This window comes from Saccoglossus kowalevskii, chromosome 1 (assembly GCF_978046115.1).
Source record: "Saccoglossus kowalevskii chromosome 1, keSacKowa6.1, whole genome shotgun sequence".
NCBI classification, from domain to species: domain Eukaryota; kingdom Metazoa; phylum Hemichordata; class Enteropneusta; family Harrimaniidae; genus Saccoglossus; species Saccoglossus kowalevskii.
Window position 1 is genome coordinate 5,294,537 of NC_140641.1, and position 144,179 is coordinate 5,438,715.

General features: G+C 36.2%; 7 protein-coding genes and 1 long non-coding RNA gene across 9 annotated transcripts in view; 3 read left to right on the plus strand and 5 right to left on the minus strand.

Annotated features, from left to right (window-relative positions):
• Positions 1-13,144: 13,144 nt before the first annotated feature.
• LOC100366840 (transmembrane protein 164-like) lies at positions 13,145-41,818 on the minus strand. Its single transcript, XM_085497889.1, has 5 exons — positions 41,152-41,818; positions 32,861-32,977; positions 32,642-32,723; positions 31,591-31,691; positions 13,145-13,659 (listed from the first exon to the last, which is right to left on the minus strand). The coding sequence occupies exons 1-5, from the start codon at positions 41,494-41,496 to the stop codon at positions 13,462-13,464; spliced, it is 843 nt and encodes a 280-aa protein (XP_085354015.1). The 5' UTR covers positions 41,497-41,818; the 3' UTR covers positions 13,145-13,461.
• A 287-nt stretch (positions 41,819-42,105) lies between these two features.
• Positions 42,106-48,721, plus strand: LOC100366993 (methylosome subunit pICln-like). The gene is made up of 5 exons (XM_002741463.4): positions 42,106-42,327; positions 46,272-46,486; positions 46,609-46,698; positions 47,824-48,015; positions 48,137-48,721. Exons 1-5 carry the CDS (start codon positions 42,209-42,211, stop codon positions 48,214-48,216), a joined length of 696 nt encoding a protein of 231 aa, XP_002741509.1. The 5' UTR covers positions 42,106-42,208; the 3' UTR covers positions 48,217-48,721.
• A 3,439-nt stretch (positions 48,722-52,160) lies between these two features.
• LOC102803751 (uncharacterized) lies at positions 52,161-55,963 on the minus strand. Of its 2 annotated transcripts, none has more exons than XR_014929127.1 (2): positions 52,498-55,963; positions 52,161-52,439 (listed from the first exon to the last, which is right to left on the minus strand). It is a non-coding gene; the product is annotated as an uncharacterized LOC102803751 (long non-coding RNA). The 2 variants fall into 2 exon arrangements; XR_014929126.1 differs by having other exon boundaries at positions 52,161-52,460.
• A 700-nt stretch (positions 55,964-56,663) lies between these two features.
• LOC102807279 (AMMECR1-like protein) lies at positions 56,664-76,859 on the minus strand. The gene is made up of 5 exons (XM_085498442.1): positions 76,635-76,859; positions 61,316-61,438; positions 60,763-60,877; positions 60,246-60,336; positions 56,664-57,486 (listed from the first exon to the last, which is right to left on the minus strand). The coding sequence occupies exons 1-5, from the start codon at positions 76,856-76,858 to the stop codon at positions 57,308-57,310; spliced, it is 732 nt and encodes a 243-aa protein (XP_085354568.1). The 5' UTR covers position 76,859; the 3' UTR covers positions 56,664-57,307.
• Positions 76,860-83,722: 6,863 nt separating this feature from the next.
• On the plus strand, positions 83,723-86,098 carry LOC100313596 (ferritin-like protein 1). The gene is made up of 3 exons (NM_001168061.1): positions 83,723-83,986; positions 85,178-85,376; positions 85,603-86,098. The coding sequence occupies exons 1-3, from the start codon at positions 83,795-83,797 to the stop codon at positions 85,719-85,721; spliced, it is 510 nt and encodes a 169-aa protein (NP_001161533.1). The 5' UTR covers positions 83,723-83,794; the 3' UTR covers positions 85,722-86,098.
• A 10,940-nt stretch (positions 86,099-97,038) lies between these two features.
• LOC100367148 (E3 ubiquitin-protein ligase TRIM45-like) lies at positions 97,039-99,246 on the minus strand. Its single transcript, XM_002741464.1, has one exon. The coding sequence runs from the start codon at positions 99,244-99,246 to the stop codon at positions 97,039-97,041; it is 2,208 nt and encodes a 735-aa protein (XP_002741510.1).
• Positions 99,247-103,465: 4,219 nt separating this feature from the next.
• LOC146750324 (low density lipoprotein receptor adapter protein 1-like) lies at positions 103,466-126,706 on the plus strand. Its single transcript, XM_085496464.1, has 2 exons — positions 103,466-104,141; positions 125,832-126,706. Exons 1-2 carry the CDS (start codon positions 103,466-103,468, stop codon positions 126,062-126,064), a joined length of 909 nt encoding a protein of 302 aa, XP_085352590.1. The 3' UTR covers positions 126,065-126,706.
• Positions 126,707-129,280: 2,574 nt separating this feature from the next.
• The window catches only part of LOC100367292 (uncharacterized), a 16,072-nt gene continuing 1,173 nt past the window's right edge, over positions 129,281-144,179 (minus strand). The window contains exons 2-11 of the mRNA XM_006824937.2: positions 143,712-144,179; positions 142,103-142,241; positions 140,877-140,962; positions 140,670-140,758; positions 135,068-135,151; positions 131,292-131,443; positions 131,048-131,128; positions 130,534-130,681; positions 129,969-130,066; positions 129,281-129,754 (exon numbers count right to left, since the gene is read on the minus strand). The exon at positions 143,712-144,179 is cut by the window's right edge and continues 175 nt beyond it. Coding sequence (XP_006825000.1) covers positions 129,547-129,754; positions 129,969-130,066; positions 130,534-130,681; positions 131,048-131,128; positions 131,292-131,443; positions 135,068-135,151; positions 140,670-140,758; positions 140,877-140,962; positions 142,103-142,241; positions 143,712-144,179 — 1,553 coding nt within the window. The 3' untranslated portion in view covers positions 129,281-129,546. The remainder of the gene's footprint in view (positions 129,755-129,968; positions 130,067-130,533; positions 130,682-131,047; positions 131,129-131,291; positions 131,444-135,067; positions 135,152-140,669; positions 140,759-140,876; positions 140,963-142,102; positions 142,242-143,711) is intronic.

Genomic DNA, 144,179 nt, shown 5'->3' on the forward strand with positions numbered 1-144,179 from the left:
TTTTAAAACTGGTTATGCAGTTGATCCAAATCTTTTCTTATTTTCTCTTATGTCATTATATACAATCACATTATAGAACTAAACAGTTTTCCTCCTTGATCATGCTCAACATGAAGTATCATTACTTACTCCATTGAGTATTTTGAAATACACATACATGTACTTAATAGGGCTTATTAAATTGCAAATTATACACTTCATACAGGCTGCATGATATTCTTTTTTTAATTAATTTTTTTATTAGGCATAGGTTATAGTGTTTTAATCATATTTCATTCATTCATTTGGTCTACTGACATTAAAAAAACTTAATATGACATGGTCAAAACATTCACTAAACTTTTATCACTATCCGGGAAGAAAAAGTCAGTGAGAAATTGAATTCTGCAATTTTACACCTCTCACTTTTTTTTTTTTTTTTTTACATTATATTGGTTAATGCATGGAAATCAAGAGCCGATTTCAGCCAAACAAACCTGGTTGTGGATATGCCTTGTGATGTATGTGTTTGTTGCGAATTAACACGTGTTCATAAACAATGGCTGCATTGTTGCATGCACATTCCTATCTTTCTACCCATATTGATCAAACCCAAATTTGAAGTAATAGAATTTTATTTGGAACGTACCAAAGAAACCTTGAGTAATGTCCAATAATAATAACAACAACAAAACAAAACAACATTCAAGACAATTAACACAACTTACAGAACTAAACATAAATTATCAAGAATATAGACAATAAATTTTGCAAAAATGCTAAGAATGAAAGAATCATAACTCGAAACATTAATAAGAATAATATTATAGAATTATCAATACCAGTGGATTTTATGACGTCATTGCAGCAGATTATTCGCGATAATGTATCCCATTATTGAGCATCAAGGCCATGGATGTGAATACAATGTTGTTTTTTGAAAACGAATAAAGGAAAAACTATTGAAAAAGAAAAGAAATTGTTAGATAACAAGTATTTAATACTAAAATCGGCATTAAATAAAACGGCCCATTACCAATAACAGGGGATTTCAATATCGAAATCAGATAATTTTGTGAGGGCACCGTCGTCTGCTCTGTACGCATTAAGTGGATAAGGGTGTGCAGCCCAACTTTCGTAACCCTTACTCACTCCTAAACCATTTTTTTTTTATACCCACTTATAAACACAAGTGTTTTCAGCGAACAAAACACCCAGCTCACAACTTTCGCAACCAGTAAACGCATCCGGGCGACGCATTTTATTCAGCCTTTTCCGTTATCTGGCTTTGAATATATTCATGGGCCAGTGATTGTGAAGCTATTCTGTTCACTGTAGATTTTGCTCCAAATTTTCAGTTTTTATAGACAGAAAATCCACTCAAGCACACTTTGTGCTCCATGTATGTACTCGGTTCACGCCTCGAACATGTCACACAAAGTGAGCTTTCGCCCATTATGGGTTGGCGTTCATTATTGTTTGAATAATTTATCTATGCTAATATCTTCCAAGTTTGGAGCATAGATGTACAGGAATCTACATCTATGTTCTTTGATTTGATAATTGTATGTTACATATTAATAATGACTGGGTGTAGTAACCGATGTGAGCGAGACTTCTGAAACTGTAAATTCATTTGAAACGCAGATCTGACTGTGTAACTATTTATAAAGGTGATGACAGAAATACTATGCAAAATATGTTTTTCCTTCACTTAGTTTTGTGTTAAAATCTTTTCAATTATGGATTTGCTGTTGCTTTTTTGTTTTTCCTCTGTGTGTAATATTTTTCCCTAAGTTATACGTATTTCAATGGGAGTATGAAATATACGTCAATCGAACTGTACACTGTCTCCATACTAGTGTAGGAAGCTGATATTTTTAGGGAACATAAATTTTAATTATCTCTATTCTCGTTTTTTTATAATTACAGAAACATGCATATATTTTGTCGCATTTGCAGAGAATATTTAACCAAGAAAAAATGAAAATTCAAGGAAGCATCTTCATTCAGAGATGAAATATTACACATGTTAGGTTTAGACATTGAAAGCAGTGATGTCAACCCATTACAGATATGTGAAAACTATACATGGTCAAAATTCATGAGTTCCAAGACACTGGCTACACTTAGTGAAATGGTGACTGTTGTATTTAATTTTATACCACAAGCTACATGTAGACCACCAAAGCGCAGAAGAAGTAGGGTGGAGTTTGTACAACCTGCTTTTTAATAATGTAAGTTGGACAAAATATATTGTCAACAAAAAATTGATAAACAAATTAAAATATTATTTTATAGTTGACAATTTATTTCTGTTTCTAGACTGCTGCAGATGTGCAGAATACAGATAATTATGAAAGGAACATTCTCTCCATGGCAACGGTTAAACCTCAGAATGAACTGCCAGCAATAAATGACATGTGAGAACTAATCCTTAGACAGTCTTTTGCTGGAAAAAATCTTTCATAACAGCTTTGAATATAAAATGGAATAAATTTGTATTTTTTCAAGTAAAATTGAGGCTGCCTCAAACATGTCACCAAAATACATCAGTTTCAATGAAATTGTCAATGTTAATTTGCATGAAGACAACTAGTAATACATTTTGTCATTGCTACATTGTATAGGAAAAAGTAAAATACCTATTATTTTAAACCAGTTTAATCATCTGTGTTATGTAATGCAAAACTTAATTGAATGAAATTTAAATACATTAATAGCATGTTGTAATATTTTGAAAACAATGACACTGTATGATACTGCATGCACATAGGATTGAATTAAACTGGTCATGATAAACTAAGTACATATAAAACATTCAAAAATAATTATAAATTTAAAAAATACCTGCACAAAAAACACAGAGTAGCATTAACCAAATTCCATATTTCAGCCCACTTCTTGCCAATTGATATAGGCCGTCACAGGGGAATAAATAAAATTGACAGGGTATGTAACAAGTGTGACTCTAATGACGTGGGTGATGAAAAAGATAACAGTTTTTCAGAACACAGGAAAAAATTCCTCTATGCACTATTTATATACTCACCTGATTATCAAACCTTACCAAATGGAGAATAGTTTATACAAATTTTCTCAAGTGTAGACAAAATATGTTTGAAGTAGTTTAGCTAATTTTGTTTTTTCAGATTAGCTCCGCTGTCGACTTAGTCAAGCGGAGCGTATCATGAGTGATTGTCCGTCGTATGTGTCAACTTTTTATTTGTTCGACTTCTTCTTGAAAACTACAATTGTTACTGCTTTCATACTTGGTGTATATGTACCATGGACAGATTTGTTCATTTCGATATCTTCAATTCTCTAATTTTGATGAACATTTTTGTAATTGTTGGTAAAAAGTGATATTTTCGACTTCTTGTTTAAAACCAAAAGTCCAATTGCTTTGATACTACATATATGGGTACTACATGTGGACCTCTCTCAGATTTGCTCATTTCATGATGATATCTTCAATTCTCTAATTTTAATGAATATTTTTGTCTTTTTTGGTAAAAAGTTATATTTTTGACTTCTTGTTAAAACCACAAGTCTGATTGCTTTGATACTATACATATAGGTACCTTAGGTAGACCTCTTTTAGATTTGTTCATTTCGTGATGATAAATTCAATTATTTAATTTTGATGAATATTTTTGTCATTTTTGGTGAAAAGTGATATTTTTGAATTCTTGTTGAAAACAGCAAGTCCAATTGCTTTGATACTATACATATTGTTCATTTTCTAATGATATCTTCAGTTCTTTAATTGAAATGTGCATTGTACGGAGCTATCTCAGTCAACAGGCTGCTTGTTAGATTACCGGTAGTTGTGTTACTTTATGTTTCTTATATTGGACTTACTCAAGCATTGTTTGTGTGTATGTTCCAAATAAAATATCCTATCCTGTCCTATTCTATGCTATCCTATCCTAGGATACCACTAATGTAACTCTTGTGGTAATCATTTCTGTTTTACATATTACAGTGTACATTGTCCTGATGAATTTTTAGATGAGGTTATTATCACATGTCTTCATCCGCCCGCCAATCAAACACACACTTTAGAATAGGAATATCCAGGGATTTTTGTGTTCCAGTGAGACATGTACGGACCCTCGTTAATAACAACAGAGAAATCTAATGATCAAAAAAATCACGGAACTACTTTAGTTTGCTTGGAGAAAATAAAAAGGGCAATCATGATGATGTTAATATTCAATATTTTATTAAAAGTTTGCAACCACACACAAATCAAATTTTACAGAAATACATGTAAAAACAACTCACATCAGATACATGAAAAATTTGCCCAGAAGCTCATTCAACACGACCGGTGATATTTTATCGTGGCGCCGCAATTCCCCGGTATTCTAAGTTAGCCACTCGGTACAGCGACGGACATCACGTTCGGTGGTTTTAACGGTACTTTGCTTCTGGTGTGCTTTTATAAAACCGTCCACTTCGTCTGGTACTTCATTTTATTGTACTTCATCTTCAGGTTGTCAAGGAAGCCGGTTAACAGGATGCGTAAACATATTCAGTCGCAGTGCCAAACATTTGCAATTGCATGCAAAACTGTGTTACTGCTTATGAAAAATGTACGTTAAAAGATGAGACCAGTATTGGTTTGAAAGCTACTCACACAGCTCAACAAGCAGGAACCATGTGAAAGATCACACCACACAAAGTATGTATATCTTTTAATTTGAACAACTTATTCAGCAATCTAATCGCTAATGTTGGATTAGCTTGGAAGATATTACTAGATAAAAACCTGTTTAGATAACTCCCACAAATGGCGAAATGCTTCCGTGGGATAAAAGGGGATGTTTTGATATGTGGTCTCCCATCTATGAAGTGTTTTTCTTTCAGTGAGTTGTTACATATTGCAAAGAGCTATTTCAAACACTCGTGCATCTGTTTGGGGTTTTGTGAACTGTTAACTTTGTTAAATATTGTCTTTGTGAATTTAGAAAGCCATAACATGGTTAACGATAATGGTTAAATCTAATTTTGTTCATCAACAACATTTTACAGCCGAGTACATTAGACTGTAAAGCTGTTAAACTAAGTGAAATCTACACAATGAATGAATACAGAAAACTTGAAATAGATGCACAAGTATTTTCTATTTGTGGTGACATTGCTTACATTTTATCCACGTCATATTGAAGTAGCGTGTCCTTTCTTTTGATTTTAGCTTCGTCGTCGTTGAGCGGAGCTTATCATATGAGTAATTGTCCGTCGGCGTCCGTCGTCATCCGTGTCTATGTTTAACTTTTTCGACTTCTTTTCGACGACTGAAAGTCTGAATGCTTTTGATACTTGGTGTATATATACCTTAGGTAGACCTCTCTCAGATTTGTGTGATATCTTCAGTTCTTTATTTGAAACATGCATTGCTAACAGCAGCGCTATCTCAGCTGAGAGGCTGTTTGTTGATTTATACTCGTAACATATCAGTTTACTACTCGTGTAATTACCAGATTTTACAAGCATATTCTCATCAGCAGTATAAATGTTTTCATTCTGTACTCCCATATCTTGAAAACTACACTTGCTAGTTGCACAGAAATTAAATGATAACGAGTTATAAAATTCCTAAATTTGAAGATGATCAAACAAAACAATTTTGAGACAATTTTAAATACATAGAACATGGTATCATAACAACTGTTTTTGAGTTATTACCACAAGAAAAAATAGGACGACGGGGTCAACAACTACGATAACGAGGACAGACATTTTTCCCTGTTACACTTTGCCTTTCATCTATGGTGATATTAACAAGGTAAAAATGCACCCCACACTTGAAAGTCATTAACACTGCAAGAACTTACAGAGGGAATGTTTAATTCAGTGAATTGACGCTTGGCACCGACACCATACAACAATGTTCAGGCATCATTTAGGGAACATTTTCAACAGGGGACTTGCCCATCAATTTACCATGCCTGACCACCAGGTGGAAGGGATGCCCATACTCTTTTCTTTTGATGCATCAAACGAGAAGTGGGGTACACATGATGGATCTATAGGGCAGGAATGTGTTTTCGCCATATTTGATTTTGGATTACGGGATATAAAATTGAAACCACAGTGGGTGCTCTTTTCCATACAGCCCTGTGCTAAAATCAACTTGTTTTCAAGTAAAGTAAGCAAATAACACCGAATAAATGGCAAGGTAAATACTAAGTCAAATTATAGTAAACACGTACTGCGTGCGTGACTCGAACCGGCGCTCGCGTACGGCACCATATTTTAAAATTATTTCTCAGTACTTATTCACTGTTATAAGGCTGTACCATTACTTTCACCATCCTACTACAGCCATATCTGAAGGCCTTTGCCGCATTCTGGCCACGCTGTGTGGCGCGGATCGCGTGGACGGGTTTCATGTTCTCTGCACGTAATAAGCTCGGTCATTAAGCATGGTCATTGTATGGTTCTATTGTTTGACTTTGACTACAAACACAAATATTCAGATAATCAGACAGAAAGGAGCTGAAATCAGTTCAGCTTGCACTCAATTAGGTTACTAAGCAGTGCTACAACCATATTCTACTGAATTGCAAGCACATCAAGCTGATAAACAATACCATCTTGTCTTTATCCAAGTTTAATTTTGTAGATTGTGTTGAAATGTTAATAATTATCATGATTAATCTTATCTCTGCATCAAATATTAACTTGTACCTGCCTGTGGATCGCTACTTGCAAAGTTCTGCAGGTGCCTTGGATCTTGTTGTAATGTTAGTTAAATAATGAAGATTACCGGTACTACATGGTTATGAAATGCTGAGGTCTGTATTATTTGTCCTTACCTGCATGTTTTCACGTTAGTCTCTAGCTAATTTGTCTAAATAATACGTTTATAATAGTTACGTAGTATTTGATAGAAATGTTCATAGCTATCAAAGATTTGCAGATAGTCTTGTTTTATATTCCTGACAAATACATCCCCCCCCCACACTTTTGGGTGGCATGTACCTCCCCAAGTTTGACGCTAAAGGAGTACTGAATATCAGCAGTTAACATTCTCAGATCTGAGGTGAATTTATGTCTGGCAAATCAACCTAATTTTGTCAGTCATAGTTTAAAATAGAAGTAGCAGCTTATTGCTTACAGGATGCATGTTGATTTCCCATCATTGGCAAAATTCTGATTATATCACAAAAGCACATTACAATTATTTTCACAAGCAAAAAATGTTTTATAAGTGGCAGGTGGGACAAAACTCAATTGTTATGCTTTGTTTCAGTTGGGGGCGGGGCGGGGAGCGGGGGGGGTCTAAATGAACTGAAATCATCAATAACTATAATGCTCTCTATATAGGGTTACCACTGGAGGCTAATTACTATCTAGTTCACCTGCCTCTGGACCAGAAAGAAATTCACAAAACAGGAATTCATTCTTGCAAGTCCAACCAATGATGAGTTTCCATACTTCTCTAAAAAAATGTTTTTTAGTCCCCGTTCAGACGAAGTCCAAAAACAGGTCTTATAATTCTGTCTCCGTCTGCAGTCATATTTAAGAATCCTTTGAACCGATTCCGTTCATTCTTTGCATGTGCCTAGTAATTTATGTGGAACATATGTACATGCAGTGGTTTAGTGATTTGATTCAAAATGGCCAACGTGCAGCCATTTTTAGTCCCCGTTCGGACGAAGTCCGAAAACGGGGACTTATAATTCGGTCTCCGTCCGTCCGTGCGGAGTCATATCTCAGAATCCCTTGGCCCGATTCCGTTCATTCTTTGCATGTGCCTAGTACTTTATGTGGGACATATGCACATGCAGTGGTTTAGCGATTCGATTCAAAATGGCCGACTGGCAGCCATCTTGTTTTTTGAAAATGTTGTATTTTTGACATGCTTTGTCAGTTTTCATTCAAACTTGGTATATAGATTATACATGTTAGGATACATGTCCATGATGATTTATTTCACAATTGGATCAAAGATGGCCGACTGGCAGCCATCTTGTTTTTTGAAAATGTTGTATTTTGGACATGCTTTGTCAGTTTTCATTAAAATTTAGTACATAGATCATACATGTTAGGATACATGTCCCCGACCGTCCGTGAGTTCCTGAGTCTGTCCGTCCGTGCGTCAGTCTATCCAATGTCATATTTCAGAATCCTGTCGACCGATTCCGTTCAATCTTTGCATGTGTCTTGTACCTTATGTGGGACATATGCACATGCAGTGGTTTAGCGATTCGATTAAAAATGGCCGACTGGCAGCCATCTTGTTTTTTGAAAATGTTGTATTTTGGACATGCTTTGTCAGTTTTCATTCAAACTTGGTACATAGATTATACATGTTAGGATACATGTCCATGACGATTTATTTCGCAATTGGATCAAAGATGGTCGACTGGCAGGCATCTTGTTTTTGTTTTTTTATGCGGTATCTTGGACGTGCTCTGTCAGTTTTCATTCAAATTTGGCACATACATGTACTTTATACATGTTAGGATGCATGTCCATGACAATTTGTTTCAAAGGATGGTCGATTGACAACCATCTGATTTTTTGGCCTTACTACTATATTTCCACAATTTATGTACAATTTTCATTCGTATTTGGCACATACATCATATCAAAGTTGGCCGAATGACGGCCATTTTATTTTTGGCCATATTACTATCTCTCTGTCACCCATGTAACATTTTCATTGATATTTAGCATGTCATAAATGGATACATGTACATGTCAATTCAATTTGCAATTTGATCAAATATGGCCAACTGGCGGCCATCTTGTTTGCTTAAAATGTGATAACTTGGACATGCTTTCACTTGTGTTCTATGTTTTTCTTTGCTATGTCTTAACCAGAGGGGAACACAACACTTGTTTGAATTTGATGTATTTGTATTTGCCACTTAGGACTCAAGTTTCAAGGACACGCTCACGACAACCTCTCCACTTTAATATGACGAGCACAAGGAGAACTTTCAAAAATTTGACAGGGACAGTTTCATTTTCAATGACTTGTTCAAATAAAAAAACACTTTCTAAAAAAAAAAACTATCACAAGCGAAGTGTGGTGAACAGTGTTCATAAATTGTCAATAAAGCATGCTAAGAGCAAGGCTCTTTATTATAATAATACATTTCATTTTTGTAAAAAATAATGCATCCCTGGATATTAAGAAAACATAAGTGAAAATAGTGTTTAACAGACGCAACTTTACTAAGGTCTAGATACACCATAGACCTTAGAAAACATGGACATGCAGCTCCTGTCTGAGACAAAAGAAAACCTTCTTGTGTGATCTTGGTTAATCCCATTATTGCATATAACTGATAGATTTAACATCTGAAATAGTTTTTAAGTCTGATAAGTTATGCTGTGCCAATATTCACATTTGTCACAGTATAACAGGTGGACTAGGCTATAACCATGATGAATAATACACTTGTTATGTTTACTTTTAGGCAGTTTTGTTTCCTTATAGAGAAAACTCCATCTCTTGTTTATCTTTCCTGTTTTTCAGTTTCAGTTTCAACAGTATCAATAGAACATTTCCATAATTCCATGTAATTTTTCTGAATATATTCTAATCTAATTCTGGCAGCCATATTTGAATTATAAAACAGAAGAGGATGCAACAGTGATGTTGACATAGATTTATTGTCACTCAATCTAAGATGGTAATTTGGTAGGGAATTATAAATGAGATTACAAGAAAGGAATACCCACAGCTGCATGTCAGTTTTCTAAGATCTATGGATAAACAAGGATTGTCATTACACTTTTTGTTTTTAAAAACTAATATAAATTGCTGTCAATATAGTCTCCATTTATATGGCAGTATATAATCTATAATAACCTGACACCAAACATTTGATTTAAACAGGTTTCACTTCATTCTAGTCTGATCACTTGAATATAAATAGTATACATTGAATGCTTATACTGTGGAATATTTTATTTTTGCTGGAATTAATTTTCGCTGAAAAGGCTTGTTAGGCGTTTTGTGTGGAATTTAATTTCACTGATTTTTGATGAGTTTAATGTGAAATATAGGAAAAAAAGTATATTCGCTAGATTTTATTTTCACTGAAACATCCCTTCAGCGAAAATAGCGAAAATAAATTCCAAGCGAAAATAAAGTATTCTACAGTACTCTACACATTAATGAATGATGAAATTTTGTAAACAGATTAAAATAATTGCACATCATGGTAATACTGAGAAAACAAACAGACTAAAAACTTACAGTAGGAATGTGTAAGAAACCATGTATCAACTGTGCTGTACTAATGGTTATCAAGACTAATCAGTTTATACAAAGATTTGCTAATTACTGACTGACAGGAGTGCTTAGTATTCTAGTTATGTACCTAAACATGGCATTCTGGTGATGTACCCAAACACAAAAAAAAAATTATCAAATATTCTGGGATACAAATTTAATATGAATAAATAAAAATTTCAAAACATCCATTCCAATTTAAAACATGCAACTAGCACACAATGTATTAATAAGATTGAATGACTGTTCAGTCAAATTGCAGTAACACTTAAATTAGGCAGTGTTAAAATATATTTCATTATAATGCTGCTGTACACACTTGTACAAACACCATGCTGCTGTACCCACTCGTACAAACACCATGCTGCTGTACACACTCGTACAAACACCATGCTGCTGTACACACTCGTACAAACACCATGCTGCTGCACCCACTCGTACAAACACCATGCTGCTGTACGCACTCGTACAAACACCATGCTGCTGTACCCACTCGTACAAACACCATGCTGCTGTACGCACTCGTACAAACACCATGCTGCTGTACACACTCGTACAAACACCATGCTGCTGTACGCACTCGTACAAACACCATGCTGCTGTACCCACTCGTACAAACACCATGCTGCTGTACACACTCGTACAAACACCATGCTGCTGTACGCACTCGTACAAACACCATGCTGCTGTACCCACTCGTACAAACACCATGCTGCTGTACAAACACCATGCTGCTGTACACACTCGTACAAACACCATGCTGCTGTACACACTCGTACAAACACCATGCTGCTGTACACACTCGTACAAACACCATGCTGCTGTACGCACTCGTACAAACACCATGCTGCTGTACCCACTCGTACAAACACCATGCTGCTGTACAAACACCATGCTGCTGTACGCACTCGTACAAACACCATGCTGCTGTACGCACTCGTACAAACACCATGCTGCTGTACAAACACTATACTGCTGTACACACTCGTACAAACACCATGCTGCTGTACGCACTCGTACAAACACCATGCTGCTGTACCCACTCGTACAAACACCATGCTGCTGCACCCACTCGTACAAACACCATGCTGCTGTACGCACTCGTACAAACACCATGCTGCTGTACCCACTCGTACAAACACCATGCTGCTGTACGCACTCGTACAAACACCATGCTGCTGTACACACTCGTACAAACACCATGCTGCTGTACGCACTCGTACAAACACCATGCTGCTGTACCCACTCGTACAAACACCATGCTGCTGTACACACTCGTACAAACACCATGCTGCTGTACGCACTCGTACAAACACCATGCTGCTGTACCCACTCGTACAAACACCATGCTGCTGTACAAACACCATGCTGCTGTACACACTCGTACAAACACCATGCTGCTGTACACACTCGTACAAACACCATGCTGCTGTACACACTCGTACAAACACCATGCTGCTGTACGCACTCGTACAAACACCATGCTGCTGTACCCACTCGTACAAACACCATGCTGCTGTACAAACACCATGCTGCTGTACGCACTCGTACAAACACCATGCTGCTGTACGCACTCGTACAAACACCATGCTGCTGTACAAACACTATACTGCTGTACACACTCGTACAAACACCATGCTGCTGTACGCACTCGTACAAACACCATGCTGCTGTACCCACTCGTACAAACACCATGCTGCTGCACACACTCGTACAAACACCATGCTGCTGTACAAACACCATGCTGCTGTACACACTCGTACAAACACCATGCTGCTGTACAAACACCATGCTGCTGTACACACTCGTACAAACACCATGCTGCTGTACACACTCGTACAAACACCATGCTGCTGTACACACTCGTACAAACACCATGCTGCTGTACAAACACCATGCTGCTGTACACACTCGTACAAACACCATGCTGCTGTACACACTCGTACAAACACCATGCTGCTGTACGCACTCGTACAAACACCATGCTGCTGCACACACTCGTACAAACACCATGCTGCTGTACACACTCGTACAAACACCATGCTGCTGTACAAACACCATGCTGCTGTACGCACTCGTACAAACACCATGCTGCTGTACGCACTCGTACAAACACCATGCTGCTGTACAAACACTATACTGCTGTACACACTCGTACAAACACCATGCTGCTGTACGCACTAGTACAAACACCATGCTACTGTACGCACTCGTACAAACACCATGCTGCTGTACAAACACTATACTGCTGTACACACTCGTACAAACACTATACTGCTGTACCCACTCGTACAAACACCATGCTGCTGCACACACTCGTACAAACACCATGCTGCTGTACACACTAGTACAAACACCATGCTGCTGTACGCACTCGTACAAACACCATGCTGCTGTACAAACACTATACTGCTGTACACACTCGTACAAACACTATACTGCTGTACCCACTCGTACAAACACCATGCTGCTGCACACACTCGTACAAACACCATGCTGCTGCACACACTCGTACAAACACCATGCTGCTGTACACACTCGTACAAACACCATGCTGCTGTACACACTCGTACAAACACCATGCTGCTGTACACAGTCGTACAAACACCATGCTGCTGTACACACTCGTACAAACACCATGCTGCTGTACACACTCGTACAAACACCATGCTGCTGCACACACTCGTACAAACACCATGCTGTTGTACACACTCGTACAAACACCATGCTGCTGTACACACTACATACTGAAAGTGTGTCTCTAATAGAAGCACAATTCATAGACACACCTCATTCACGTAAATGCATGTGTTATTAATAAACACATTAAGGTGTGCACACAAAATATTTCAAAATTAAATTTAATTAGTACCAGTCAATTGACTACATTACCCAGTCATGTTTGTTCATGTTAATTCTTTTTAAGATATTTTAATATTAGCAGAAGCAATTAGACAAGCCTACATTGTTGTCAAATACAATGAATGTACAGCTGATAGAACACTTTGTGATTTTGACAACTGTCAAAGAAATTCAGACATTTAACAGAAGAAGTGACAAGTTGCTACTGTACAGCTGGTATAATAAACAACTCACTACATTGTCAAAACAAAGGAAAGTTAATTGCCAACAAATCCAACAGAGCAGATACAACAGTACCAATGATTATAAGGTACAACATGTCAAATTGAATTCAAAAAGTAATTTAGTAACTTTGTTCAACCCTTCTTCTCGTGCAGTTTCTCATCATCTGTTTTGTATTTTCGCAGGCATATTTGTACAACCGCAACATAGATTTTAAAATGCACAGGAACCATGAAATGTTGATGTATGAATGCAGCACATCGATACCATCGTCCATAAAATGGATCACTTGGCGCGGGACACAGAATGTTATTCAAATTCACTGTGGTTATCTGAAAATAACAACAATTGACAATACTGTATGAGTAATCAACAATGTAGTAAAAGTGTGTATTGTTGTATGGGCAATCAACAATGTAGTAAAAGTGTGTATTGTTGTATGGGTAATCAACAATGTAGTAAAAGTGTGTATTGTTGTATGGGTAATCAACAATGTGGTTAAAGTGTGTATTGTTGTATGGGTAATCAACAATGTAGTAAAAGTGTGTATTGTTTTATGAATAATCAACAATGTAGTAAAAGTGTGTATTGTATGAGTAATCAACAATGTAGTAAAAGTGTGTATTGTTGTATGGGCAATCAACAATGTAGTAAAAGTGTGTATTGTTGTATGGGTAATCAACAATGTAGTAAAAGTGTGTATTGTTGTATGGGTAATCAACAATGTGGTTAAAGTGTGTATTGTTGTATGGGTAATCAACAATGTAGTAAAAGTGTGTATTGTTTTATAAATAATCAACAATGTAGTAAAAGTGTGTATTGTATGGGCAATCAACAATGTAGTAAAAGTGTGTATTGTATGGGTAATCAACAATGTAGTAAAAGTGTGTATTGTTGCATGGGTAATCAACAATGTAGTAAAAGTGTGTATTGTTGTATGGGTAATCAACAATGTAGTAAAAGTGTGTATTGTTGTATGGGTAATCAACAATGTAGTAAAAGTGTGTATTGTTGTATGGGTAATCAACAATGTAGTAAAAGTGTGTATTGTTGTATGGATAATCAACAATGTGATAAAAGTGTGTATTGTTGTATGGGTAATCAACAATGTGATAAAAGTGTGTATTGTTGCATGGGTAATCAACAATGTAGTAAAAGTGTGTATTGTTGTATGGCTAATCAACAATGTGATAAAAGTGTGTATTGTTGCATGGGTAATCAACAATGTGATAAAAGTGTGTATTGTTGTATGGATAATCAACAATGTAGTAAAAGTGTGTATTGTATAGGTAATCAACAATGTAGTAAAAGTATGTATTGTATGGATAATCAACAATGTAGTAAAAGTGTGTATTGTACGGGTAATCAACAATGTAGTAAAAGTGTGTATTGTTGTATGGGTAATCAACAATGTAGTAAAAGTGTATATTGTTGTATGGGTAATCAACAATGTAGTAAAAGTGTGTATTGTTGTATGGGTAATCAGCAATGTAGTAAAAGTGTGTATTGTTTTATGAGTAATCAACAATGTACTAAAAGTGTGTATTGTTGTATGGCTAATCAACAATGTGATAAAAGTGTGTATTGTTGTATGGGTAATCAACAATGTGATAAAAGTGTGTATTGTTGTATGGGTAATCAACAATGTGATAAAAGTGTGTATTGTTGTATGGCTAATCAACAATGTAGTAAAAGTGTGTATTGTTGTATGGGTAATCAACAATGTGATAAAAGTGTGTATTGTTGTATGGGTAATCAACAATGTGATAAAAGTGTGTATTGTTGTATGGGTAATCAACAATGTGATAAAAGTGTGTATTGTTGTATGGGTAATCAACAATGTGATAAAAGTGTGTATTGTTGTATGGGTAATCAACAATGTGATAAAAGTGTGTATTGTTGTATGGGTAATCAGCAATGTAGTAAAAGTGTGTATTGTTTTATGAGTAATCAACAATGTACTAAAAGTGTGTATTGTTGTATGGCTAATCAACAATGTGATAAAAGTGTGTATTGTTGTATGGGTAATCAACAATGTGATAAAAGTGTGTATTGTTGTATGGGTAATCAACAATGTGATAAAAGTGTGTATTGTTGCATGGCTAATCAACAATGTAGTAAAAGTGTGTATTGTTTTATGGCTAATCAACAATGTGATAAAAGTGTGTATTGTTGTATGGGTAATCAACAATGTGATAAAAGTGTGTATTGTTGTATGGGTAATCAACAATGTGATAAAAGTGTGTATTGTTGTATGGCTAATCAACAATGTAGTAAAAGTGTGTATTGTTGTATGGGTAATCAACAATGTGATAAAAGTGTGTATTGTTGTATGGGTAATCAACAATGTGATAAAAGTGTGTATTGTTGTATGGCTAATCAACAATGTAGTAAAAGTGTGTATTGTTGTATGGGTAATCAACAATGTGATAAAAGTGTGTATTGTTGTATGGGTAATCAACAATGTGATAAAAGTGTGTATTGTTGTATGGCTAATCAACAATGTAGTAAGAGTGTGTATTGTTGTATGGGTAATCAACAATGTGATAAAAGTGTGTATTGTTGTATGGCTAATCAACAATGTAGTAAAAGTGTGTATTGTTTTATGGGTAATCAACAATGTGATAAAAGTGTGTATTGTTGTATGGGTAATCAACAATGTGATAAAAGTGTGTATTGTTGTATGGGTAATCAACAATGTGATAAAAGTGTGTATTGTTGTATGGCTAATCAACAATGTAGTAAAAGTGTGTATTGTTGTATGGCTAATCAACAATGTACTAAAAGTGTGTATTGTTGTATGGGTAATCAACAATGTGATAAAAGTGTGTATTGTTGTATGGGTAATCAACAATGTGATAAAAGTGTGTATTGTATGGGTAATCAACAATGTGATAAAAGTGTGTATTGTTGTATGGATAATCAACAATGTAGTAAAAGTGTGTATTGTTGTATGGCTAATCAACAATGTGATAAAAGTGTGTATTGTTGTATGGCTAATCAACAATGTGATAAAAGTGTGTATTGTTGTATGGATAATCAACAATGTAGTAAAAGTATGTATTGTTGTATGGCTAATCAACAATGTAGTAAAAGTGTGTATTGTTGTATGGCTAATCAACAATGTAGTAAAAGTGTGTATTGTATGGATAATCAACAATGTAGTAAAAGTGTGTATTGTTGTATGGCTAATCAACAATGTGATAAAAGTGTGTATTGTTGTATGGGTAATCAACAATGTGATAAAAGTGTGTATTGTTGCATGGCTAATCAACAATGTGGTTAAAGTGTGTATTGTTGTATGGGTAATCAATGTAGTAAAACTGTGTATTGTTGTATGGGTAATCAACAATGTAGTAAAAGTGTGTATTGTTGTATGGGTAATCAACAATGTAGTAAAAGTGTGCATTGTTTTATGAGTAATCAACAATGTAGTAAAAGTGTGTATTGTATGGGTAATCAACAATGTAGTAAAAGTGTGTATTGTTGCATGGGTAATCAACAATGTGATAAAAGTGTGTATTGTTGTATGGGTAATCAACAATGTGATAAAAGTGTGTATTGTATGGGTAATCAACAATGTAGTAAAAGTGTGTATTGTTGTATGGGTAATCAACAATGTAGTAAAAGTGTGTATTGTTGTATGGCTAATCAACAATGTGATAAAAGTGTGTATTGTTGTATGGATAATCAACAATGTAGTAAAAGTATGTATTGTATGGATAATCAACAATGTAGTAAAAGTGTGTATTGTTGTATGGCTAATCAACAATGTAGTAAAAGTGTGTATTGTTGTATGGGTAATCAACAATGTAGTAAAAGTATGTATTGTATGGATAATCAACAATGTAGTAAAAGTGTGTATTGTTGTATGGCTAATCAACAATGTGATAAAAGTGTGTATTGTTGTATGGGTAATCAACAATGTGATAAAAGTGTGTATTGTTGCATGGCTAATCAACAATGTGGTTAAAGTGTGTATTGTTGTATGGGTAATCAATGTAGTAAAACTGTGTATTGTTGTATGGGTAATCAACAATGTAGTAAAAGTGTTTATTGTTGTATGGGTAATCAACAATGTGGTAAAAGTGTGTATTGTTGTATGGGTAATCAACAATGTAGTAAAAGTGTGTATTGTTTTATGAGTAATCAACAATGTAGTAAAAGTATGTATTGTATGGATAATCAACAATGTAGTAAAAGTGTGTATTGTTGCATGGGTAATCAACAATGTGTATTGTACGGCTAATCAACAATGTGGTTAAAGTGTGTATTGTTGTATGGGTAATCAATGTAGTAAAACTGTGTATTGTTGTATGGGTAATCAACAATGTAGTAAAAGTGTGTATTGTTGTATGGGTAATCAACAATGTAGTAAAAGTGTGTATTGTATGGGTAATCAACAATGTAGTAAACGTGTATTGTTGTATGGGTAATCAACAATGTAGTAAAAGTGTGTATTGTTGTATGCCTAATCAACAATGTGGTAAAAGTGTGTATTGTTGCATGGGTAATCAACAATGTAGTAAAAGTGTGTATTGTTGTATGGCTAATCAACAATGTGATAAAAGTGTTTATTGTTGTATGGGTAATCAACAATGTGGTAAAAGTGTGTATTGTTGTATGGGTAATCAACAATGTAGTAAAAGTGTGTATTGTTTTATGAGTAATCAACAATGTAGTAAAAGTATGTATTGTATGGATAATCAACAATGTAGTAAAAGTGTGTATTGTTGCATGGGTAATCAACAATGTGTATTGTACGGGTAATCAACAATGTAGTAAAAGTGTGTATTGTTGTATGGGTAATCAACAATGTAGTAAAAGTGTGTATTGTTGTATGGCTAATCAACAAAGTGATAAAAGTGTGTATTGTTGTATGGATAATCAACAATGTAGTAAAAGTATGTATCGTTGTATGGGTAATCAATGTAGTAAAACTGTATTGTTGTATGGGTAATCAACAATGTAGTAAAAGTGTGCATTGTTTTATGAGTAATCAACAATGTAGTAAAAGTGTGTATTGTATGGGTAATCAACAATGTAGTAAAAATGTGTATTGTTGTATGGCAAATCAACAATGTGGTAAAAGTGTGTATTGTTGCATGGGTAATCAACAATGTAGTAAAAGTGTGTATTGTTGTATGGCTAATCAACAATGTGATAAAAGTGTATTGTTGCATGGATAATCAACAATGTGTTAAAAGTGTGTATTGTTGTATGGATAATCAACAATGTAGTAAAAGTGTGTATTGTATGGGTAATCAACAATGTAGTAAAAGTATGTATTGTATGGATAATCAACAATGTAGTAAAAGTGTGTATTGTTGTATGGCTAATCAACAATGTGGGTAAAGTGTGTATTGTTGCATGGGTAATCAACAAAGTAGTAAAAGTGTTTATTGTTGTATGGCTAATCAACAATGTGGTAAAAGTGTGTATTGTTGTATGGGTAATCAACAATGTGGTTAAAGTGTGTATTGTTGTATGGGTAATCAACAATGTGGTTAAAGTGTGTATTGTTGTATGGGTAATCAACAATGTGGTTAAAGTGTGTATTGTTGTATGGGTAATCAACAATGTGGTTAAAGTGTGTATTGTTGTATGGCTAATCAACAATGTGATAAAAGTGTGTATTGTTGTATGGGTAATCAACAATGTGATAAAAGTGTGTATTGTTGCATGGCTAATCAACAATGTGGTTAAAGTGTGTATTGTTGTATGGGTAATCAATGTAGTAAAACTGTGTATTGTTGTATGGGTAATCAACAATGTAGTAAAAGTGTGTATTGTTGTATGGGTAATCAACAATGTAGTAAAAGTGTGCATTGTTTTATGAGTAATCAACAATGTAGTAAAAGTGTGTATTGTATGGGTAATCAACAATGTAGTAAAAGTGTGTATTGTTGCATGGGTAATCAACAATGTAGTAAAAGTGTGCATTGTTTTATGAGTAATCAACAATGTAGTAAAAGTGTGTATTGTATGGGTAATCAACAATGTAGTAAACGTGTATTGTTGTATGGGTAATCAACAATGTAGTAAAAGTGTGTATTGTTGTATGGCTAATCAACAATGTGGTAAAAGTGTGTATTGTTGCATGGGTAATCAACAATGTAGTAAAAGTGTGTATTGTTGTATGGCTAATCAACAATGTGATAAAAGTGTTTATTGTTGTATGGGTAATCAACAATGTGGTAAAAGTGTGTATTGTTGTATGGGTAATCAACAATGTAGTAAAAGTGTGTATTGTTTTATGAGTAATCAACAATGTAGTAAAAGTATGTATTGTATGGATAATCAACAATGTAGTAAAAGTGTGTATTGTTGCATGGGTAATCAACAATGTGTATTGTACGGCTAATCAACAATGTGGTTAAAGTGTGTATTGTTGTATGGGTAATCAATGTAGTAAAACTGTGTATTGTTGTATGGGTAATCAACAATGTAGTAAAAGTGTGTATTGTTGTATGGGTAATCAACAATGTAGTAAAAGTGTGCATTGTTTTATGAGTAATCAACAATGTAGTAAAAGTGTGTATTGTATGGGTAATCAACAATGTAGTAAAAGTGTGTATTGTTGCATGGGTAATCAACAATGTAGTAAAAGTGTGCATTGTTTTATGAGTAATCAACAATGTAGTAAAAGTGTGTATTGTATGGGTAATCAACAATGTAGTAAACGTGTATTGTTGTATGGGTAATCAACAATGTAGTAAAAGTGTGTATTGTTGTATGCCTAATCAACAATGTGGTAAAAGTGTGTATTGTTGCATGGGTAATCAACAATGTAGTAAAAGTGTGTATTGTTGTATGGCTAATCAACAATGTGATAAAAGTGTTTATTGTTGTATGGGTAATCAACAATGTGGTAAAAGTGTGTATTGTTGTATGGGTAATCAACAATGTAGTAAAAGTGTGTATTGTTTTATGAGTAATCAACAATGTAGTAAAAGTATGTATTGTATGGATAATCAACAATGTAGTAAAAGTGTGTATTGTTGCATGGGTAATCAACAATGTGTATTGTACGGGTAATCAACAATGTAGTAAAAGTGTGTATTGTTGTATGGGTAATCAACAATGTAGTAAAAGTGTGTATTGTTGTATGGCTAATCAACAAAGTGATAAAAGTGTGTATTGTTGTATGGATAATCAACAATGTAGTAAAAGTATGTATCGTTGTATGGGTAATCAATGTAGTAAAACTGTATTGTTGTATGGGTAATCAACAATGTAGTAAAAGTGTGCATTGTTTTATGAGTAATCAACAATGTAGTAAAAGTGTGTATTGTATGGGTAATCAACAATGTAGTAAAAATGTGTATTGTTGTATGGCTAATCAACAATGTGGTAAAAGTGTGTATTGTTGCATGGGTAATCAACAATGTAGTAAAAGTGTGTATTGTTGTATGGCTAATCAACAATGTGATAAAAGTGTATTGTTGCATGGATAATCAACAATGTGTTAAAAGTGTGTATTGTTGTATGGATAATCAACAATGTAGTAAAAGTGTGTATTGTATGGGTAATCAACAATGTAGTAAAAGTATGTATTGTATGGATAATCAACAATGTAGTAAAAGTGTGTATTGTTGTATGGCTAATCAACAATGTGGGTAAAGTGTGTATTGTTGCATGGGTAATCAACAAAGTAGTAAAAGTGTTTATTGTTGTATGGCTAATCAACAATGTGGTAAAAGTGTGTATTGTTGTATGGGTAATCAACAATGTGGTTAAAGTGTGTATTGTTGTATGGGTAATCAACAATGTGGTTAAAGTGTGTATTGTTGTATGGGTAATCAACAATGTGGTTAAAGTGTGTATTGTTGTATGGGTAATCAACAATGTGGTTAAAGTGTGTATTGTTGTATGGCTAATCAACAATGTGATAAAAGTGTGTATTGTTGTATGGGTAATCAACAATGTGATAAAAGTGTGTATTGTTGCATGGCTAATCAACAATGTGGTTAAAGTGTGTATTGTATGGGTAATCAATGTAGTAAAACTGTGTATTGTTGTATGGGTAATCAACAATGTAGTAAAAGTGTGTATTGTTGTATGGGTAATCAACAATGTAGTAAAAGTGTGCATTGTTTTATGAGTAATCAACAATGTAGTAAAAGTGTGTATTGTATGGGTAATCAACAATGTAGTAAAAGTGTGTATTATTGCATGGGTAATCAACAATGTAGTAAAAGTGTGCATTGTTTTATGAGTAATCAACAATGTAGTAAAAGTGTGTATTGTATGGGTAATCAACAATGTAGTAAACGTGTATTGTTGTATGGGTAATCAACAATGTAGTAAAAGTGTGTATTGTTGTATGGCTAATCAACAATGTGGTAAAAGTGTGTATTGTTGCATGGGTAATCAACAATGTAGTAAAAGTGTGTATTGTTGTATGGCTAATCAACAATGTGATAAAAGTGTTTATTGTTGTATGGGTAATCAACAATGTGGTAAAAGTGTGTATTGTTGTATGGGTAATCAACAATGTAGTAAAAGTGTGTATTGTTTTATGAGTAATCAACAATGTAGTAAAAGTATGTATTGTATGGATAATCAACAATGTAGTAAAAGTGTGTATTGTTGCATGGGTAATCAACAATGTGTATTGTACGGGTAATCAACAATGTAGTAAAAGTGTGTATTGTTGTATGGGTAATCAACAATGTAGTAAAAGTGTGTATTGTTGTATGGCTAATCAACAAAGTGATAAAAGTGTGTATTGTTGTATGGATAATCAACAATGTAGTAAAAGTATGTATCGTTGTATGGGTAATCAATGTAGTAAAACTGTATTGTTGTATGGCTAATCAACAATGTGATAAAAGTGTTTATTGTTGTATGGGTAATCAACAATGTGGTAAAAGTGTGTATTGTTGTATGGGTAATCAACAATGTAGTAAAAGTGTGTATTGTTTTATGAGTAATCAACAATGTAGTAAAAGTATGTATTGTATGGATAATCAACAATGTAGTAAAAGTGTGTATTGTTGCATGGGTAATCAACAATGTGTATTGTACGGGTAATCAACAATGTAGTAAAAGTGTGTATTGTTGTATGGGTAATCAACAATGTAGTAAAAGTGTGTATTGTTGTATGGCTAATCAACAAAGTGATAAAAGTGTGTATTGTTGTATGGATAATCAACAATGTAGTAAAAGTATGTATCGTTGTATGGGTAATCAATGTAGTAAAACTGTATTGTTGTATGGGTAATCAACAATGTAGTAAAAGTGTGCATTGTTTTATGAGTAATCAACAATGTAGTAAAAGTGTGTATTGTATGGGTAATCAACAATGTAGTAAAAATGTGTATTGTATGGCTAATCAACAATGTGGTAAAAGTGTGTATTGTTGCATGGGTAATCAACAATGTAGTAAAAGTGTGTATTGTTGTATGGCTAATCAACAATGTGATAAAAGTGTATTGTTGCATGGATAATCAACAATGTGTTAAAAGTGTGTATTGTTGTATGGATAATCAACAATGTAGTAAAAGTGTGTATTGTATGGGTAATCAACAATGTAGTAAAAGTATGTATTGTATGGATAATCAACAATGTAGTAAAAGTGTGTATTGTTGTATGGCTAATCAACAATGTGGGTAAAGTGTGTATTGTTGCATGGGTAATCAACAAAGTAGTAAAAGTGTTTATTGTTGTATGGCTAATCAACAATGTGGTAAAAGTGTGTATTGTTGTATGGGTAATCAACAATGTGGTTAAAGTGTGTATTGTTGTATGGATAATCAACAATGTGGTTAAAGTGTGTATTGTTGTATGGGTAATCAACAATGTGGTTAAAGTGTGTATTGTTGTATGGGTAATCAACAATGTGGTTAAAGCGTGTATTGTTGTATGGCTAATCAACAATGTGATAAAAGTGTGTATTGTTGTATGGGTAATCAACAATGTGATAAAAGTGTGTATTGTTGCATGGCTAATCAACAATGTGGTTAAAGTGTGTATTGTTGTATGGGTAATCAATGTAGTAAAACTGTGTATTGTTGTATGGGTAATCAACAATGTAGTAAAAGTGTGTATTGTTGTATGGGTAATCAACAATGTAGTAAAAGTGTGCATTGTTTTATGAGTAATCAACAATGTAGTAAAAGTGTGTATTGTATGGGTAATCAACAATGTAGTAAAAGTGTGTATTGTTGCATGGGTAATCAACAATGTAGTAAAAGTGTGCATTGTTTTATGAGTAATCAACAATGTAGTAAAAGTGTGTATTGTATGGGTAATCAACAATGTAGTAAACGTGTATTGTTGTATGGGTAATCAACAATGTAGTAAAAGTGTGTATTGTTGTATGGCTAATCAACAATGTGGTAAAAGTGTGTATTGTTGCATGGGTAATCAACAATGTAGTAAAAGTGTGTATTGTTGTATGGCTAATCAACAATGTGATAAAAGTGTTTATTGTTGTATGGGTAATCAACAATGTGGTAAAAGTGTGTATTGTTGTATGGGTAATCAACAATGTAGTAAAAGTGTGTATTGTTTTATGAGTAATCAACAATGTAGTAAAAGTATGTATTGTATGGATAATCAACAATGTAGTAAAAGTGTGTATTGTTGCATGGGTAATCAACAATGTGTATTGTACGGGTAATCAACAATGTAGTAAAAGTGTGTATTGTTGTATGGGTAATCAACAATGTAGTAAAAGTGTGTATTGTTGTATGGCTAATCAACAATGTGGTAAAAGTGTGTATTGTTGCATGGGTAATCAACAATGTAGTAAAAGTGTGTATTGTTGTATGGCTAATCAACAATGTGATAAAAGTGTTTATTGTTGTATGGGTAATCAACAATGTGGTAAAAGTGTGTATTGTTGTATGGGTAATCAACAATGTAGTAAAAGTGTGTATTGTTTTATGAGTAATCAACAATGTAGTAAAAGTATGTATTGTATGGATAATCAACAATGTAGTAAAAGTGTGTATTGTTGCATGGGTAATCAACAATGTGTATTGTACGGGTAATCAACAATGTAGTAAAAGTGTGTATTGTTGTATGGGTAATCAACAATGTAGTAAAAGTGTGTATTGTTGTATGGCTAATCAACAAAGTGATAAAAGTGTGTATTGTTGTATGGATAATCAACAATGTAGTAAAAGTATGTATCGTTGTATGGGTAATCAATGTAGTAAAACTGTATTGTTGTATGGCTAATCAACAATGTGATAAAAGTGTTTATTGTTGTATGGGTAATCAACAATGTGGTAAAAGTGTGTATTGTTGTATGGGTAATCAACAATGTAGTAAAAGTGTGTATTGTTTTATGAGTAATCAACAATGTAGTAAAAGTATGTATTGTATGGATAATCAACAATGTAGTAAAAGTGTGTATTGTTGCATGGGTAATCAACAATGTGTATTGTACGGGTAATCAACAATGTAGTAAAAGTGTGTATTGTTGTATGGGTAATCAACAATGTAGTAAAAGTGTGTATTGTTGTATGGCTAATCAACAAAGTGATAAAAGTGTGTATTGTTGTATGGATAATCAACAATGTAGTAAAAGTATGTATCGTTGTATGGGTAATCAATGTAGTAAAACTGTATTGTTGTATGGGTAATCAACAATGTAGTAAAAGTGTGCATTGTTTTATGAGTAATCAACAATGTAGTAAAAGTGTGTATTGTATGGGTAATCAACAATGTAGTAAAAATGTGTATTGTATGGCTAATCAACAATGTGGTAAAAGTGTGTATTGTTGCATGGGTAATCAACAATGTAGTAAAAGTGTGTATTGTTGTATGGCTAATCAACAATGTGATAAAAGTGTATTGTTGCATGGATAATCAACAATGTGTTAAAAGTGTGTATTGTTGTATGGATAATCAACAATGTAGTAAAAGTGTGTATTGTATGGGTAATCAACAATGTAGTAAAAGTATGTATTGTATGGATAATCAACAATGTAGTAAAAGTGTGTATTGTTGTATGGCTAATCAACAATGTGGGTAAAGTGTGTATTGTTGCATGGGTAATCAACAAAGTAGTAAAAGTGTTTATTGTTGTATGGCTAATCAACAATGTGGTAAAAGTGTGTATTGTTGTATGGGTAATCAACAATGTGGTTAAAGTGTGTATTGTTGTATGGATAATCAACAATGTGGTTAAAGTGTGTATTGTTGTATGGGTAATCAACAATGTGGTTAAAGTGTGTATTGTTGTATGGGTAATCAACAATGTGGTTAAAGCGTGTATTGTTGTATGGCTAATCAACAATGTGATAAAAGTGTGTATTGTTGTATGGGTAATCAACAATGTGATAAAAGTGTGTATTGTTGCATGGCTAATCAACAATGTGGTTAAAGTGTGTATTGTTGTATGGGTAATCAATGTAGTAAAACTGTGTATTGTTGTATGGGTAATCAACAATGTAGTAAAAGTGTGTATTGTTGTATGGGTAATCAACAATGTAGTAAAAGTGTGCATTGTTTTATGAGTAATCAACAATGTAGTAAAAGTGTGTATTGTATGGGTAATCAACAATGTAGTAAAAGTGTGTATTGTTGCATGGGTAATCAACAATGTAGTAAAAGTGTGCATTGTTTTATGAGTAATCAACAATGTAGTAAAAGTGTGTATTGTATGGGTAATCAACAATGTAGTAAACGTGTATTGTTGTATGGGTAATCAACAATGTAGTAAAAGTGTGTATTGTTGTATGGCTAATCAACAATGTGGTAAAAGTGTGTATTGTTGCATGGGTAATCAACAATGTAGTAAAAGTGTGTATTGTTGTATGGCTAATCAACAATGTGATAAAAGTGTTTATTGTTGTATGGGTAATCAACAATGTGGTAAAAGTGTGTATTGTTGTATGGGTAATCAACAATGTAGTAAAAGTGTGTATTGTTTTATGAGTAATCAACAATGTAGTAAAAGTATGTATTGTATGGATAATCAACAATGTAGTAAAAGTGTGTATTGTTGCATGGGTAATCAACAATGTGTATTGTACGGGTAATCAACAATGTAGTAAAAGTGTGTATTGTTGTATGGGTAATCAACAATGTAGTAAAAGTGTGTATTGTTGTATGGCTAATCAACAAAGTGATAAAAGTGTGTATTGTTGTATGGATAATCAACAATGTAGTAAAAGTATGTATCGTTGTATGGGTAATCAATGTAGTAAAACTGTATTGTTGTATGGGTAATCAGCAATGTGGTTAAAGTGTGTATTGTTGTATGGCTAATCAACAATGTGGTTAAAGTGTGTATTGTTGTATGGCTAATCAACAATGTGGTTAAAGTGTGTATTGTTGTATGGCTAATCAACAATGTGGTTAAAGTGTGTATTGTTGCATGGGTAATCAACAAAGTAGTAAAAGTGTTTATTGTTGTATGGCTAATCAACAATGTGGTAAAAGTGTGTATTGTTGTATGGGTAATCAACAATGTAGTTAAAGTGTGTATTGCTGTATGGGTAATCAACAATGTGGTAAAAGTGTGTATTGTTGTATGGGTAATCAACAATGTGGTTAAAGTGTGTATTGTTGCATGGGTAATCAACAAAGTAGTAAAAGTGTTTATTGTTTGTATGGCTAATCAACAATGTGGTAAAAGTGTGGATTGTTGTATGGGTAATCAACAATGTAGTTAAAGTGTGTATTGTTGTATGGCTAATCAACAATGTAGTTAAAGTGTGTATTGCTGTATGGGTAATCAACAATGTAGTAAAAGTGTGTATTGTTGTATGGCTAATCAACAATGTGGGTAAAGTGTGTATTGTTGCATGGGTAATCAACAAAGTAGTAAAAGTGTTTATTGTTGTATGGCTAATCAACAATGTGGTAAAAGTGTGTATTGTTGTATGGGTAATCAACAATGTGGTTAAAGTGTGTATTGTTGTATGGGTAATCAACAATGTGGTTAAAGTGTGTATTGTTGTATGGGTAATCAACAATGTGGTTAAAGTGTGTATTGTTGTATGGGTAATCAACAATGTGGTTAAAGTGTGTATTGTTGTATGGGTAATCAACAATGTGGTTAAAGTGTGTATTGTTGTATGGGTAATCAACAATGTGGTTAAAGTGTGTATTGTTGTATGGTTAATCAACAATGTGGTTAAAGTGTGTATTGTTGTATGGGTAATCAACAATGTGGTTAAAGTGTGTATTGTTGTATGGGTAATCAACAATGTGGTTAAAGTGTGTATTGTTGTATGGGTAATCAACAATGTGGTTAAAGTGTGTATTTTTGTATGGGTAATCAACAATGTGGTTAAAGTGTGTATTGTTGTATGGGTAATCAACAATGTGATAAAAGTGTGTATTGTTGTATGGGTAATCAACAATGTGGTTAAAGTGTGTATTGTTGTATGGGTAATCAGCAATGTGGTTAAAGTGTGTATTGTTGTATGGGTAATCAACAATGTAGTAAAAGTGTGTATTGTTGTATGGGTAATCAACAATGTGGTTAAAGTGTGTATTGTTGTATGGGTAATCAACAATGTGGTTAAAGTGTGTATTGTTGTATGGGTAATCAACAATGTGGTTAAAGTGTGTATTGTTGTATGGGTAATCAACAATGTGGTTAAAGTGTGTATTGTTGTATGGCTAATCAACAATGTGGTTAAAGTGTGTATTGTTGTATGGCTAATCAACAATGTGGTTAAAGTGTGTATTGTTGCATGGGTAATCAACAATGTGGTAAAAGTGTGTATTGTTGTATGGGTAATCAACAATGTGGTTAAAGTGTGTATTGTTGTATGGGTAATCAACAATGTGGTTAAAGTGTGTATTGTTGTATGGGTAATCAACAATGTGGTTTAAGTGTGTATTGTTGTATGGGTAATCAACAATGTGGTTAAAGTGTGTATTGTTGTATGGGTAATCAACAATGTGGTTAAAGTGTGTATTGTTGTATGGGTAATCAACAATGTGGTTAAAGTGTGTATTGTTGTATGGGTAATCAACAATGTGGTTAAAGTGTGTATTGTTGTATGGCTAATCAACAATGTGGTTAAAGTGTGTATTGTTATATGGGTAATCAACAATGTGTTTAAAGTGTGTATTGTTGTATGGGTAATCAACAATGTGGTTAAAGTGTGTATTGTTGTATGGGTAATCAACAATGTGATAAAAGTGTGTATTGTTGTATGGGTAATCAACAATGTGGTTAAAGTGCGTATTGTTGTATGGGTAATCAACAATGTGGTTAAAGTGTGTATTGTTGTATGGGTAATCAACAATGTGGTTAAAGTGTGTATTGTTGTATGGCTAATCAACAATGTGGTTAAAGTGTGTATTGTTGTATGGCTAATCAACAATGTGGTTAAAGTGTGTATTGTTGCATGGGTAATCAACAAAGTAGTAAAAGTGTTTATTGTTGTATGGCTAATCAACAATGTGGTAAAAGTGTGTATTGTTGTATGGGTAATCAACAATGTGATAAAAGTGTGTATTGTTGTATGGGTAATCAACAATGTAGTTAAAGTGTGTATTGTTGTATGGCTAATCAACAATGTAGTTAAAGTGTGTATTGCTGTATGGGTAATCAACAATGTGGTAAAAGTGTGTATTGTTGTATGGGTAATCAACAATGTGGTAAAAGTGTGTATTGTTGTATGGGTAATCAACAATGTGATAAAAGTGTGTATTGTTGTATGGGTAATCAACAATGTAGTTAAAGTGTGTATTGTTGTATGGCTAATCAACAATGTAGTTAAAGTGTGTATTGCTGTATGGGTAATCAACAATGTGGTAAAAGTGTGTATTGTTGTATGGGTAATCAACAATGTGGTTAAAGTGTGTATTGTTGTATGGGTAATCAACAATGTGGTTAAAGTGTGTATTGTTGTATGGGTAATCAACAATGTGATAAAAGTGTGTATTGTTGTATGGGTAATCAACAATGTGGTTAAAGTGCGTATTGTTGTATGGGTAATCAACAATGTGGTTAAAGTGTGTATTGTTGTATGGGTAATCAACAATGTGGTTAAAGTGTGTATTGTTGTATGGCTAATCAACAATGTGGTTAAAGTGTGTATTGTTGTATGGCTAATCAACAATGTGGTTAAAGTGTGTATTGTTGCATGGGTAATCAACAAAGTAGTAAAAGTGTTTATTGTTGTATGGCTAATCAACAATGTGGTAAAAGTGTGTATTGTTGTATGGGTAATCAACAATGTGATAAAAGTGTGTATTGTTGTATGGGTAATCAACAATGTAGTTAAAGTGTGTATTGTTGTATGGCTAATCAACAATGTAGTTAAAGTGTGTATTGCTGTATGGGTAATCAACAATGTGGTAAAAGTGTGTATTGTTGTATGGGTAATCAACAATGTGGTTAAAGTGTGTATTGTATGGGTAATCAACAATGTGGTAAAAGTGTGTATTGTTGTATGGGTAATCAACAATGTGGTAAAAGTGTGTATTGTTGTATGGGTAATCAACAATGTAGTAAAAGTGTGTATTGTTGCATGGGTAATCAACAATGTAGTAAAAGTGTGTATTGTTGTATGGGTAATCGACAATGTGATAAAAGTGTGTATTGTTGTATGGGTAATCAACAATGTGATAAAAGTGTGTATTATTGTATGGGTAATCAACAATGTGGTAAAAGTGTGTATTGTTGTATGGGTACTCAACAATGTAGTAAAAGTGTGTATTGTTGCATGGGTAATCAACAATGTAGTAAAAGTGTGTAATTGTTGCATGGGTAATCAACAATGTGATAAAAGTGTGTATTGTTGTATGGGTAATCAACAATGTGGTAAAAGTGTGTATTGTATGGGTAATCAACAATGTAGTAAAAGTGTATTGTTGTATGGGTAATCAACAATGTGGTAAAAGTGTGTATTGTTGTATGGGTAATCAACAATGTAGTAAAAGTGTATTGTTGTATGGGTAATCAACAATGTGGTAAAAGTGTGTATTGTTGTATGGGTAATCAACAATGTAGTAAAGTGTATTGTTGTATGGGTAATCAACAATGTGGTAAAAGTGTGTATTGTATGGGTAATCAACAATGTAGTAAACGTGTATTGTTGTATGGGTAATCAACAATGTGGTTAAAGTGTGTATTGTTGTATGGGTAATCAACAATGTGGTAAAAGTGTGTATTGTATGGGTAATCAACAATGTAGTAAACGTGTATTGTTGTATGGGTAATCAACAATGTGGTTAAAGTGTGTATTGTTGTATGGCTAATCAACAATGTAGTAAACGTGTATTGTTGTATGGGTAATCAACAATGTGGTTAAAGTGTGTATTGTTGTATGGGTAATCAACAATGTAGTAAAAGTGTATTGTTGTATGGGTAATCAACAATGTGGTAAAAGTGTGTATTGTTGTATGGGTAATCAACAATGTAGTAAAAGTGTATTGTTGTATGGGTAATCAACAATGTGGTAAAAGTGTGTATTGTTGTATGGGTAATCAACAATGTAGTAAAAGTGTATTGTTGTATGGGTAATCAACAATGTGGTAAAAGTGTGTATTGTTGTATGGGTAATCAACAATGTAGTAAAAGTGTATTGTTGTATGGGTAATCAACAATGTAGTAAATGTGTATTGTTGTATGGGTAATCAACAATGTAGTAAACGTGTATTGTTGTATGGGTAATCAACAATGTGGTTAAAGTGTGTATTGTTGTATGGCTAATCAACAATGTAGTAAACGTGTATTGTTGTATGGGTAATCAACAATGTGGTTAAAGTGTGTATTGTTGTATGGGTAATCAACAATGTAGTAAAAGTGTATTGTTGTATGGGTAATCAACAATGTGGTAAAAGTGTGTATTGTTGTATGGGTAATCAACAATGTAGTAAAAGTGTATTGTTGTATGGGTAATCAACAATGTGGTAAAAGTGTGTATTGTTGTATGGGTAATCAACAATGTAGTAAAAGTGTATTGTTGTATGGGTAATCAACAATGTGGTAAAAGTGTGTATTGTTGTATGGGTAATCAACAATGTAGTAAAAGTGTATTGTTGTATGGGTAATCAACAATGTAGTAAATGTGTATTGTTGTATGGGTAATCAACAATGTGGTTAAAGTGTGTATTGTTGTATGGGTAATCAACAATGTGGTAAAAGTGTGTATTGTATGGGTAATCAACAATGTAGTAAAAGTGTATTGTTGTATGGGTAATCAACAATGTGGTAAAAGTGTGTATTGTTGTATGGGTAATCAACAATGTAGTAAAAGTGTATTGTTGTATGGGTAATCAACAATGTGGTAAGAACGTGAGCTCAAACAAATAACATACCCGAGCTATCTACTTACCAAACCAAGAACTTGCAACAAATTGTAGTGATATGCAATATTAATGCTACATGACCAGCTAACCCATGATATATTGCTGAGAGGTTCTGGATAGTACACACCTGTAAGTATAGATATGTTAGTGTTTTACTATGAAGGACAAGACTTGGGTAACAGAAATGTTGTAGAAGTACATACCAAGTTTGAATGAAATATGTCTATGCACAACAAAGATCTGGTTCCAAAATTGCAGAAATGATTGATGTGATATTGATGCTATCAAGAATCTTGAATTAAACAAGCAGCCTGTCGGCTGAGATAGCTCCGCTGTTAGCAATGCACATTACAATTAAAGAACTGAAGATATCATTAGAAAATGAACAATAAGTATAGTATCAAAGCAATCAGACTTGCTGTTTTCAACAAGAATTTGAAAATATCACTTTTCACCAAAAATAATCATCAAAATTAGATAATTGAAGATATCATCATGAAATGAACAAGTCTGAGAGAGGTCCACATGTAGTACCTATATATGAAATATCAAAGCAATTGGACCTGCTGTTTTTAACAAGAAGTCGAAAATATCACTTTTTATTAAAAATTACAAAAATATTCACTAAAATTAGAGAATTAAAGATATCATCACGAAATTAGGCAGAGGGTTCTCCGAACCCGTCTATTCACATAGTTCATACCCACCATAGACTCCGGTCAGTCAAAATGACTATTTTGAACTGTAGGCATTAATCAGCAATTCTGCCAATGACGGAGAGATAAAATCTAGGTCAGGGGAAGCCCCATGACCCCAAGATTTTTTTCTCTTACGTCACGAACCATGTGACCGAGGTAATGTGGCGGCGCCATCATACCCTGATATTCACTCTTTCTTTATCTCCGCACCGACGGGGATGAAGTCTAGCAGCTCTTTTCCTGTCCGGGTTTCTGGCTTAGGTTGCTACCGCGGCCGCGGTAGCTGACACTGTGGCTGGTAGGATAAGTTTTTCTTATTATTTTTACCCCCGTGTGACACATCGGACATTTCACAACTTATATTTAAAAATATGCTTACCTCCACATCTCATGAGGTATGGTGGAATTATAAAATATATCAAAATATGTTGAAACCAATAGACTTCTGTTTCAAAAGGCATCTGTAAGAAACAAGTGATGAATTGAGTGAGTTGTCTGAGACAAGATGACTCATTTCGATTTTGGTGTCAACTTTACAATATCAAAAATTTTTTATCTTGGCAACAAATACGCGGTTTGATGTGTGACACATACTTACCAATCTTGTATTGACAACAGGAAATACAAGTGCTAATAATGCACCATTTAAAAAATGTAAATGTAATCTGAAGAGCACTAATACTGTTTTACTTGGTGGAGCTGCCAGTAAATAAATCTGCAATATATAATAAGTTTATCTGTCATTTGAAGGTTATTTACAATTATATTATAACATTATAACAGTATCAAGGTCCCGAACCAAGGATATGAATACAATGTTGTTTTTGAAAACGAATAAAGGAGGAACTATTTAAAAAGAAGAGAAATTGTTCAATAACAAGTATATGATACTAAAATCGGCATCAAATAAAATGGTCAGTTGCCAATAACAGCGGGTTTCAATATCAAAATAATACAATTTTGTGAGGGCATCGTCGTCTGCTCTGTCCGCTAAAGCGTGCTCGGTCGAAGCGTTCCATCATGTACGCTTCTAGATTCCGCAACTGATGCCGCTGTGCTGGTAGCCTCCCAACTAGGTCGCCCTATCATGTCGATGAAATGAGGTTAACCGGGTGATTAATTCAAGCAAATGCGATAAACAGAGTTGGGATATGTCTACAAGTACAGAGAGATGATTTTTTTCTGTTTTTGTAGTGAGTAGTACTATACAATTTGCAAAACGAGGTCGATGAAAGGCCGAGGTGACTTGTATCTCTCAGCGTCGACTTCCCGGTAAATGTCAGTCCGGGGCACAGTTTGCATAAACAAATGAAAGTATATCCAAGTTCTCATGTATCAATGTTATCATCATGTTTTTTTATTTATACGGTCAGATTTAAATCACAGTTGGTTCTCTTTCTAGAATGGCACCCACTATTTTTCCAGCCATGTTTGTTCGTTCGTATGCCTGTAAGTTTCGTTTGGCTTCAAAGTATTTGTCAAATCACCGGCCTCCCATAGAATTTGAAAATGACCTCTGCTATTACAGACAGTACAGTTGCCAATAACATCTGCCTTGATACTTTGAAAACACTCGTGAGATGGGGTAACGATACAACTACATTTGTACGTACATGTATCCAGGGTACACACTCCTACATACAGTTGACCCAGCCGGTCTACTGCGGCTTTCTAGCGTAGCGTAGTGGAAGGCCACGGCGGACACGATACGGCGGTACCAGTCACAGTGTGCCTTTCCCTCGAAAGATCACAACACAATGCTATTCCACATCAAACGTCAGTCACTCGTTCACTCGCGATGTAAATAAATTAAATACAATAATATTTGATGGATTAAAACAAGTTTCTTTATTAGCTTGTCAAATGAGATTATGGAAGACAGGAAGACATTTTAAATTATTCAGATTCACGGGCCAGTGACGTTGAAACTGTTCCGTTCACTGTGGATTTTCTGCTTTTTAGTGGCAGCAAATCCACTGGTATTGACAACGCTACAAAATAACAAGCCATGCGAGGCACAGTCCCCGTTATCGAATTTAAGATATATAGTTTTGTTTATAGTAATATAGCTGGAATATAAACATGTCAGGAATATGATTATGATGATTGTTTAACATTTAAATGATTGACATTTGTATCTGACCGTCAAACTAGTATTTAGAGATATTGCTCTTGAACAGCATTAATTAAAACAAAATCAGCCATTTTGAATACATGTATAATGAATATATAAAATTTGAACATAATCAGTCACAGCATGTCAGAGATATGGCTCTAGAAGCCCATTTATTAAAACAAAATGGCCACTAGTCAGCCATTCTGAATCCGATCTAAAAAATAAAACTAAAACAAGCCATGCATGGCACAGTCCCCGTTAGTTATCAAATTTACGATATATAGTTTGTTTATAGTAATATAGCTGGAATATAAACATGTCAGGAATATGATTATGATGATTGTTTAACATTAAAACGATTGACATTTGTATCTGATCGTCAAACAAGTACTTGTCCATATTGGGAGATATTGCTCATGAACAGCATTAATTAAAACAAAATCAGCCATTTTGAATACATGTATATATTTATAACATGATGTATAAAGAATATATAAAATTTGAACATAATCAGTCAAAGCATGTCAGAGATATGGCTCTAGAAGCCCAATCATTAAAACAAAATGGCCACCAGTCAGCCATTTTAAATCTGATCTGAAAAATAAAATGACGTGCATCAGGAACCCGTAATGTCTAATGTATGTACCAAGTTTGAACGAAATCCATCCATTCGGCCATTTTGAATAGGATCATCAAACCAATTTATCTGTATATCTATGACATGATGTATGAAGCAAGTAATCAGCCATTTTGAATACATGTATATATCTATAACATGATGTATAAAGAATATATAAAATTTGAACATAATCAGTCAAAGCAAGTCAGAGATATGGGTCAAGAAGCCCATTCATTAAAACAAAATGGCTGCCAGTCAGCCATTTTGAATCCGATCTGAAAAATAAAATTGTTTGCATCAAGGTCTCATAATGTCTAATGTATATACTAAGTTTGAACAAAATCTATCTGTAAACAGCCGAGAAATGCTTGATTTTGATGATTTTTTAGCACAAAAATGGCCGCTATTCGACCATCTTGAATCAAATCGTGAAACAAATTGATGTGCATATGTATAATATCATGTATGATGTATGTGTGAAGTTTGAATATGATTCGTCCAGGCATTTCTAAGATACAGGTCCGGACGCACGCACGTACGGACAGAAACACTGACGCACACGGGTCAAAACATAAGTCCCTGTTTTCGGACGGCGACTAATAACGTGCATCAGAAACCCGTAATGTCTAAAGTATGTACCAAGTTTGAACAAAATCCATCCATAAATATTTGATGATTTTTTAGCACAAGAATGGCCACCTTTTGGCCATTTGTAATAAGATCGTCAAACCAATATATCTATATATCTATGACATGATGTATAATGAATATTTCAAATTTGAACATAATCAGTCAAAGCAAGTCAGAGATATGGCACTAGAACCACATTCATTAAAACAAAATGGCCGCCAGTCGGCCATTTTGAATCTTATCTGAAAAACAAAATGATGTGCATCAAGGTCCTATAATGTCCAACGTATATACCAAGTTTGAACAAAATCCATCTGTAAAAAAATGCTTCATTTTGATGATTTTTAGAACAAAAATGGCCGCCATTCGGCCATCTTGAATCAGATGGTGAAACAAATTGATGTGCAAATGTATAATAGCATGTATGATGTATGTGTGAAGTTTGATTGTGATTGGTCCAGGCATTTCTAAGATTCAGGTCCAGACGCACTCACGGACGCACAGAGGTCAAAACATAAGTCCCCGTTTTGGACTGCATCCGAATGGGAACTAATAATCACGCCTCATGTCGCACAAAGTGAGCTTTCGCCCATTATGGGTTGGCGGGTCATTCATTATTGCTTAAATATAGCATTTCCACAAAGGTCACAAGACCATGACTAGTCGGCTGCCAGTCGGCCATTTTAAATCTTATCTGAAAAACAAAATGATGTGCATCAAGGTTCTATAATGTCCAACGTATATACCAAGTTTGAACAAAATCCATCTGTAAACAGCCAAGAAATGCTTGATTTTGATGATTTTTAGAACAAAAATTGCCGCCATTCGGCCATCTTGAATCAGATCGTGAAACAAATTGATGTGCATATGTATAATATCATGTATGATGTATGTGTGAAGTTTGATTGTGATCGGTCCAGGCAATTTTAAGATTCAGTTCCAGACGCACTCATGGACGCACAGACGTCAAAACATAAGTCCTCGTTTTGGACTGCATCCGAACGGGGACTAATAATCACGCCTCATGTCGCACAAAGTGAGCTTTCGCCCATTACGGGTTGGCGGGTCATTCATTATTGTTTAAATATAGCATTTCCACAAAAGTTACAAGACCATGACTAGATGCCCCACATGATACCATTCACTAAGGTCACAAGACCATGACTAGATGCCCCACATGATACCATTCACTAAGGCCACAAGACCATGACTAGATGCCCCACATGATACCATTCACTAAGGCCACAATACCACGACTAGATGCCCCACATGATACCATTCACTAAGGCCACAAGACCATGACTAGATGCCCCACATGATACCATTCACTAAGGCCACAAGACCAGTGACTAGATGCCCCACAAGATACCATTCACTAAGGCCACAAGACCAGTAACTGGATACCCCACCTGATACCATTCACTAAGGCCAAAAGACCAGTGACTAGATGCCCCACCTGATACCATTCACTAAGGCCACAAGACCAGTGACTAGATGCCCCACCTAATACCATTAACTAAGGCCAAAAGACCAGTGACTAGATGCCCCACCTGATACCATTCACTAAGGCCACAAGACCAGTGACTAGATGCCCTATCTGATATCATTCACTAAGACCAAAAGACCAGTGACTGGATACCCCACCTGATACCATTCACTAAGGCCAAAAGACCAGTGACTAGATGCCCCACCTGATACCATTCACTAAGACCAAAAGACCAGTGACTAGATGCCCCACCTGATACCATTCACTAAGGCCAAAAGACCAGTGACTAGATACCCCACCTGATACCATTCACTAAGACCAAAAGACCAGTGACTAGATGCCCTATCTGATATCATTCACTAAGGCCACAAGACCAGTGACTAAATACCCCACCTGATACCATTCACTAAGGTCACAAGACCAGCGACCAGATGCCCGACCTGATATCATTTACTAAGGCCACAAGATCAGTGACTAAACACCCCACCTGATACCATTCACTAAGGCCACAAGACCAGTGACTAAACACCCCACCTGATACCATTCACTAAGGCCACAACTTGTGACAAGACCAGTGACTACTCGTAGATGCCCGACCTGATACCATTCACTAAGGTCACAAGACCAGTGACTAGATGCCCGACCTGATATCATTCACTAAGACCAAAAGACCAGTGACTAAATACCCCACCTGATACCATTCACTAAGGCCACAAGACCAGTGACAAGATGCCCCACCTGATACCATTCACTAAGGCCAAAAGACCAGTGACTACTAGTAGATGCCTCACCTGATACCATTCACTAAGGACACAAGACCAGTGACTAAACACCCCACCTGATACCATTCACTAAAGCCACAACTTATGACAAGACCAGTGACTACTCGTAGATGCCCCACCTGATACCATTCACTAAGGCCACAAGACCAGTGACTACTAGTAGATGCCCCACCTGATACCATTCACTAAGGTCACAAGACCAGTGACTAAATACCCCACCTGATACCATTCACTAAAGCCACAACTTGTGACAAGACCAGTGACTACTCGTAGATGCCCCACCTGATACCATTCACTAAGGCCACAAGACCAGTGACTAAACACCCCACCTGATACCATTCACTACAACCATTCTATGACATGACATTTATACAAATTCTGTTATATAAAAAAATAATCACACTAAAAAAATTACTAGGTCTAAACAACGTGTTGCACATGTCAATAACTTGTTGTCATGACAGGAAAACGGAATGCATGAAATCCAGATTGTGTACGGTAATTGTTCAATCTGTAGTCCTACTCTATTACAGTTTTCTCACTAGACACAAAGCATTAACGATTTATATTATTGTCCCAGATTATACAAAGCTGTCCCCCAAAAAAGCAAAATATAACAAAGAGATATTCAATGTATTCAATGAAAAAAAACATTGCTTTAATTTTTTTTTCACAAGAAACAATTCATGAATAATGCTTTTGAGAACACTGTCTCCAATATACAGAGAACAAAATACATCATGTTTCTACCTCAAACTCTATGTTCATGTGACATGAATGCACAATTGTATATTTTCGAATTTCTAAACTTATGGAAACAATTCTGCACTACATTTTTATTTTCTACTGAAAAATGACAATACCAGTTAACAGCTTTTAAGACACCCAACTGAACTTAGTTACGTATCAAATTTGCACTGAATAACCATTACCTATTGCCAAAACAGACTGTTAAAAACTGTTATATATCTTTCATATCAGTAGGAGTATCTGTAGAAGCTTTCAGTAGACGATGCGATAAATGCTGTGCTGCAAACAGAACAATCGCTGTCTTGGATATATGTAACAAAATTTAACGCTAACCCTACGCTAAGTACATATGAATCTAGATATGATGTTATAAAAACACTTGGCAACTAGAACCCCCTCCCCCTTCTTTAGCAGAAATAGCAGGTCACTCTACAAATTTATTTTTAAAAGTGATCCACCACAGGAATTATATTACAGGGCTCGAAAATAGCAGTAGCCCAAGCACTTACCAACTATCGTCCTACCTAGGGCTACCATTTTCTAAATTAAGTAACCCGTCTGGACTACTAGAATTTTACAGCATAATAACCGTTTTTTACATTTATCAGTTTTCCCTCAAATTCATAAATTATCGCAAGGAATACAACATTTATTTATTTGTCCTCACACTTGTTTGAATTGTTCTAAGCACCTACCAAACCTGATATAGCCAAATATAGCCATGTGACTACCAGCTTTTAAAACTGGCAGGCTTCCATGAAATGTTGCACGACTACCCTCATAGTCAGTCTATGGATACCATATTTGCTGTATGAGTAGCAAATGCCTAGGCCAAAGAAAATATACTTCTCATTCTAGGGATAATTGAAAATGGTGCAGTGACAGTTTTTTTTTATAATTAGACAAACATTTATTAAATGATGCTTTTGAATATATGCATTAAAGGTTGATTTGACAAAACATCCTGTGAAACAGTGAGCAAATATTTCTCCATTATGCTGTATGCAACGCACTTCATCAGTACCCAAAATTAAAAAAACAATAAACATGTGAGGCACAGGTTTCAAACCAAAGTATGTGATGCAAGTAGTGATGAAGCAAAATTTATTTTTTTGGCCTAGTGTAAATTTCAGGTGTTTCTATGGTCAAAATAAATTTAAAAAAAAAAATATTTTAATGAACCAGTATAAATACAATTTTTGGTTCATATACGCTTCTATAGAAATTCAATCATTATAGAGATAAGCTATTATTGTAATACAACACCCTTAGTGAAGCTAAAAATGCATCAGAATTTTGCTAGCTAATCTTATCCACTATTTTTAAAAAACTACTAAAAACAAATTGTAATTGTTATGTAGATGTACACATGTATTTAACAAAACAATATGAAGTTTAGACTATAGTGGCGTTCACGTTAGAGATCTCGGCACGTGCCGAGACTCGGGACAGAGTGGTAAATCTAAGAAAACATAAGCTGATTCACACAAGTATGAAATGACGATGATAGGAAATTCAGATATACTAGTATATGGTCGGATGCTGTAGTAATGAATGAAATGAATGCAAACCGTCGTCAGCGACGCATATTTATGTGCTGCTGCAACCGCTATTTTCTTGCAATACTACATTGATGTGAAAAAAATAATTGTGTTTTGAATCTTCTTTGCCGTTCATGTGCACGATGGCTCGTAATAAACACCATAGCAACAAATGGATATAATTTCAAAGTAGCAATTAATATTATCATCATATGCGTATCGTTTTCCATGTTTGGGCCAAATAACAGATCGACGAATGAAGGCGTGATTTTGGCACGAGCCGACTCAGTCCTAAGTGGGTCCCGAATAACGTGAACGCAACTGCTGCAATCCCTCTGCAAACACAACGGATTAAAAATTTCGGCACGTGCCGAGATCCCGTAACGTGAACGTAGTATATATGACTATTATGCAGGTTGGGGAGGTCTGCATATACAGCAAATGTACTGTATTACAAGCAGCAGTAAATTTAATGAAAAATACTATTATATATTTTCTTAAGCAAATATTCAGCCATTGAGAAATCATACCTAAATAATCTGAATTTGGTATATCAACAAAATACTGAATTAGTCAACGATATACCATCTTATGTATGAAATATCAATGAAATAATATAGTTAACAAATTGGAGGGTGGGGTCACAGAGACGTTGGTTTGTTCATATGCAACAAGATTAGAGTAATATTTACATATCGGCCTCGTGACTCGTTCACAACTTGTAAACATTGCCACGCAGCCGGTCACGCCATTTTAGGATCACGAGATCGTATTAGAAATACACATTAAATATGATCATCATATTACATAATTTCATGCTGGAATCAGTGTTAGTATTCGAGGCATATACATCCATAAAGTAGCATCAATGGATTACATCGAATGTTAGTAAACATCCAATTGATACAATGAATGTGGATGCTCTCAGTTACACCATAAACACCATACTGCATCGCCCAACTCACCTGTATTGCCGTTAAAACATGACAAGGATTCAGAAGGAATATCACGGTCCTGGAGGCAAATTTAAAACCAATTTCCACACCAAAAGTTAGGCATATGATAACTAGTAAAATCCGTTTTCCAACAACGCGGTCACTTTGATCATTTTTTGGAACTTCTGGGATCGTTAGATGTATCCATGAATAGTACATTTCAACCATGGCTATTGATGTGACTATTACTGTTTCGATCAGACGTTGATAAATTCCCAAAAAATTGGCACAATCCGGACCCCCAAAGCCAACAAATTTGGGGTCTACTCCACCATATGCCCAATCGAACATGCCTTGCCAATTATAGTAAGACATCTTCACAGAATGTCGATCAGTTACACAGGAATTACGCTCGCTTCACGGGCAGATGAAAGTAATTACAAATTTACAGACGATCGATGAGGTCCAGACTCGACCTGGCGGTTTAGGTACGCTTGTAACCGCACATCTTGTCAACCTTTAACACAGTGTGGCTCCAATGATAACAGTCGGTCATTACCCACGTGTCGCGAAGTCACCAGTTACTCGAGATAGAGGTGCAAAGAACGAGCTCTCTTTGTACCGAAATACGACCGGTACGGTATAAATAACACAATACAAACACGGACAATAAATGACCCTTGTACTCTTACGCATCCTGCACAGAAGCATACAGACACACTACTACTTCCATGAACTAATATCATAGCCATATGAGAACTACTTTTTTCATTGCAGAGTAAAGTAGGTAACTAATACTGGTACTAATGGATCAATACTTGTCAGCGGTCAATTAAAATATGTATCTTTGTGCTTATCAGGTACGTGTTGTGTTATAATAAACCAAAAATAGAAATTATCAATCCGCCTAAGTAATACGCCTTAGCATCTACTGAATCTGAATGTAACGAAGAGGATGATTGGTGAATTTAACTCTCGTAGTTCGTTCTTACGTATCAGGAATTCCCCGCGAGAGTTTGGCCATCTGTCGCTGTGCGTATGGAAATCGTGTGTTTCATGTGCTCGACTGCACAGTTGTAAATATAATATGGTTGTCGTCACGTCTCTTCCACCGCCAACTGAAGGGATAAGACACAAACAAGAAAACACATCGGCGAATATCGATGGAAAGGATATGGGATTAGGCACGTTATTTATAACCGAAAGGTAATGATGTAGAACCACTACAACATGCTTACACAATCATTTCACAATCTTATTTATTATAGGTGATTCGCAGTGTATTATTTTAGATCACAGGCTTCAATGTGTCCATGCGTTCATAATTCAGTGTTAATCAACGTCCTAGACGGACCATTGGGATTTTAAATTGGCACATATATATTACATAATTTGTGCAAAAAATATCAAATTTGAGATGTAATTGTTGCCACCTATAGGCTACACCACATATGCTGTTAATGCATATATTTTTAACTGTTTTTTAATTTCACCATTTTCACTGATAACTCAAATCTGCTAAATTAAATCCATATGAACATGTAAAATAACAATAGTACTCAGTGTTTGACTGAAAAATTTGTGAACTTAAAACCAGGTAAATATGCTCAAAATATCAAAATGGGAAATTAAAATTTGACAGTCACCAAGAGTCAAGCAGTATTGGAGGTTAGCTCACATCAAGGAGTGACATCATAGACTAGCATTATAAAAGAACCAAAGGTGAGCAGATAATACAGAATATGACATCATGAGTATCAAGCACCTTTTTCTGAACAAGTGATATCTGATAACAACCTTTTTATTACATGACCAACTCTGGGTGTTAAAGCGACATAGAAATAGTGATTTGCCGGACATACGCTTACGAATCATATCCTATGTAGGCTTGACAGCTAATCCATATTAAGACCCCATAAAAAAATCGTACCCTTGTCGAACATAAAATTTGGCAGTTGTTGGACAACCACTAGTGTAATTGGACAACTGAATTAAATACTGGTTGCCCATTATGACAACCATGACAATATAGAATTTTTTATTTAACTTAACAGGTACTAATAATATTATTGAACCTACATCTTTAGTAAAAGTTTTAGGACAAGATCCAAACTTGAATTTGAACTGATGTTGTAGCCGCCAGAAATGTATATTATTTGACATAGTAAAGGTCAAAGGTCACCACAATGACTGGATTTTCAAAGGGTGAAAAACATCCAATTTTCATGTGGACAACCAGTTTTTCAAATTTTGACCCCTGCCTGTGTTGCCATTGTCACATGATAATACCAGTAACAATAATATGACTTATTCCACCATAATAAAATAATACATCATCTCAAGGAATGAGTATATAATAAATTACACCAACATGTTGACAACAATACAATGGTATAGTCCTTCCGGACGTGGTTCGAAAAGGGGCTTGTGTTTTGGGTTCTGTACATCTGACCTCATTTCTCGGATATGTCTGGACTGATTTCGTACAAAGTTGGTACAAAGACAAGTCATAATGGAATGCATATACTGTTTTGCTTTATGATAGTTTAAAATTGTTTGCTATTTTTGAATAAGTTAATGCTGTGATGAAAGTATATTCCGCCTTCAATTGTTTGCAAAGTGTGTCTTGTATTTGTGTTTTGGACTTTTACATACATCTTAGCTCAAATATATCCCTGGTCCCAAGTTACACGCTGCTCTGGTGACATTTGCTGAGGAAATGTTTGATCTCTCTGTTTTACTGTCTTTTTTCTCTAAAATATTTATCTTATCTTAATATTAATTCAAGTTCAATTCATTATGTCACAATCAAATATTTTTCAAGATATTGGTGAAACTATTGCTTAAAAATTCCCATTAGTATAACATAATGGTACGTACAGATAAAGGTTGAACATAGGGACACAACTTATATAATTTGGAGGACTGGAGTCTGATTCACACTACTATGTGTTTCATCCTTAGCTATCTTTACCTCTTATTAGTTCATGATGTGGCAGACATTAATTTATTGGCCTTTGTACATACATCCTGAAATAGGGGTTAGTGAAGTGAGCGGTGTAACTTACGGACAACAATAGTCCATTTGGTAGACAAATGGATGGATTGGTGTGCATGTGTGCATACTATCTCATTGACATGCCTGAATGTAAATCAGGATAAGAGATGCAGTTATAGGGATTACAGCCAAAAACAGTAAATAATCTAAAAAAAATCTTCCCCGTAAAATTAATAGAAAGTCCAACAATATAATCATAATTTTTTTAGTCCCAGTTCGAACGCAGTCCGAAAACGAGGACTTATGTTTTGACCTCCGTGCTTCTGTCTGTGCGTGCGTCCGGACCTGTATCTTAGAAATGCCTGGACCAATCACAATCAAACTTCACACATAGATCATACATGATATTATACATATGCACATCAATTTGTTTCACGATCTGATTCAAGATGGCCGAATGGTGGCCATTTTTGTTCTAAAAATCATCAAAATCAAGCATTTCTCGTCTGTTTACAGATGGATTTTGTTCAAACTTGGTATATACGTTAGACATTATAGGACCTTGATGCACATCATTTTGTTTTTCAGATAAGATTCAAAATGGCCGACTGGCGGCCATTTTGTTTTAATGAATGTGGTTCTAGTGCCATATCTCTGACTTGCGGTTACTGATTATGTTCAAATTTTAAATATTCATTATACATCATGTCATAGATATACAGATATATTGGTTTGACGATCCTATTAAAAATGGTCGAATGGTGGCCATTTTTGTGCTAAAAAGTCATCAAATATCAAACATTTCTGACATTTATGGATGGATTTTGTTCAAACTTGGTACATACATTAGACATTACGGGTTCCAAATGCACGTTATTTTATCAGATTCAGAGTGGCTGACTAGTGGCCATTTTGTTTTAATGAATGGGCTTCTAGAGCCATATCTCGGACATGCTTTGACTGACTATGTTCAAATTTTATATATTCATTATACATGTATTCAAAATGGCTGATTTTGTTAGTCCCCGTTCGGACGCGGTTTGAAAACGGGGACTTATGTTTGACCTTCGTGCGTCCATGCTTCCGTGCGTGCGTGCGTGCATCCGGACCTGTATCTTAGAAATGCCTGGACCAATCACAATCAAACTTCACACATACATCATACAGATCAGATTCAGAATGGCTGACTAATGGCCATTTTGTTTTAATGAATAGGCTATAAACAAAACTATATACATGTATCTTAAATTCGATAACTAACGAGGACTGTGCCATGCATGGCTTGTTTTAATTAATGCTGTTCCAGAGCAATATCTCTCAATACTCGTTTGACGATCATATACAAATGTCAATCATTTAAATGTTAAACAATCATCATAATCATATTCCTGACATGTTTATATTCCAGCTATATTACTATAAACAAAACTATGTATCTTAACTTCGATAACTAACGGGGACTGTGCCATGCATGGCTTGTTTTTTATAAAAACTAACGTGTTGCTGGAAAACAGGAGAGGTAAAAAGCTGATATTTAACATAGGGCTCAATGGAAAAGATGCGAGTTCCCCCAACCCCAAACGCCCTCCACAGTTCAATTTTCTATCCCATAGTCCTTTGCAGAATCCAATATTGAGGTAGCACATTTCTCCCCTATAGTACCAAATAAATGTTAGGTAGGTGTGTCCATATCAACCATAGCCATGGCACCCTGTTCTCTTCTTGAAAACCGCTTGACGAGTCGCTTTGATATATTTAACCCTTGGATAGACCAAGTGATGATATCTTCAGTTTTCTGTTTGCCTATCACCATACCATTTTTTGGCTATCCGTAGAGGCTTTCAGCAAGCAATGTGTTATACCAGGTATTTTTATGAAGTCAGCTAAATTACATGTACAGTACATCACATTTCTAAGAGTTGCACATTGACTGAATCATCGCTAATTAAATCAGTTCTATATGAGATTACACCAGTAAGAGTGTATGTCTGAGAATTTTACAAAGCAATGATCTAAACTTAATGTGTAATGCAATAACTTGTTTAATCCAAGATTTCACTTTTTGTAGAATAGTACCTGTACAATGAATTTTGTCTTTTCATATCATGACCATGTAATTGACTTTGACATGTTTGTTTTGTTATTTCTCAAGTTGTTTATCATGGACAGACACAAGTGGCAAAGGCTTTTCATTACAATATCCTGCTATATCACTTCATGCAGTCTCAAGAGATTTAACAGCCTTTCCACATGAATGTCTGTATGTTATGGTTAATGCCAACTTATCTAATGAACCTGATGGAAGTGATGATGAAACACAAGAACCAATAACAGAAATGAGATTTGTTCCAGCTGATAAAGGAGAATGTAAGTTTATATAAAGTTTGATATAACTTAGGATCTTGTTTAATAGTTGCATCGTACTCAACATGTACTTGTACATTTTGATACAATTTATCAACTTGTGTTCATTTGTTTCCTGTTAATAGTAGACGCAATGTTTGATGCAATGGCCAAATGTCAAGCACTTCATCCGGACGAAGACGATAATACTAATTCTGAAGATTCCGAAAATTATGGTATGTAAAAATGTTTGATTTGATCTCGCCACATTTTACTATAGGCTGTAATACATGTGATACCTAACTAACTAGTCGTGTCAAATTTGATTTAAATATTATCTGTTTGTATATGTATGTATTAGGCCAGCCTTGGTCCAAAGAATAAATGAATGTATAGACAAGAAATCATGCTTTAATGTTTTTACACCCCATCTCAAACAGTCCAAAAAATTGTGCTTGTCCTGGCTCATTCCTCATATCTGTAGTCATTGTCTACGAAACATGGCCCTAAGACATAAATATGTACACCATTTGGCTTCTCAATTTGGCTGACTGGTGGTGATATGAGGGGTAAATGTCTGTCCTTGTTTTATGTTTTTATTTTTTAAGATATTGGTTAAGTTTCATCTTGAAATTTAGTCTTATCACTATGAAATATCAACTAAGTTTCATTTGGGTAGCAAGTGCTGTTTTCAAGATATGGAGTAAAATATTCATTAGACATAGTATAAGTGAACAAAATTGAGACAATCAACTGCTGATATTAGAAACTAGATGTTAGTAATATGCTTTCCAAGATCTGTCAATTAGATAAGTGTAGTACATTGATATTATGTGTATAAATCGTAAGTGACTAGTATAGTTTTTCTGCCTTTTTTCAAATCCAGTTAGTATTTTATTTTGCCTGTTAATATTTTTGGAAATTTAATTCTACGAGAATAGCAAAAATAAAATTTATATGATAATTAAGTATTTCACAATTATCTAAATTCTCAATGGATTCTCAGCAGTTATGCTATGTTTTGAATAATGATGTTCAAAGACGTTACTCTAAAATGCATTGGTTGATTACTTTCACAACTTCATACAAATACATCATGGCACAGGTATTTTAGGATGCTTTAATCATTGAGCATAATAAGTACATGTCCATATCGCCTTTGAATGCCATCATTTTTTCTGCCATAATTTTTGTGCAATGTTTATCACATTTCTGTGTTAATTTTGAACCAAATGGACATCATTTTGGGGGATATAAAATCATGCATTCCAAACTTCATTAATTATTAATTATTAACTGTTATTATTTTACTTGTACATAAAAGACATCTGTCTATACTGCTGATGTGTTGTATATTACAGAGGATGCCTTGGAGGTTGGAGGTGATGGAGATTGTAATGATGAATGGTATACAGAGGCAGAGGGTATTGACCATCTTACAGAACAAGGCCAGTCTAACTTACACAGGATAGAAAATTTACTTCTAGAAGGTGCTAACAATCCACAGAATACAATAGATATTGCACACAGTAATGGTCAGGTTATTTTAGCAGGTGAGAAATTGCGAGCAAGCAAGCGAGCAAGCGACAGTGGGTCATGTGTACTGTGACTTAGTCATATTGATAGTGTCATGAGTATGTATCTCAATAGATCTATCGTATGTTTATCCAACAGACACTGCCGTAGATTCAGACGCCATGGAAACTGATGTTAGTGGTGGACAATTTGATGATGCTTCTGAGGCTGATCATTAATCACTTGATTTATGGAGAATAACTGCAACATACACATGGCATCTCAAAACCATTCCAGCTAAAAAATTATTTTCTTTTTACCTTTCATTTGTAGTTTCATTTGTAACATTTCCATTGAAATGTTGGTGTCCATCATCAGCTATTTTTATCTAGTTTGGAAAGTCTCCTTAAAATATTGAGATGATTTATAGAACTAGCTAGTACCTTGCAGCATAGTACTGTTTATTTTGAAATAAGAATAATCCATCCATCCATGCATAGATAGATGGATTGAAATAGTTTTCTGCAGGTAACCATGGTGATCATATCCCAGCACTATAATGTTCTGGGATACAAATATATTTACTGTATTAGTTCATATAAACTAAGCAAAGATTTCTTAGTAACAAGCATAGATGGTACACCTTTAAGCTTATTTGTTTTTACTGTTATTTGTATTTTTGTACTAGAATATCAAATGAATTTATCTTATTAATATCATGATTAAAATTATCTTTTCAAAGTATTCAATCTATTATTCATGTATATTTATTTGCATCAGTAACATGTCGTATGAGTTTAAATGAAATTATTCATTTATGCATGCAACAGGGAGTCAATGAGCTTTCGGTGTGTATATCAGTAATAGATATCTTGAGAACCATTTTCAGTGACAGAGTACTTCGAGAATGCACAGACCTGATTACTTTGTACTTGAAACCATGCATAATAATTACCAGATTTGCATAATGATCAGCCAATTTTTTTTAATTTCTCCATTTAACCCGCAGACCTTAATATTGTTTGTGCTTGGTTGAGAGCGTGACATGGTCTGCGGTATTTGTTGCACCCTCACTGGTGGATACACTCATTCCAGTGAGGGTGCTGTAACTTACTGACCAGGTCTGTTCTCGTATAACTTTGTCGATTTGTGAAGTCACGATTCCACCTGGAGTGTATGGTCTAGTGTCCCAATCTGAGATTGAAGCCTACTCCTAAATTAAAATACCCAGAATTTATTCATTTTGCAATAAACTGTACTCCAAGGCAATACAACGATATTGACCTAAAAAAAGTTGGGGGTCACCAGCCTTTTTTTCGGGAAAATGATGGTTGTATTTAAGTAGCCTGGTGACATAGGCTAAAAAAAATCATATATTGTTAATGATGGAGTACTTTTTGTTTTTCTGAATTATTTAAAAAATCTAGGTTTTAAAAAGTGTCAAAAAATGCATTATTTCTTTAACATTGTGTTCTATGGAATTGTTCTAAAAATAGCAATTTTCAAGAAATATTGAGACAAGTTTGTCAATACACTTAACTGTAACACACAAAATAATGCCATTTCATTGTACCATGGGACATTAGCTTCATGAATGTACATAAACCAATGAACATTGTCATGCAATTTATGACCAATTTTGTCAAAAATTATGACTTGGCTTCTACCTCAATGGCTTCAACTGCCAATCTAGACAGGGTTTGATAACTTGCCCACTGAATAGCAAGAAATTTAGGCACAACTTGGGTTCCTTGAATCCAACAAGGATGGGATAGTGATGGATGCAGGCATATTTAGCGGAGCTTATAGTATTACTGATTGTCCATCACCATCGCCGTCTTTACATTTTCGACTTCTTAAAAACCTTAAACTGTATAGTTCTGAAACTTTCTAGGAAGGTACTTTGGGTGGTTCTCACTCAGATTGTTTCATTTCGTGTGGATATGTTCAATTATTTATAGCGAATATTTTTGTCATTTTTGGTCAAAAATTATATTTTTGACTTCTTCTTGAAAACCACTAGCCCAAATGCTTTGATACTTGGTATGTAGGTACCTTGGATGGTCCTCCCTCAGATTTGTTCATTTTGTGATATTTTCATTTCTCTAATTTTGATGAATATTTTTATCATTTTTGATTTCTCCTTGAAAACTGCTAGTCTGATTGCTTTGATATTGTATATGTAGGTACATCAGGTGGATCTCTGTCAGATTTGGTGATTTTGTGACAATATCTTCAATTCTCTAATTTTGATAAATATTTTTGGTCAATAATGTTATTTTCAACTTCTTCATGAAAACTGCTAATCTGATTGCTTTGTAACTTTATTTGTAGGTACCTTGGCTGAATCTGTCAGATTTGGTATTTTCATGATTATATCTTTAAGGTAGCGGGACTATTATTTGCATACTTGTTTTCATCTTCTAATTGTGACTAAATTACTACAAATAGACCCGGGAAAGTATATATTTTTAGAATCGCCAGACTTCAAGCTTTTCACAAGTGTATTTTGCATGCCCGTATCTGCATTTTACGACGCGTTGCTCAATCAAAGGTGAAAAATTACTTTTTCTGTAAAAAAAAAAATTACGCATTTATGCTGGCGATAAGAAGTATTTTTTTCACTTTTCCTAGTTGTTCAATAGTCTGGTAAATTGAATGTGTCTGGTTAGTTTTATTCAAGCAACGCATTTTAAAAAATAGTGTCCTGAATTTCAATTACTGTTTTAGTCTCATTGCCCCCAAACCACAACTCGTTGGTAAATAATCGATGAAATAGTTTGTCTGGACACATTCAAGTTCCTCTCATTGTCACCTTAAAGCTGTGAAAATTTGGTGTTAATCCGACGACAATAAGTATACGTTATTTTTTGTTAAAGACCTTGTATTTTGAAAAATATAAACTCCTAGAAAACGTGCATGAAGTAACAGCAAAGATTTTCAAGCTTGTTTATCGGCACAATCAATTTGTTTTCCCATCAAGGTCTGTTTTACCATGTGTAGGGACATCCAAATGTGTAAGGCTATTGGAAACCAAAAAAATAAAGAAATGGGATAGCTATAATTGGATAAATTCGGCAGATGAAAACACCAAAATCAATGATTTTTTTCAGTGGCTGTGTGACCTTGTGTCTGACACATTTATATGCAAATGCTAATCTGTGAAACAAACAGGGGCGGAGACAAACCACTCAAATGTTTGGAAACACTCATTGTGTGTCAGATAGCTACTGATAACACATCCTAACATTGCTCTGTCTTGAGTTTATCTTTGAAACTCATAGGCACACAGATTAAACCTGTGTTGTTGATTTTGGAAAACACTACTGAAGCTGCCTTGCTTCCCTTCAGAAAATCTACATTTTAACCAACTTACATGACATTCTATGTTATATTGACTTTATCATATGAAAGTTTATGGTGCATTTCATCAATTAATAAATAGTGAAAATCGTAATTTTCAACACAAATAATAGTCTCGCTACCTTAAATCTCTAATTTTAGTGAGTATTTGTGTCATTTTTCATAAAAATGTTATTTTCAACTTCTTGTTGAAAACCTCTGACCTGATTGCTTTGTTGCAGTGTTTGCAAAGAACACGTCATTTTCCTCAGATACAGCACTAAGCGCTTTCTTTTGATGAACAGTAAGCTCCTTCAGAGAAAAAGCTAGCAACACATTTATTTGATTTTAATTTTATAAAGTAATGTGTAGTTTCTTTCGCGAGTTCTGATTGGGTGATGCAAATGAGCCGAAGTTTTTGAGGGCGTGCGACATACAGTAAATCATAGTGAAATCTGCCAAGGTTTAATGTTGAGGCTTCAGCCGAATAAACTGTCCTTGGCTGGCGAAGATGGCATTTAGGCATATGCACATTTGATGATGGTTAATTTTGATAAAGTAAAAGTATCTCAACACCATATACCCCAGTCGATATTTTGAACCATAATAAAGGAAATTTAAGTTCAAAATGAAACCATTCAATTTTTGCAGCAGATTTTCAGTTTGTGTTCTTAACGCATAATTTCATCAAAGTTCCGGAAATCTACTAGTTGCTCAGACATGCCCGAGACATGTTGAAATGTTTTTTTGCAAACAAATGGCTGCCAAACTTTCCTCTGTACCCTCTTCCAAATACAATGACCATAGTGTTGCAATAAACTTTTATTAGCATTCCGTCTAATACTATAATAACACCAGTAAAGTTTAATCATTCTACTGACAAAGAAAACAAGAACACAAGTAAACCGACAATATAATTTAAAACAAAGGCCTACATATAATCTGGGTTTTCATCATAATTGAAATACAGATGCATACAAACATGTTAAAATGGATCAGTAACCTTCAACTTGCATATTCAAATGATGTATTCTGGTGCCATAGCATACTGTGATTATAAATCAGTGACGTTATTCCAGTTTGTACTTTCACAAGTAGTCATCAAACACCATGATGTAACCTTATTCCAGTTTGATGACTACTTGTCAAAGGTGAAAGTACAAACACCATGATGTAACCTTATTCCAGTTTGTACTTTCACCTTTGACAAGTCGTCATCAAACACCATGATGTAACCTTATTCCAGTTTGTACTTTCACCTTTGACAAGTAGTCATCAAACACCATGATGTAACCTTATTCCAGTTTGTACTTTCACCTTTGACAAGTAGTCATCAAACACCATGATGTAACCTTATTCCAGTTTGTACTTTCACAAGTAGTCAAACATCACAATAATGCGTATGGGCTTTTCAAATAATTTGCAAACACAATTTTTAAGGACAACATCCATAGAAATCAAAGAAATACAATATTTTAAATGGAAATGCTAATTCATTTTTACATAGAAAACTGAGAATGAACACAGAACGGTGCAATTAAACATGGAGGGGGGGGGGTGAATCGCAAAGTGTACAAATCATGACCATTGTTTATCTATTTCACCTGCTTGATAACTCCAGACACGGGATGATTTTAGCTCTGGAGATAACGTTGATGTACAGCACCTTAGATCACTGTGTATAGACATACACATATGGTTGGTCAAAATCCTTATTTAAATGTGGTCAGCTACAATATATATAGACAACAATAATGAAGACTACTGTGATAATTTTGTAAGCTGCCACAGTCTATGCAATGCATCATGTTCAATATTGGTCCCATGTAACAACATGTATAAAAGGCTTCTCTACATGAAATTTGAATTCATAAAAGGGGGGGGGGGGGTACCGATAGTTTAGATAGTATAGTGTTAAACCACATAGTGCAGTTACATTAAGCTGCTAAACATGCCAGCAATCACTTTCAATCAAATCAATGTTTCGGGTGAAATTTTGGGAAATTGTCACATGTGAATGATACATGGGCTTAGTTTAGAAAACTAAACTAGGATATTACATGATTAAGCCAACAAGTTAGGTCAATACAATCCAATACGGTGCAGCCAGTTGTTGTCAATGCTCTGGACTCAATATACAATCTCTTAACAGAATAAGTTATATGGCTAATACAGACTGACGTGACTTAATAGCAAACTACATGGACTAGTTTACAATAATTAAATTGTGCTGTTTAAATATTTAGTCTGGTACACACTAAGTAACTGAATTGTGTGGCAGCCACATAGAGGTCTTGTATTATACACAAATATGTCACCATTATTATCTCCACCTCAAATTTATATCATGCAATGTATAGCCTGTAAAATTAAATATTGAAATAGACAGTTAACACTTTAAACATTACAATAGTACACATATCAGTTAAAGACTGCTGATAAATTTCACTGAATATGAGGCTCAATGCAATTTTTGTAAAGTTTGCTAGAAATCACTCAATCTAAGATACGCAAATTTTAATAAATGACAAAATTAAAATACTATAAAATCTTTTTTAAATTTTTAAGCTATCAAACATCAACAAAATAATAACCTAATAGTAGTAGTAATCATTTAAAAAAAAAGATGCAATTTTTCAGACATATTTGACAAATCACAAACTATTAAAAAATTATAATGTGAAAATCAATCATAAATGTCCATTGTTTACTAGCCTTGAGTTGTTTCTATACACAGCATATGTAGTTTTATTTTCAGTGGAGACCGGTTAACCAGTATTTGCAGAGTTCAAGACCACCTGCATGATTTCATATCCTGATTTCAGCATGTGAAAACATTTATTCTCAGTTTCATGGCAAACTGGTTTATAAACAAAATCAGTATTGATTACATTTGTGACAGTAACTGTACAGGTCACCTTGGCATATGCCTGTCTTCCATCAAACAAGTATACCACATTTGCTCTATTAGTAGTGCTTACATAAATAACAAATGGGTTATACGGTTAAAATAAATCATTTTGAGTATTCTACATACAATAAATGCAATTTTTGGCTTATGTACACTTCTATTAGAGATGGGCTTCAAATAGAACGAATACAGTTAATGACCTCACAAAAGCATTCTCAATTAGTAGTCATTTCCGAAACTTGTTTTCTCTTTCAGACATTATTTTGAGATATCAATTTGATGTAACATGTTTAATTCAATATGTACTAAAGTTTCAAGGTTTAGACTCTTTTAGATTTGAAAGTCAGAAACAGAGGGTGTGGTCTGTACATTATCATCACACCAATTACATTATTATACAAGATGGGTAAAATACATGGTATTGAAAGCTACATGCTGTTTAATTTTAAAACATGCTGTATTTAATGTAGTAAAGAGTGAAAATGTGCAGATATACAAAGATGGAATTGAGTATGTACATGTATAGTAGTAAATAACTGTGGAAATCTACTCTGCAAGGTAAATTGTAATAAGAAAGACTAGTAAGACATCTTGGAATGTGTTCCCTAACCACCAATCAGATTATACGTAACAAATACATGCTAATGAGCAAAACTAAAAATAATAAAGCATTCTATTCGTTGAAAATCGAATTACATTGCATTGTGGATGCTACTGACAGCTGCTACTTATTCCTGGTATTATAAGGTACATGTGGTAATGGAATGTACTCATTTGGCACGATAGTAAATTACTATTGTGCAACTCAAAATCCAGTCATCTCCAAATTGTGATTTATTTCATTTATTACGACAAATATAACACACACATGCTGATCTGTTAACAATGCCACTGTACTTTAACAATGAAAATGACATATTATGTAAAAAAAGTAAATTTACAGATGGCATTCAGTAATGACAATTGTACTGAAAGCATCGAGTAACAAGGTATCCTAATTACTGTACTGACAGCATTGAGTAACAAGGTAACCTAATTACTGTACTGACAGCATTGAATAACAAGGTATCCTAATTACTGTACTGACAAGCATTGAGTAACAAGATAACCTAATTACTGTACTGACAGCATTGAGTAACAAGGTGCCCTAATTACTGTACTGACAGCATTGAGTAACAAGATAACCTAATTACTGTACTGACAGCATTGAGTAACAAGGTGCCCTAATTACTGTACTGACAGCATTGAGTAACAAGGTGCCCTAATTACTGTACTGACAGCATTGAGTAACAAGATAACCTAATTACTGTACTGACAGCATTGAGTAACAAGGTGCCCTAATTACTGTACTGACATCATTGAGTAACAAGGTGCCCTAATTACTGTACTGACAGCATTGAGTAACAAGGTAACCTAATTACTGTACTGACAGCATTGAATAACAAGGTATCCTAATTACTGTACTGACAGCATTGAGTAACAAGGTAACCTAATTGCTGTACTGACAGCATTGAGTAACAAGTTAACCTAATTACTGTACTGACAGCATTGAGTAACAAGGTATCCTAATTACTGTACTGACAGCATTGAGTAACAAGATAACCTAATTACTGTACTGACAGCATTGAGTAACAAGGTATCCTAATTACTGTACTGACAGCATTGAGTAACAAGGTATCCTAATTACTGTACTGACAGCATTGAGTAACAAGGTATCCTAATTACTGTACTGACAGCATTGAGTAACAAGGTATCCTAATTACTGTACTGACAGCATTGAGTAACAAGGTATCCTAATTACTGTACTGACAGCATTGAATAACAAGGTATCCTAATTACTGTACTGACAGCATTGAGTAACAAGGTATCCTAATTACTGTACTGACAGCATTGAATAACAAGGTATCCTAATTACTGTACTGACAGCATTGAGTAACAAGGTATCCTAATTACTGTACTGACAGCATTGAGCAACAAGGTATCCTAATTACTGTACTGACAGCATTGAGTAACAAGGTATCCTAATTACTGTACTGACAGCATTGAGCAACAAGGTATCCTTATTACTATACTGACAGCATTGAGTAACAATGTAACCTAATTACTGTACTGACAGCATTGAGTAACAAGGTATCCTAATTACTGTACTGAAAGCATTGAGTAACAAGGTATCCTTATTACTGTACTGACAGCATTGAGTAACACGGTAACCTAATTACTGTACTGACAGCATTGAATAACAAGGTATCCTAATTACTGTACTGACAGCATTGAGTAACAAGGTATCCTAATTATTGTACTGACAGCATTGAGTAACAAGGTATCCTAATTATTGTACTGACAGCATTGAGTAACATCCTTGTTACTATCCTATCCAGCCCTAATTACTGTACTGACAAGCACTGAGTAATGAAATATCTCAAATTACTGCTATTAATTAAGAAACTGTAGATGTTGTATTTGTCCTCATTTGAAACTCATTGTTCCATACTTTTTCACTACATATAAAACTAAAACTCAGATTAATTTTTTTTTTCACATTTAAATATTTTTTTTAACTGTCAAATGTCATCTGAGTGCACAAAATGACAGCCTTCTACTCTCGCCCGATAACTAAATAGTGTGACGACAAAATTAAATACAGTAATTAAAATAATGAGTTTTTCAAAATACTGTATCGACAGCGTACAGTAATACAAGGTATCCTAATTACTGTATTGATAGCTTACAGCAACACAAAGTGTTCTAAAACTTAACCATGCTTGTACTTGACCATTCAAATTTGTGGATACAGTAACAATTTCCTCAGGCAGAGAGTTATGACGATTACTCTTGAATGATCAAATCATGTAAATTTTTAAAGTAAACCATGCTACGCACTAACATTGCATAAACTACTTACATAACAATGCTACTATACTGAAAGTTTTAAAAGACTGTAAACTACACTCATTAAGCCTCACATGTTGGGATGAAGAGAAATCAACAAAAAATATTTAAAAATAAACTACACACATCCAGTAATAAAAAAGACCTAGATATAATGATATTGATTCTCTATGTGGCTGTCATTAACATCAAACATGACCATTAGTTAAATTACTCTGTTTATACGCTGCAAACTCTGCATAGGAGATAGTTATTTTCTCACTCCGATAACGAGTGACACGTATAGTCTTGCGAAATTCAGAGGTTATTGCTGCTTTAAATCCTCCTTTACGTAATAGTGAATCTAAAGTTTGTATTCTGCCCCATCCTAAAAAAAAATAAAAGAACACTAGTCAAATCCTGCATTATGTGTGGTACTGAACAAAAAAGCACTTGGATACTGTTGGTATCAGAATGGATAACACAAAAGATTGATGGTCAGACTAATGCACTGTCGCACTTTTTGGTTGTCAGACCAAGGCGCTGTCACACTGTTTGGTTGTCAGACCAAGGCACTGTCTCACTGTTTGGTTGTCAGACCAAGGCACTGTCTCACTGTTTGGTTGTCAGACCAAGGCACTGTCTCACTGTTTGGTTGTCAGACCAAGGCACTGTCTCACCGTTTGGTTGTCAGACCAAGGCACTGTCTCACCGTTTGGTTGTCAGACCAAGGCACTGTCTCACCGTTTGGTTGTCAGACCAAGGCACTGTCTCACCGTTTGGTTGTCAGACCAAGGCACTGTCTCACCGTTTGGTTGTCAGACCAAGGCACTGTCTCACCGTTTGGTTGTCAGACCAAGGCACTGTCTCACCATTTGGTTGTCAGACCAAGGCACTGTCTCACTGTTTGGTTGTCAGGCCAAGGCACTGTCACACTGTTTGGTTGTCAGACCAAGGCACTGTCACACTGTTTGGTTGTCAGACCAAGGCACTGTCTCACCGTTTGGTTGTCAGACCAAGGCACTGTCTCACTGTTTGGTTGTCAGACCAAGGCACTGTCTCACTGTTTGGTTGTCAGACCAAGGCACTGTCTCACTGTTTGGTTGTCAGACCAAGGCACTGTCACACTGTTTGGTTGTCAGACCAAGGCACAGTCACACTGTTTGGTTGTCAGACCAAGGCACAGTCACACTGTTTGGTTGTCAGACCAAGGCACTGTCACACTGTTTGGTTGTCAGACCAAGGCACTGTCACACAGTTTGGTTGTCAGACCAAGGCACTGTCTCACCGTTTGGTTGTCAGACCAAGGCACTGTCTCACCGTTTGGTTGTCAGACCAAGGCACTGTCTCACCGTTTGGTTGTCAGACCAAGGCACTGTCTCACCGTTTGGTTGTCAGACCAAGGCACTGTCTCACTGTTTGGTTGTCAGGCCAAGGCACTGTCACACTGTTTGGTTGTCAGACCAAGGCACTGTCACACTGTTTGGTTGTCAGACCAAGGCACTGTCACACTGTTTGGTTGTCAGACCAAGGCACTGTCACACTGTTTGGTTGTCAGACCAAGGCACTGTCACACTGTTTGGTTGTCAGACCAAGGCACTGTCTCACCGTTTGGTTGTCAGACCAAGGCACTGTCACACTGTTTGGTTATCAGACCAAGGCACTGTCTCACTGTTTGGTTATCAGACCAAGGCACTGTCACACTGTTTGGTTGTCAGACCAAGGCACTGTCACACTGTTTGGTTATCAGACCAAGGCACTGTCACACTGTTTGGTTGTCAGACCAAGGCACTGTCACACTGTTTGGTTATCAGACCAAGGCACTGTCACACTGTTTGGTTGTCAGACCAAGGCACTGTCACACTGTTTGGTTATCAGACCAAGGCACTGTCACACTGTTTGGTTGTCAGACCAAGGCACTGTCTCACAGTTTGGTTGTCAGGCCAAGGCACTGTCACACTGTTTGGTTGTCAGACCAAGGCACTGTCACACTGTTTGGTTGTCAGACCAAGGCACTGTCACACTGTTTGGTTGTCAGACCAAGGCACTGTCACACTGTTTGGTTGTCAGACCAAGGCACTGTCACACTGTTTGGTTATCAGACCAAGGCACTGTCACACTGTTTGGTTGTCAGACCAAGGCACAGTCACACTGTTTGGTTGTCAGACCAAGGCACTGTCACACTGTTTGGTTGTCAGACCAAGGCACTGTCACACAGTTTGGTTGTCAGACCAAGGCACTGTCACACTGTTTGGTTTTCAGACCAAGGCACTGTCTCACTGTTTGGTTATCAGACCAAGGCACTGTCACACTGTTTGGTTGTCAGACCAAGGCACTGTCACACTGTTTGGTTGTCAGACCAAGGCACTGTCTCACCGTTTGGTTGTCAGACCAAGGCACTATCACACTGTTTGGTTGTCAGACCAAGGCACTGTCACACTGTTTGGTTATCAGACCAAGGCACTGTCTCACTGTTTGGTTATCAGACCAAGGCACTGTCTCACTGTTTGGTTGTCAGACCAAGGTACTGTCTCACTGTTTGGTTGTCGGACCAAGGCACTGTCACACTGTTTGGTTGTCAGACCAAGGCACTGTCTCACTGTTTGGTTGTCAGACCAAGGCACTGTCACACTGTTTGGTTGTCAGACCAAGGCACTGTCTCACTGTTTGGTTGTCAGACCAAGGCACTGTCTCACTGTTTGGTTGTCAGACCAAGGCACTGTCACACTGTTTGGTTATCAGACCAAGGCACTGTCACACTGTTTGGTTATCAGACCAAGGCACTGTCACACTGTTTGGTTATCAGACCAAGGCACTGTCACACTGTTTGGTTATCAGACCAAGGCACTGTCACACTGTTTGGTTATCAGACCAAGGCACTGTCTCACTGTTTGGTTGTCAGACCAAGGCACTGTCACACTGTTTGGTTATCAGACCAAGGCACTGTCTCGTTTGGTTATCAGACCAAGGCACTGTCGCACTGTTTGGTTGTCAGACCAAGGCACTGTCACACTGGTTGTAATAAAATGTCGGAATGTATACATACATGTATCACCAAACATACAGTTGGTACATATGCAATGTATGGACAGTAGATATGTTGATCTACTACTGCTGACTCACAATAAATGATTAAGATACATATACCTTGTTCAATTGCTACTTCAGGTAGATATGTTGCTGTACATTTGGAGCCCTTCTCACTGATAAACTGTATTCTTATGCCATGTATGCCAACCTAAAGTAAACATGTATACAATTACTTTGATTATACCATATGTACTGCAGTACTCTGGTTACAAGCTTACACAAGCAAGATAATCAAGAGCCATGAAATAACCATGCAAATTAGTCACATATCCATGTACTATATTTTGGTATTTTCATGGTGAATTCTGAACATGCATGATAAATAAACAAAGTCAACACCAGAGCAATGTACCTCTGCTAAGTATAATCTATTCAAATTGAACAGCAAATGAAAGTGCCATTTGTATATATATCAACACATTAAATACAAATCATGCAACTTAAAAAAGCATTGAAAAGCTGGATTGAAAACAAATGAAAATGCCTGCAGCAATGACACTCTCTTGACGGCATGTATCACATTTATTTTTCAATATTGATATTAACAGTAGGTATAAACAATAGGTATACACACCTCCCAATCTAGATGGTCATTTGCCTCTTCAAAGTTTGTCAGCAGAGACACTGAACATTGCAGTCGAGGTAATTCATCCTTTGATATTGGCTGAAAGCGACTATCTTTTAATGCACTGTAAAACAGCAAACATGAATAAATGGAAAATCTTCAAACAGATATTACCGGTATATATGGCAAAGGTTTTCAAATGTGTATTAGAACAATGTATATTGACAAATGAGAATTTTATGGTGTACTAATTTCCCTGAAGGAATGATTCAGTGAAGATAAAATCTAGCGAATATATCTTTTTACCTATATTTTACATTCAACTGATCAAAAACCACTGAAAATAAATTCCATTCAAAACAGCGATAATTCCAGCTAAAATAAAGTATTTTACAGTATACAGTATTTTAGATCTATACTAGTAGGGACAGCTACTAGTGGGAGTGGGAAACATTGTATTATTCTTCATTATTGAAGTAAATGATATTTGTAAACCCATTTAAATATCTTATAAATGTGCCAAGTTGATCCATAATTATACTACATGTATGTTTTAACATACCTACTAATGGTGTAATCCCTGAGACCTTCGTGTAGATGGACAGCAGCAAACGTACCGATGCAACCACGTAGACGCTTATCACCATTTGTAGGTCCACTTGCTTTCCAAGTTACAAATAGAGGACTGTAAACAACATTTAAAATCAATTAGGCACAGGCCCATCAACAATTACAGCCTATTTTTGATTATTTGCAATATCAAATTAATGATGGTTACTACAAATATATACAAATGTGTCATTTAACAATTTGTCTAATTTAAGATAAAACAAAAAAAATCTATATACTTTTTTTAAAAATCATTCACTATTATAATTATAGTCTTGGAATTAAAGAATATAAATTGTTGCAAAATAATTTAATTCCATGTTCATTAGATTGCCTCCAATTTGCTATGAACATTTTTATGCATTTTTACAATTTTTGTCAACTTTGCCTTTTACTCACGAGTGTTAATTTGAAAACAAATCTATTACTGGTCCTTACAGAATCAGATTTTATCCTATCACCTGCGCCTTAATATGTAAAAATCAATATCAGATTTGATAACTGAAAATACTGTAGGCAAATAAGAAATAGTGACAATTTAAATTACTAATGTAGCTCTTCAATGTGACCCACAGTACATAATATTAAAGCAATGAATTTAATTTGATTGTAAATATCTGATCGCTTACTGTGTTTAATATTAATCTGATAACATTTTTTTTGAAATATAAAAATATTGTCTAATTTATACAAATGTAGGTACCGGTAATTGAAATACATTGACATTATATATAATGAGGTCACATGACAATACATATTCCTAGGTTAGCCACGCCTTTTGTTCAATGCAGTCAATATATCACTGGGTGCATTTTCCTATCTGCAAGAGTTTGAGATATTACAGTTATGCCTCAATTATAGCATTATTTGCACATGCTTATTTGCAATACCGGTAGTTCTCTAGATATTAGAATTATGCATATCAATCAAGTCACATGACCTTGTACATGCATGTGATACGCTAGTCTTTTCTTGTTGAATGCCTTCATTACAGCACTACAGTGCTTGAGATATACAGTTATGCTAAATAAGGTCACCATATAGTAATCAGATACATAAATCACAAGCCATGCATGGCACAGTCCCTGTTAGTTATTAAGTTTAAGAAATATAGTTTTGTTTATAGTAATATAGCTGGAATATAACCATGTCAGGAAAATGTTTTTTTAACATTAAAATGATTGACATTTGTATCTGATCGTCAAACAAGTACTTGTCCATATTTAGAGATATTGCTCTGGAACAGCATTCAAAATCAGCCATTTTGAATACATGTATATATATCACATGATGTATAACGAATATATAAAATTTGAATATAATCAGTCAAAGCATTTAAGAGTAGGCTCTATAATCCCAATCATTAAAACAAAATGGTCGCCAATCAGCCATTTTGAATCCAATCTGAAAAAAAAAATGCCGTGCATCAGGAACCCATAATGTCTAATGTATATACCAAGTTTGAACGAAATCCATCCATAAATGCCAGAAATGCTTGATATTTGATGATGTTTTACACAAAAATGACCACCATTCGGCCATTTTGAATAGGATTGTCAAACCAATGTAACTGTTTATCTATGACATGATGTATAATGAATAGTTAAAATTTGAACATAATCAGTGAAAGCAAGTCAGAGATATGGCACGAGAATTCATTGAAACAAAATGGCCGCCAGTTGGTCATTTTGAATCTTATCTGAAAAACAAAATTATTTGCATCAAGGTCCCATAATGTCTAATGTATATATCGAGTTTGAACAAAATTCATTTGTAAACAGCCGAGAAATGCTTGATTTTTAGGATTTTTCAGCACAAAAATGGCCGCCATTCGGCCATCTTGAATCAGATCATAAAACAAAATGATGTGCATCAAGGTCCTATAATGTCTAATGTATATACAAAGTCTGAACAAAATCCATCTGTAAACACCCAAGAAATGCTTGATTTTGATGATTTTTAGCACAAAAATGGCCGCCAATCGGCCATCTTGAATCAGAACGTGAAACAAATTGACGTGCATATGTATAATATCATATATGATGTATGTGTGAAGTTTGATTGTGATTGGTCCAGGCATTTCTAAGATACAGGTCCGGACGCACGCACAGACGCACGCACGGAGGTCAAAACATAAGTCCCCGTTTTCGGACTGCGTCCGAACGGGGACTAATAATCCTTGTCAAGTATTTTTATATATAGCGGTTACTTGGCATTATTATACATCTACCACAGATAGAATATAAACAAGCAGCCTCTCGGCTGAGATAGCTCCGCTGTTAGCAATATACATTTCAATTCAAGAATTGAAAATATCATCACGAATTGAACAAATCCGAGAGAGGTCTACCTAAGGTACATATAGTATAAGTATAGTATCAAAGCAAAGTGGCTTGTGGTTTTCAACAAAAAGTCGAAAAATATCACTTTTTTCCAAAACTGACAAAAATATTCATCAAAATTAGAGAGTTGAAGATATCATCATGAAATAAACAAATCTGAAAGAGGTCTACCTGTAGTACCTATATGTATAATATCAAAGCAATCTGAATTTTTTCAATATGAAGTCGAAAATATCACTTTTTACCAAAAAATTTGAGAATTGAAGGTATCATCATGAAATGAACAAATCTAAGAGGGGTGCTCAAGGTACATACCGTACTTATCCGGGTAAGAGCCCATGCCTGGGCAAACGCCCACCCCCCACTTTTGACACAATAAAGGAGTTGAGGTCATATCCGGGCACACGCCCAGGGGTCTTTTTCTACACAAAAAAAACTATTTTCTATTCGTTGACTGTGGTTGTATTAACAGTTGACTTTCTTGAAGACTGTCGTGATACTTATAAAAAATGTTAACTGCGTAAAACAAGGGGTGAACGCAAAATAGCTGTGACAGCTTTCTGCCTTCAGGGCAGCGCGTTCTGAATCATAACAAGTCAGCAAGTCTATAAAAATATATATTAAAGCAGAAACGGTAGTTCTCTTTTTAAAATATGTCGTGGCCCGAAAAATGGCCGGCCGTTTGGTTTGTGCTTCCTTAGTAACTTAGAAACGATTCAGGCAAATCGTAAAAGGAGAGCCGCAAGTGTCGCACTCGATCGGCTTTAGCGCCGTCGACAATGAAACCAATGTTGCAATATTGTAGCAACCCGTACCTGGGAGAGTGGTTGAAATCACGTTATTTTGGCTTTATAAAATATTTTGTAGCAGCTTGCGAATCCATAACTGGGGTCAGCAATTTTGCAAAGTCACGCCGAAGACTGCCAACTTTTTTACCATCTTTCATCACCGTCATGAAAGCATTCTTCTGTCGTTGGATAAAAAAAAAACTTCCTATTTCAAGTCCACCGCGATATCCATATAGTGAGACATTTCAATCGCCGGAACTTGCTGAATGATAACTTTCACCGTGATTAATAAGCGTTGAGTCTGATAAAAAAGCAATGTCACGATTTGACCTTTATGATGAAATACTAGTAGTGATGTCATTATTAGTCAATCAGTAAAGCAGATGCATAAAGGTCAAAGACGATTGCCAGACTGTAAACAAAAGCATCGTGTGCCATCGCAGCAGAGCGACCACCCCATTTTTCTTGTCTCTTTATTATGATTAGACATGAATGAAAAGTGCCAAGCTGACAGACTGCGAAATCCGTGGATTAAAAGTGCTAAGTCCAAATTGTGTGGGACGATATCGACGAACTTCAGGAATAAGTTGTAGGGATTTTGTTCGACGGCTACAGTAACGCCGACTTGGACTTGAGGGTTTTGAGTTTGACGAAGATGGCAATGAACGTACAAATAAAGATCTGAGAAGTTTTTTTTCAAACAGCTATGAATTTTTATAATTTTTACTGTGTAAATTTGTAAATTATTATTGATCTTGTATGACGGTTGATGCGTAATTTGTCGAGACCGGAAATCATTTTACGCAGTTTAACCCCTGACATTTTAATTAATTTTGAATTCACGCGTGTTTGTCGGCAGGAAAATCCTAATTCAAATGATTCCTCACTGTCGATTTTTATTATTTCTGGTTTTTTGTCACATTATAAGCAATACATTATTTTTGTTCTACTTCTAGTGTTGCATATTGTTCATTTATTTTCGTTGCATGTTTTCATTTGCCGTTCTATTCCCTGCCGCAGTTCGATCGAACTGCGTGTTGCCGATTTTCGCGAATTTTCGGTTTTTTTTGCCGGGGATCTCCTGGCAAACGCCCACCCCTTCTTTTTGGCAATTTTCCATGTTCAAGACCCTGGGCTTATACCCGGATAAATACGGTATACACCAAATATCAATGCAATAAGAACTGAGATTTTCAAAAAGTCAAAATAGTAAAAAGTTGACGACAACAGACAATCGCTCATATGATAAGCTCCGCCCAACAAAGTCGACATCGGAGCTAAAAAAAACTATCTGCACTTATCCAAAATTAATATGCACTTGTTTAAACACTTCCTTTATATAGGGTAAACTACATCACTAACATGTTCAAGATTAATATTCTGTCTGTATTTGGATGTATTTGATTTGAGCATACAAAGATGGAATGTGATGTCAATTGGCATGTACATGACACCATTTTATCTTTGAACCAAATTTAACCAAAATTTGTTAGATGTCAGAGAAAGTACAGTTGAAAAGCAAGGATAAATTTCATTGAAACTTTGTCAAAAAAAAGGGAAATTGCCGAAGACACTCAAAATCAACATGGCTGCCAGAGCTCAAACCATTGCATGCAAATGGGCTCCTGCTTATTTCTTCAGTTCAAGACCTTTCACACAACAGTAAATACTTATGTTACTGCAATATTTTTACAAATCGCTTGCATTTTCCAAAACCTGGACTGTTTATTAATATTTCTTCTAGCTATGTTAGAGTTCCATATAAATATCGAGTATTAACCCTCATCTGGTCAAGTCAAGGTAAAAGTACATTGAGCTTGCAGGGCAAGGGATAGACTGGCAAAGTTGGGACTTCTTTTTTGTTTTACAAACAAATATATAATTAATTGTCAATTTAGCCTTTTTAACATGATCGCGTAAACTAGTGTGACAGCAAAAGAAATCCCGACTAGACGCATCTGCAAGCGACTCCCTGCGTTGTAGTGAAAACCGAAGCGGAATCACTAATTATGCTAATTAAAAGTTGTTGACTAGCATTGACAACGAATCAGAGTGCAGCTAAACGTCATATCTTATCTATGTTAATGTATGTGACCTTTCACTTCTGAGGTCAGCGATTTTGAAATTTACTTTGGATATTTAAATAAGCTTGTTTTCAATAAACATGGATGAAAGTATCGCCTTTGCACTTAAAGTTAAAGTAGCCATCTCATCGAATCGAATCAACCTTTAAAAGGTCATGTTTACTTTCACACACCCACTCATGAATAATCAATGACATCATGAATAATTAATAGCAGTCAAATGCCCGTCCAGTCTGGATTTCTATAGCGGTCAGGTTAGTTTTCGCAATCACGTTAAAAACAATTAACTATTTCTTTTTGTAAAACTAAAAAGAAGTCCCGAATTTGCCAGTCTAGGCAAGGGACAATGGTAATTTTTAATGTAATGACATGTTGTGTGAACCAGTCGATGATCAACACTGTTCCTACTAGTACAAATGTACTTAACTTTAATTAATAAAAAATGACAGTACTCATTAAATATATGCAATGTTTTGTGTTCTCTTTATTGTTGTATGATCATGTACTCTGAGTGTGAAATGGGCAACACTAGATATTTAAAAACACTCTCCCTCTAGTAACAAAGTGATTCCGTGATGGATGGGTGTAAACAATGTCATTCAAAACCACAACTATGTTTGGCTGTGTAGTAGTTGGTCAGCAAGTGTACAACTTAGGCGAGGGTTCTCCGAACCCGCCTATTCACATAGTTCATACCCACCATAGACTCCGGTCAGTCAAAATGACTATTTTGAACTGTAGGCATTAATCAGCGATTCTGCCGGTGATGGAGAGATAGAATCCAGGTCAGGGGAAGCCCCATGACCTCAAGATTATTTTACCCCTTACGTCACGAACCCACGTGACCGAGGCCACCTGGCAGCGCCACAGGTAGCCGTCCTTCACTCTGGTTCCTTTCTCTCTGCCTCGAGGACTTAAACCAACGCGACGGAAAGAGTGGGGAGGTTGGGGGGGACCCAGAGTCTATGGTGGGTATGAACTATGTGTGGCGGGTTCGGAGAACCCTCGCCTAAATTCACTACGTTCAATTACCCACCATAGACTCCGGTCAGTCAAAATGACTATTTTGAACTGTAGGCAGAGTCAGACACCGATAGGTGGCGGGTTTTTCCGAGCAAACAGAAAAAAAAGGAGAATGATGAAAGACTTTCCCCCAGTCCGGGATGAAAAACAAACCCAAAAACCTAAGTTAAGACCCAAGAAGGGTGGTGTCTTACCTTGCCTGTGCTGTCCCAGAAGCGAGAAGCCAATGCTGCTGTGGTGACAGGGTTCGGTGTGCCCGAGAAAGCTAGACCCAAGCCGAACTCGGGGGTGATAAGCTAGAAGTAGGACCGAAACAGTTCGCATGAGGGCGTAGGTCGACAGAAGCGAAACCTGGGAGCTTCCAGGAAGTGCTAGTGGAACAGACAATCTGCCCGCAAAAATGCAGAGACTGACTTATCGCCTATGCGCAGAGGCCCCTGCAGTCGTTCGGGCTGGGTCAGCAAACAAGGCCTGACCCGCTACGACAGGGCCTAACCTGAAGAGACCCTGCTCAATAGATTGGGTGTCTCCTAGGTAGTAGTTGATGAAGACGTTCTGCGTTCTCCAGAAGCCTGCCCTCAGAATGTGTTTGAGGGGGGCACCTGATGCTAGCGCTAGTGAGTTAGCAATCGCACGGACCTCATGTTCTTGTACTTGGTGTCTCTGCAAGGTCTGTGTTCAGGAGGATAGTGTATTATAGACCTCCAGTACAGTCGCAGTAATCCACCTGGGGATGGAAGTCGGGGAAACCGGCTTATCCCGCTTGTCAGGGCCGTAACACAAAAACATGTGTTTGGTTCCCCGTCTAGAAAACCTGGTACGGTTCTCGTAGCAACTCAGCGCTCAGACCGGGCAGAGAAGCAAATCCTCCTGATCCTCCGGACTGACAATATTTGCCAGCCGGGGGATGACGATCGGTTGAGGATCGTGTCCTGGGATTTGGTTCTTGGCGAGAACCAGATTCATGTCTTAGTACAACTTGATCGCCCATAAAAGCGGCACAACCGTCCGCAAAGGATAGTGCGCGCCTAGCTTTGACCGGCGCCTACCTGAGGCGAGGGCCAGTAGGAAGACTATTTTCCACATCAAAAAATTGAGTGGTGCTGATTGGAGAGGCTCAAAAGGCAGTCTGCTTAGAGCAGACAGCACAGCCGACGAGTCCCAGTTGGGCGGCTCCCTTGTATGGGGTCTTGGCGTCTGGAAAGCAGTAAATAGTCTCCTAAAAATAGGACAATCGGCTAGTCTTGTTCCCGTACGTTCTGAGTGGTGGGGGACAAGACTAACCTGTAGCCAACGCTCGCTGCGTAGAACAAACCCACTTCGTCAAACAGGTGGACGAAGGAGCCTGCTACCTAGCCAATAGAGGGATGGTATGGATCAATCTCCCTTCTGCTACACCAATCAGTGTATGCTTGTAGCCTAGAAATGTAGGCTGCATAGGTGGGATCCCTGTTCGCCCTGGCCAGGACGTTGGCAGCCTGCTCAGATAAGGCTTTCATATGTGCGGGTCTACTGAGAGCCTCTATGCGTGTAAGTGATACCTGCTGGGCTTGTTGGTAGTGCGCCGTCTGGTTGGAACGGCAGGTCCGGTAAGTCCGGAAGCACTGCTGGCGCTTCGACTAGCCTTCCCAACAGAAGTGGAAACTAGGCCTTGCTTGGCCAATTGGGTGCAACCCACGATAATATGCGGGTGTGCACCTGTCGAAGCTTTTCTCCGGTGCCCGGTGAACTAGCGGGAAGGGAGGAAAGGCGTACACAACTAAGTGGGTCCACGGGGCTAGCAAAGTGACCCTGGCCCAGGCTCCTGGAGTTAGCAGGAGTGTTATGTACGTCGGGAGCTTGGCATTCTGGGGTGCGGCAAAACGGTCCAACCCTGGACCGTCCCACGGCCGAAAACAGCCTAGAGGCTACCCACTGGGGTATCAGCTACTCCATGTTCTGGAGACGGAGCCGCCCTGAAAGGGCGTCGCCAGACTGTTCCTCACCCCTGGAAGGTGGTGTGCGGTTAGCTCCACATTGTATTCCAGGCACCAAAGGAGGATTTTGCTCCGCTAGAACTGACAACGATGGGGAACGCGTCCCCCCCTCCTTCTTGAAGGAGACCACCGCTGCGTTGCCTGTGCGGAGCAGGACTCTGTGGTCTCGAACTACGGGTAGAAAGCGTGGTAGTGCTAAGTACACTGCTCTCAGTTCGAGCCAGTTGATATGGTAGTCCCGAAACTAATGCGGGGGCCATATCCTCGGGCTTATTGGCCCAATAGATGCGCTCCCCAACCCCAGGGGGAGGTATCTGTTACCAGAGTCATACCTACGACGAGCGGGCCCAAGGGGCTCCCCTGTCCTGAGGTTGGCCAATGACGACCACCAGGGCAGGGATTCCTTCACTTGGTCCGAGATCGAAACCCGCCTATCTAGTTCCCATAGAAGAGCTCGGCGCTATAACAAGCGTTATACCGGGCGGCTGCGTAGTGCAGCCTGGGGAACGACCCTTCGAACCGAGGTCATCATTTCGATGATCCGTGTTAGTTCGCGGAGGGACACAGAGGGAACGCTGACTAGGCATTCGGCTAGGCTGCCTAGCGCTAAGCAATACGCTTGAAATAGCTAAGCCAAGCATACCTCTGTGTCAAAACTCCATGCCCAGGGACACCAACTGCACGTTGGGTCGTAGTGGGACTTGTCGATTTACCAATGAGCCCAACTGGTGAAGTAAATCCCGTGTTAGCCTGACACGTTTGGCTATTACCCCTTGCCCGGGTTGTTGGTAACCGGAAGTCTGGGTATGGATTGAGGTGTACCGACATCTGGTGAAGCAGCAGCACTACCTGTTTCATCACTCTGGTGAACACGTAGGGCGCTGTGCCTAACCCGAACGGGGAGGCACCCGAGATTCGAATACTTGGCCCAGCTGGGCGATTCGAAGGAGATGGCAACTCGCTGGGTGCATCGGTACATGCAGGTAGGCCCCGCTTAAGTCTAACGGGGCTTGCCAGTCAAAACGGTGGATGGAGAGAAGAACCCTGAATGGTGTCTCCATGTGGAACTGATCGAGGAGCACGTACTGATTCAGTCTGCCTAGGTCCAAAACTGGACGCCTGCCATTTGTAGATTTGGTACTACGAACCCATTTGGGTAGAAGCCTGGCCTTAGCCCCGGCTGATGTACCCTGTGTATGGCGTCTTTCCCCATGCAAACAGCTACTTTCTGTCTGATTGCTTCCGCCTTGCGGGAGTCCCCTGGCAGTGCCCAACAGGGGAGACACTGACGGGGGGAAGAGGAGGTTTCAGCGGTATCTCGTAAACTGATGTTACCACCTGGAAAGGTCCAGGGAACGGTCACCCGTTGTCTCCAAACCAGACTACACCGGCGCAATCTGTGTTGACAGGGATATGTGGCCACGTGTTCGGCAGTTGCGAGGGGGTGTGTGTGCTTCCTTCCCCCATGAGGTGAGTCCCCAAGGCCTGAAGTAGTCACTAAGTTGTGACCTGCAGAGGTGAGCGTCAAACATGCCTTCCCTGCTGCCGGGTAGACGTCCGCCCAGGGAGGGTGAGTAGCCACCACCTGGCTCTTACCTCCCTGGGGGCGCGCCACTACCCTCCCCTCCCATGGAAGGGTATAAACGCTTGCCTCCTGGCTGACTTCAGCTAGCGGACAAAGCCCTAGGGCGTTGCGTTTTCTGTGCTTGGGGTGCCCTCCAATTGCCCATGGTAGGACCAACTGGCTAGCGGATTCAAACTGAACCCTCCGGTTCATTGCACTCCGAAGCTCCAAGACTGTACCCACCATTCCCTGAACAAAGAGGGTGGAGGAAGTCCAGTCTGCGTCACTGAGGCGGGGACGTACCCCGGCTCAGCTTGTCGGCGAAAACACGTGCGTCTAAGGCCGCGTCTCGTAGCACGGTAGTGGCCCTGGCCAAGAGAGCCAGGCGACACTAGGGGGTGTCGCATGTAGATGTGCGGTGGCCCACCAGTAAAAATGTCGCCTGGTCTAGGAGGCTGGTGCGTTCTGCCTCCAAGGTCTCCAGAGTGCTGGTCACGCATAATGTGCTCAAGCAACTCTGCCCTCAGGGCTAGATGGGTAGTCTTCAATTGGAAAGGACACCCATGGAACGCGGCTATCCCCCTTTGCCCGGTTTGCCAAATTCGTGGTACCGGGGTCTGGGGAAGGAGCCTTGGAATCGGGTTGGGGGCGTTTTGGTCTCATCCCACGCTATGGGGTCTGATCCCGAAACCACACCGACCGGGTAGCGTTTGGTCCAGTGGGAAGTGTTGCCTTATGTTATCCCCACCCGGGGGCTTTAAGCATTACATCCTCCACGGCTGACCAACACCGCCCATCAACACCGTTTGCATGTTCTGTGCCCCACTCCGCACTCAGGCGGACAGGGAGAGACTTGCCAATGGGGTTGCTTTGGATCCCGATGCCCGTGATCCCATAAGCGTTGAAGCAACCTTAGGTGATTGCTTTAGGATCAAGGGTGGGGGTATATACATCGTATCACTGGGATCGATGATACTCCGCCTCACCCCAAAAGCGTGGCTCACCGAGTCATACAGATGGATGACTCTGAGGGAACGCCTGGAGTACCGGCTGTATCCGACGCGAGCGAACTGCACCTCCTTTCACTTTAATATGTGAGAGGGAGCGTGTTCGACTGTGCGTCTCATGACAGGGTCGGTTCCCTCTGGGGACGCCCGTGGGTCGGTAAGAAAGGAGCCAAAACCCACAGCGGGGACCGGACACAAGGAAAAACTCGTTACCATTGTACCGTTACCGCGTGATGAACCCTAGCTGGCTGAAAGTAGGGGGGGGTCAACGTGTGCCCTGCCCTGAAAGCCCTGCCCCGAGCTCGGAGACTTGGCTGCCAGCACCCCGTTGGCATTCAGTGCCCGAGGATCCCGAGAAGGACCGGGGCAATTAGCCTGGGCCTCGGCCACCCCCCAAAATAGTGGGAGAGCCGTGCCTGGGAACGGGGGTTCCCCGGAAGAGAGGTGTTTGAATGCAAACATGCCTTCGTGTCTCTTCCTGCTTGCCCACCGAGGGGACACAGTGGAGACAGCTCGCTCCGACTGCGTCTGATCTACCCGGCCTGCCAGGGACGCAATTGCCCCGACAGTCCTTCGACCAAAGCCCTCAACTCGGAGGCAAACTCGGCGCCGTGCGAGGAAGGGTCCACGGAGAGACCCGCAACAGGCCCCATAGGAGGAAAGCCTCCAGGGGCACAGCCTCGCTGCAGCCGGTAAAATCGGGTAAAAACACCGCCTGAAAAAACAGATTGTGAGGATGCCCTCCGATCAGCGGGGGAGAACGAGAAAATATCGGTACCTCCGCCGTCGGGCCTCTTACTCGACGTCCCGGTACATGAAGTACCGGTAGCCGAGCGTGAGGACTTTCCACTCATGCAAAACACGCAACTCACTTTAACCGATTTGTTTACTGGACACGCGACCTTGCTGTGACGCGGTCAGTGTCAGCGATATTGATGGCTCTGAAAGAAAATCTCAGGCCTCAGAACTCCAGTGAAAAAAACACGCTTTCACGCAAAAAGCCCCGAAACCCACACGTAGCCATGACAAAGCATCTCGGATGCGGGTTCTATGCTGGTAGATTCTGAATAAACCACTGTACGGTCGGCTCGAAAGACGAGGAGACCGGAAGAAAAAGACAGCGAGCCTTGGAGCTGTCATTACATCGATATATTGCTAAATACATTAAAAATAAAAGACGACATGCATGAGGGAGACGAATTACAGTAAAAGGTGCCGCCATGAAATCAACATGTGACTACGTAGTGGTGCCGGATTTTAATTTCTTTGCTGTGAAAAATACTACACACAAAGGGGAAAACGACACGAGGGTAAAAAAAGACAAGGAAAACTTATCCTACCAGCTACCATGTCAGATGCCGAGCAGCGGCAACAACCCAAGCTATAAATCCGGACAGGAAAAACAAAGCAGGTGATCCAGCAGAGCTTGCTAGATTTCATCTCCACTCGAGGCGGAGAGAAATTAAGAGTGAAGGACGGCTACCTGTGGCGCTGCCAGGTGGCCTCGGTCACGTGGGTTCGTGACGTAAGGAGTAAAAGAATCTTGAGGTCATGGGGCTTCCTCTGACCTGGATTCTATCTCTCCGTCACCGGCAGAATCGCTGATTAATGCCTACAGTTCAAAATAGCCATTTTGACTGACCGGAGTATGTGGTGGGTAATTGAACGTAGTGAATTTGCCTCCAAAACTGACAATCACCTGGCGATGTCTTGACTCCCAAACTGACAATCACCTGGCGATGTCTTGACTCCAAAACTGACAATCACCTGGCGATGTCTTGACTCCAAAACTGACAATCACCTGGCGATGTCTTGACTCCAAAACTGACAATCACCTGGCGATGTCTTGACTCCAAAACTGACAATCACCTGGCGATGTCTTGACTCCAAAACTGACAATCACCTGGCGATGTCTTAACTTCAAAACTGACAATCACCTGGCGATGTCTTGACTCCAAAACTGACAATCACCTGGCGATGTCTTGACTCCAAAACTGACAATCACCTGGCGATGTCTTGACTCCAAAACTGACAATCACCTGGCGATGTCTTGACTCCAAAACTGACAATCACCTGGCGATGTCTTGACTCCAAAACTGACAATCACCTGGCGATGTCTTGACTCCAAAACTGACAATCACCTGGCGATGTCTTGACTCCAAAACTGACAATCACCTGGCGATATAGCTAAGGTTGCACCCAACCACACCAAGAGTTTTATTAATTTAGCACGATTAATAAACCAAGCAAAAATACGCCCTTACAGTATGGTACAGAAGAATATCAATTTTTGAATGACATCCTTTATTTCCACAAACTTTTTTCATTTAGGTGCCCTTAAATGTACCAATCTGAGAAACATTTTTTTTTTTTTTTTTTATTTCAGGAAGATATACCTGATACAATGCGTTTCTCAGTACCAAACCAGACCACAAAATTAAATGCAACTTTTTTGTCACTAATTTCAACAATTTTTTTAATAAATGCAAGAGATCTGCCCAGCTCTTTGGGGGTGCTGGTTGCTCATTAATATTTTTGAGCTCATTAATATTCATAAGGTTTGGGAGAGAGAGTTTGTTTTGGCTATTTAATTGCAGTTGAAAAACAAAAAAGAAAAAATAGTCATATCATGTAAATGTTATTTATTGTTCAGTAAAAAAAGCAAAAAAAGAATACTCGCACATGAAAGTATTACATGGGCTGCAAGAGTTAAAAAATACTGCTGGCTGGCTGAGGTCAGAATAAATATGCCAAAAAAACTGTGGCAGTGTTAACTTTTCATTTCTTTGAATGAATGATTTTATAAATATAGTGAGTGTGAGTTGACTGCCTGGTTGTGCTCAGAATGAGTAATGAAAGAAAGAAATGTGTATTAATGTAGTGTTTATTTTTTTTAATGTACATTTGTAACAACCCCCAAAATTTGTCTAATAGCCAAAAATATTTACAATCAAATTAATTAAATTGTTGACAAGGCCCAATAATTTATTTTCTATGAGGCTTGAATTTGAGTGGTTTGTCGACTGCATAAAAATAAAGCAATTAATATACGAATGATAAAGTTGGTGGTAAAGGGAAGGATATGTTATGGTGCTGACATTTGAAAAGACTTTGCCAGGATAAGACACAAGGGTAAAGTTATAAAAATTAGCCCAATGTAAATTTTAATTATGTATTCATTAAATTGATCATACTTAATCATATTTTGACCTATCAGGTCTAAGTTTATATTTAAGGGGATTACATTAGCAGTAGACAAAACATTTCTTTGTGATTCAAGAATACAAATAAATAATAATTTTTAGTATATAGTATGGGGAAGGCAATTTCCTAGTAAAAGAGAAATGTATAAAATTTTGTGTAATCAAAATGACCGACAAATATAAATTTGAATTTGGGGCATGAGAATTTCTATATTTTATAAATAATAGTTAATATAATAATATTTTATAAATGATGTGACTAATAAAATGCCAGGTTAGCTAAAAATTTTATTTTTAATTTTTGCCCGAAAATTTGCCTGTTTAGTAAAAGTATTCTAAAAATAATAAGGAATAAAAATGAGTTCATAGATCATCTTAAAGTAGCTTGAGATCTAGATACCATTTTTCAATTATTTGCAGTGACCATAAATGAGGGGGCAATCATAAATAAAACCATGTTAGCACTGACCTCTGTTTGTGTATGAATGGATTGGCAAGACCTTGACCTCACATAACCATGAACAATTATACACATAGTGGGAGCTGACTGAACACAAATAACATTAGCTGACCTCTAAGAAAAAGACTCATTTTACCCCAGCTAAATCAACAAATAATTTCTAAGATTTTACTGATAAATTATTGCTGAAGAGATTGTTATCAATGATTCAATGTCCGAAAGCCTGATTTAACACTACTGAAGAGACAATATAACCAGACACAAAGATCTGTTGATATGGCATAATTTACAATATACAGACGTCAATAGACTAAATCTTTATATAGTACAACAATTATCAATAATTGGTAGTCGGTAGACCCATGGTGTAACCGTGTTAGGCGTTACTATTAGCTTAGGGGGCCAAGGTAATATGAAGGTTGTTAAGCAGAGTAAAACAAATTGAATTTGTAAATACGTACCGATACAACCTTAACAACTGGCTAGTATTTTAGATAATATCAACCTCGCGGTTAACGAAAAAATTATGTCAAACTGTCAACAAATTTGATTGTCAAGACTTCAACAAAACAGAAACTGTCAGTAAAATGAAGGAAGGAGCCTCCTTTTTTTTAAAATCATTCCTTTGTTTAGTCAGTGTGTACATCCGCCGACAGCGATTTAGACATCTTTGTTGACAATTCACACCATTAATTCTCTCTAAATATGATAAAGTAAAGCCTGAGCTTCAAATCACTGAAAAGAAAACAACGATATAATGAATAGAAGTGAAGATGTTGATGTTATTCTGTGAATGGAATAAAATATGGAATCACTTTGACTTACTAGGGTTCGTTGGTAAACTTGGGCACCGGTGGAGGCTCGCCGCTACTGTGTAAATGTCTTTGTAAAACTTCAAAACAGTAAAAACACATTTCGATAGAAACAACATAACATTTGTTGATCCCATTTGTTCCGTTACATTGATTTGGATGGACGACGGAACCATTACAACAGGTTGTTGGAGGGGATACTTTTTGTCGCTTCACACCACAGCAGCTCGCCGCCATCTTGAATGAGAACAGTTTCAAAAAATATTACTAGGTGCGCATGCTCAGATTGAAACCAGGAAGTACAAAAATGGGCTTTGTTGATTGGTTGCTCTGTGTTGTTTTGTTTACACTGGGTAATGATTTGACTTTTGTCATCGTTATTGAAACGGGACAACATTGCACATAATGTAAATAAACAATAAATATACGGATAAAATAATGTGTGCATGTTTATTTATTTAGAAATATATTTTTTTTATTTATTTAGCGAAGCACTGCAAAACTGCGAAAATGTTAGAGCAATTACCATAGCAATCCGAGTCAGAACATTCTTATATTAAAACAAATATTATTATCCGTCAAAAATGTCTGCAATTATCATACACGAACGTGTGATCGATTTAGACTCCACAATACTGTTGGCGATTTTTATTCAGCGGCCTGAACTATTTGTTTGTTATCACTCCACACGTTAACAACTCGAACATATCTTGTCATAATGTTGTTCTTACAACTGTTTATAACCATTGATCGACTGCTGTAAATGTTGTGTATTTAGCTGCATGCATGCTCCAGCTGATTAATACGTGTAATCAAACAGAAAATGACAGCAGTTTACGGAGGCTGAAAACGGCGCAAACTACCACATCACACCGACGTTTGCCAGACTGCAGCGTTGAAGAGCCCTCTATCATCGAATTATTCATTTCAATCGTGTATTTTTTGTTGCTATACATTTATCAATAATGAAAATTATATTCCGGATTTTTAATTATTAACAACTAATTTTGTGCTTGTACCACTTATTGAGTCTGATGAGCGGTTTGGATAATTTTGTGTAAAAACATGATTTGTTGCAGACTTCGAGAAAAAATATGAGTTACCTTAGAAATGAATAAATAAGTACCTGTTCTCATAACAGTATGAACAGTCCAAAAAAGAATGCTTATACTTTATTTGAATATATAGGCAGCTTTATTTGTCTTACGTCTGCACCTTTTATTTTTGTAAGTTTGCAGGCGTTCATGAATAATACAATAATAATACAAAAACACCTACATTAAATAAATTATATATAATTAATTAAAACCACACGGGTAAAGAAATGAAACAATAAAATGGAGGTCCTTGTTTATATCGAAAAGCAGTTCAGTGATATTGATATGACCTGATTAGCGGGGAATGCTTATTTGATAACCACGTTCAGTTGTAACTACGGCACCGCGGTATGCAGCATCCGGGCAATTATGCAAATGGTTAAATGTAAACAGTAGTACGTGAAGTTATATATGGCGCCATACTACAATAGTCATAGTGTTGATGGTATGGTTTACTGTGCAGTGAAAATGACAAAAGTGTGAGTTCGTACCAGGTGAGTCATATCTACGTCATCGTTCAGATAAAGCATCATGATGTCACCGTGTTGCACGTCGATACGTTAGTGATTGGAACTACGGTATATCGATAAGTTATCATTTTTAAACCTGCCAAAGCCAAAATAAAAGTACAATTAAAGCGAGTTTAGCCACTATTTTCGTGGTCTACAGTTTAACACCAGTCAAGCCAGGCCTGAATACAAGTGACGGAATGCCAGATGTCAACGCGAGACACTTGCCCACCTAACAGCGTGTTATATGTGAGCCAGTTTTTCTAAAATATCATCTACATTTTCTGCATAGTTCTGTATTAATCGAAAAAAATGGATGTGAATTTTAAGCAGCCATTTTGATCCACGCCAAAAAAAGGTATACCCTGCGAAAGGTTGCGTTTTTTTTGGGGCTGAACGGGACAATAGTTTTCTGGGATTGCGTCGGCCTGTAGTATGTTTTTTTTCGCACAGTTCATTTCAATCACGTGATACGGTATGTCCACACTTCAATATTATATAAATAACATCATACATATCAAGCATTTAGGATATATATAATTTGGTGAAACTTTATTTTGGTGTACCGGTTGAATATGCGTGGTTTCATTCTCGTGGTATAAAACAGTAGACAAAAATACGAAACCAGTATGAAACCATAGTCCTTCCATGAGATAGTATTGCAATCTGATTAAAATATAATCCTGGTTGGCTTAATTTTTTTTATATAATTATTATTTATTTTAATTATTTTTTGACGTTACAATTATTTTGTTAAAACTTTATGAAAGCACCTAGTGCAGCAAATGTATTGTAAAAGCAAATATTAAAATAAATGATAATAATAAAATTAATAAAATGTATATTAAAATAAAAGTAAAAAAATTAAGTCAACCGGGATCTTTTTTTAATCAGATTGGAAGGACTGCGGATAAACTTTAAGAGCGCTTGCTCGAATTTCATGTCAAAAAAACAATGTACTAGTATTTTACCCGCGTTGTATACGTCGCTATGAGTCCCATATCGAACAGGACACGACGCGACGACCATCGCCCTTTAATACGAAACTGCACACTTGAGTAATAGCGGATATTACTTGTAATTTCTCCCTGTACGTCCGTGCATGCGTCCTCCCGTCTGTCTGTCTGCGCTTATATCTTAGACATGCCTAAGCCGGTTGCATTCAAACTTCACACACATATCATACATACGTACATTACCAAATGATGGCCAATTTAGTGCAATAAATCATTAAAATCAAGCATTTCTGCTGTTTGGGAAGCGCATCTCAGCCATAGATGGGCATATTTTATTCAAACTTGGCATGTCAATTGAACATATTGGGTCCTTGCACGTCATTTTTTCAGATCAGAATGAAATTGATCGACTGGCGGCCATTTGCAGTTGCAGAGAAAATGCAGTTCCAGAATGATATTTCCGACATGTTTTTACCGACCACATTCAAACTTTATACATATATCACACATCAGAAACTTAAACTCAAATTTGTCTTCTACGCTTCCGAATGATTGCGTCTAACAAAAACCGACATGACCAAGTTATCACATTTCCACAATGGTTACCTAAGGCGAATTTGCAAAATATTCTGGCCAGTGATCATCACCAATGATGACACATTCTCAGGACATAACGAGCCGAAGACTGGGTCATGTTCTCAGAATACCACAAGACTCAATTCTCATAACAGCACTTCGCTGGACGCCACGGGGTAAACAAAACAGAGGGAGGCCAAAAACCACATGGAGAAAAACCATTACCACAGAATGTGCCCAAGCAAACCTGACCTGGAGTAGACAGGAATGGAAGAACCTGATTGCAGCCTTATATCCAGGTTTGGGATGAAGAGGACCACAAACATATCATATTGTCATGAATTAGTTTACGCGTATCTGTTGATCGACTTAATTAGCTGATTACGAGCGAATTGCTGTGTTATGTCTGTCATCGTTTAGGCCTATTTCAAGTTTTGAACGGAACTTGGCTCAGTGATTTGGAACTAATTACGAGATAACCGTCGCTATTCGGACTACTATTTCTGTTATTAATGGCAGTTATTAATGTAGTGAACGATTAATCAAAAGATATGACGTATTCAGTACTTAGTTTGATTGGCTGTATGATTGAAGGTTACGCCTTAGAGTCTTTTTACTGCATTGTAATTGGTTAAGGTTTTGAAAATGAATAAAGAGAGTTTTGAGTTGGTCTTGGCGGGTACTCCACGATAGACGCAGTCTAAGTCCAGTCCTAGAGAGTCTTGGGCGAGTCTTGGTTCAGCCTTGCGATAGTCTTGGGGATTTTTCCCCAGGGCACTGTGTCTTATAGAGTGCTCGACTGTCCGACTAAGACGAGAGTTGAAACGTATTTCGTTGTGCTTGTCTTATTTGACTGTAAAGCTTAAGTGACTTCCTGGATCCCGTACCTCAAGGGGACAAGATAGAGAGACGAGACGAGATCCCCCCCCCCCCCCTGGCAAGTGTGGAGAACCCAGAGAGAAGAATTCCCCCCTGATAATATCATGCATGAGCACTTGCATTTATTTATTGATCCAATTCAAGTTGGTCGAATGGCGGACAATTTAGTGGTAAATTCAACAAAATCAAGAATTTCTACCATTCCGGAACTGAATCTCGATCGTGCATGAACATATATCATTCATACTTGGTATGACACATTCAGTTTGATTCAAAATGGCTGACTGGTGGCTATAATATTTTGTTTTAACGAATGCTGTTTTTGGAACCATATTGCTATTATGGCTGGACTGATCATGTTAAGATTTTACACATTTGCACATACATCTACTAGTATTTCAGAATCTGATACATAATGGCTGATCGCCATTTTCTTACTAGAAATGCATTATAAATGTCATGGACAGAATAAAGGGAGGAATCACACAAATAAACTGACTTCACTTTGTATCATATCTGGAACATGAATATGATAAATAATTATTTGGCAATAATCACAGGGAGCTCATGTAAAATGGCAGTCACTAAAAACTGGACGGGGACTTGTCATTGACACTGCGGACTTGTTATACATACTACATGTAATCTGGTAAATCATTTAATAATACATGTTTACATGATAACAGATGTTGAATGATGGGAAAATCCACTGTCAATAAAAAAAAATCCATTAAAAATTGTTAGAAAAGGGCGAACGCCAAACCATGAAATGGTCAGACTACACTATAAATACCAGTTAACAGAAACTTCGAGTTACGGGTAACCGGGAGCATATACTATAGACTGGCGCAGTCGGGCGATTAATTTGTTTTTGTAGTTTATATAAAATAAAATAAAAAATCGCGAAATGGAGGTGTTAGCGCGAAATCACCCCAGAGTAAACCAGTCGGGGTGATTTCGTAGTTACAAGGGATTTTGCGCTAACACCTCCATTTCGCAATTTATTTAATTTTATTTAAACTACAAAAACAAATTAATCGCCCCGACTGCACCAGTCTACATATACTAGTATTCGTAGAAATAGAACTCTATTATTTATGGCATTCGTAGCTGACGGTCGAAGGCTAAATAACCAAATCTTCATTATTTTAGCGTGAAACAGTACGTAATTTTTATGTGCTGCTTTCGAAAAATCGTAATGAAATACAGTAATAAACTAATTTAAAATTATTTATGTACATACTTAAAACATTGCTTGATCGAGCCTATTCTTGAAGTTATCACACTCTGACGTACCAATATTGCCCCAAATCAGAGTTACCCGGAGTTGTTGTTAACAAAGCATCGTTAGCTGCAATATTGCGACGGTACTAGTATACCGATTTTTTTTTATCGCCGGTAAGATTATTTTGCCCTTCATCGAACTAAGTTTAAATATGCATAGAACGGCAGCTACGCATCCAGTCAGCATCTAGTTCACATAGCGGATATCATAAATTGACCCCACAGAAGCGATTAGGGATTGGTAAGTTACTTCGGCCTGGGGGGGGGGGCAGATTCCATTTTGCCAGCTGTAAATCTCAGTTGACCCACCCCCTATCAAATAAAAAAAAGTGGGTGACCCACCCCATCATTATATTTTAAAACATGCTGACCCTCCCCCGTGAAAAATGATTACAAAATGTATATCTTATAGACCAGGAATGACTTACACCCGAAGCATAGTCTGTGCTTATGAAAACAAAGAAAACTGATTTTGGCTTAAATTTGTTGGATTTTGGCATTTTACAGAGCAAAATATGCATATTTACAATTTAAAAAAAAAAATATTAATTTATTTTTTCATCATTTATTTTAATTTATATATCAGCATTTGGACAAATTTAACTTTTTTGATTTGCTGAACAAAATCTGTCATATCTCTTTGTACTAATTGCTGTTTTGTCTTTCCGTATCATGTTGTAATTGGATAAATCCAGTAAATATCTTATACAATAGTGACTTCAGACTTTAAATAAAATAATCTAATATCAGCAGCACATGGACTTGGGATGTGTTTAAAACTTAACAGTATAATTGGGGTTCTAGCCGCATTGCATAATCTGTTAGTTATTTGGCAACTTCAACCCCAAAATATTTAGCCCATAACTTTGTTTTCATCAAAAATGTTTTAGGCAATATAGGTAATAGTTATTATTGAGAACACATTTGTACCATTTACTTTTTCATCCTTTGTTCTGAAATATTTTTTTAAAAAATATATGCATAAGCACGTGTGAGTATTCTGGAAAACATGGTGCCCCTCCCAATCACCCATTCGTGATATCAAATACAGAGTGGACCCCCCCCCCCCTTTGCAAAATCAAAAACACCCCCCACACTGATCCACCCCCTAGGCCGAAGTAACTGTCCAATCCCTTATTGAAGTTTCTGGATTTTACAGCAAAGTGAAACACTCGATATTTAGCCCAGATCAGTGCATTATGTTTTTAAATAACTTAAAATGCTGTGTACCTTATTCTATAAACGGCAAAGTATACTATAATGCGAAGAAGATATAATAATACACGTAAACAATGGTACGATCATTGGATGAAAAATTGCTGGTCACATGTTCTATATAGCGATCACCTATTGGTCAGCTTGAGGCGTGTCATACCCCGTCTATTTATGATGAAGAGCAGGCAAGCGTCCCGTATTCAGACGTTTTCAAAAAGCGATTGGCTATGTCTTGTGTACGCGCTAGGCATACGTTTAAATCTCGGAGTCTGAGCAGGGTGTGCAAAACCACCACGAAGTCAAAGCATGTTATCATAACAATGCTTGTAGTACTGATTTTTTTTGTATTTATGACTGCAATGTAACTAATAACTTATTTTGGCTAAGGACAATATTCGTGTATTATTTCTAGTATTATATTGACGCGAGCTTTCTTTTCTACTGCCCTTGATTTGAATGATTAGTTCTGTTGCACATGCGCGTCAGACTATTTCGGTGAATTTAAGTCCCATAATGCATTGCATCCCCACTTCCGCTTCGCTGTTTATCTTTCTTTACGTTTTTACGCTGCCAGTAACAAACACTGTCAGTGTGTGTTATTTGTTCTGCTCGTTTTATCCATTTTCTTACAATATAATCTAGTTGAACCAGTCAGCCATGGCACAGTGTCGTCAAAATTATCATGAAGAATGTGAGGCGGCGGTAAATAAGCAGATAAATTTGGAATTGTATTCCAGCTATGTTTACCTTTCAATGGCACTCCACTATGACCGTGATGATATCTCTTTAGGCGGTGCATGCAAGTTTTTCAAGAAGTCTTCAGACGAAGAAAGAGAACATGCAGAGAAGGTACGAATAGTTGTCGTCGCACCTATATTTGTAATGCAAACAATTGTAGACTACAAGACAACTACTAGTTGTCGGAAATTACCCATAGTATCTCCTATTCATTGTCTTTTTCACGGCCGCCATTGTTTTGAAAACGACGACTATAGTCTACGGCGTCGTCTACGGCTATGCTGTCTCATTTATCCCGTAAGAGGGATAGTCTTGTCGCACGAATGTGATTTTAGTCGCGTAGACACGAGTAGTTTGGCGTAGTTGTATTCTCTCGGCTACCCAGATTTGGTTTCTAAAAAAAAATGTGCGAAAATGTCCCATTGTTGTACAAAGATAAGCAACTGGTGTGATATGCGATAAAGATCCTAACATGAAGTTATGCGATTGCCAGATGATATCGAGGGAGTCTGTAGAAAAACGGATTAGTGTTTGTCCAAGGTTGTTTTTTCATGTCGTTTAGTGCGTATGCCGTTGAAAGCAAAAGCGAAGCAACCCGCCAATCATGTAACCAGAGTGGGTCGAATTAGCATACTAATTTCGACTGCCATCTTGCCCTGAATTTAACGCTTTGTTCAAGTGCCCATTTCTATTTCTACAGTCGAATATTATCTTGGTTTCAGGAAAGTGATATCATTGTGCATTTAACACACAGGGAATGGAATATAATGAATATTACATGCCTTTAATCTACAAATGAGATACTAATAGTATAAATTATTTTACCATAAATGGGGCACTATTTCCTGGGGTCCTGTATTTGGGGTTAACAAAAACCCTAAAACATTTTCACAGGCATTTAATTTCACTGTTCACAAACTTGGCAAGGAAACGATAAGGTCTATTCTTATATTACATGTTCACTTGGATTTAATTTAGTGCATTTCTTGCATCGTAAGAATAGCAAAATTAAAAACCATTGAATAACTAATGCATTTACTGAAAAATACAGAAATTACATGCATGATGTTGCAGTGCATACAGTATTTGCATAACAATAGAATGTTAATGATTTCTATTGCATTAATTGTTATGCTTGATTGTTTGTTGGTTCTATTATTTATCTGAAATTTATTAGTCGGGACCCCTACTCTATAATGCCCTTAGCAGAACCTTGAAAGGCATTGAATTCTAAATATTTTTTGAGTGATAAAACCTTCCATTTTGTGATACACATTTAATATGTAAATCTTTGTCTTTTAGCTTATGAAATTTCAAAACAAGCGAGGTGGCCGTATTGTTCTACAGGATGTCAAGAAGCCTCAAAAAGATGAATGGGGCACTTTATTGCAAGCTTTTGAGACTGCATTAGATTTAGAAAAACTTGTCAATCAAGCATTGTTGGACTTGCACGAATTGGCTTCTAAACATGGAGATTCCCATATGTCTGATTTTATTGAAGGTAAGTTATCAGCAACACCGGAAAATACCCTCATTTCACTTGTCTATTTTTTTATTAGAATCTCAATACAGATGCACATAATCAAAAATTGTATTAATTATAGACATCAAACATCAATACTACAATAACATCCTGTCGTGTTATATCAGCTAAATATGGATGCCAGGGCTTATTTCATTTGAAAGCAACATCAATCTTCTCAACGCATATGTCTTTTCCTTTGCAGAAACATTCCTTTGTGAACAAGTTGAGAGCATGAAGGAGATCTCAGATCATATTACCAATTTGAAACGAGTTGGACCTGGCTTGGGCGAATATACCTATTGCAAAGATTTATCATCGTAAAAGCTTGACCATTTGAGATGGAGATGAACAGTGAAAAGTTACATGTAGTATTATGTAGTAATGATTAGTATTAGTTGATACTGGCAATGAGCTTACGGTAGTAAAGTAATTTCTCAACTAAAATCATGAAACCATTTGTTCATGTCAAATCAATAGTCCTTTTTGAAGATGGCATTGTGTTCAGCCAACTGTTCTGGTATTTTTTGGGGGTCAAATTCAGATAGAATGTATTATGTACGATTGAATATTCTTTGTTTTCACCTTGTTTGTTGTATGTCGTTATTACACTTTGATGCAAGTTTAGCAAAGATCTTTTTCAATGGGCACACTTCCTTTCATTTTGTCATTCCATTTATGTAACTGAATATTGCATATTATTCATTGATTTTCTTTTTCAATAATTCACAGGGTATATTCACTGGCACGTATATTCATTTTGCCGGTTTTATATTGTTGTCATCGGGGTGTAACTCGCAACCTAAGCTATGGTAATAACAGTATACAATGTGATATTTAGATGTACATGTAAATTTTAATATGTGGGAGTATATTTTAAATGAAGAGTTGGCATGACCATATTATCTTACTGCTCCTTGAATTGTGTATGTCAGACCATGAGACATGTTTTGGGAAGGTGTGTGTGCACACACATTTAGGCATTCATGCATCCCCCATTATCTATTGAGTAATTTTTCTGTGTTGCCTGAAACAATTTTTACCTTGCCAGTCAAAGATGAAAGAAAAGGTAAAAATGTGAAAACTAAGAAGAAAAGTTGTATAATCAAAATATTGGAAATGAACCGCAAAATGGAGCCAAACACGCAAGGCACACAATCAAGGTGAATGGCTGACAATTTCTTCAATTTTTTTAGTTTGCTAACCATAGACTACCATGGTTTGCAATCAAGTCCGTGGTTAATGACTGGTTATCTGGAACTATAGCCACAGTCAACCATGAACCACCATGTTTAAATGTGGTCTACCATGGTTGCTGAACAATTTGCATATACCGGTACATGTATAGGAAAATATAATATAAATATAATACAATAGTATTAAACATTTATCACTTGGTTCAGCATGTTAAGAGAATATTTTATGTGCAACTGTCACCCATAACCTAAATTGTACTTTATACAAGTTAGTGTACAAGTTATGTCGTGTAATGAGACGTTACCAATGATGAGTAGAAAAAAGCAGTTTGAGTTAAAGTATTCTTGGATATTATAAAAATGAGTCAAAGAATTAGAAATCAATTAACTTTTTCATAATGAGCGTGTCAACCATATTCAACATTCAAACGTGGTCAACCATAGAAGTTGATGGTAAGAACTGATCAAAAGCTAATTCAATTGTCGGGGTCAGACTTTAAAAGTTGGTTTGGAATGTAGAAGAAAAGTTTCTAAAGATGGAAAAGCTTAATAAAAAAATAAAGCTGCGTTTAAAAGGCTGGAAAGGGAAGGTGAAAAATTTTAGTAGTTGTTTATTTAAAGGTAGTTTCTTAGGAATGCAAAAAAGTAAGACACTCCATGAATCGTGTGCAGAAGGTGTATCATGTTCGCAAAGTTGTATGGAACAGAATAAATAGAATCTATGAATCCTTTATTGTACAGAGACACCAAGACGCATGAATCGGGTACAGCAGCCATGTCGCATGAACCAGCACAAACATGATACATCAACCATGCACAGAAGCCATATGACATACACATGTATCACAAACCATGCACAGAAGCCATATGTCGTATCACAAACCATGCACAGAAGCCATGACACTTCATAAACCATGCACAGAAGCCATGTCGTATTACAAACCATGCACAGAAGCCATGACATATTACAAACCATGCACAGAAGCCATGACATATTACAAACCATGCACAGAAGCCATAACATATTACAAACCATGCACAGAAGCCATGACATATTACAAACCATGCACAGAAGCCACATGACATTGCAAACCATGCACAGAAGCCATATGACATATTACAAACCATGCACAGAAGCCATGACACTTCATAAACCATGCACAGAAGCCATATGTCGTATTACAAACCATGCACAGAAGCCATATGTCGTATTACAAACCATGCACAGAAGCCATATGACGTATTACAAACCATGCACAGAAGCCATGACATTACAAACCATGCACAGAAGCCACATGACATTGCAAACCATGCACAGAAGCCATATGACATATTGCAAACCATGCACAGAAGCCATATGACATATTACAAACCATGCACAGAAGCCATATGACATATTACAAACCATGCACAGAAGCCATATGACATATTACAAACCATGCACAGAAGCCATGTCGTATTACAAACCATGCACAGAAGCCATGACATATTACAAACCATGCACAGAAGCCATAACATATTACAAACCATGCACAGAAGCCATGACATATTACAAACCATGCACAGAAGCCACATGACATATTACAAACCATGCACAGAAGCCACATGACATTGCAAACCATGCACAGAAGCCATATGACATATTACAAACCATGCACAGAAGCCATGACACTTCATAAACCATGCACAGAAGCCATATGTCGTATTACAAACCATGCACAGAAGCCATATGACATATTACAAACCATGCACAGAAGCCATGACATTACAAACCATGCACAGAAGCCACATGACATTGCAAACCATCCACAGAAGCCATATGACATATTGCAAACCATGCACAGAAGCCATATGACATATTACAAACCATGCACAGAAGCCATATGACATATTACAAACCATGCACAGAAGCCATATGACATATTACAAACCATGCACAGAAGCCATATGACATATTACAAACCATGCACAGAAGCCATATGACATATTACAAACCATGCACAGAAGCCATATGACATATTGCAAACCATGCACAGAAGGAGGAGGTGCGCATGCGCGAGTAGGACTATCATCGTAACCGATCGGCTCCACCAAATAGAATAAGAAATACAAGATTTAGCTCACAATATCAACCAAAGGTACATCATGGCGAGTAATAAAGTCGGTGTGAAAGGTAAAGACAGGAAAGTAGACCAGATGCTGAATGGATCTACAAGATCAACGAGGAGGACTACACCGGACAGAAATGAAAACCAAGATGGCGCCGAGCACATGAATGAATCGCCCGAAATCAAAAAGTTAATGAATCTCCCGACCGATCAGAAAATATCGATCATTTTAAAGAAAATTCTCGAAGTACCGACAGAGGTAGTAAAGATTGCACCACTTGCAAGGAAAATGGAAGAAAGGGTGTGTGATATCGAAACCTCACTTGAAAATGCTCACGTGAAAATTGAAGAAGTCATGGCGGACACTACGACGAAAAGAGAAATGACAGAATTGAGACAGAAACTTGCAGATACCGAAACGGAAATGCAAAGGTTAAAATGGAAGCAAGATGATCAAGAAAACAGGGGAAGAAGAGTCAATATAAATTTCAGGAATATTCCGGAGGGAGTAGAGAAAGAAAGTAACGGGTGTGTTGAATTTATTCGAAACTTCATTGTACACCACATGGGCTTAGACGAGGTGAAAGACATGGCAATTCAGAGAGCACACAGAGACCCGCCATTCTCAGATCTAAAGAGGGGAAAGTCAACATTTAGTAGACAAGTAAAGGTAGCATTTGTGAATGCTGGTGAAGCAAGAAATATCCTGATGGCAGCTCCTCGAAAGCCGAGAAACCACCCTTACAAGGGAAACCATATTTTCGTCACAGACGATGTGAGCAGTATAGTAAGAGATGAATGAAGACGTCTGGTCGAATATAAAAAGAAATTGAAGAAAGACAATCCCGAGAAAAGGTGCTTTATAGCCTGGCGGATACCAATCTGATTAAAATCTGATGTAGTGTACAGGCTTTAGTTATTTTAGCTATAAACTTATTTTAATTTTATTTGTTATTACTTTTGTTATTAATGCCCTTTTATTTTATTATTTTACTTTGATTTTTTTTAATTCCGGCGGAATTAAAAAAAATCACAAAATCAAAATCAAAGTAAAATAATAAAATAAAAGGGCATTAATAACAAATATAATAAAAGATAAAATTAAAATAAGTTTATAGCCAAAATAATTAAAGCCCGTACACTACATCAGATTTTAATCAGATTGGGCGGATACCTGCAACTTTGATTGTAGAAGATGAGACAGGAAAACTAAAACAGGTGACAGTTGAGGACATATGAGGTATTTTCAGAATAGAATGAACGGTTAGTAAACAATGGCCATGTGGACAGGAGATGAGAACGAGTCGTGTTACATATAATTGTACTTCATTAACAGGACATTAGTTCTAAATGATGGGTTAACTATTTCATAAGGAATATAAAACAGGGTGGAAGCAGATCGGGTCTGCTTTCCTTATTTCATTCATGGTAAACCATTTTGGTATGCCCTTTTGTGCATTTTATGCTCTGGTTATTTCAATGAGATTATGTTGTTTTTGTTGTGTTCTTTGTGTTTTGTTTTATTATTTATATGAACAAAAATGGGCAATTGTTTCAAAAAATGAAACCGAAAAGTATAGCAAAAATCAAACTAGAAATGGATCTTAATGTTTTGACATTAAATGTCAGGGGTATGCGTGACTATAAGAAAAGAAAAAAAATTTCAATCTGGCTCAGCAAGAAAAAAGCAAATTTGATATTTCTGCAGGAGACACATAGCACAGCTTCAGACGAAAGCTTTTGGTCTTCACAATTTAAAGGTAAATGTTGGTATGCACATGGAAGGAAGGTATGTTGTGCTCCAGGGGAAAATTGATGATATGCCATATACTATTTTAAATACTTATGCTCCAAATAGGGAAAATGAGCATGTAGAGTTGTTATCACAAATTGAACAGGTGCTGCTGGACAATCCCTTTGGTCTGGAGAACGAGATTATATGGGGAGGGGATTTTAATTATGCTATGAATACTGTAATAGATAGAAGTGGAGGGAACCACAAAACATGGAAAAAGTCAAAAAATAAAATCAATGAAATCATTGGCCAGTTCAACATCGTGGACATTTGGCGTTTACTCAACCCTGAAGTAAAAAGATTTACATGGCGTAGGAGTAGACCAACAATTTTACAGAGTAGATTGGATTATTTTTTTGTCACTAATGGTCTCCAAAATAGTGTTAGCAAAGTCGAAATTATCCCGGGGATACAATCAGATCACTCAGCTGTCCAACTACTACTGCAGTTTTCTCAGGATAAACGGGGTCCATCTCACTGGAAATTTAATGCCAGCCTTGTTTATGACAAAGTATATGTGGCAGCATTGTCAGAAAAAATTAAGGAATGGGAAAAGGAGTCGGACAGGAAGGAAAAGGGGTTAGTATGGGACTACATTAAATTTAAAATAAGGGAATTTACTATTAAGTACTCTAAAGGTAAGGCAAAGGATCGCTGGGAGAAAATTAAAGAATATGAAACAAAAGTGAAACACCTAGAAGTGTTATGCGCTGAGGAACCAAACAATATTAATATGGATAAATTAGAGAAAAGTAGACAAGAACTAGAGAAAGAATATGATTTCATAACAGAGGGACAAATTATAAGATCGAGAGCAAATTGGTTTGAAAAGGGAGAAAAAACAATAAGTATTTTCTTGGTCTGTTGAAATCAACGAAAAGCAGATCCTGTGTTAAAAAGCTTAAAAAAAATAACAAATACATCTCGAAATAAAATCATTTTATACAAATCTGTATAAAGCAGCAAATACAAATGACAAATTTTTGGAAAAATTCCTGAATGACAATGTCACTAAACTGGAGGAAAATTCAAAAAAAATATGCGAGGGTCTACTCTCAATTGGAGAAGTTTTTAATGTATTGAAAACACTTCCAAAAAATAAAAGTCCAGGCAACGATGGACTGACCTCCATACATAACCCTTTGGCCTATAGTGGGTCAGATATTGGTTGATGCACTAAATGCAGGACACCAGAAAGGTGAATTAACTGTGTCACAGCGTCAGGGTATTATAACTCTAATCGAAAAACCAGGGAGAGACCAGCAGCACCTCAAAAATTGGCGACCTATTACACTACTAAATGTAGATATTAAACTCGCATCAAAGTGTCTAGCAAAACGTATCGAAAAAGTATTACCTGATATTATTGGACCACCCCAAGTAGCGTTTGTGAAGGGGCGGAAAATTGGAGATTACATCCGTTTTATTGATGAAATAAATAATTACACCCTGGAGCACAACTTGCCAGCCATACTAGTGGCAGTGGATTTCGAAAAGGCATCTGATATGGTAGACTGGAATTTTCTTCATAAAGTTCTAAACAAATTTGGATTTGGGGACGGTTTTAGGAGATGGGTTGAAACAATGTATAGAAATATTGAAAGTAGTGTAATTAATAATGGATATGGTACAGGATATTTTAAAGTTGAAAGAGGGTGCGACAGGGTGATCCACTGTCACCAGCTTTATTTATACTCGTTTTAGAAACTTTGCTTGCTGCAATAAGGGAAGACCAAAATATTGAGGGTATAAACATTGCAGGTCAAAGTGTCAAGGAATGTGCTTTTGCTGATGACATGACTTGTTGCATCACAAATTGTGAATCTATGGGATGTCTGTTGCAGTTACTTAATGATTTTCAGGCGTGTGCTGGTTTGAAAATCAATAGAGACAAAACAGAAGCAATCTGGCTAGGACAATGGAAAAACAGACGGGAATGTATGTTCGGGGTTAAATGGCCCACTTCGCCGATCAAATTAGTAGGAGTGTACTTCTCATATAATAAAACTGAAGTGAACAAACTAAACATTGACAAACCATTACAAAAATTGAAAAGCGTTTTGAACCTATGGAAATCTAGACAGCTCTCACTATTCGGGAAGATACAAATTGACAAAACGCTGGGACTGTCCCAGTTCACTTATATTTTGTCTAACACTAGTGTTCATTCCAATGTATTGAAAGATGTTCAAAAAATTATTTATAACTTTATTTGGGGTGGAATTGATCGTGTGGCAAGGAGAACCATGATCGGCGGGGTGGGCCAGGGAGGGATAGGCATGACTGACCCAGTCATACAGAAGAAAATTCAAAGAATACTATGTCTTAAACGTGTTTTGAGTAACGAAACAGACCACCCATGGAAACGTTTTGTTCTAGATAAATTTAGCAGACTAGGGGGAAATATTTTATTGAAATGTAACTTTACAACTAAACTGCTTCCATTGAAGTTCACAGATTACATGCTTGAATGTCTAAATACATGGGAAGAAATCAATGTAAACATGCACAGTGATGTGAATCAGGTTCTGTGGAACAATAGGTTAATAACAATAGGTGGAAAATCAATATTTTATAAGCAATTTGATGAACTAGGAATACGGTATGTGTCAGACTTGTACTTAAATGGTAAATTTAGAACATGGGAAGAAATTGATCATAGTGATCTGTCAATGGTAGATAAACTGAAGTGGATTGGTTTGTGTGCTGCAGTTCCAGCAGTACTTAAACAAGATATCAAACTGAAAAAAAGGGAAATATCAATTGAAATTAGAAATGAACAGATACCCCTGGAAGAGGTATCTAAAAATACCCTGAAAAGAATGTTCATAGGTAAAATATTCATGAAACGTGCAAGTGAAAAAACCATGGAAAATATTCTAAATTTGAGTATAAACTGGAATTTAATGTACAAAATGATCACAAAACTAACAATAGAAACAAAAACTAGAGAGTTTCAATTTAAATCATTACACAACATATTGTATACAAACTCCCACTTAAATAAGGTCAATCCTGTGCGCTTCCCAGAAAATAAATGCACTTTCTGTAATCAACACCCAGAAACACTTGACCACCTTTTCATGTCATGTAAATTTGTAGAGAGCCTCTGGCAAGATGTGATAAAGAATCTAGGGGAACCGCTTCAATTGGATAAAGTACCAGGTAAGCTGTGCAGTTTTGGGAGATCCGGAATACAGTTGGCAAATTAACTTTATTAGTTTGATGGTGAGAAAACATATTTATTTCTCAAAATATAAAAGTACCAAGCCAACTTACCAAAACCTAATGCATTTATTGCGGAAACATTTCCAAATTGAAGGTCAAATTGCTAAACAAAAGGAAAATGCACACTATGAAAAGTGGTCTCCCCTGATTCCCTACATCATAGAATAAATAATGAAATGTATGTATATGACGAGTTTCATTTTTATGTTAGAAATGTATGCTATTATTGAACAGCCCAAATAAAATTGCTTAAATACAAAAAAAAACCATGCACAGAAGCCATATGACATATTACAAACCATGCACAGAAGCCATATGTCATATTACAAACCATGCACAGAAGCCATATGACATATTGCAAACCATGTAAAGATTGATGTCTTATGAAATGTTAATGTCAATAATTTGTAATAATTGTTTATTATCGTGTATTACAGACCTCTTCCCGTAGGTGTTATACAGAATATAAGAAATTACATTTCAGTCACGTGGCTAAAAATGGTGCAGTGGAAAAAAAAAATTAGTTGCCATTTCTTCACTTGAAAGCTAGAAACAAAAAATAGTAACAATAAATATGATCGAAGGCTAGAGAACTTACAAATACAATACAAATTCATGAATATCTGGTTGCACATAATATGGATGTATTATACAAACTACATACCAATAGAAAGTGAAGTGCGCCCTCTACAGACGTATTGTCACAACTGCACACTCTTATCCCCAGGGGTGGTACTCCAAGTCAGACTTGGTACCCATGCTGAAGTATAGCTTCTCAAAAAAACCTCTAGACACATACCGTACTTATTTTTGTGAAATTACACCCTTTTCAAGTGCAGAAACTTAAAATAGACACCCTATATACAAACTAAAATCATACTGTTTCCAAGTTGAGGTAACATGAATTCATGAGATTCCTTTTTCACACTTTATTGCTATATTCTAAGTCACATCTAAAATATTCGATCTTAAACACGGTACACGCGTATACGCGTCAAATGACTAAATAACACCCCTTTTATGCGTTTTTTTTTTACTTCAGCTTGCGTACCATATTTTATTCAGAGACCCTCCTCTGGGCTCTTATCTCCCAAATAAGACAGTCATATTTACCACACGCATATACAGTTTATGTGATGATATGCGAAAAGAGGAGAACGTGCATCTACGGGTAGGTTGCATTACGAACCATGCGCAGAAGCCATGTCACGTCATCGACCATTAAGGTCCTTCGCGGGTATTGGAACAGATGCTCATGATTTTTAAACTATGGTTTTATTTTGTGTTGTAAGAAAATTCACATAAAACATATGGACACTGGACTACACGTGAAAATGGCCAAAAATAGCGATGTTTAAGCCATTAGATAAAATCTTGTAGTATCTAAAAACATTCAGTGACATATTGCGAAAGAACAGTGTTGTGATAGAAAATATAACTCAAATTATTGCGAGATTCGGGATAATATTTATTTTCCATGAACAAATCGATTACTATGGCAATTGTTTAAAAAATTACAATTTTTTGCATTTGACACACGATTTGTACAGGATAAAAACACCGTAGCGATGGCATACATCTGAATATATAATTGAGTAACACTTCAATTCTCACCCTATTTTATAGGTCGAAATACCCTTGATAGTCATGTGACATATGAATCGCGCACATACGTCATATGACATCACATGTAGTTCAAGTTTGTTCATAATTTATTAATTATAATAATTATTAACTCTGTACTATGAAACTCCTTTGGATTTATTGGGGTCTTTGAACTATTTAACGGAACATATATGCAATTATTTAATGATGCTGGTTGTCTCAGTTCAACGCATACATCAAATTAATATTCAAAGCGTAAATTAAACTATATTTAAAGACAAAAAAATGAAAAACCTAACAGAATTAAGTGCTTCAACTATTACTACGAGTACTACCACCCCTTTAGAAAAACAAACAAACAAACTTTGTGCCAAAAGATATACTATTATTTCATATGTGTTGTACAATAAACTCCTACTGTCACTAAAATATATATTACAGTAAGATGAGAAATCAAATAATCGTAATTACTATCTTAATAATAACTGGAATTCTGGGTTATGATTATTGACCATGCAACTAAATATTAAACACTATTTCATTGAACGTATGATATCGAATAGGAATATTTTACTTGAAAATAAAATAATTAAATTATTAATGATTAGGTATTTAATTTGACAGGCTAATTATTCTACCACTATATTGAACTAATGTTCGATAATCATTAAAGGGCGGTGGTCGTCGCGTCGCATCCTATTCGATACGGGACTCATAGCGACGTACACGTCGCCTGTAAAATACATTGTTTGTTTTACATGAAATTCGAACACGCTCTGTTCGATGACCACCGCGCTTTAAACGTTTACAATAGGCGTATTTGTACAGACATGCGTAGAAAGCGTTAATGACTGCAGATGAAGAAAGGGGGGGTAATTGTAATGGACACAGCAGCCATACAAAGAGGGAATTTGGATGACTTTGAATATGTTTTACTGGTTTAAATATGTTTGTTTCCTCTTGATATAAATAGTAGTGTACGATTTATAAGGAAATAACAATAATGTTTTGGCTTTGAAGATGAAAGTATTTGTTCGATATGTGCACTAGAGTTGTTCAGTCGAACAAATACTATGTATGCTGAAATTCCTCATGAAAACTCGTATCCCAATGAACATGCTAAAAATAAGTTATTTGCTCCCATTGTCATATCGACCACCACTAAGAAATGTTGACACTTTCCAAACATGTGCTTCCCATAAATAGTAAACTGGGAACCAGGGTAGGTCATTCATTTCCATGACTTTGGCTCTATCTCTGAAAGCACCACAGCGCGTATATATATAACGCGTTTGAACCAAAGGATCCAATAATCGGATAACAATAAAGTCGAATGTAATAGTAATTACAATTATTTGGGTATTTTAACGATGACTCCTTTGGATTATGATTCATCGTAAACTTTCGAAGGTTCCTTTTACAGCCTATGCAGTAGTTTTACTACTACGCATTCGTAGTGATTGTTATTGCACGTACCATAACATTGTGAATGCTACCCTTCCATCGAACAAATACAACATTAGTTCATGATCCAATGTGTTCATCTACATACAGTAAGAAACCACAATGTTAAAAATTAAATGTTCTCAGTCTATATTCAAGACATCTTTAATATTGATGAATGTATGTTCTCATTAATGTCACGTATTCGGTGAGTTGGTCACTGCCTGTGAAGATTCTAACACGTAAAGTACGTACTACTATACTGATTATATGTACTGGTACATTTTAACGCATTGGTTCCCTCTGTCTACTACTGCAATACTACCATCTCCAGTAATGCTTACACCCTGTGGACCACTGAGGACGTCGTCTTCACTGTCAAGCTTCGCTACAAAAGCTCCTTCTGTCGTGTAGATCTGAATTACGTCATCAGCGTCGTCAGCAACAAACAGAAGCCCAGAAGCGGACGCGATTCCGGTAGGATTGGTAAGTTTACCACGACCGTGACCGCTAACCGATATATTACGTAGGAAATTACCAATACCAGTATATACAGTAATTCGCTGGTGACCCGTGTTAGATACGTGAATATTTCCAGCTCGATCAAGTGCAATGAACGAGATATCTTTCAGCTGATCTGGTTTATCGCCTCCACTGCCGATTCTCTGCAAAAGTCCACCGCGTCGGTCGAAGACGAATATGCAGTTAGCTTCGTTGTCAGCCACAAGGATGTTACTCTCCCTGTCCACGGCTACGCCAACGGGCTTTCGCATTTGGTCGTTCTCAACAGTCAAGAGTTTTTCTCCATCTGTACTATAGATATGAACTGAGTTGGTTTCCTGTTCCGACAAGACTAGGTTACCATCATGGTCTAATGTGATGTCATACAGCTGCCCAAACGGTAAATTGAATTCACTGATATCATCAGGGTCGTCCAAACTTAGTGTTACCACTTTCTTATCACGTGAATCTGTTACGTAAAGTGTGCCAGTCCGTCGGTTGACAACTACTCCATTCGGCTCAGACAATTTCCCATCTCCCACCGTTAACATAGGATTGTTGCTAGTCACTTCAAATTTCATTGGACTACCTTTTATGTGTCGTCCACTCATTTTAATATTTAATTGATGAACGCCTTTGATTTGGGGTCGAAAGCTGCATAGATAGGTACCGGTTTTCGTACTCTGTAGTCGATTTGGAACTGCGATAGTATCTGGATCACGAAGTTCAGCTCGGAATGCATGTACGTTTAACTTATCTATCTTTGGGTTTTCACCGAAGCTCACCATGGTAACATTGGAACGCTGGCCACATACCACAGTTCCTTCCAGAGGTTCAATTACTGTTGGTGGAATATAAGTGCTGGATTTTATATCGGCAACATTGGAAAGACTGTCATGAAATATAGCATATTTTGTGCGATCCTCTGCAAACTCTATGGATGGCTCTCGTCGACTTTGTGTGGGGCTCACTTCTAATCTTCGTTCAACGAGTAGTGCAGTCCGTGCTTCTACTTGGCCCAACATTGCAACCACCTCTGTATCATTAGCTTCGTGCATGATGTCGTTTGTCAAATCTCTAGCGAAATCGAGTTTCGTTAAAGTCTCCACAATTTCTCGTTCTTTATTCTCTAAATTCTCCTCTTTCAAACGATACGCGGCATCCAATTTAACCTTCATGCGAGTTCTCTGTTGTTGAAGAGAACGGCTTAAATCGTCGAACAGCCTTTCTAGTCTTCGTTCGGCTACAACTTTGTCATAATCTAAATGATTACGCTCATCAGAAATGTGATTTTGCTGTTTTGACAATGCCTTTGATCTGTTATCCATGATATGCTGGATTTTCAAAATGTTCTCTCGGTGGTGTTTGACAGCCATGTCGAATCGTATTGTATCGTGTCCATGGTGATCTTTTATCGTGCATTTTTGACAGATGGAGATGTTACACCTTCGGCAGAACCTATCGATCGTTAATCTGTGTTTTCTACACATTATGTCGCGCTTTGCTTCGTTTAATTGCCCGCCATCTTTTTCACGAATGCCTGCAAGGGTTTCCTGCATATGCCTGTTATAAGGTGCCAGTCGTTTGTGGGCGTCGCTGCACTTCTCACATAAAAACAACGAACATTGGTGACACCAGCTTTCAGCGCAAGATTCGTCCGAGCAATTCTGACACATAATTTCTTCACTCTCTTGACCTTCTCTCACGGATCGTATTTCCCTTCTGATTTCCAAAACATTATATGGAAATCCATCTACACCATTTGATGGTATTGGCACCTTCTCGCTACATACTGGGCAATTAATAGGACCTCTTCTCCCTCCATACACCTTCACCAAACAGTCTCTACACACGGTGTGTAGACAAGGTAGAAATTTCGGTTTTTTGAAACGACTCTTGCATACTGGGCACGCATGTTCGTCTAATTCGTCGTCCGTGTTGTATTCGCTTTCCGAATTTACGCCGTTATCCATGACGAGAGCGTCAGTTTGAAAACACGTCTTGCTTCAACGATGGTTTGTTTATGACTAGTACCTAGTTGCCAAGTCCCAAATGAGACGTTTGTCGACAAGTACACACCTTTAATCCACGGTACCAATCAGAGATGTGAAATAAAGTACATGTGATGTGTAATAAATCACACATACACATACCTACGTAAGTGCGGTGTGTTTATTTCACGTAGAATACGGGGCTACATTAGACATATTTCAAATTATGTCATTTATTGGGAACTTTTTAATTTATATTAATAGCATAGTGGAGTGGTGGTTAATTTTGTTGTAAAACAAAACTGAATACGTCAAACTATTGATTGGTCGTAACACAAATGTTAACCTCTGATTTACATACTATAGTGGTTTCAAGTAGAAAAATACGGTAAGCGTCACTTGTATTGAGTCATATATTATCGACCTATACGAATGGACTTTTTTTTTTTTTTTTATAAATCATGAATGTAGCATACATGCAATCCCAGAATACAACATAGGTCTTATTTGCAATGATAGAAATCGTTGCTACCTGTCACGTGGTACTGTTAATTTAATACAAACTGATCTATATATCCAGATCACGAGCGGCAACATCAAAGCAACACAAGGTAGTGCATACTGGATCACGTGATCATAGGAAGAATTACCAACTCCGGGAACTATGATTCTCAAAATGTCAAAATTATAACGAAAATTGTTGGAGTGGGGGATGAAGGGGTGGATTACTTACTCGACAGCGTTATCAACCATTGTATACCAATACCGGTATTGCTGGGGTAACATTAATGTATAACTTATACAGGAACGGTCATACTAGGTACTCTTACTAAGTGGGCGTGTGTGTATTATAACCTCGCTGCTATGAAAATAAAACATGGTTATCCAACAGTCGAAACACCTTTTAAAATCTTTCAATTCGGACTGACTTATTTTTTTCAGGGGAATTTGTGACTTTTAGACGGAATGTCGCACATATGGCGCGCATACAACGCGGGTATTACGGACAAAATGCTACAAACTACTTTAAAACTTTATTAACATATACCTAATAATAATGTGTGAGTGCCCTAATATTGTGCAAGTTTTGATAACATTTCAGTAATTATATCGTGTGTGTTATTCACTGTTATATATATAGACCAATGGTTTACAATGAGAGGACCGTCACTCTGGGCTTATATTGAAAGAGGTTGGACAGTTTGAGATGGACTGCTGTATATGACCAAAGTTCACGTAACTAAGTACAAGTGTAGTGAGTCAACAAAATCACCCCACCCAAATACAAGTTGATACATGTAGCGGAGTTAACCCCAGGGTCACTTTGGCTCTAATATATCAGGGATTGGTGACAGTCAGTCATATTAAATTCGGCCAGGATACGATGATATGGACACTCCTCTCAGAAAGCAGAAACATTCCAATTTAGCAGTGTGATGTTCTGAATAGGCGAATCACAGGTGGGACCAACATGCATTTCTTTGTATTTCTGATCCCCGCAACGGGGTCACAGCGCGGTATATTATGTCTCCAGGGCCTTTAATGGTCGTCTCGTAACGCCGGAAGATTAGATACAATCATATTAGTTTAGATATCACAAGATTGTTGCCATGGAAACGACAATAACATGTCGCAGAAAATAAGTTTATTTGATAAAACGACTGACCATGGCATAATATATCTGCTTCATGTTCGTTGGCATAGTGATACATACAAACATTAGAAATATTCAGATTACATGTGAATCAATTTTACGGTGATATCACGAAGTAATAGAACATCCAGGTGATAATCACGTGACCAAACCACAGCCCCCCCCTCAATAGACTGTATAGTGATTGTTTCCAATTCGCCTAGAAAGTCTCATTGCCCGAAATTACTGCGAACCTGGGTTGTTAGGAATTGTCACGTTTGGACCGGATATTACCGGCTTCGTGAAAATTCCATAGCCAGGAAAATTTTCTGTCCTACAAAATGTCTCGATTTTCATGACTCGCGAAATTTCTCACGATTTCTTTGTTTGGCCACAGTGTGTAGCAAACTCCCTGGCATTGATTAGTTCAACTGTATTTAAGAGATGACTTATATTTGGCAGCGATTCCATGTGACCCATATTAGGAAGACATAACTTTATGTGACCCTATTGTGCATTGAAAATCATTGTGGAAAGTCTAGTGGATTCTTTGGATTATTATGCGAAATGTTTGATGTTCTGAAAATCGGCGACTATTGGAAACTGGAGGATTTTCCCAAATTCGTCCTTATTTACAGTGGCTGGGTTTATGTGAATCCAGGCAATCAAAGGGAAATCAATTGTCAACTCATTTCACTAGAGTTGGCGTGTATCGAAAAAAAAAGACATGTGCCCATAATTTTTGAATTAAAAAAAGCATTAAACGACATTTTCTTAAACTTGACAAGAATATCTGTGCTTTCATTTTGGATGATCAATTAATCAGCTATGACCTGTACAACCACACGAAGACTGGAGCTGCGCGGAAACAGAACAGCGCCATCAACGGCATTGTCGCTACAACACATTTGAGTATTTAGGCACGGATTTATTAGCTGTGCATTCAGTCACAAACCCATGTGTACTCGCAGTATAACCAAGGTCTCGTACACAAAAAATACTTTGCGTTAATAACACCGGTGTAATATGGAACATGCGCACAATGCACGACCACTGCATAAGGTCCATGCAATATCAAAATACACAACGATTTAGAAAAAGTTGTTTAGTTGCAAAAGCTAAATGGATTTTTAGGTAACTTTCTCTTATTTCAACCTGTCTGGTATGTGTCCGAAGTATACATTAAAGTATGTACAAACATATTTCAACGTAGTTCTATGAAATTATGTCCGTATATAAAAAGAATTATTTATTTACTCATGTTAGGAAAATTAATTTTAATAAGTTTATTACGTACTGGACAATGATAGAAGATAATAGTTAGTGTTACTACTATAATCACATAATCGGCGGAAAGTCCCATTCATTTCACTATAAGAGAATGCCATTAACCTTTTGTATAGTCTCCGTGCATTTGATACTGGAAATAGTTTAAAGACTTTGAAGGATTGACAACACTTCCTAGGTCATCATATAGCTATGTATATCTTGTGTTTTATTACCTAGGTTTATATTTAGTATTGTGAAAGCACTTTCAACCTCTTTGATGCTCATATAAATCCTTAGCCAGGATGTCTGACACAGAGCAACGCGTATCACAACGGGAACTGTCAACCAGTGATAGCAATGGTTTGATGCTGCCGTCTCCTTTCAAATTTGAAGATTTGTCTCTACAATACTACTTAAAACAGTCAATGGCAACATTGTATCCAAACATGTCGTTGCAATTAATTAATGTCATATTGATGTTTATCTTTCCACACAAAAATCAGCTACATTTCTACTCAGTTCTTGTGTTGCTGTATATATGGAAGAAACTTCCACGCCTACTGTTAATTAACACAATAATCTCGCCACTCAATAGCGTCACAATTTCTGTTTTTATTCTGTTATCTTATTCAAACGTATCCATAGCCACACGTATAAATGTATGTTCAGTGTAAACCATGTGCCAGCTAATGCTGGTGGACGAGAGACTGGCAACTGAAAAGACTATTGAGAAGACCGCCCTCTCCGGCAACCTTTCTATATTGTTGTGAGATTATGTATTACCGAATGGGCAAAGGGATTTCTTACAAGAATTAGTCACCTGAATGAGGGGAACATTTAACCTGAAGTCATACATTACATAACGTACTAGTATAATTTTTCAACAATAGGGCATTATCTGCAATTGACGATTAATTGATCATTGATACCCCCTAAATATTAATATTGACTATACCCTATCTGTAAATTATTGCCATAAATATCACTCATGCCCCCTAAACACGAATATTGACAAGACCCTTAAGTGTACGAGTTCAGTAATAGTCAACCGAAGGTAATCCATTAAGTCATACACGTACACGGTCAGTGGGTGAGTCAGTCACTGTGTGCGTTCCGTCGCAGACATATAACACCCAACTATTCATTCTTTTATTTGTGTATTATAGAGATACGCATGTTGTAGTCACTGTTTATTATTATGCGCACGCCACCGCACTCCGATAAACCTGATATATCCTCCAATGACAGCACCTTTGTAATTTCACAGTCTTGTTGTGGTTGACAAAATAGGGCAAAAGTATGTCGCAGGAACTGCCACCATCCGGGTCACCGAAGGCGAAGGGTTCCCGGTCGCCGAAAATAAGCAGATTTATGAACACCTTGCGACGCTCGCCGGCGATACTGAGGAAACGCCTGGGTTCGGGCACAAACTCACGCAAAGACGCTCATCACGACAAAAAAAGGACTGACAAGCCAGAAAAAAACGAAGATCCGAAATTCTATGTGCAATATCTGGGGTGTAAAGAAGTGTCCACATTGCGTTTCCGACAGTGCAAGGACGTGGTTGAACATTTATTTGAGACCTCCAAAACACTGAGTGGAAAAGACGCTGTAAAATGTAATGTGTGTATTAGACGAAAATATATTGACATTGATATCATTGTAAGTAAAGAACACATTCAGGTAGCTATACATAATATAGCATACTGTGCGGCGGATATGAAACACCCGAAAGTATTCGCGTTCATTGCCAAGGACACTACCAACAGTGGACTTCTTCACTGTTATGCATTTTTATGCAACAAGCCCGAAAATGCACAGTCAATGACACTATGTCTTAGCAAATCATTCGAATCTGCCTTTGTAGAATGGCAATTGGCAAAATCTAGACACGATTTAAAAGTCAACAGGAAGCCAGCAGCACAACACAAAGATACCAATAATGAAGCTCCAAGGAGGGTTAAACATCATCAAGGTAATTAATTCACGATATAATATAATAATATAATGAAGTCATTGACCATAGTTTTATATATATGTTGTATATGCTTTTATATGACTGGGATTTAACGCATGTATTATTACACAAGTATGTGACGTGCTGTATATTTGATTGTTGTTTGTATACTACGTGTAATTATTGATTTACCCATAGAATTACACAATGTCAATACGCTAGATGAGAATCCATGACACTACCCTCACGTAGCGCCATTACTTAAAACAAATTGTCTCGTACAGAGCTGCATATATGCGCCGATAAAATACTCTGTACGTCACATTTTTTTTTTCAATATAACCAGTTATGTTCTGCACATGTCTCTCAATAGGTAACATTGTCATATTCGCTTTGCATTTTGGTTAGAAGTGAATAATCTTGTGTCCACGATACCAATTAGCTAAATGCCAATGTTTCATTTATGAGACAATATTCTGAAACCACGATATATTAGGTTTTGTACTGCTTCCTGCATCACTAGGCCCATTACCGATTAGTATATCTCAATATATGTTTTTGTTGGAGGTGACTTTTGCGAGTACCAGCATTATTAATAACAGTGTATGGCTATACGTTTAATATGGGAATTGTACCATGTGTTAACCTATAAGTAGCACATGTAGCACGCGTGGATTCGCGTTATTAAAAAAACATGTGTGTATACGTCAAATACAGGGAACACCGTGACTGCGAAATACTGCCTGCTCTAACGATGGAGCAACCACGTCTGTGGATATATTTACACAATATTGACACACATTGCCAACAAATTTGTTTTAAAATGTATATGCGAACTTGAAATTTACTTTAGATCCACTGTATTGAAATACCGGAGTTATTAATGCGTTTTTCCGTGTTAAATTAATTCCATTTTTTATTAATATTTAACCACTTCATGTGATATTTAACTAACTGTTAATAAATGATAACGCAGCAACATTGTGCTGGTCATGAACTCGTTTGTTTGCTGTTTTCAGACGTTAACAATGTGCTGCTTTTGACTTAATCGTGTTTATATTAACAATATTGTAATAAGCAATTTATTTCTAGAAAATACTCTTTTTAGACATCACACGTCCAAACAATACATTCCCGTGTAAAGCGACAGTCCAAATATTGAATGCCCCGTATGTTGCCTTTGTATGTACAAAATGTTGACGGTGCATATAAGAGATCAACCATTTGAAATCATGGGGGGGGGGGATTTGTTGAAAAAATCAAGTACAATCGGAACCACTAAGAGAAGAAAATACGTGTCAGGTATTGGCAGAACAAATATTTGAACATTCAAGAAAAATATAAATGTACAGACAAGATACCGCGAACATGATAATTGCACTGGTCAAACTCTTCCAGCCACCCCATCATTTCAAATGGTTGAAACCTATTGCATTTTTTCTCCCAAAAACATGCTTCGTGTTTGGGACTACGTGACAGAGTTGTTTCTCCCTATCATTGTGTTATGCCAAGTCAATATGCTGGCCCAGTGTCAAACAGTCACTGTCGAAAACAAATTCTTGCAGACCGTTACCACCGTTAATGATGAATCTCGGCCAATGATTTTGCCCATTGATGCACACTCATCTAGAATATTAGTAGACTCGCTACCCAGGATAAGATCTGACTTGGCTGTACGAATCACGAGTGCGATGTAATAACCACTATGCTGCGGTGTTCGCTTTCACGTGAATCATAAACCAAATCAAACAGAGATTTATATCAGTTTCAAATTACGCAATTGTACATAGTCACGTTACATTTACATATGTTTAGGGGCAAACATTTAAATTCCGATCATCACCTAAAATTTCAAAACAAATATTGCTACTAAGATATCAAAATCGGATAAAAAATGTGGCCTGGCCAGAGAATAAACACTATTTATATTTTAGGATATTATCTCTAAAACTTAACTATAAATTGTAACTCGCATCGACATGTAAATAATCATATTGCAGACTTGCAAGGTATATCTTGTGAAAGAACTCCTACGCAAAGGACTGCGTTGTCATTCTCTCCACTGAAATCGCAAGCACGTGCATAGGCTATAATTGTACACCCGGATTTCACACATACAATATAAAGTTTCTGAGGCAAGGAAAATAAATCACCACCACGTATACCGGCACGCGTGTGTGATCGATAAGAATGATCAGTGCGTATATCGGTGTTCACTCAATAGATTTATAAGTAAAATACCGTATTAAGTATACATGGGGATTTGTAGCATGGTAAAATACCCATAGTCCCGTAAGAAGTAATGGTGAGTACAATACACATCGCGATGTATCTAAATAATTAAATGGTTTCCTGCAAAAACCATAGATCGGTTGAAATATTTCCAGCGAAATGATGTCAGAGTTTATAAGAACGATACGTCGGGAGTAGTTAATGGCTGAAACCTACTTACCGTCTACTATATTGCAAAGTAGGACACAAAGAAAAATCTAATTGCATTCATTTGCATGTATGTATTTAATAATTCACGCTGCCCAGTGTTCATACTTCTGTCTGACACACACGACTTCACCCAATTCTCAATGAAAACATACAATTTTGGGGATAAATCATTATTGGAATAGTATGGTTAAAATTTCAATACACCAACCTAATCATTTTTTAAATTATCATTTTTTTTCAAATTTGGATTGGTATATTGAAGGATTATTTGGATAATTCATTGATAAATTCGCCTGAAATTATTGTTTGTGGTTTATTCACGCTGTATCTAGGCAACCACGCTTTACACTTTGTATCAGCCTGTAAAGATAGAAACAATTCAAGAACAATCGGAAATGTGTAATCGGAAATTTGCTTGATAGTTTAGAGAACCAATCATATATTGGGCACGATGTTTCGCTGACTCGATGTTTCCATATTTGATGTATTCCCAACTTAATGCTTTTTGTTTTTATTACATTATGTCAGCCATGTATTTATAACGATTGCTATAAACAATCATAAACAAACATTTTTCGTTTCGTTGTTAACAAAACATATTTACATAATATGGATTAATATGACCCATCGACGAATTGCAGCCTCCTTGTACGCTTGTTGAAATCGTTAGTAACAGCCACATCAGTAACGAGGCCAATTAAGTATGCAATGTACAATACTCATCGCAACATTTAGGGTCATAGGTCAAAGTACGACGTTTTGTAAATAATAGACGTTTACAAAAATGAAATTAGAGATACAGAAACGCAAAATCAAACATTCGTTCAAATTAACTGCTTCCCCAAAATGTAACGACTGTTTACTCAGACTCATTAAGTATCTACAAACTACGCGTCGTCACTTCAGAATATAAAATACGGTTTATATAAATAATCGACAAAATTAAGATTAAAAATACAGAAATAAGAGATCAAAAAATATCACAATTTCGTAGCAGACGCACATTAGTTGAACATTCAACACGTTGGAAGGAGTATTGCACAACACTCTCAGATAATTTATAATACGAAGTAATAGCGTAATAAACATTCATGGAAACCACGTGACAACCACGTGACAAAGGTCGCCACAGGCAAGATACTTGTCGGGGAAAGGTCGATTAGAAGAGTGATTCTGATGTCTCTTAAATGTACGTAAAATATGTTAGTCGTGCGTCAATTCAATCGACCATCTGATAACGACTACTCATGAAATCCACAGTAACCATGGCAACAACCAACATCATAGGTTGTCATCATCATGGAATCGATATCATAGTTACAAGAATTCCAATTTCTGTATACATATAATTGCTCAGTTTACGCAGACATGACAACATAATGGGTTATTTATTCATTGGTTTTGTTCTCCATGTTAAGTCAACATGCATTCATCCGACAATTAAGGGTAAATATGAATCATAGATACAATGCTGTGAGCGATGAAAGGGACATTGGGACAGTTCACCTGCAGGTATGACTAATGCACATAGTTTAGATACATATATGATATCACGTGACTCAATCAAATATACATCTTATCGACCAATAAGCGGTGAACATATGCACGTGATCAAAGGTTTACAAGTTACTATAATTACAAATATAAACAAGATGTGTGTCTAACTTGTCACATTTCCTCTTTTCGAGACTTCACATACACAGTCGGAAGTGTCCCCATAGATCAATATTATTCAGTATTTCTAAAAGTGTCAACAATTTCAGCAGTCATTATTGACGTTATATTACTCAAAAATCAACAATTTCAGCAGTCATTATTGACGTTATATTACTCAAAAATCAACAATTTCAGCAGTCATTATTGACGTTATATTACTCAAAAATCAACAATTTCAGCAGTCATTATTGGCGTTATATTACTCAAAAATCAACAATTTCAGCAGTCATTATTGACGTTATATTACTCAAAAATCAACAATTTCAGCAGTCATTATTGACGTTATATTACTCAAAAATCAACAATTTCAGCAGTCATTATTGACGTTATATTACTCAAAAATCAACAATTTCAGCAGTCATTATTGACGTTATATTACTCAAAAATCAACAATTTCAGCAGTCATTATTGACGTTATATTACTCAAAAATCATCAATTTCAGCAGTCATTATTGACGTTATATTACTCAAAAATCGCTCGGAAAACCTGCGGATTTTTTAAACCGCAGTTCCAGTCAATCAGAAAAAAGACCATCGAAATAGAGTGAGTCATGTGATATATTGTCAAATTTTATATTTTTCATTAAATATTCACTTTTTGGATAACTAAAAAATATAACTAGATTATCCGAGAAAACAACCCACCATTTCATTATCCAAACTTGTTGGTTGTGAATCCATGGTATATATCGTGCATGTACTATTACATTAACTGGTTTCACACAAGTTTCATGCCACTGTTGGCGCTAATGTAATCGTTGCTACCGTGAATGCATCGATCTGAGTAATTCGAATATATTTTTCTGACCTCTGATTTCCTTGACTTGCATAGCAACCAATCTGGAAAAAACACTATGAAAGGCGTTACGTAATCACATGCATACATACGGTGTAGTACACGTGTTATTGGCGTATTTATCGATTTTGAGATTGAGGATGTTTTCTGTGCTTTCGTGTTGTAATCATTTTGAGAACAATTAATGCAGATATTTGTGTAATCCATCTTTGACTGCGTTGCATTTCTATGGATATATTATTTGATTAATGTGATTTTCCAGTTCGTCTAACAACAATTGATCAAAAAGTTATTAATTTTGGTGAATACACTTAAACCACGGCTCCGCATTGGTGTTATATTTAGGGATCCACGAAGTGGGTCTTTTCAGTCTGTCTTTTTGTTAATCAGAATGGAGTACTTTTATATTTTCTGTCGTATACAATCATACATATTCATAGAATGCAATTTAGATGCCAGTTTACAAGTTGGATAAGATTTAATCACAATATTCTCAAATCACAGATCACAAGGTTGACGAGAATGTGCGTTATAAACAGTCATTCGAGTATCGGTTATATACACAGCAAACGACGGGCAAATTACCATTCCCTTGTCACATTGGTGCTATCTCCTTAATTGAATATTGATTATTCAGACTCGTATTTTGAAAATTTCAAATATTGTTTGAATTTCCTTGATGATTTGCAATTGTGCATCGATTCAAAATAAGCAGTCCTTGAGAGTTGGAGAAACAGCCCACATATCATCTGATGTACAACATTGAACGCACATTGGATAGTGTACAATGATGGTTTTCCCTGGTAACTAAACTTGGTTGCATTTTGTATTCCGTAATTTTGTATACTACTTATTATTTATTTATTATTATTATTTTATTTATTTACTTATTGACTCTTACACAATCCCCGGAGGGAAAGAAAATGGTCACAAAGTACAAGGAGAAATATATATATATAAAAAACAAAACAAAAACACAATATACTAAATAACAAATACAATCACTAAATTACTAAATAATACAAAATCTCTAAAATACAATCTAATATAAAATTACAAAATTGACAGCAGGCATTAAGATGTCAAGTAAGACCCTGCTTCCTGACTTCAAAGCTTTTACTTATGAACTGTGCTACTGGTATAATAATGTTTTCATTCTGTAACAATTCCATGAATTTTTTCTCTGCAGGTTTATTTTCAAATGCTGGGATCATATCCTTAGCTTTATTGAACAGTTTGGCACGCAACTCATTATATTTGTTGCATTCCAGCAGAAAATGCATTTCATCCTCAATTAGACCTTTGTTACACATGTCACAAACCCTGTTGTTTAGTGGGATTTTTTTATGACGACCCATTTCAATTTTGAGACTATGGTCACTAAGACGGAATTTGGTAAGCACACTACGCAGTTCAAAGTTTTTTAGCTTGACTAAATATGGCTCAAGTTTTAAATCTGATTTGATTAGCCGATATGTTCTTAGTTTGTTTTTCTCATTTGCTTTGGTGCGGTTATCGTTATAGACCTCACCTTTCCATCTTGTTAGAAATAAATCCTTGATGCCTAAATCAATTTGTTTCATTTGTGCCGAGGTTAGTTTATCACAGTTGTTAACTGAATGATATAGTTCACTGTTGGATATTGTTTAATAATGATGTCACTTCTAGATACCATTTACTTTTAATGCTTTGGTTAACCACAAAAGCTTCCTTGAGTAACGCATTATTAGAATTCATGGCCCGACTGTAATATTTAATTATTTGTTTTTTTATAAATACGTCTAGGGGGTATCTGCCTAACTCGCTATACATGGCCATAATTGGTGTGTGTTGTGACACCCCCAGTAGATACCGACAATAACTTAATTGAACGTCTTCAATAGGTGATTTAGTGGAGAACTCATCACCCCAAACATCACAACCATAAATGAGGATAGGTCTGATGAGTTTGCCAAAAAGGGAAATTGAAACTTTTATACTTATGTTTTGTATTGAGCCAAGCTTTGCTTTCATTGAAAACAGAGCTTTTTGAGCCTTACGTTTAAGGTTTTTTAGGCCATCCTTAAATTTACCATTGGCACTAATGACTAGTCCCAGATAGTTATAAGATTTAACTGTATCAAGTTCGATACCTCCAAGAAAAAATGTATCATTATTCAAACGTCTGTTTGATTTATTGAAAATTAAAATTTTGGTTATGTCAGTGTTGACAGAGAGCTTCCACGTTTTAGCATACAATGCCAAACTATCAAGACATGTCTGTAATCCCTGTTTAGTTTTAGAAAGTATCACAATATCATCGGCATAGAGTAGACAGCTGACATGCGAGTTTTCTAAATAAGGAGGATCACAGGTGTTAGGATTGAAAATAGTGAGCAGGTCATTTAAAAAAAGATTGAAGAGAGTTGGACTAAGATTACATCCCTGTTTAACACCAATATTGGACTGAAATTGTTTTGTTAAGCCTTCTTTACATTTAACTTTATATTTTACTTTACTGTACATGTTTTTGATAGTTTTATACATTTTTCCAGTTATACCATATTTGATTAATTTTTTGAATAGACCATCATGCCAGACACTGTCAAAGGCCTTTCTAAGGTCAATAAAGCAGGCATATAATTTTTTTGATTTTTTAATATTTGTGTTATTTTGTTTATTGGCGCACTCTGACTTACCACTGTAGAGATATTTATTTACCAGGGTTTTTAGTATGAAAAGATTGTCTGTAGTTCGACAATCATGCCTGAATCCGAACTGTCGACCGGAAAGAATGTTATTAGAGTCTAAAAATGATGTCAGCCTAATATTTAGAATACTATTGAATAACTTGCCAAGACAGCTAGAGATGGCAATTCCCCTGTAGTTGGCCGGGTTATTTTTCGACCCAGATTTGTGGATTGGTACCAACAGGCCAGTGCTCCAAGAATGTGGATAGTTATTTGAACTATAAACAATATTAAAGAGTTTATGTATTGCATCTAATAAGTGATGTTCACCATATTTTAACAATTCATTGCAAATTCTATCTTCTGCCGAAGCCTTGTTACTTTTAAGAAGTCTAATGGCTTTAGTTATTTCATTTTGTAAGATTGGTCTGTCTAAATAGGGGTTGCTACTTGCACTCTTTTCACTATTCTCCAGTTCATTCGCAATCTCAGAGTTTGATGTACTGCTATCAGTATTAAGTAGGGTCTTAAAGTAAACCAACCAATCACCAGGTTGAACATTCCCGTTATTATTACTGGGGTTCTCGCCATTCATTTCACGAAGAATCTTCCAAAATTTAGATGTGTCTGATTTAGAATTTTCCAATTCTTTGAGTTGTGCAATCATTTTCTGATTACTTTTATGTTTGATTAGTTTTTTATACTGTTTACGGGTTTGAAAGAATTTCCCTCGGATATATGGATCTTGAGGATACTTTTGTAATAAACGTGATAGGCTCCTTAACTCCTTACGAAGGGACCAACAATCCTGGTCAAACCAGTTTTTTTGTTTACTTTTGCGTTTATTTGTTTAAGTTTAGGAGTAATTTTCTTTAGACATTTGTCTGCAATATTTGTAATTAAATTTTCAAAATCTGTGACTGCAGTTTCTGACTCATAAATGCTATAAGGTTTGCTCATAAAATTCTTAATTTCATTATTATTTAACTTTTCAAGGTTTGTTTGATAATTGTCCTTAGCCTGGTCATTCCACATATATTTTGATGGTAAAGGATCTAATTTATCATTGCTTTTATTATTTTCATTTAGACACATGTTAACATTAAACTTCATAGATAAAGTTAAAGCACAGTGGTCTGATAAATGAGACAAATCGGCTACTTTAAAATATTGTAATGAGTCGCATAAGTTCTTTGAAGTTATCCCGTAATCGATTGTACTGCTACCCCGGGGAGTGTGACATGTGTATTTTCCTGCAGAGTCACCAATAGTTCTACCATTCAGAATGATGAGGTTGCAATCAATACACAACTGAATTAATTTTTTACCAAATTTGTTAATACAGCATGATGAATTAACATCCATAGTATTTCTGTTGCCAAAATTGTCATTAATATAGTAGGATGGTAAGGGTAGATGCATATTTCTGCTATCATCAATTCTATCATCAAGGCTACCAATTCTAGCATTGAAATCCCCTACGAGAAGAACATCACCTTTGGATGAAAATTGTAAAATATCTTTTTCCAGATAACTAAACAGATCAACATTCTTGTTCTTATAAAGGAATGAGTTCTCAGGTGGGATGTAAATACAACCAATGTATAAATCATTATTAGTAGCACAGATTGTTTTGTCAATCTTACACCAAATAAAATGTGCTGTATTGCCAGAAATATGAGTAATGTACTGTTTGTATTTACTTTTAAATAGAACAGCGACACCCCCTCTTTGTTTTTTTGAGCGACCAAGATTTCTGTCTTGACGTATCACCTCATATGAATCTAGGCTGTTTTCTAATCTAACACTACTGTTACTGCTAAGCCACGTTTCTTGGAAACAAACCAAGTCTAGGGAAGAGGTGTAATTAATAAAATCAGCATTTGACAGCTTACTGCTATTCAACCCATTGATATTCCAACTACCTATTTTGAAGTTGGACATTTTCCAGCAAGCGAAAATATACAATAATAAAAAAATATATATATATAAAAAAAAAAAAAAAGAACTACACAAAAATACTACACACTTAGTATACTGAAGGAAATAAAAGTTAGCAAGGGGGTAACGGGGCTGGAAAATATAATGTACTAGTAAAACAGTTAATTAAATTTGAAACAATAAGTATTCGTTTGGTTAAAAATAATCAGATTAGAGAAATAAAATCAACGAAACAAGTTTGTTTGGCACCTCCAAGTAAAGGAGAGGGAGAAAAAACAACAACAATCAAATTTAAAACAATTGGTATTTGTTTGGTATTAAACTTGGGAGAAGAGAGCAAAGCAACAACAACAAAAAAGAAAATACCTTATTTATCCAAAAGAATGTACGACCATCGTACTTCTGCCCCAGCCATGGGCTCCATGATAACAGTTATTTAAAATGAGTTCATAAGGTTTATGAATTTCATGAATTTGGAAAATATAGCGTTCTCATCGTTATGCGATTTCTCGGCGTTCGAAGTAAGCGTCTTCCTGAGCTGTTGAGGGCACTCTGTTTGGTAAACAGTTTTGGACGAATATCCTCCTGTTCGACGATGATTATTTTGGTTTACACTGCGGCCGTTTCTGTACTGCTCTCTGAACTGATACTTGCCTGCACTTCTGTTTTCATTTGGTATCAATCTTTGTCTGATTTTATTTTTGATGTCATAGACCAGCTGAGCGGTGCCTCTGATGTTTAAGTGTGTACCATCATCATCAAACAATTCGGAATTTGCCGACAATTCATTATGTTTTACGATTGTCACTTTCTTGCGTAATTTCATCTTGTTGAATAAAAGTAGGTTAAATTCTTGCACATTATCATTCACGTTCTTGTTATTATGACGCTTCAATACATCAGAGATTACTATATTTGCATTTGGCATATTGTTAGTCGTAGTGTCTACTAGTTCAACCATTTGGTCAATGCATTCAGCGGGCGATTTCCCACTCATTAAATCATTGGTTCCTATGTGATATACAACAGTGTCCACTGACGATGATATGAAAACTTTAGCTGCGTCAATGGCCTGTGCAATGGTATATATATCTTACGATGGTCAACAGAGGTACGCGGGAACATTTTACTAGCTTTGACATGACGTGTAATAGAATCGCCTACAATTAGTTTGTTTGCGTTTATAGTTTCATGGTGAATGTCACTCCCCTGCTGGGATTTACAGTTAGTTCCATCAAGACATTTTTCTGGTTGGGGACTTTCGTCATTTGTTTCAGCTTTCGTTTGAAGAGGTTCAGAACCACGTGGTTCAAAACAGTCGGCTTCAACATCCAGGGTGGTTTTCAGTTGAGGGTGAGAATGATGTTCAGGATTAGACATTGATGTAACGGCAGTATCCTGGTTTGAGCAATCATCTACGTTTTTCAAACAAGCCTTGTAGTCCAGTCAATTTACTGCTATTTTAGGCCCAACCCACAACAAATTGCAATAAAAACAAAACATGGTGGGAAATGTTGTAGTTAACCTCCTATAAGACATACTAAAAGTCCCATAAAATCCAGGGAGTGGAAAAGGTGTAAAATCGACCTCAAAAATCACTAAAAACGGATATTTTTCGTAAATTTTTACAGTAATTGATATGATGATATTTCCATTGTTTTCAGTAAACCTTATACATTTTTTATGTAATTTTGTCGATATTAAAGGCAACTCCAATACAAATACATGTTTGTGTTTGTCTATTATGTTAACAGAGACAAATTTGGACTAAAAATGGGGATTTTTATACCAAAAAGTGTGATTTTTCAGTCAAAAGACAACTATCGTTTTTCTGTAATAATTTTTCTCTCAGTATCACTTTTGTTATAATGAAATGAATGTAAATGTGAGTAAAGGAATCACAAACTTTAGTTTTTTAACTTGTAAATAGAGAGATTTATTCGTGAACATGTACATAAACTGCACAAATTTCAAAACAAATTTTATTCGAAAGTAAGGTCATTTGGATCACTTTCTACTGAATTATCACAGTTGTAGCCATGACATACACCACATGCAGGAGAACATGCAAGGCTGTGTTTTCTACAGCTACATCTCATACTATTACAGTCTGTTTTACAGTTACATCTTATAACGTTCAACAGAGATTCTGGTGCATATGGCAAATCCGTGCATGTTGGCGTCATTTGCATATTGTGCACACTCCATCCCCAGTCTCTTGGATGCATTTGCATGTCTAAGCCTCTCCATTGTTGTACTTGGTAATATACACGTAGGCTGTGGTATTTAGCAGCAGCCGAAGTTGGGGGTAATGTACATGGCTTTACAAAAAACACACTGGTTGATACTTTTTTGCAAAATATTCTATATCTTAGTGTATCAAGGGTATCTCCTTGCTGTCCTTTATATATGCAGACCAGCGCCTTTTCCCCAGCATATTGAATTTCATTCTTTGATGAGCCATGTTTTGTAAAAATATTAGCCTGTTGCCTAAAAAAATCACTGCTTTGAAAAGCTTTGAGTGACGCACCTTTACCAATTCCAAACAGACTAGATGTTGTGTCACATCCTAGTATAGCATGAATGAACAAAAGGTTGTCACACACAGCAGCACCTAGTGCACATTTAACTAAGTGTATGTCCCATATCTTTAACTTGTTACGTGAAGTAGTTTGTTTATGTTCAGATCTAAAATAGATCTTGTGGGCATTAATATTTGCATGGTACAACAAAAGAACCAGAAGATCTGTATCTTCCCCTACTAGAACAGTGTCCATAATCTCAGCTGATGTTATTGCTGTTTGTGCTATTAATAAATCAGCATCACCTTTTGCATGATGTAGGTCACATCCAGCTAATTGCAGTTTTTCACCTAGCATGTTGATAAATCTCTGCTTGTTTTCTTTATTAGCAAGAAATAATTCCTTCTTGACAGTAAGAATCATGCTCTCTGTAAATTTAACTACAGTACCAGACCATCCCCCAGTTCGTCTTTGATGAGTAGTGTCTTTTGTGGTAGGACCATCCTCATAACCATCAAAGACAACAATTGCCTTACCATATTTATGCTGTACATATCTCACATATACATCACATATTTGAGTATAAGACATACCACGCTTTCAAGGAACTCGTTGCAGTAATGAACCACCATCAAGAACAAATTGTACTGGTGCACCAACTTCAGAACTTTCTAAATCGCTAAGCTGTTTCCAGATGGCATCTGCCAACACTGGTTTGTTAGCCTGTCTCATTAGACCTGATGATTCAAAAAGAGATGGTGGACTAGTGCACAACTCGTACTTTAAAAGAGATGAGCTTTCCATAGTTCCTTCTGCGACAGTAATTAATCTTTGAAACAATAGGTGGGAATCTATATTAACTGTCTCTCCGTCTAATTTGATCATTTGCTTTGCATCCAAGGTTACAGCCTGATCTTTCTTTTTGAAGATATACTCTTGGACATGTTTATTGGTCATTTGTTCTAGGATCTTTTGACCTAATTGACATGATGCATCCACATTTACATGCTTATCTGCAGTAACACCAGTGGAAATACTGCGGAGTGCATCATCTGAACTGAAGGGATTTCTTTCTTCCAGGAAGTTGAGGATAATTTTAGTGTCACGAATGTCTCTTTCTATTCTGGCCGATTGTGTCTCTTTGTGCTGTTCACTTGTGCAAAACTCTAAACCGGTCACTTCTTGCATTGCATTGTTAATGTCTGCTGTATATGGCATTGACAACAACCATACAAGCCTTTGCGTTTCCGATAAACCCCTGCCACGTGTCAATCCACCCGTAGTCTTGATACTACGCATAAGAACCTGCTCTATTACTAAATCAGATGACAGTCCAGCCCAGAAACGATCAGTACGCCGTATCACATGATGACCATTCTTGAATGCAGCAAAAACAGATGGATGCTCATTTTCTAGGTTATTCATCTGCTGAATGTACATTCTTCCACATTTAGTGTATAAATTGTGCCCAGCAGCTGCCATATATGGTAACATTGACGTGATACTCTGTAGATGAAGTGTCCAATTACCAGTACACTCTGCCTTAATAAATTTGCACAAAATATCTAACATATCCATGTATTGAAACCATAGACATGCAGTACGAGATTGTCTCAAAGATGATTTTTCTTTTTCAATTTTATCAACAAGATGTTTGAGAATATCTGAGGAGCAACATTCCTCCACTGAAACTTCCTTCTTTATCACTTTATCAAGAAGTCTTTGCAGTTCTGAAACATAATCTATTGATTGTATTCCTGTTTGTGTACAAGTTCTTTCAATACTGTCACTTGTCTGTTCATTATGATAATTATGTTCTTGTACATCAACAACAGCATCTGTACAACCTGTAACTTCTCTCTCTCCATCTTTCTCGCCATCGCCAGCATGAGAAGGTAGTGGTAAGTTGTAAGCTTTTGACATTAACAATGCATACAATGCAGACAGAACCAGAAGATGACCACGAACTGCACGCGAAACTGCTTTTCCACTGATCATATGGCTTACAGCATTATCTGCGTACACTAACTCCAAAACTTCTACAAGGCCAGATCCTTTCATTAGGTGGCCAATACAGCCAAGAAAGCTCATCTCAGTGTGAAATGGCCCAAGTCTCAATACCAATCTTCGGATATCACTTTCGGTTGGTTCATCATGCAGAATGCACATGGCTTTCCACCAGAGTGGTTGGTCAAAAGTCAGAACAGGCGTTATATCATACTTCCTTGCATGTGATGCCACAAAGCACAATGTTGAGTAAACACATGATACATCACTTGGGTTCATGTCTATCATCGGTAGAAAAACAACAGAAGACTTCCCAGGGTGATTGCTTTGGTGGATCATTTGCATAATACCTGACCAGCCTGGCCTCTCAGGCTTAAGTAACCAGGATGCTTTCCACAAAACATCAACCTCGGCTGTTAGATCTGTCATTTCCAGGCAGGGTAACTCACTGTAAACCAAGGGCCCTCTAAAACTCTCATTTGGTTGTTTATAAAAATGAATATTGATACGTCCAACAGCTGCTATTTCTTCTGAAGTAACACTTTGGTTTCTTGGGACATGAAATTCTATATTTGCACTACGTGGAGTAATTGCTGCAATTACTCCCATTCCATGGAATGTGTTCTTCCCATCAATGGTTCTTATGTTGTGGTCAACATTATCTGCGACATATTGTCCAAACTGTCCTGGAACAAAACCAGGAATACTTACACCCTTAACAAGTGCTGCACTGCGTTCATAATTTTGAACTTATGCATACGAAGAACAAAACCCATGCTGATGCAAAGAGTCAATCAAGAATCTAGAGCCAAAATGATGGTGCATTTGCACTGCAAGTCCTATCTGCAATGGAGAAATTATAGCTCTAGGTCTTGCAGCCTGCATAATTGCATGTCCAATAGACGCTATTTTTAGATTCTTGTCCTTACCACTAAATATGGTATCTAACAGCAACTTGAGAGATGTAGGTAAAAATGTTAGACCTGTTTCAATGGATGACATTTCATTGCTACCTGGATACACATCATTTCTGGTGACACAGGCTTTTATGTCATTTCTCACAATCTTTGCAGCAGCAGTAACAAGTCTCAATTTTTCTATCTCTGGATCTTCTTTTTTAGGCGTGTAGTAAAAATCGTGAAGAATGTGTGAGGCTGTTTGTCGTAATGTCACGATATCCGCTCGGCCATCTAGTTCAGCAAAAATAACATCTTCACCAAAGTATTCTTGTATTTTCTTCTTCATGTAGAATGCGCTGTATGGATCGTAATCTGATTCCTGAAGAAACTCTTCCATCTTGTTTGTTAGATCTTGTATAGTGAGTTGTTCTTCGTCATTCTCTTTAAAATAGCGGACAACTTGGTCAAAGGCATGTGACCTTTCAACATCTTCTGGTCTACCAAATTTAATCTTCTTAGATGGCTCACTATCCGAACAGACAACATAGCAGCGTGGAATTCCTTTCCCTGTTCTAAAATTAACATTGCATTGATTATGATACAGGGCATCAGCAGCATGAAGATCAATTATACTAAGAAGTCTTGCATGTACTTGCCTTGCCCATTCATCATTTCTCTCTCTGCATATCTTCTCTACAGAATCACGGAAAGCAAGTGTTCTAACCTGAATAAGCTCATACTTTTTTTTCCTCCCTACATATCTGAGTGGCCGCAGAAAAAGCATTCACTTCTAAAGCTGAATTGTTTATCCTGCGATCGTAAAGTGGGTTGTTGAATTTCGTTATCAGTGGTGCAAGACCCCCTTTTTTGGGCAGCTACTATATTGTATGGCCGTGTATAGTTCTTACGACATGATTTGTGCACAGATTGGCCTGCCTCTACAAAAATGTCATCACCACGTTCTGAACTTGCTCGATTAATGCCATCTGCTCCCTTTACACCTAATGTCACAATGTCACTTTCTCCTGAAACTGGCTTGCTACAAATTGCACAGCTATCCATTATTGTCCTTAAATCAGTAATTGCAATCCTGAAATATTGGAAAAGTAATATTGAATTAAAATTTCTGCTAATATTTCACCTACCAGTAGAATTTGTTTAAAGGTATATTTAAGGATAAGAATTTTTCAACAATTAAACACAATTACATTTGTAATGAGGGGTGCCAAAACTAAAAGCATTCAATTAAACTAAAAACAAAATACCTTAGCATGTGATAATAAATCCTGACTAAAGAATATACCTACTTTTAACTAAATAAACTGCAGGTCTTAGTCAATAAATATTAGATTCTATCTACTGTTCGTTGAATAAACTCTGGTCTTTGAAAGCAGTTTTTACTTCTTAATACTGCCTATATTTAACATCAAAAGAGAAGCAAGTCATTAGAAAGTTTTTAAAATGCATACATTAATAGGCCAAAAATTTCTTTTTGACTGGCCATGAGGTCGATACTATATGTCTATTTTTCTCTGAGGGGCAGACACCCACAGCAGCCTAATAGGCGTTTTGTGGGTGACTGTCTGTCCCGAGGGAATAGACATATGATATTGCCCGAATAATGGTCACTCAGTAAGTGTTGTTATTACATACCGCCGTTTGCTTTGCTCACATGGCTTGCATTCGCCGCCATTATGAATTACCGCGTGCACGCATGCGCAACATCACGTCATATGTGTGAGGTATTCAGCAGAATTGGAAATGTCTCTTGGAGTGAAGTCATTATCAAGCGTAGGTTGATCTAGTCCAATTACATCACCTTCGTAGTAATTCCGTGACTGGCATAAGAAAAGTTTGTTGAAATTGCAAATGTCACAGCTAAAGTCCATTTAAAAAAAACATTTAACTTAATTTTAATGTGAAGCAATAAGAATCATGTTTAGATACGCAGCTTTGACAGTATAATGTGCTTATTTTATGAAGTATCTATCAACTACTTTGATTTATAAGATTTAATCTCAAAAACTATTTTTTACCAAAAAATGCTTTTTTCAAGGAAATTAGAGGTCAAATTTAGACATGATCCACTCTTGGGATTTTATGGGACTTTCAGTATGTTATACAGCATGAAAAATGCTATACAACCCACTTGGTCTCATTTTTATTGCAATTTGTTGTAGGTCATGTCACATATTGACTGGACTATTGTATTTGACTGTTACTTCTTGTAATTCGTCGCGTACTTGTTGTAGTTCCATCTTGTGTTCAGTTTTTAAATTTTCAATGGCTGTTTCGTAATTGGTTGTAACCGATGAGATCTTTTCTTCTAGGTCACACTGTAATTTCATGATCATGTCCTGTACAGTCTGTAAAGTGAGGTGCTGCATATTAGCCAAACTATCTTTAATTTGTATGTTGATTTCTGTTTGAGTGGCCAACGATTTAGCATCAACAGCGTCAAGCAATGACGTAACTGATTTGTTAGTCTGGTCAATTTCCTGTGTGAGTTTCTCTCGTTCTTTCGATGAGTAATCGATATTCTTTTGGATTTCTTCTAGTTTAGTCCAAGTCTTACGCTTCTCTTCATTATTATTATCCACGATCGCTGTACAGTTTTCTTCCAATAATTTAATACTGTTATCTTGTTTTTCTGTTGACTTTTGGACGCGTCTGAGGTAGTCCGCCATGATTGATTGTGGTGAGCTTTGTTTAGAATTCGTAGGTGTTGATTTTAGTTTCTCCATAAGTGACTGTTCAAAAGTGTTTTTAACTCCATCTGGCGATACATTATTAGTGGTGGGTACATGTGCTGATGCAGTAGTTGTCTCAGTTGTCTCAGTGATAACATTTTCGGAGATAGTACTATCAATGTTCTCGTCGCTGTGATCGCAACTGCACACCAAATTAACGCCGGTTTTGAGGTCAACATCACAAGAAAGCAGAAAATTCTCCGCTTCTTCTCTAGTGAAGAATCCCTCAAAAAGAAAACTTGAATATTTATCAACTTGCTTGTTGCATTCCTCCCATGTATTAAATATGCCAACTGATCGGCCTCTTGCTACGGCATAAAACTTCTTTTTACCTTCTCGTTTTCTTTGTCTCCTTTGTACTGTAGCAATTTCTTTGTCTAGATCTTCGTAAGAATACATCGGATCGCGTAGTTCTTTTCTAATTCGTTTCTCAGCTTCCATGTTTAACCAGTGATAACTGTGATACTTTAACGCAACGAACAGCTACCCAACGATCGTGGAATTACCAAGTTACCAACAATTTTACCAAAAGTTTAAAGAGCGATGTTTACTATGTGCGCACTTGTCGCCATCTTGATCCAGTGAATTAGTGAATTACACGTGTAGCCGTGTTGTTTTATTTGTAATAGCTATACCTACTGTGTTTGTGACTGACAAGCTAAAACAAACTTTGGCGATTACTAATCTACATAGAGACAAAAAAAAACGCGATGAGGGAAATGGGTCATATGACCAAGAGTGGTGTTATATAATTTACGCTCACTTACGTATCTGCGTTATTACTTACATGTAGGTAAATCACATTAACCCTAACAAATCCCATGATGTCAACGTTTGTCGTCTTTCAAAAAAAATAAAACCCACACAATTTCTCGATATTATTTCAAAAATTTGTTTCATCTGTGGTCATTATGAAATTATGTCATTTGGTTCATGATATATGAAACATTATGTGAAATTAGGCAAAATATTGCACCGACATTTTTGTGGGAAAATGTTGACACTCAAAAGATTTAGCAAACATTGTCGTGATTTCTGACGTGATACGCTTGGCACAATTCGCGGTCTATTCGTGTGTACATTGCTGTAAAATACTTTATTTTAGGTGGGGGTAATTTTCACTGAAAAGATTTGTTGAGTGTTTTGGAGTTTATTTTCATTGATTTTTGACGAGTTGGATACAGGTAAAATACAGGTAAAACGGTTTGATCACAGGTTTTTATTTTCGCTGAAACACCCCTTCAACGAAAATTCCGAAAATTAATTCCAAGTGAAAATAAAGTACAGTATAATTCCATGGTGAAACAAAATGTGTGTATGCTAGGAAGATAGATGTTGTATTATGGTACTTCTTATAGTAACTGCGTGTATGGATTGTGATAGTGTATTGGAAGATGTATACTACGCTGATACCAGTGTGACATTGGTACTATATATGTGGTACCTTCCTGGGATTCAGAGGTTCTAGCTGTAGTGTCATCGTTGTTGCTGATTCCACGCTGTTAGAGAATAGTCCTTTATGAGTTATACAGTGGACACGACAGCTGCGATTTTTTAAATTGCCTGACATGTGGTATTATAACTATAATATGAAGACAATACAAAATAATATAGTTGGCAACTTCTCTGTTAGTTCGAATGCGAGATATGAAGAAGAAGATTTCTGACAACATCTATGTTTTTATAGTCGGTATTTGATTGAGTCTGTGAAATGACGGAAGGGCATTTAATTCTTATTTCTCATGTCGACCATACAAGACATTTGAGTAAGAAATCATTGTACTATTCATCAATTGCATCGTTATATAAATTACAAAATCTCACCTCTATCAATTTCTTGCTGTCGACCATTTATTTTTATTTCACGATAACACGAGACATGTAATTATGAATCTTGCCCTTTGTATTTTAAATTTATCTATGCATGAAACTTTTATTATTCCAGGTTAAGCCAAGTTTTATAATTTCTCCAATACATATTTTTTTCATTTGTACGGACTTCGGCCCACCATATTTGTCTTTTCGGGTTTTGGTCTGTAGTTTTACATTTTTTATGAATCGACTTACGTACATTGCCAAATCTTTGGTTTAACCACAGTTTCCAATACAATACATTTGTAATGTCTTCTCCATTATCTATGGCATTTAACATTTAAAGCGACAATAGCTTTGATTTTGAAAATGTTTTGTATAAATATAAACGAAATCGTACTGAAACATTGTTTTAGACACAATGCATGGAGCATTTCGTTGAAATCGATTTCAAGGTGGGACCGAAGAAAATAACGACGCACCACGCACGCTATTATAGAAAAATTATTAATCATAAATAATCAATGAGAGGAAGTCAGAGAGCAGATTAGCCTCTCAAGATGGTGACGTATATGACATTTCGCCCAGGGTCCCAATGATTTTATGAGGTAATCTCGGAACGTAGTCTCCTTGACAACACTGGATTTCTGTAGATGGCGACCACCGAAGACCTGGTCGCATCCCAACGGCCAGTGTTTTCATTGTACAGCGTCGGTATGTAGCGTATACAGTATGTCATGCATTCAGTGTCCGCATTTTGACTAATGACACAAGAAATGTTTTATCAAAAATATAAATCGGGGGGAAAAGATCGATATTTACAGCTGTTGCAGCTTTACATGTAATAGGTTTTCCATGGTGATCGGTATTCCGACATTTTAAGAAGATAGAGCCTACATTTTGCGTGGACCTATTGAGACTTTCCTTCGCTCGTGTGGATTTGAGTGTAAAACGCAGAAACAGTTGTTAAATTTGGTGACCAGTTTAGTATGATAGAAAGCGTTTACAGGCTTTACAGAGTGGGGGTCAAGACCGAATATACGTGATTCCGGCGTTTAAATAATATTCATGAGATATGTCTACGTCATAACCTCGTTAAAGGTTCGCAGTGCACATGCTTCGGGTTCTTTTTCTGTAATACAAAACGCATGCGTCATCACAGTGAGGTCAATTGAAGTTTACGTTCCATGCAAGTAAAGTCCAGCACCGTCAATGAGGTTTCGCCACTTCTAACAAGCTAGCTGAGGATTTGTACACACTCCCATGTCATACGCTGTAATGTGCAATTACAATTCTGGTTTCCCCATAACTGGATGTTATGTAGTCTACGAACCCTTACATAATTAATTAAAGCAAAAAAGTTTCTAATCTCCCCTATATGAACACTCGCATTTGCTTAGATTTATCCCATTTCCATAGACCACTACTTCAATTTAGGTCATATTTATTTATTTTTAAGTTCAATTTCTTCTATATACCATTACTTTTATTTGCTTAGGTATCCTCCATTTCTATGGACCACTACTTCAATTTAGGTCATATTTATTTTAGGTTTAATTACTTCTATGGTACCATCACTTGTGCTTAGCTATCTTCTATTTCTGTTGACCACTACATGTACTTTAATTTAGGTCATGTTTATTTTTACTTTCAACTTCTCTGATATACCAGCACCCGTACTTGTACAGGTGTCTTCCATTTCTTTGCACACACACAGACACAAAATAAAACACAGTAATTTACCATATCATGAGTTCAAGCCTCTTTTTCTCAGTTTAAATGAAGTACAATTAAATGTCTCTCAATTAGACTATTCACTGGACAGGAGAGATTGAGAGATTGCTGAATGTAGTTTAAGGTTGTCAGGATTAGGAATGACCTACTTCAATTACTTTGTTCTACTGACACCCGTCATCAATTACTAGACGGTGACTTGAGCGTGGCTGTGGCGTATTAATGTGTATTGATATGAACACTAGCAAGGTGACTTTTAATGCCAGGGAACTGCCACATCAGTCTCTGTAAAGATGCTCTACTGATTTTATTATGAGCGAACATGCAATCGATAAATCAATCAATCATACATAACTCATTGACAGATTGATTAATGCATAATTACATTAGCATAAATAGTCTATTCGTTTTGGTCTGTAGAGCAAGACTCAAGCGACCCCGACTCATCAGATGGAGATGAAGATATAATGTCCCCTGAAGAAGAAGCTGAAATGCACCATGAATTCACGAGACGAGAATCAATGATGAGAAGACCGACTTTATTATCACTAGGAAATATATTAGAAGAACATGAAAGCGACGTGAAAGTAAAAGAATTTCTCACTGAAGAAAACAGTTCTGATCACGAAAATCTTGCTCAATTGCATTTATGAGTTACATAGATATAATTAGTACACCAACCGGTACCATTACCTGAATATGATTAAGTGGTCAGCAAAAGCGCAACAATTTCATGCGGCGTGTGCGTCACTTGATTAGAATAATTTAAATGTGTTAGCGTTGTGTAAACAATTTATCTTTGGAAATGAATATAATTAATCAATATATCCTATATAATGCTGGATTTAATTAAACATATCTACTTGACACTACAAATAGTTTACAACATAATGCTATTTATTTATCCATCCATGAATATGTATCAACAATATCTTGTAGCTACGGCTATTCGTGCTGAAAATAATGAAGTTGACCTACAATCTTTACATTAATCAGTCAAAGACACTGTATTTTCTAGTGTCTTTGAATCAGTAGACATTCGGGATTTGTATTTTCCACTTAATTCTACCAATAATTGTATTTACATTTTGTCTGAAATCGTTGTACAAGTGTTCGTTTAATTTATGTGATGGAAATGACACATGGACACCTTTTGTGTTTTTAATACTATTTATAACATCGACTCGACATTTTAAATAGTTTTATCATTTATTCACTTTGTGTTTATATGTTCGGTTTAACTTAGGTTGCAATAAATATGAAACGAAAGAGAACTTAAGGGATTGTGCAACAAAGACATTATGGTATATTATTGTGATAGCTTTCACTTGCGGGGTATGTCAGAGGGATATGCATTGTCAGAAGATTCATTACCAATAGGTTGTTAAATGAGATGGGAAATTGTGTCAGGGATTTCTTATTAGTGAATGAAATACAATATTTCTTGATGTATAAGCGTCCATAATACAACATCCGGTTGACGTCCCCTCAACGTTGTTAACGGTTGGACTCATTTTCAATATTACAGTTAGAAAGATGTTTTAAATAAAAAAAATACTCGATACAGTTTTACTTTTACGACGGGTGAATGACAGAGCGCATGATCACCACTAGTTGAAGAAATTTCGTTTTATATCTCAAAAAACGTTTTTTTTGGAGATTCATTTACATGGTAACATGCATTCCTGTGCAAAACGAAAAAGTTTTTAGAAAACATTCGTATATACTCGAGTATGGTCATTAAGACAGGCGCTGTGAATGTTTAATATTATTCTTAGAACTATAATCGTATATTATGTTTGTGTCACGTAACCCCTCTATATGCAACGTTTTATTACCCCTCTATATCGGCGATAAAATATAAATCTCTATATAAGCATGGCTCTACGTCGCGTGCTCTTCGGAGTAGGAAGCATTTTTAAGATGAGAAAACATGCATGCGTGCTGCATATAATTAACACTTGAATATTGGTCGGTAACACATTATCAGTTCATTTGCAGAAAATTTGCTTTACAACCTTTACATTACCCCGATCCTGTGTGTCCGCTTCGTAATATAAACATAGTATTCTCTCAAATCCGACTCAACGATTATTTTTATTATTGCTTATAAAATATAAGAGAATATTCTCCCATGGCATCAAATATGAGAATTTCTCAATCTATTTGTGAAACTGCATTGAGCATCTATAAGATTCACACTGTGTACATACATTACAACCTGGAAATAAAATAACAGCACATCATCGCACTTGATACACATTCGTGTCTCAAACACGTGTGTAAATGTTGTTTTTGTACATGATGATATATTGTGTACAGGTAGGTATATAGACAGGTGTGAGTTTGTCACCTCAGAGATATTCACAGATATATGTGACAACATAAGTACAAGTTCATGACCTCATAAAGGTCCGTATATATATATAAATGACATGATACAGAAACAAATTCATGCAAGTACGACCTCTCTGGGTTTAGTATGTATTCTTAGAGACCAGTATGTATATATGACAAGATACAGGTGCAAATACATGACTTCATAGAGGTCATAGTGTATGACAAGATACAGGTGCAAATACATGACTTCATAGAGGTCATAGTGTATGACAAGATACAGGTTCAAGTTTGTGACTTCATAGAGGCCATAGTGTATGACAAGATACAGGTTCAAGTTTGTGACTTCATAGAGGTCATAGTGTATGACAAGATACAGGTTCAAGTTTGTGACTTCATAGAGGTCATAGTGTATGACAAGATACAGGTTCAAGTTTGTGACTTCATAGAGGTCATAGTGTATGACAAGATACAGGTTCAAGTTTGTGACCTCATAGAGGTCATAGTGTATGACAAGATACAGGTTCAAGTTTGTGACCTCGTGGAGGTCATAGTGTATGACAAGATACAGATTCAAGTTTGTGACCTCATAGAGGTCATAGTGTATGACAAGATACAGGTTCAAGTTTGTGACCTCATAGAGGTCATAGTGTATGACAAGATACAGGTTCAAGTTTGTGACCTCATAGAGGTCATAGTGTTTGACAAGATACAGATTCAAGTTTGTGACCTCATAGAGTTCATAGTGTATGACAAGATACAGGTTCAAGTTTGTAACCTCATAGAGGTCATAGTGTATGACAAGATACAGGTTCAAGTTTGTGACCTCGTGGAGGTCATAGTGTATGACAAGATACAGATTCAAGTTTGTGACCTCATAGAGGTCATAGTGTATGACAAGATACAGGTTCAAGTTTGTGACCTCATAGAGGTCATAGTGTATGACAAGATACAGGTTCAAGTTTGTGACCTCATAGAGGTCATAGTGTTTGACAAGATACAGATTCAAGTTTGTGACCTCATAGAGTTCATAGTGTATGACAAGATACAGGTTCAAGTTTGTAACCTCATAGAGGTCATAGTGTATGACAAGATACAGGTTCAAGTTTGTGACCTCATAGAGGTCATAGTGTATGACAAGATACAGGTTCAAGTTTGTGACCTCATAGAGGTCATAGTGTTTGACAAGATACAGATTCAAGTTTGTGACCTCATAGAGTTCATAGTGTATGACAAGATACAGGTTCAAGTTTGTAACCTCATAGAGGTCATAGTGTATGACAAGATACAGGTTCAAGTGTGTGACCTCATATAGGTCATATTGTATGACAAGATACAGGTTCAAGTGTGTGACCTCATAAAGGTCAGGATGTATATATATATGACAAGAGACAAATTCAAGTTCATGACCTCATAGGTCATTATATATAGCAGCCAAGATAAAGTGTAAGTTGATGACAAAATATACAAATGAAAGTGACTGCTCATCCAGATTAATTCACTCAAAAATAAAAATAAAGCACAGAATAGTATTTGTTGCAAAGATTCTGTATATTTTATTCATTTAGTTATTTTTTCTCAAAATACAATTCAAAATAACACATTTTCACAATGAAAAAACAGCATTTTGTCTGCACCACTTGTATTGTTATTTGATGTTGAATATCAATTGTAAATAATATATATGTTAAGATACATCATTCAGCTTTGATTCATCACTGCAACCACCAGATATACATGCATGGTATGAATACATTGATTTCATAGTGGTTTTTATAATACAGTATATAGTATTCATTTATTTTGCAATATCTTCTTCACTTTCATCTTCATACAATAACTCTGACAAAGACTCTGTACTCTTCATGAAAAGACTGCTACAATACGGTGAACATGACATGAAGTAGAACGGTAGATTGCGTATCCCAAATGCTTTACTGCAAGGACGAATTTGACGTAACCCACTGCCATACATAGGTCCCTTGCAACAATCACACACTGACTGACTGGAAACAAAAAATGTATAAAATACGTTTATAAACTGTCTCTGTAGATTATAATAAATTGATATAAGTAAATAATTTTGAAATTTGAGTCCTGGTTGACACAAACAACAGCATCATTGTAAAATACTGGTTATAATTCTCTGTACCAATGCAACATGAGTTGTCAATCATTTTACTGTGTTATAGTACTGCACAGTGTATTATGTTACATTACCTGTTTAGAATATGGTTAATATTGTCAGGAATCACACGTTGATGTGTCTCATTTATACGCCGTTGTTTTACTATCAAAGCAGCCATGTCAGACAAACGCTGTTAAAGGATAGAAAAACAAATCAAATTCTATTGACCATGATAAGCAATTGTGATACTACTGAAAATACAATGTGTGCTATGCAGTAGTATCCTGAGGCAAGTTCCAAATAATTGTTTCCATAGTTACTACAACAGATGATGACCTTACAGTAATACCCAGTCTTTCCTTCTTCCAACTGCTGCTTTCTCAATGTGTGCTGCATGCACTTGGCAATACAATTATATTGACAAAACTAAAATCATTTTACCCTTCACATACAGCAGTTCTTTTTGAAAATAAACATGATTATCCACATAGTAACAGTGATCTTACTGCAATGTGGAAAGGAATGCAAATACTGACAGTATTGTTTAGATGCTGTGCATTGCACTCGTTCCATAGCAATGAAGGACTACAGTAAATATTAGTTCAAAAGAGTTATATACATGGTGACAGCAGAGAAGGGCAGTCTGTAGAGACACACCTGTGGTTGGTTTGTGCTGTTCTCTTTCCAAAAGAGAGGATGCATGAAATTGTTCTTGACTTTGAGATAACGAAGATATCTGAACTTGAGCGCATTACTTGGTAAAGCAGCCAGCTGATTACCTTCTAGATTCAATTCTCTTATGTAGCTAAAAGAAAATAAATTCAGTAACCTTATATCATAAAACTATTACCTAACTATAAGACTATAATTGGCTTATAAATGAATGAAATCCCTTATCAAATCATATATCCCGTCCCCCTAATGGTTAATATGACTAAACAATTGTTTGTCTAATAACACTTGAGGATCAAGAAAAGAAAGACATAGCAGACTCATGGACATGGTCAAATTTTTAATGTTTCAAACAAATAAAATATATTCAAGTTTTTCATTCAACCTTAAAACTCTGATGTTGCCTCTAAATACAAAGGCAATAGATGGGCCAGTGGAAATCCAGCAAATAAATCACAATAGGAGAGTATAATGTGTGAAATATATATTGTATACTTACTGTAGTTGTTTTATTTCATTTGGTAAATATTTGATTTTATTATAAGATACATCAAGAAAGACCAATGGTAATGTATATAAACTGCAAACAATAACAAATATATGCATTAAGACCAATCGTACAATTTAGACAAGAATATAGTATTGTACTGAAACCTGTCTACAGCAAGCATCAAAGTCACTCTTTATTTAGTTTATGGAGGTCTTTACTAAATATTATATACAAGAGTTAGTGAGCTACTTACCTCATTGGAAGCGAAGATATCTGATTGTAAGATATTACTAATGTATTTAACTGTTTTAGTTTATAGATGTCATGTGGTATTTCTTTAATTGGGTTATTTCTTAATTTTAATACCTCTAGATTACGCATATTTAGTATCTCAGCTGGGAAAACCTAAGAAAAATGATAATCATAGTGAAATTTTGTTCAGATTTTATCAAATAAATAACACATAACATTTAAGACACAATAAAATACAAACCAAAAGAAAAAAAAAAATCAAACAAACAAAAGGTCATTTGGGGTAGCTTATCCATATACACATTCATCATAAAGTTTCAACTGTCATGCTCACCATATTTTCACTTTAATGGGTTCATAAAAATACGGAATTTGGGAATTTTTGGAAATACAAACTGACATTTTTACACTTCTTACCTCAAAATTGTGCTCAGTGACATCGAATGAAGAAGTTGTTTGATATAATGAACACAAATCCTAATCTTGTGAAATAATTTCAAATAATTGACATATATTTTAGTGAGTTTTCAGGGTGATAATAGTTTTCCATGCTATACAATGGGAGAATGTCACCCATAATGCATTGCGTGACATGTTCAATAGTGCAAAATTATGAATTCAGCTTGATCTGTAATCTGCTCCATAGCATCACTGGTAGCAAACACACATTATATTGTATTTGATCTTATACTAGAGTCACACTGACATTTTTCATTGATAAAGATATGCATTATTAGTTTATCTCATTTAGAATTATGGACATGCATTTTGTTTTCATATTTTGATATCAAGTTTGTTTAATGATTTCATTGAAATTTATAAACACAGGTTTTCATGTTAGAATGATACAGAATATTGCTTTTCAATAATGAGTAAGTGATTTATCCTGCCAGCCCCATGCATGTACTTTTACATTACATGTCCAGATAGGGGTTAATAATTGAGAGAAATCAGGTGAATCTAATATCACATGTTGAAAATCAGGCAATTCTACTACAAGACCTGCAAATGAGAGCAGTCCAAATAATTCTTGAATAGGTAACTGATGAAAGGAACAAATTGGATTGCTGACCACGGAGCACCAACCACTAGTCATCATCAATCCACTACCCATTGTAACAAGGATACTGTGATGTTTTCACATTTTGTGCACTGAAGACAGGTAACACACTATGACTCCTATCTAGGACTGAGATTACACGGCAAATCTATGACTCCTATCTAGGACTATGAGATTACACGGCAAATCTATGACTCCTATCTAGGACTGTGAGATTACACGGCAAATCTATGACTCCTATCTAGGACTATGAGATTACACGGCAAATCTATGACTCCTATCTAGGACTATGAGATTACACGGCAAATCTATGACTCCTATCTAGGACTATGAGATTACACGGCAAATCTATGACTCCTATCTAGGACTATGAGATTACACGGCAAATCTATGACTCCTATCTAGGACTGAGATTACACGGCAAATCTATGACTCCTATCTAGGACTGAGATTACACGGCAAATCTATGACTCCTATCTAGGACTATGAGATTACACGGCAAATCTATGACTCCTATCTAGGACTATGAGATTACACGGCAAATCTATGACTCCTATCTAGGACTATGAGATTACACGGCAAATCTATGACTCCTATCTAGGACTGTGAGATTACACGGCAAATCTATGACTCCTATCTAGGACTGTGAGATTACACGGCAAATCTATGACTCCTATCTAAGACTGTGAGATTACACGGCAAATCTATGACTCCTATCTAGGACTGTGAGATTACACGGCAAATCTATGACTCCTATCTAGGACTGTGAGATTACACGGCAAATCTATGACTCCTATCTAGGACTATGAGATTACACGACAAATCTATGACTCCTATCTAAGACTGTGAGATTACACGGCAAATCTATGACTCCTATCTAGGACTGTGAGATTACACGGCAAATCTATGACTCCTATCTAGGACTGTGAGATTACACGGCAAATCTATGACTCCTATCTAGGACTGTGAGATTACACGGCAAATCTATGACTCCTATCTAGGACTGTGAGATTACACGGCAAATCTATGACTCCTATCTAGGACTGTGAGATTACACGGCAAATCTATGACTCCTATCTAGGACTGTGAGATTACACGGCAAATCTATGACTCCTATCTAGGACTATGAGATTACACGGCAAATCTATGACTCCTATCTAGGACTGAGATTACACGGCAAATCTATGACTCCTATCTAGGACTGTGAGATTACACGGCAAATCTATGACTCCTATCTAGGACTGTGAGATTACACGGCAAATCTATGACTCCTATCTAGGACTGTGAGATTACACGGCAAATCTATGACTCCTATCTAGGACTGTGAGATTACACGGCAAATCTATGACTCCTATCTAGGACTATGAGATTACACGGCAAATCTATGACTCCTATCTAGGACTGTGAGATTACACGGCAAATCTATGACTCCTATCTAGGACTGTGAGATTACACGGCAAATCTATGACTCCTATCTAGGACTATGAGATTACACGGCAAATCTATGACTCCTATCTAGGACTGAGATTACACGGCAAATCTATGACTCCTATCTAGGACTGTGAGATTACACGGCAAATCTATGACTCCTATCTAAGACTGTGAGATTACACGGCAAATCTATGACTCCTATCTAGGACTGTGAGATTACACGGCAAATCTATGACTCCTATCTAGGACTGTGAGATTACACGGCAAATCTATGACTCCTATCTAGGACTGTGAGATTACACGGCAAATCTATGACTCCTATCTAGGACTGTGAGATTACACGGCAAATCTATGACTCCTATCTAGGACTGTGAGATTACACGGCAAATCTATGACTCCTATCTAGGACTATGAGATTACACGGCAAATCTATGACTCCTATCTAGGACTGTGAGATTACACGGCAAATCTATGACTCCTATCTAGGACTGTGAGATTACACGGCAAATCTATGACTCCTATCTAGGACTGTGAGATTACACGGCAAATCTATGACTCCTATCTAGGACTGTGAGATTACACGGCAAATCTATGACTCCTATCTAGGACTATGAGATTACACGGCAAATCTATGACTCCTATCTAGGACTGTGAGATTACACGGCAAATCTATGACTCCTATCTAGGACTGTGAGATTACACGGCAAATCTATGACTCCTATCTAGGACTATGAGATTACACGGCAAATCTATGACTCCTATCTAGGACTGAGATTACACGGCAAATCTATGACTCCTATCTAGGACTGTGAGATTACATGGCAAATCTATGACTCCTATCTAGGACTGTGAGATTACACGGCAAATCTATGACTCCTATCTAGGACTATGAGATTACACGGCAAATCTATGACTCCTATCTAGGACTGTGAGATTACACGGCAAATCTATGAATCCTATCTAGGACTATGAGATTACACGGCAAATCTATGACTCCTATCTAGGACTGTGAGATTACACAGCAAATCTATGACTCCTATCTAGGACTATGAGATTACACGGCAAATCTATGACTCCTATCTAGGACTATGAGATTACACGGCAAATCTATGACTCCTATCTAGGACTATGAGATTACACGGCAAATGGACAGAATGCACTAAATTGTGACCAATTGTCAAGATGTGGGCAAAAATGAGATTAATGTATTTGCAGGGATATGAACACTACATCATATTAATATCATTGGTAGTTTAGTGTAATAGAAATATATCAAATGAACTTACCCTTAAATCATTAAATGATAAATTAAGATACAGCAGAGTATTATAAAGAACTGAAACATCTGGTAACTCTTCAATAAAGTGAGCCTAAATAATAATAATAATAATAATAATAATGATAATAATAATAATACCAGCTAAAATAATATGTAATCATTTAAATAGCAATCAGTGACTAGCAATAATTAATAATTAACTAGCAATTTTGAATCACTAACTACTGGTAGTAATGCAGCACATAGTTGGTTACCACTAAAACATATGATGGATTTCATTTACGTTTACACTATGGTTTTATTTTTATACTATTGTTAACAAATCCCATATACAAATGTTTAAAAATATATGGTGACCAAACTACATGTATTTTTCACACAAACTCCATGAAAATTATCATTTATCATTGGTTCCTATGATAACAAGTTCTCACCATATATCTAAATTCCTATAAAATCATTCCAAAACTTTTAGACAGTTTTTCTCTAAACAAATACTAGTATATTGTACTGGGAAAAAACTGTGAAATTTGAATTCAATTTTTTATATTAAATATTTCCCCATAATTTGTTACAACACGATACTCAGTTTCATGTGTCAGCTTTACTCATGTTGTTTAGAATGGTCTTGACACCACTGAAGTCTATTTTTGTTTAGAATGGTCTTGACACCACTGAAGTCTATTTTTGTTAAGAATGGTCTTGACACCACTGAAGTCTATTTTTGTTAAGAATGGTCTTGACACCACTGAAGTCTATTTTTGTTAAGAATGGTCTTGACACCACTGAAGTCTATTTTTGTTTAGAATGGTCTTGACACCACTGAAGTCTATTTTTGTTTAGAATGGTCTTGACACCACTGAAGACTATTTTTGTTAAGAATGGTCTTGACACCACTGAAGTCTATTTTTGTTTAGAATGGTCTTGACACCACTGAAGTCTATTTTTGTTAAGAATGGTCTTGACACCACTGAAGTCTATTTTTGTTAAGAATGGTCTTGACACCACTGAAGTCTATTTTTGTTTAGAATGGTCTTGACACCACTGAAGTCTATTTTTGTTTAGAATGGTCTTGACACCACTGAAGTCTATTTTTGTTAAGAATGGTCTTGACACCACTGAAGTCTATTTTTGTTTAGAATGGTCTTGACACCACTGAAGTCTATTTTTGTTTAGAATGGTCTTGACACCACTGAAGACTATTTTTGTTAAGAATGGTCTTGACACCACTGAAGTCCTGAAGTCTATTTTTGTTTAGAATGGTCTTGACACCACTGAAGTCTATTTTTGTTTAGAATGGTCTTGACACCACTGAAGTCTATTTTTGTTTAGAATGGTCTTGACACCACTGAAGTCTATTTTTGTTTAGAATGGTCTTGACACCACTGAAGTCTATTTTTGTTTAGAATGGTCTTGACACCACTGAAGTCTATTTTTGTTTAGAATGGTCTTGACACCACTGAAGTCTATTTTTGTTTAGAATGGTCTTGACACCACTGAAGTCTATTTTTGTTTAGAATGGTCTTGACACCACTGAAGTCTATTTTTGTTTAGAATGGTCTTGACACCACTGAAGTCTATTTTTGTTTAGAATGGTCTTGACACCACTGAAGTCTATTTTTGTTTAGAATGGTCTTGACACCACTGAAGTATATTTTTGTTTAGAATGGTCTTGACACCACTGAAGTCTATTTTTGTTTGGAATGGTCTTGACACCACTGAAGACTATTTTTGTTAAGAATGGTCTTGACACCACTGAAGTCCTGAAGTCTATTTTTGTTTAGAATGGTCTTGACACCACTGAAGTCTATTTTTGTTTAGAATGGTCTTGACACCACTGAAGTCTATTTTTGTTAAGAATGGTCTTGACACCACTGAAGTCTATTTTTGTTAAGAATGGTCTTGACACCACTGAAGTCTATTTTTGTTTAGAATGGTCTTGACACCACTGAAGACTATTTTTGTTTAGAATGGTCTTGACACCACTGAAGTCTATTTTTTGTTTAGAATGGTCTTGACACCACTGAAGTCTATTTTTGTTTAGAATGGTCTTGACACCACTGAAGTCTACTTTTGTTTAGAATGGTCTTGACACCACTGAAGTCTATTTTTGTTAAGAATGGTCTTGACACCACTGAAGTCTATTTTTGTTTAGAATGGTCTTGACACCACTGAAGTCTATTTTTGTTAAGAATGGTCTTGACACCACTGAAGTCTATTTTTGTTTAGAATGGTCTTGACATCACTGAAGTCTATTTTTGTTAAGAATGGTCTTGACACCACTGAAGTCTATTTTTGTTTAGAATGGTCTTGACACCACTGAAGACTATTTTTGTTTAGAATGGTCTTGACACCACTGAAGTCTATTTTTGTTTAGAATGGTCTTGACACCACTGAAGTCTATTTTTGTTTAGAATGGTCTTGACACCACTGAAGTCTATTTTTGTTTAGAATGGTCTTGACACCACTGAAGTCTATTTTTGTTTAGAATGGTCTTGACACCACTGAAGTCTATTTTTGTTTAGAATGGTCTTGACACCACTGAAGTCTATTTTTGTTTAGAATGGTCTTGACACCACTGAAGTCTATTCGTGCTTAGAATGGTCTTGACACCACTGAAGTCTATTTTTGTTTAGAATGGTCTTGACACCACTGAAGTCTATTTTTGTTTAGAATGGTCTTGACACCACTGAAGTCTATTTTTGTTTAGAATGGTCTTGACACCACTGAAGTCTATTTTTGTTTAGAATGGTCTTGACACCACTGAAGTCTATTTTTGTTTAGAATGGTCTTGACACCACTGAAGTCTATTTTTGTTTAGAATGGTCTTGACACCACTGAAGTCTATTTTTGTTTAGAATGGTCTTGACACCACTGAAGTCTATTTTTGTTTAGAATGGTCTTGACACCACTGAAGTCTATTTTTGTTTAGAATGGTCTTGACACCACTGAAGTCTATTTTTGTTTAGAATGGTCTTGACACCACTGAAGTATATTTTTGTTTAGAATGGTCTTGACACCACTGAAGTATATTTTTGTTTAGAATGGTCTTGACACCACTGAAGTCTATTTTTGTTTAGAATGGTCTTGACACCACTGAAGTCTATTTTTGTTTAGAATGGTCTTGACACCACTGAAGTCTATTTTTGTTTAGAATGGTCTTGACACCACTGAAGTCTATTTTTGTTTAGAATGGTCTTGACACCACTGAAGTCTATTTTTGTTTAGAATGGTCTTGACACCACTGAAGTATATTTTTGTTTAGAATGGTCTTGACACCACTGAAGTCTATTTTTGTTTAGAATGGTCTTGACACCACTGAAGTCTATTTTTGTTTAGAATGGTCTTGACACCACTGAAGTCTATTTTTGTTTAGAATGGTCTTGACACCACTGAAGTATATTTTTGTTTAGAATGGTCTTGACACCACTGAAGTCTATTTTTGTTTGGAATGGTCTTGACACCACTGAAGACTATTTTTGTTAAGAATGGTCTTGACACCACTGAAGTCCTGAAGTCTATTTTTGTTTAGAATGGTCTTGACACCACTGAAGTCTATTTTTGTTTAGAATGGTCTTGACACCACTGAAGTCTATTTTTGTTAAGAATGGTCTTGACACCACTGAAGTCTATTTTTGTTTAGAATGGTCTTGACACCACTGAAGTCTATTTTTGTTTAGAATGGTCTTGACACCACTGAAGTCTATTTTTGTTTAGAATGGTCTTGACACCACTGAAGTCTATTTTTGTTTGGAATGGTCTTGACACCACTGAAGACTATTTTTGTTAAGAATGGTCTTGACACCACTGAAGTCCTGAAGTCTACTTTTGTTTAGAATGGTCTTGACACCACTGAAGTCTATTTTTGTTTAGAATGGTCTTGACACCACTGAAGTCTATTTTTGTTTAGAATGGTCTTGACACCACTGAAGTCTATTTTTATTTAGAATGGTCTTGACACCACTGAAGTCTATTTTTGTTTAGAATGGTCTTGACACCACTGAAGTCTATTTTTGTTTAGAATGGTCTTGACACCACTGAAGTCTATTTTTGTTTAGAATGGTCTTGACACCACTGAAGTCTATTTTTGTTTAGAATGGTCTTGACACCACTGAAGTCTATTTTTGTTTAGAATGGTCTTGACACCACTGAAATCTATTTTTGTTTAGAATGGTCTTGACACCACTGAAGTCTATTTTTGTTTACAATGGTCTTGACACCACTGAAGTCTATTTTTGTTAAGAATGGTCTTGACACCACTGAAGTCTATTTTTGTTAAGAATGGTCTTGACACCACTGAAGTCTATTTTTGTTTAGAATGGTCTTGACACCACTGAAGTCTATTTTTGTTTAGAATGGTCTTGACACCACTGAAGTCTATTTTTGTTTAGAATGGTCTTGACACCACTGAAGTCTATTTGTGTTTAGAATGGTCTTGACACCACTGAAGTCTATTTTTGTTTAGAATGGTCTTGACACCACTGAAGTCTATTTTTGTTTAGAATGGTCTTGACACCACTGAAGTCTATTTTTGTTTAGAATGGTCTTGACACCACTGAAGTCTATTTTTGTTTAGATTGGTCTTGACACCACTGAAGTCTATTTTTGTTTAGAATGGTCTTGACACCACTGAAGTATATTTTTGTTTAGAATGGTCTTGACACCACTGAAGTATATTTTTGTTTAGAATGGTCTTGACACCACTGAAGTCTATTTTTGTTTAGAATGGTCTTGACACCACTGAAGTCTATTTTTGTTTAGAATGGTCTTGACACCACTGAAGTCTATTTTTGTTTAGAATGGTCTTGACACCACTGAAGTCTATTTTTGTTAAGAATGGTCTTGACACCACTGAAGTCTATTTTTGTTAAGAATGGTCTTGACACCACTGAAGTCTATTTTTGTTAAGAATGGTCTTGACACCACTGAAGTCTATTTTTGTTTAGAATGGTCTTGACACCACTGAAGTCTATTTTTGTTTAGAATGGACTTGACACCACTGAAGTCTATTTTTGTTTAGAATGGTCTTGACACCACTGAAGTATATTTTTGTTTAGAATGGTCTTGACACCACTGAAGTCTATTTTTGTTTAGAATGGTCCTGACACCACTGAAGTCTACAATGTTAATATTGGATACATGTATAATGTTAAACAAGCAACCTGACGGCCAAAATAGCTCTGCTGTCTTACAAGACCATTTACCGAAAATTAGAAAAATATTTGCCAAAAATAGAGAATTGAAAGTTTTGTCATAAAGTGAACAAATCTAACAGAGGTTTATCCAAGATACCTACATACCAAGTATAAAGACAATTGAACTGGTGGTTTTCACGAAGAAGTTGAAAATAGCATATTTTACCAAAAATGACAAAAATAGACAATTGAAGATATCATCACAAAATGAACAAATCTAATACAAATCCACTCAGCACACCTACATCCTAAGTATCAAAGCAATTGAGCTGGTAGTTTTCAAGAAGAAGTTGAAAAAGCAATTGTTGACGGACGATGGACAGACAAATGACAACAGACCTATATGAAGAGCTCTGCTCTGTTATCTATGATGACAGTGGAGCTAAGCAATGGAAAACATTATTTTCTACTCACTTTGAGACTTAATGCTTTGCCACCATTCACCAAAGAATCTAATATCGCCAATTCAGATGGAGTAATCATATTGGATTGATCCTCTTCAACTGAAATTAAACCCAAATATACAGACAAAATTAATTACAACACTCAATGAGAGGAAAAGTAAGCGATGATAACAACCATTGTAATTCAGTCATAAAGTGTTGTATTTTTTATACTCACAAAATGGAGACTGACTTCTTCTTGATCCTTGGAAGTATTTAGGATTTGGTGAAGTAAATAAAGCCTCTCGGTCTGGGTAATCAATTCTATCGGTAAAGATAGATTTATTATCAGCCTTCAAACATTATATTTTCATTGACAAGTGGATATACATATCAGCCAAACTCTCACTTCTTGGAAAGCATTGTTGCTTATGTAGTTGACATTATTACACATTCAAAATTAATGCTGGTAACAAGGTGCTCTGTATAGATGAAAGGAATCCCTTTTAAAACATAGCTATTGTTTTTTAATCTGATTGTGTCAATCAAAAATTCTAAACAAAGGAGTAAATGACATACTTGCTACGTTCACGGTAAGAGAATTCGGCCCAGGCCAAAATGTGTAATCTTTTGTGTTTGTAGAGGGATTACAACAGTAGCATTCACGTTAATAGTCAAGACCCACCTTGTTCCCACTTTGCTCGTGCCGAAATCATGCCCCCATTTCTCGATCTGTTATTTGACCCAAACATGAAAAATGATATGCATATGATGACAATAATAATAATTGCTATATTGAAAGTATATCTATTTGCTGTCAAAGTTTTTATCATGAGTCATCGTACACATGTAGATTCGAAAATCAATTATTTTTTTCTCATTGATGTAGCATTGCGAGTAAAAAAATGCTTGTAGTATTACATAAATATGTGGCGCTTGACAAAGGTTTGCTTTTTTATTCATTTATTACTACAGCATCCGACCATCTCTAGCGGCCTCCATTGTCATGTCATACTAGTATATGTTCTCTTAAATTCATCACTGAGGGCGTGATTTCAGTTTGTGCCGTGCCTTCAGACAGCAAATCTCAACATGTGCCGAATTTCATTCTCAAGCATCTATCATGACTAAGATATATTTTTTTCCGGCCTGACCGTTCACACACATGTTTCGGCACGCGTCGACTCGGTCCTGAGTCTTGACATATGCCGAGATCTCTAATATGAACTACTGTAATTATTCACTGATGTTCGCTGATGAGTAAAATTAACTGTGAAATAACATAAAACCTTTTTCATGTCACAATATTTGAACAAACTTTGATTTGTGGTCTCATATAAAATTACAACATAACTCAATGTTCCCCTGCTCAAAACATCAAAATAATGAAAAGCCAGTGAAAATAAATGGTTTTACAGTATTAGAGTATCATAAATTTTAAACTTTGAAAAATGAAGAACTTACGGTAATATTGGATCAGCTGGCATCAATCCATGCATATCATAAACCATTATATCTTTCATATGCTGTTTTAATATATATGTCATTTCAATCAAAAGCTGTCTCTGAGGTACACGTTGTGTTGCTTTAGGAATACTATCAGCTATATATTTGAATAAAAGAAATTCTTTAATGATAGATTTGTGGATATATCATTTTCATCTAATTTGGATTCACTGACTCATGATATTTTATGTATTCACTCAAGTCTCATGTGACACAATTAATTAACATAACAGTTATAGATAAAACACATTTAGTATCTATGCCATTTATCTTATCAGTATTTGTAACAAGTTCAGTTCAGAATATAACAAAATATTTGTAACACTGGAATTATGTATATCATTTACACTATGTTTGCTATCACAATAGTAGGCATATACTCAAAACACTGTGGTCAAAATGGCTGCCAGTCAACCATAAATAAATAAACTGTTATACCCATCTTGAGAATGTTTGCGGGTATTTTGACTTATTAAATAAGATGACAATTTTCTAACGATATTTTGTTTTGATGTGTTACCTGATTATAGATTTGGATAAATGCCAAAACATTTATAGTGTTTTAACTAGGTACAAATCATGGTTTTATAAAAAATTATGCGACAAAATGCCAGAAATTGACATTTTTGAAACAATTTCAATAAGATTCCATAAAAAAGCATTATTTCATGGAAAATAAATAGTATTCTTCAGAAACTCCTAATAATTTATGACAATCAGGATTACCCATCTTATAATTTATGACAATCAGGATTACCCATCTTATAATTTATGACAATCAGGATTACCCATCTTATAATTTATGACAATCAGGATTACCCATCTTATAATTTATGACAATCAGGATTACCCATCTTATAATTTATGACAATCAGGATTACCCATCTTATAATTTATGACAATCAGGATTACCCATCTTATAATTTATGACAATCAGGATTACCCATCTTATAATTTATGACAATCAGGATTACCCATCTTATAATTTATGACAATCAGGATTACCCATCTTATAATTTATGACAATCAGGATTACCCATCTTATAATTTATGACAATCAGGATTACCCATCTTATAATTTATGACAATCAGGATTACCCATCTTATAATTTATGACAATCAGGATTACCCTTCTTATAATTTATGACAATCAGGATTACCCATCTTATAATTTATGACAATCAGGATTACCCATCTTATAATTTATGACAATCAGGATTACCCATCTTATAATTTATGACAATCAGGATTACCCATCTTATAATTTTTCACTATACGTCACCGAAGAATATTTTCAGTCTTTTTCTCATAGAAACCAAAGTTAAATGTATCAAACATCAAACAACAAAGTTTTCATGGTTTTATAAGATTTTTATGCAAAAAGTAATACTGTGACTATATGTTACATGAGTTTTGTGGGCAACAACATAAAATGAAACGATAGTGTGAAAATTATGCAAATCGCCATATACATTTTAATATATGCAAATGACCCTGTTGGCCCAGGCTTTATATAGTTATTTGTTTATTATAGATATACAGTATATAATTATGTCTTTATACTTACTTTTCAGTTCCAATGTGTTAACTTTTTCTTGTCTAGGTAATTTATTGAACGTGGCAAATAAAGTTGTCAACTTTTTAAAATTCTGCTTGGATAACATGGCATGGTGTATTTGTTTCTTTGGCATCATTTTAATTTCATTATGATCCAATAAAAAGTCTTCCAATGTGAACTCTGGTTTGGGTAAATATTCACATGAGTCAGTATATAAGAATTCATGTTTAATTTCAGGGTTTTGTTTTGGTAGCCTTGGCGGTAACCCATCAGGCCCACGTGGCTTGTATGGTTTGATCAATGAAGTACTTGTGAATGTTGCAGCTTCAGTTTTTGGTCGATACTGTGCTTCTAATAGATATACACTGTCCACTGTGTTCATTGGTGAGCGTGGATACGTTTTATTATACTGATCTGTTTTTTTGGAAGATGATCTCCGTTTGATATCACTTTCATGAAATCCAGATGCTAAACTTG

Bases quoted from the DNA above. Each gene is read 5' to 3' on its own strand.
- LOC100366840 (XM_085497889.1), bottom strand. From the start codon at position 41,496: ATGTCTTACTATAATTGGCAAGGCATGTTCGATTGGGCATATGGTGGA. The intron at 32,724-32,860 runs GTAAGTATGTGT...TGTTTCTTACAG, and splicing joins CTGTTGTCAATACAAGATTG to ATGCCTTTTGAAACAGAAGT. The intron at 31,692-32,641 runs GTAAGCATATTT...CTATACTTACAG, and splicing joins ATACCTCATGAGATGTGGAG to GTGTGTACTATCCAGAACCT.
- LOC100366993 (XM_002741463.4), top strand. From the start codon at position 42,209: ATGGTTGTCGTCACGTCTCTTCCACCGCCAACTGAAGGGATAAGACAC. The intron at 46,487-46,608 runs GTAAGTTTATAT...TCCTGTTAATAG, and splicing joins TCCAGCTGATAAAGGAGAAT to TAGACGCAATGTTTGATGCA. The intron at 46,699-47,823 runs GTATGTAAAAAT...TGTATATTACAG, and splicing joins TGAAGATTCCGAAAATTATG to AGGATGCCTTGGAGGTTGGA.
- LOC102807279 (XM_085498442.1), bottom strand. From the start codon at position 76,858: ATGGCGGCGAGCTGCTGTGGTGTGAAGCGACAAAAAGTATCCCCTCCA. The intron at 60,878-61,315 runs GTATGTTAAAAC...GCTGTTTTACAG, and splicing joins AGGGATTACACCATTAGTAG to TGCATTAAAAGATAGTCGCT. The intron at 60,337-60,762 runs GTGTGTATACCT...TGTTTACTTTAG, and splicing joins ATGACCATCTAGATTGGGAG to GTTGGCATACATGGCATAAG.
- LOC100313596 (NM_001168061.1), top strand. From the start codon at position 83,795: ATGGCACAGTGTCGTCAAAATTATCATGAAGAATGTGAGGCGGCGGTA. The intron at 83,987-85,177 runs GTACGAATAGTT...TTTGTCTTTTAG, and splicing joins AAAGAGAACATGCAGAGAAG to CTTATGAAATTTCAAAACAA. The intron at 85,377-85,602 runs GTAAGTTATCAG...TTTCCTTTGCAG, and splicing joins TATGTCTGATTTTATTGAAG to AAACATTCCTTTGTGAACAA.
- LOC100367148 (XM_002741464.1), bottom strand. From the start codon at position 99,246: ATGGATAACGGCGTAAATTCGGAAAGCGAATACAACACGGACGACGAA.
- LOC146750324 (XM_085496464.1), top strand. From the start codon at position 103,466: ATGTCGCAGGAACTGCCACCATCCGGGTCACCGAAGGCGAAGGGTTCC. The intron at 104,142-125,831 runs GTAATTAATTCA...TTTGGTCTGTAG, and splicing joins GAGGGTTAAACATCATCAAG to AGCAAGACTCAAGCGACCCC.